Source organism: Aedes aegypti, chromosome 2 (assembly GCF_002204515.2).
Source record: "Aedes aegypti strain LVP_AGWG chromosome 2, AaegL5.0 Primary Assembly, whole genome shotgun sequence".
In the NCBI taxonomy this organism is placed as follows: domain Eukaryota; kingdom Metazoa; phylum Arthropoda; class Insecta; order Diptera; family Culicidae; genus Aedes; species Aedes aegypti.
In genome coordinates this window covers 103028752-103167009 of record NC_035108.1, presented here as the reverse complement: position 1 = coordinate 103167009, position 138258 = coordinate 103028752, and the positions used below count along the sequence as shown (strand labels likewise).

General features: G+C 36.7%; 2 protein-coding genes and 1 long non-coding RNA gene across 5 annotated transcripts; all 3 read left to right on the top strand.

Annotated features, from left to right (window-relative positions):
* The first annotated feature begins 17178 nt into the window (after window positions 1-17178).
* Window positions 17179-94025, top strand: LOC5574423 (secreted 45 kDa protein). Of its 3 annotated transcripts, none has more exons than XM_021841774.1 (8): window positions 41761-42404; window positions 79936-80379; window positions 90014-90104; window positions 90230-90398; window positions 90642-90778; window positions 90841-91038; window positions 91100-91624; window positions 91687-94025. In XM_021841774.1, the coding sequence occupies exons 2-8, from the start codon at window positions 80276-80278 to the stop codon at window positions 91945-91947; spliced, it is 1485 nt and encodes a 494-aa protein (XP_021697466.1). In that variant the 5' UTR covers window positions 41761-42404; window positions 79936-80275; the 3' UTR covers window positions 91948-94025. The 3 variants fall into 3 exon arrangements, with proteins under 3 accessions (XP_001661435.2, XP_021697466.1, XP_021697465.1); XM_021841773.1 differs by having other exon boundaries at window positions 41762-42404; window positions 90227-90398; XM_001661385.2 differs by lacking the exons at window positions 41761-42404; window positions 79936-80379; window positions 90014-90104; window positions 90230-90398 and adding exons at window positions 17179-17878; window positions 27299-27492.
* Window positions 94026-109010: 14985 nt separating this feature from the next.
* On the top strand, window positions 109011-123337 carry LOC5576084 (2-amino-3-ketobutyrate coenzyme A ligase, mitochondrial). The gene is made up of 3 exons (XM_001662356.2): window positions 109011-109460; window positions 121976-122196; window positions 122260-123337. The coding sequence occupies exons 1-3, from the start codon at window positions 109412-109414 to the stop codon at window positions 123277-123279; spliced, it is 1290 nt and encodes a 429-aa protein (XP_001662406.2). The 5' UTR covers window positions 109011-109411; the 3' UTR covers window positions 123280-123337.
* A 1306-nt stretch (window positions 123338-124643) lies between these two features.
* Window positions 124644-125132, top strand: LOC110675137. Its single transcript, XR_002499294.1, has 2 exons — window positions 124644-124759; window positions 124822-125132. It is a non-coding gene; the product is annotated as an uncharacterized LOC110675137 (long non-coding RNA).
* The last annotated feature ends 13126 nt before the right edge of the window (window positions 125133-138258 follow it).

Genomic DNA, 138258 nt, shown 5'->3' with positions numbered 1-138258 from the left:
GGCGATGGGAAGAAATGTTAGTTAGATAATCGGCGTGCGGGGTGACATTGGGCCTAGGGGGTGACTTTGACCACCCTTTTCGCTTCATCTTATGGCTTGTATGAACGCCAAAAAACGAATCTATCCCCATATAGTGAATATTTATAATGTATTCTAACAGCTTGCCATTGACTCGTCACCCAGAAGGCACGACGGAATCGTTGTTACTAGAGACTAAGTATACCTCTGCATCTCCACAGTTGTCATGGAAAGGATATTGGGTTAGTGGGAAAGGTTAGGATCTCGGAGTCACCTTTGATTGGTGATGCCAATCATGATTCATGCCTAACCGGATTCGAGATATTCTTAACAATATTCCTGAGTCATCTTTATTAAAACTATTTTATACTGCCTATATCTCTATAAATCAAAATGGAGTGGTGTTTGTATGTCACGAAGAGGCAAGAGAACGCTAAAATTTGTAACTAATGGGGCGATCCCTGCCCAGCACTGGTGAGACTCCCCTCTCTACAATTGCCTCAGGGTCGGCGTAGGCGCTTAACTATCGCGACCAAGAACACACTAAACTACCTTTGCTGAATACAAACCCACTTTATTTAAATCTTCGCACAAAAGGTACCTTTATTCTCCCACTTTCTTAACGCTATCTCCTACCTCAATTATTCTCTTCTTTTTCACTATTCGCGGGGCCCTTTCTCACGCTCCGCTACACCACCGTCTTTCCTTCCTGGACTACATTTCGCTCCTTCTCGCTTTAGTTCCGGCAGGACACGGCCACTCCTCCGCACAGCACTTCCGCTTCCTTTTCCTCGTTCAGGGTGGACGGCTGGCTGGCACTTCGCACTTCACGCTTCAAGCCGTTAACAAAATGACCGCCTCTAGGTGACGCCTATTGAATCGCGGTGGTAGCCTTCGGAGTAGCACGTTAGTGGACTCTGAGCCTACTCCGAGGTATGGCAATGACCACGGCGTGCTTCCGGCGGTACTTCGGCCAACACTGGCTCAGGCGCAGGATGTAGTGCTCGGTTACTCCGACGTAGAACAATGGGTAAACTACCGGTGAGCTACGGGGTCCTGGATGTAATTCCAATGTCGTATCTTCCACTTTCCACAACTTATTTTAACTTTAACTTTAACTTTTTAGCTTTTAGCAACTAGCGTCGTATTCTTTCGCATGCTGCAGTCTTAATGGTCTTTGCGATGGCGGTTACTTATCGACGATCGCGACCGTTGAAGTATTTTTCCGCCCATCTATATTCGCCCCATCATGGCCCCCTTTACACCACCCACAACGGCCGCCCATCCTTATGCTCCTGTGACGCCTGGTGGTGAGTAGCGAAACTAATGATGTGGCTGCGTTCTTCACAGTGGGAGTTGGGAAGTGTCCAGTTTTTTATATTTGAATATTTTCTTGGTATTAGTTATTTGACAATAAAACGATACACAAAATCACGATAGTCTCACAAATCTTGGACACTTCAACACACCACTGGTTACAAATTAGAGAAAACGATTCCAAGATTTCTTTCAGGGATTCTTGCAGAAACTCTTACTAGCATTTTTTCAGAGCCTATAACCAGTAACTACTCAAAGAAACATTTTCCAGTGCTTTTTTTAACTCTAAACAGAATTTCTTCAACAAAACCATTCCTCTAGTGGTTTCTGAAGGTTTTCTCTATTGATGTCTTTCTGGTATTCCTGCAAGAAATTTGTGAGAATTGTGATCTGAAGGAATTCTTTCAGCAATATTTCAGAAGCACTTCAGCAATTTCACGAGCTTTTTTCACAAATCCTTTAAATATTCTTGCAGGAATATTCCTACGAGCATTACAAGGAGTTTCCCAAGAAAATCTTTCAAAACTTTGAAAATTCTATAAAGTTATTGAAAGTTTTCTCAAGAATTCCTCCAGAAAGTAATTTTTATTGCTGCCTTGTAATTAATATGGGTTATTCTAACGACACCACTGAGAATCTCACTGGTGATTTCCCATTAAATCACAATACGCATTGCAATAAGCTTTCCATCTCGGTTACTTCCTGAATTTTTATTAAAAATTTGAGAGATGAGTTAAAATTCACGTAAATAAAGCATTCTTATCAATGGGTTCCAAGATATTTTCCATGATTCTTTTGTACTCTAGAACTTGAAATTACGCAAAGCATTCTTCTCGAAATTATTACAGGCACTTCCTTCAATATTTACTAAAAAAGTTCATCAAAAAAAATATCTGAAGATGCATCAAAACTTCATGCAGAATAGGGTGCGGCTTATTTTTCCAAAGTTCTCAAAACCAAAAATTCGTGTGCTCTACTGAATTCAAATCACATTAAAAGAGAAACCTTAAAATCTGAGCCAAAAATATTAACATTTAGAGGTGGCGCAAGCGCCTTGAAGTAGAATTTTCTGGTTATAAAAAATGACCTTCAGTGAAGTACACATAACATTGTTATTTTTCAACCGAATTTAAAACTTTTAACATCAATACCTTCAAAATTAAATTTGTAAAAACTTTGTTGAACATCAAATTTGTCTAAAACCAAAACAAGTTTAAGTTAAAAGTAATTTATTTCAAATTTTTCTTCATTTCACTAAAAATTTCCACTTTGTTTGACCATAACTTCATGATTACATAACCGATTCCAAATCTTTTTACATGCTAAAACTAAAAAAATGTCTTGACCAAGTTATTCAGCAAAAACTGCACAAAAACATTATTTTTTAACGAAAAATGACAGTTTTGTCAAATCTTTGGCAGTTAAATATTGTCTCTTAAGCTGAAACTGATTTTTCTCATTTGTTAAACCTTTGGGAAGGACTTTGCAACAATTTTCAAATAATTTTGAAACAAAATTATGTTTGCATATGTTAAAAATTATATGCCCTATTCAACTCGTAATTAAGGCAAGATGATTTACGTATTCATGTTTTATAGAAAAAAATGCTATTTTCGGCAAAAAAAAACTTAAATAATCCAAAGAAATTTGATTTTTTCATTGAAAAATCATGTTTTTGGGTAGTTTTTGTTGAATACCTAAGCCAAAAATATTTTTTAGAAAAAAATGTTGTATGTACAGTTTAAAAACAATTAAATTTGCTTCAAAAGTATGTCAAAAGATTTGAAATCGATTGAGTTTTAATGAAGTTATGGTCAAACAAAAATGATTTTTTTAGCAAAATGAGGAAAAATTTGGATAAAAGTATTTTTAACTAAGACAAGTTTTAATTTTAGATAAATTCGATGTTCTACAAAATTTTTTCAATTTAATTTGAAAGAAAATGGTGCTAAAAGTTTTGAAATCGGTTGAAAAATAACAAAGTTATGTTTACTTAACTGCAGGTCATTTTTTATAACTTGAAAATTCACCTTCAACACACTTGCGCCACCTCTAAATGTTAATGTTTTTGGCTCAGATTTTGAGGTTTCTCTTTTAATGTGATTTGAATTCAATAGAGCACATGAATTTTCGGTTTTGAGAACTTTTGAAAAATAAGCCGCACCCTAATATAGAATCTTATGCAGAAACTACTCTGTATATTTTTATAGGATTCCACAAAAAAAGGCTTTTCATAATTCCACTATGAATCATTTTAAGATTATTTCTATAGTATTTCCCAATGATGTATGCCTCATTTCATACAACAATGTACATAAAGGCAGTTCCAGTAATTGCTGAAGAAATAGCTGAGAGGATAACTTTAAAAACTTTTCTGTCAGGAAACAAGAATTTTGTTTAATTCCCTCAGAGTCTTGTGGTGGACACTCCTCTACAGAATTGCATCTATCAAAGCTTTTTTCAAAAATTATTTGACAATTTCTGCAACAGTTGTAAGTCTGCAAGAATTTCTTCTACAATGATTCAAAAACTTTTCCTAAAAGAGTTTCTTTATGAATTCTCCCAAGAATTGTTTTTAAGAATCATCTTCGTTTTTAGGAAGCTACTTCTCAGCTTAGTTTTCTAAGTGCATTTTCACAGTTATTAAATGAGAGCTTTTTTGTCAGAGTTGCCAATTTAGCATTCATACATATATCGAGTGGCTACAGACTATATAAAACATATATTCACTTGAATATGTTTTGAAACATGATTTATGAGCATTGAAACAAAGAAAAATATTTTTTACAAATAATAAATTTCGGTCCAAGTTAAGGAATAAATTTCAAAAAAAAAAATTTTTCCTAAGTTTGGGGAATGGTGCATCTATATAACTATTTATGTCGAAAAATATTAAAGGGGTCATTTGGGATCTTAGGCTTAGTTATGAAGGGGGTCCCCTGGGTCAAATCGGGTCAAATATAAATTAACTTCCTCTTAACACCTGTACACCCAACCCCCCTTTAAAAAGTCGGAAGTGCAACTTTGACCATGGATAACTCTGTCGTTTTCGAAGCGATATTAAAAAATTTTACAGCATTGGAACCGGACATTATTCAAGATTTTTTGGTTTTGAATAGATGCGTCTACCCAAAGTTATTAAGCAAAAGGTACTTCCTAGTTTTTATTTTAACGCGCTTTTTCACAAATTCAACAATAAAACAATATTCAAAGCGGTGACATACCATTCTGTCTCAAATTCCGAACAGACTCATATTCCGAACACTCGGTTTTTGTATGGCGATTTGGTTCAATTGTTTCGCTGAAATATGTCATCAAATCACCTGAAAATGGCAGCCAATTGCAATTCAGTTTTAACGTCTTCCAAACTATTTTATATTTCGAGCGTAATGATGATTATCCAGTTTAAGGTCAGTACAACAAGCTCAGATAAAGTTATTTGCGAAATCATGCAGTTGAATACGATTTATTCGTGCTGTTCGGAATTTGAATCAAGGTGTTCGGACTATGAGACAGAATGAACGCTATGTTCGGCATTTGAATCAAAATGTTGTTCCATACTTTTACGTTAAATCAATACTAAACAAGTTTAAATAAACATTTTTATCAGCACACCCAAGACTTTTCGAAGAAATTGAAATTTGTTTGAATGTATTGAACATGTTTGAGGAGAAATAGAAATTTTTAATTACACTCAAAATTTCTTTTAGTTAAAACATTACGAAAAACCCTATTTCTTGGACCCGTTTGCCTAAAACTTCAGATTCAAAGAGATGACATATAGTTTTTTCACCAAAAACTTAATTTTGAAAGCCAAATGAACATGTTTGAGAAAAAAAATCCGATAACACTCAAAATTTATTTTACCCAGAAAACGTATTTATTCAGCTTTTTTGTTCGTAAATCAAAGTTGAAGGCTATGACATGTAATTTTTTTTTTGGCATTATTGTGTTTTAGAAGTAAAGTGAATATTGTAGAGAAGAAAACTAAATGTTTGACTACACTCAAAATTGTTTTTACTTAGAAAACAAAACACGACACTTATTTCGCGAGTTTGTATGTGAGCAATTCTCGCTGAAACCAGGCCGCCATCGGCACCCATCGTTAGAATTCCAATTTTATGTCATTGATCGCTAGTTATCCATAAAACTTAAGGGCGATCCTTTCGGTTTTCTCAAACGCCAGCTAGCTAAGCAGTTTGCGAAAAAAACCATTTTATGATAAATCTTGGGTATTTCTTCATGTGATACAGTATTGGACAAAACATTTGCAACTTTTTCGATTTTCCATACAAAATGACCAATTTTGGAAAGCTAGATCTCAGTTATTTATGGACCGATTCGAATGAAACTTTCACAGAACATCAGATATAACTTGAATTGTAACATATATTTTTGAATATTTTTTCCAATCACGAGTTTATATGTAATAACGGTTTAACTAAAGTGTAATTTTTGACGAAAAATTCAAAACTATTTATTTCAAAATCTGATAGCCTTACACAAAAACTGTCTTCAGCAAACTTGTTCATCTCGTTAAAATCTACAACTTTGCTAAAGATACCATGAAGCTATTCCTTCAATATTTTTAGTTATGTCATTTATAAAAAAATGTCAAAAAATTCACTTTAGTCAAACCGTTACTGCTTTTGAACTTGTGATTGGAAAAATCATTCAAAAATATATGTTAAAATTCAAGTTATTTCTGATGTTCTCCCAAAATTTCATTCAAATCGGTCCATAAATAACTGAGATATAGCTTACCAAAGTTGGTCATTTTGTATGGAATTTCGAAAAAGTTGCAAATGTTTTGTCCAATACTGTATGTCTCATATTTCCCTTGAAAAACATAGCATACTTAGTGGCATCGTATAGAGATAGGATATAGCCATCTTGAATTTTGTTAGAAAAATAGATTTTTCGCCATTAGCGCACCGCTCGTTTTGAATTCTGAGATCACCATCAGAAAGCTGAGGAAAAATTGCGTAAGATAGGCTATAGGCTATCATTCTGTTTAAGTCGTCAACCAGTTCGGACGCGTTTATTAACTGCTCCAGCCCACCTGTGCGCGTTTTCATTTGTCATTAAATTTTTATTACATCAGCTTTAAGTAGCTACAGGTGCCGTGCGCGATATTGTTTATAATCGAATCAGTTTTTTTGTCACGCGTAATGAGTTGCGAAATTTGTGCTTGCGACACTTCTGTCGACTCGGTCTTGTGGTCATGCGTAGGCTGCCCGCGGAAGTTTCATGCAAACTGTATTGGTGTCACCGTGCAGAGGGGTTCACTGCGGAGAAGAGACAGGAAGGAAGTGGACTTTAACTCTTACGTACTTCCATGCTGTGTATCCTGTCAAGAGCTAATCCAGGCGAAGTTGGATTTTAACGGACTATTGGAGCAACAAAAAGTTCTCGAAAAACAGCTGAATGCCAATACGGAAGTGATGCACAGACTCTCGCTTCATCAAGAAAAACCAAATGTTGTCCACGAAGCTATTGAAGGTATGGAGATTTTGCTTACTAGCGTGAGAAATGAACTGTCAGCAATAAATAAAAACAGTAGCTTGGCTGGGAGTGTCGTTGCCATCAAGAATCATATTACCGGCCTTCTTGATACCGCAATAACGGCAACTACTGAAAATATGTACTCCACGCTAAAAACGGTGACATCTGATATATCTACTGACGTGCGCAACATAAACGACGAAATTAGTCAATTAAATCAATTATCAATTGACACAGCGGCAAGTTGCGCGATGAATTCAAATCCAATGCTGGGGCTGGACATCCTCGATGAATTGAAGTCTTTGTACGCAAATATATTGACAAATAAAAATACGTCGGCTCCACCATCAATAGAATATCCAAGTTTGGAAGCCGAATTGAATAACAAAATTGCTGAAGTGTCAGGATGGCGCCTACTTGGAAACAGAAAAGTTTGGAAAGCCGATTGGACGCAATATGACATGCGCAAAAGCTTTTACAAAAGGCAGCAAAATATGACCGATAAAGCGAAAAAACGTAGAAAGCGGAGAATCAGGAACGCTAACAAAAATTGTAATAAGAACAACATTAACAACAACGACGTGAACATTAATCACCATTGCCATAATAATGTCCCATCCAAAATTCATCACAAAGTAAGCAAACAACAGAATAAGAATCACGGAAATTTCGCCTTCAACAATAGCCAGGAAAGGAGTCATCAACTTCCTCCTGACAGAGAGCTTCTTGCAGCAGCGAAACATCATTTCTCAAGACCGCCAACAAATTATCGACCAACCATGTCGTTTAAAAAAGGAGAAATTTTAAACCCATATCCGGCGAGGGAGGCGCCCCGGCAGTCCGTTGCAGTACCACCCCCGAACTGGACGACGGAAGGATCTTCAACTGGTGGATCTTGTGAAGCATGTGGTACATGCCGGCATTCGTGTTTTCTACGGAATTGACAGACCCCTCAGAGGCAGAAAATAATTCAATTCAACCCGGTGAAGCTAATCAGAACTTGGTAAAAAATAATAATGACAATTCACCATATGGTTTAACAGACTTAAATAACGAACTACCAATAATTTCTTCTGAAACACAGCAAACTGAAATTTTAATCTATTGTCAGAACTTTAATCGCATGAAAAGTGCTTTTAAAATTAATGAAATTCATAAAAATATACTAAGTTCATCGTACTCAATTATTTTGGGAACAGAAACAAGTTGGAATGAAGATGTGAAAAGTGAAGAAATTTTTGGTAGCAATTACAACGTATTTCGCAATGATCGTGACTTACTTTTGACACAAAGAAGATCGGGCGGAGGAGTCGTCGTTGCAATATCATCAAATTTCAGTTCTGAAATCATTGATTCACCTAAATTTAAAGAATTTGAGCATGTGTGGGTTAAATCAAATATTGGTAATGAAACTCATATTTTTGTATCAGTTTACTTTCCCCCAGATCAGGCTTGTAAGTCAACATACGAGAGTTTTTTCCTGATAGCTGAAGAAATCATAACACAACTTCCTCCCGAAAACAAGGTGCATATTTATGGCGACTTCAATCAACGTAATGCAGATTTCATTCCTGATTTTGAAAACGAGAGTATTCTACTCCCTGTTGTTGGCGATAACGAAACTTTGCAATTTATTTTTGACAAAACTGCATCCTTAGGCCTTAATCAAATAAATCACGTAAAAAATAAACAAAACTGTTACCTAGATTTTTTATTGACAAATATGCATGAAGATTTCTGTGTAAGTGAGTCAATTTCACCATTATGGAAAAATAAAGCGTTTCACTCGGCAATAGAATATTCTATGTTTATGCATATTTATCATACTCCTCACGAATATGTGTATGAGAATATTTTCGATTATAGTAGAGCCAATTATACTAATATTAGATTAAAATTAGAAAACGCAAATGGGTGCACGACGTTAGGCATAAGTACGATAGGCATTAATACGATAGGCATAATGGACGTTTGGCATAATGGATGTTTGGCATAATGGATGTTTAGCATAATGGACGTTCGGCATAATGGACGATAGGCATAATTTTCAAAATGTAAATTAAAATCATAGCTGACTTTTTTGATAATTGTGAAGGACTTTAAAGGTTAGTGTGGTGTGAGTGGGTGCAACATCTGAAGCACCATCTTGCGACAATGCGGAGACACGGTGACATATTTTGCACAATCCATGATGCGAAATGCAGATAAGTTTCTTTGTTAAATAGTTTCTAAATGTTTTTTAGGAAATATTGTAAGATCTGCGGAGACACAACGCATTTCAGCCGGGTCAGGAAATTGTATGCACGCGTGTTGTATTGAATCAATCAACGAATTTCTCTTTGTGTGATTGTGTGTCTGTGTGTCTGAGATCTGTATGTGTTGGGATGAGAATGAGAAGAAAAACTGACCGCACCGCACTACACTACAGTTCAAGGATAATTGGGCAATCAATTAACTTATTCACGCATGATATCGCTTGGTTCGGTAATTTTGACACTTGTACAGGATATGCTCAATGATCCTCACTTTGCCCGTTCAGGTGTTTGATTTCTTTAGGCCGAATGGACTTGGCGCTGTTGTAGGAGTCAATTTTACTGAAGCTTTTTAAGGCTCATAATGAATAACATTGGCACGTCTCAGATACTGCACCCAACTGGTAGTAGTGTGGGTTTGACGAGTCAACATTGTTAGGATTCAGCGCCCACTCGTTTTGCGGATGCTGATTTTGATGATTGTTGCACACGACGATTATAGCCACGGTGACGTCATCAGAAAATCGCTCTCTTTCTCTCCTTTGGAGAGTGTTGGGGCAGCGCTGCCAGTGCCTGTTCAAGTTGATAGGTACTGGCACCGTTGTTTCTGGATTTTGTTGGGGAGCGGAAGAGAGGGAATATCTCAGTGACTTGAACTATTAACAACGAAGGGTTTGTAGCAGTTGAAAAAGAATCAGCGTTTGTTGCAGTTTGTGTGAAAGGTGATTGCAATGAATGATTGTACATAGCAGGGTAAAAATATCAAAACCCATAACACAAGATTCAATGAAATCGATTTAATTTAATTTAATTTTTGACCCGCGGTTGGGTTATGTTGCCTCTTATTATCCTATGCATGCAAAAAAGTTTGACTTTAATGTGCGCGCTGTTTTCAAGTTTCTGAGAGAGTGAAAAGTCAGTAAAACAAGGGGGAAAGTAAATTCAAAAGAAAAAAAGAATTGCCTCATACAGAGGTTCATTGTTGTTAAAAAAATGAGAAATGCGTCGACGATAATCGAATCTTGTCGCTGATCGGCTAAATAGTGTTTGATTCGCGCTTATAGGTCTTTGTACAAACATCTATCTCTTTTCACATGAAACTAGTAAACAATTAGGTCAGTAAACGTCAATTCCATACAAAATCAATACAGTGCAGAGCCCTTTGCTTGCACTGTGTGAAACGGTGTTTGTTTTATAAACAAAGCATTCTATTCATATATTTATCGCGAATAAATAATTATAGTTTAAGTCTTGAATGATGCTACACACTTGAAAAAAAATTCACCGATCTCAGCAAAGTTAGTCGCCGAGAATCCAACAGTTGTGAATTCGATGATTTTCAATGCCGAATCTCGATACTTAACTATTTATTTTTTACCAATCAGTCACGGATTGGTCAAACCATTGTACAGTTCGCCACCAGAGGTGACGGCACGTTCTGGATTCAAACTTTGGTTTGTGTCGTTTTTTTATAGAGCAGGTTTTGAAATACTGATTTAAGTAAGTGCAGGTTGCATGATTCACATTACTTACCAAGGTGAATCCTGATCATGTAACTGATTATCCCTTCCCACTAACAAATCCCCTTCCTGTGACAATCATGGAGATGCACAGGTGATCTCGGTCTCTAGTAACAATGTTTGTCACACCACCAATATTCCTTCCCTTCCTCGATGACCGTAAGGACGTGGCCGGCGCCGTTATTGACCATATGAAAATTGAACTCTCGATTTGTGCACATTGAGAATGGGTCGCTAATCCCAAGCGCCGTTCATTGGTTCTCTGTGCAACTTCGATTGGTCTTGTCAATCACGGAGTAGCAACTACGAATTGTACGGTCATCTATGCTTATGCTTATGCTTATGCTTAATTGTGAAGGACTTTAAAATCAAAAGTGTAGATGAAAAAAACGAATTCAGTACTATACCATTTAATTCCACTAGAGTTTGTATCCTTTGACAGATACGCATATTTCGACCTCAACTGTAAGGCCGTCTTCAGTGTCGTGTACTAGACTCGACTTACGCGTATCTGTCAAAGGATACAAACTCTAGTGGAATTAAATGGTATAGTACTAAATTCGGTTTTTTCATCTACTTATAGGTATTCTACTAAACAGCTCGAAGATTTATTATCATCAAAAGTGTGTCCTTTGAATTGCAATTGCCTTGCAGTCGTAGCATAGTTGTCAATCTTATGCGGTCAATTTCTAGGACAAACTTGATTGAATAATCAGCACAATGTTTGGAGGGCCTTCATTAGCTTTGTGGTAACGTCTGCGACCATACGACAAAGCCATGCTAAAGGTTTTTTAGTTTCAGTAAATCCAGAATCTTTTCGTTTTCTTCACTTCCTTAGTGATGAACCATAATCGTGCTCGTGTATCATGCACAAATAAGAATGCAAAATGGTTACTTTGGCAAAAGAAACTTTTGGCTAATTGTTATGGAAGTGCTCCAAGGACACTAAGCTAAGAATTTGTGTTGGAACGTAATGTCAATGATAAGAACGACGCTTAACATGATCTGCTGCCTGTCTTTTGGGTTCGGTTGTACACATATAACTGACAAATTTTTCATCAGAGATTATCCCTTCTTTAAATTGAAGGCTGTTCTTCATAGTTATACTGTTGACAAAATTATTGGAGTTGTTACTGCTAATGTTTTAATCAGAAAATTTTTCTTCTTTAAAAATAAGTTGTTCTTTCGAAACATACTATTTGAGCAATTAATATCATTCTTGCTCTTAATATTCCCATCATAAATTTCCCCTTCTTCGAATCATGGGCTGTTCTTTATACTTATATACTATTGCTGTTTGCGTTTGACGTGCCAATCCTCTCTAACTGAGCTCCAAATGCGGTAACACAAAGTAATCAAAGGATAATTAACAACCATGAACCATATCTCTGCCAACCTAGCAAATAAAATTAAATTTTGACTTCGCCTTCCTTGTTAAAAATCTTACCGCATTTGCTGTTTCCGCATTTAATATTTGCATTTCAAACGCACACAGCAATATTAATTTAATGACTGGAGGAAAAGGTTGTTTTAACAATCACCTTCTTCCAATAATATGCAATAAATTGCGTTTCGACTTGCTCTTGAATGTTTTGCGGAACACTTGGGAATCAGTTAAGTTCTGAGTTAAGTTAAGAGTTAAGAGTTCTGTGCCATGAAATTGGCAAAATTACTTTGAACCTGAATGCACGCCATATTAAAGGCTGAAAACCGTTCTATGCTAAATTTGAGCTTGACTTCTGCATCCAAATTAACACTTAATCAATTTGTACTTTGCAAACTCGATTAATTTCAAACATTTTCAAAGTGCCTTCGGTAAAACTTCCTTGGCTGTCAAAATTTATTGAAAATAATCGATAATTGTTTACAGAAGAGGCCAAGGAACTGTTCTCACTACTTTAAATTGATGAGCAGACTCAGAGTGGGTATGCAACGCCAAGAAGATCGGTGACACACTACCAGAAATGAAGTTAATGCCCTATATCATAACATAAACTCATGACTTGACTCTTGATTGTTGTCTTCAAGATAATCATTTCCTAATATTTGTACCGTTTTGATTCATATTACGGGCACTTAAGGCCGCAGTGAAGTGTTACTCATCAAAACGCATATAAAATAAGTCAGTTTGTGAGATTTCTCCGCGTTATCTAGCTTTGAAGACTCTTAGCTTTCGAATGGTGGGTGGAGATTTTGATTCCGTAACATGAACAATTTTAAATAAATGGAAATGTGTGGACTTCCCATGATTCTTATTCCGGACGCTTCCTTACTTTTGCCTTGATTGCCGGACACTTTGATTCGTATTCCGGACAGCTCATAAAGATCATAGAAGGAGAAGTCGAATATTCGATTGAAATCGCCAAACCACTAAACAGACGTCTAAGGCAGTTGGGCATTGTATATGTTCATACATATTTATGAAAAATGCTTATTTAAACAAGCTTCGAAAGTGCAAACTTTTGAAAAACAAAAATTGAAACATTTCGTGTGAAATGTTTCCCATACAAAGAAGAGTGTCCGGAATTAAAAGCTGTCCGTAATATGAATCAAAACGGTACAGATGATTTCCCTTCTTTAGAATTAACGCAATTATGTAAGAAAAATATAATCAAACATGTCGTATACTCACTCAAATAAACATCTCTAGAAACAAATAACACAACGCAAATACAAATCTTATAAAAATGTATTGAGCTGGATTTTAGAAAGATATCAATCTTCTTCCATGTCTAGCGATAATGGGTTCATTGTCAAATTTAATAACTCCGAAAACAGTCAATTATGACTAACCAATCAACCCACCCCCTCGTTATGCTTTTCATGTGAATTTTGCTTTATTTTTATGAGCTGTTACATCTTAAGAACACTCACCCACAATTGTATAATATAAGACGAGTTTTATTTGGCTTACACGCTAGTTATTTTATGCCAAACGTCCATTATGCCTAACGTATTTTATGCCTAACATCCATTATGCCTAATGTCTTTATGCCTAACGTACATTATGCCTAACATCCTTATGCCTAACGTCCTTATGCCTAACGTCTTTATGCCTAATGGGGTATACTCAACGCAAATTGGCAATCTGTTTTGAGAAATCAAAATAATATTGAATGTGCAATAGAGATCTTTTACAATTTATTGTGGAAAACCATTAGGGAGGAAGTACCTGTTAAGAAGAGATGAAGGAATCACAACTCAAAAAATCCAATTTGGTTCAACAAGCAAATCATAAATTTGAAAAATCGAAAACAAAAAGCTCACAAAGTTTACAGAAGATATAAAAAACCAGACGATTTAGAAAAATATTTGGTTATTTGCGACCAACTCAATTTATCCATTTCTATAGCACTTACCGAGTACAACATAAAAACTGAAAATGAAATAAAATCATGTCCAAAGAATTTTTTCAGTTACGTTAAAACTAAACTCAAATCGTGCAACTTTCCATCAACAATGACTTTGGATGAAAAAGTAGGAAATAATTCTGAAGATATATGCAATCTTTTCGCAAATTTTTTTTAAGAAAATTGTACAACATTTTCGGAAAACGATCGAGATTATTCTAACCTTTCACATTTTGCTGACATTCCGAGTGATGTTGGCGTTAATTCTATAAATGTTCAAGACATTTTGTTTGGTCTTAAAAATTTGGACGCCACTAAAGGATCAGGGCCAAAAGAAATTCCACCCGGATTCATAAACAACTTAGCAACTGAACTCCATTATTTTGGTTATTCAATATGTCTCTTCAAACTGGCCAATTTCCAAAGGTATGGGAAAAATCATTCCTCATACCAATATATAAATCTGGTAAGAAATCGGACATTCGAAATTATCGCGGTATTGCTATTATGTCATGTATTCCAAAACTTTTCGAGTCAATTGTAAACAAAAATATGTTTGCCCAAATAAAAAATCGTATAACAAACGCTCAACACGGCTTTTTTAAAGGTCGTTCGATCACTACGAACCTTCTGGAATTTGTAAGTTACTCACTGAGTGCAATGGATAAAGGTTACTTCGTAGAAGCTCTTTACACTGACTTTAGTAAAGCATTTGATATACTTGGCATTCCAATGTTGACTTTCAAGCTTGAAAAAATGGGAATCGAAATGAGTCTCCTTAAGTGGATCAGGTCCTATTTAAACGACCGTCAGTAAATAGTAAAATTCAATGGGAAAAGATCAAATCCAATCCAGCTTTTTACGCTAGCCATGCTATAAAATCTTTGACAGAAGCTGACTATCACCACTGAACTGAAACTCGAAAATTAAATCCTCAGTAACCCATCTTTCACTGAAATAATTTTCGTTCCTTTTCTGTCACTTAAGCTAAAATCTAATTTCGATTTGCATAGATAATGCTTCAATCGCTCATTGATCATTCCCTTTAGTTGTTTAGGTTACATTTAGATCATGGCCGCAATTACCTTTTTGATCTGCAGGCCACATCATTGAAATAATATAGTACGGTACAACATATCCGTAAATAGAATGAAAATCAGTCAAGGGATTGTTGTCTGGAAAATTGAGATCTCTGCTACTGTGCAATTTCAACAAGGTTTCGTTAAAACATGTGCCAGGGATATTACCCAGAGTTGAAATCGTGCTCAATATTGCGCCATTATGCCTGCAGACTCCAGCTCTGGATTCCAAGAGAATTCTTGCCATGAAATCTGCGAGAATGATGTCCGGGTTTTCAGAAGCTAAAGCAAAAGCGAACCCCTTTTTTCCTGTCAGCATACGACCAAAGTTCCCATCGGGGTTGGTTACCCGATCTTCCCAAAGGTTACTCGTACCCCAGCAAGTACCACGAGGAGGTAGGGATAGGAGTTGCTAGACAAGAGGCTAAGGACAACACAAAGGGGTCTATAGTATTCCTGCAGGCACGCGAGGTACCAATGGTACGCCATGCCCAGCCATTTATCGTGCAATGTTTGATCCATTTTTTTTTTCACAAATTTGTAAGCCCTTCAAAGTGTTGGGATGTATGGTCAACCAACTTATTTAAACCTAAAATAAAATAAAGAGTTCTTCATTATTAAATATAACAATAACGAATAAGATTATTTCCGCAAATTCAAACAAAATTTTCATTTGATTGACAGAAAGAAAAACAATGAAATTTGACGGTTCGTCAAGGCATGTTGAGGATATATTTCCAAGTTTCAGTTCAGTGCTGATAGTCAGCATCTGTCAAATATTTTATAGCATATTGTTTTTATGGCGAGCGTAAAAAGCTGGATACATGTTACATCTGGAGTACCTCAAGGCTCACACTTAGGCCCTCTTCTTTTTATTTTATATGTTAATGACGTTTCTTATATTCTAAACAAACTGAGGGTCCTTATATATGCTGACGACATGAAGCTATTTTTAGAAATAAAGAATGATGACGATCATAATGTTTTTAAGAATGAGATACAAATTTTCTACACGTGGTGCTGCAAAAGTTTATTGGAATTGAATATAAAGAAATGTAACCTCATAAGTTATAGCAGAAAACGAACCACACCAAATATGTCTATTGTTTTAGGAAACGAACATGCAAATAAATGTGATAAAATAAGAGACTTAGGAGTTATCTTAGACTCAAAACTATCATTTGTAGATCACTATAATGCAATAATTCATAGAGCAGGAAATATGCACAATTTCATAAAACGATTTGGCCAACACTTTCGTGATCCTTACACATTAAAAATACTTTATGTTGCATATGTAAGAACAATATTAGAATATTGTAGTATTGTTTGGTCACCTTACACAAAAAACATGAAGAAAGATTTATCAAAAAATGGGCTTTTTCGCAAACTGTTAAGCAAGCTGGCGTACGAGGGGTCCACCAATTTGAGAAAACCGAAAAGACCACCCTTAAGTTTTATCGAAAACTAGCGATCAGTGACATATACGGGGTATAATCCAATACTCGTATCTGTCAAAGATAAGCGATTAGGGCGGAATTAAAAGGTACAAGGTACTCAAATTTACTTTTAAATTCTTTTCATTGAGATTTTGCTAAGATTGACCCATTTTATAAAAAAAACAACAACAAAATAATTGTTTTTTTCTTTCTTTAATCATTTTATAACAATTATGTTTAATAGGAAATGTTAAACGCTCAAAAATATTTGAAAATTCGTTTTCAAACGTTTTGTTCAAGAACAGATCCAATTTGAAAGGTGTGTAAATCATTATTCATTCATCCCAAAACATAACTTTTTTCAAACCTCTTTGGCTGAACTTGAACTTCAAATAATTTCGAATGTTCACCTAAAACGATTCATAATACAGTAGTTTCTCGATTTTATCACTTTTCGTTTGATCCAACTCTAGATCCAACTGTCATATCAAATACCTTGTGAGAGAATATATCAAACTAATTTGTATCACGCAACTCGTTATCAAGCAACAGGAACATCATATCATATCGTTCGCACCATACAACACCATTCTCTATATGGTTGCCGTGCCCTGTTTGACATTTCTCTACGCCTCCTTGAATTTTGCATTCCCTTATGGTACCTTCATCGTAATAAAGACGTCTGGCTCGAGCGCTTCAATTAGCATTACAAAACATAGAACCGTCCTTCAGACATTGAACGAATCGCGACAGATGAGTTTTTTTTCTGCTATCCACTAGTTTTGTTTTGAACGGGTTCGGTTTGTTATTGTGTGTAAATAGAACGCAGCACCCGCGCTGATCCACTTTTCTGTAGTCGCTTGATAAATTTTAATTTCCATTGACGTGACGTGCGGTGCAATAAATTCGAAGCTTTCGAGTTTTCGTTGATAGAGGCTTATAGTCGTCTGTCGGTCTCGCCGTTATCAGTAGATAATTTGAGGAAATCCTACGTTTTTTTGTTATATAAAATAAGCCTGTACAGTTCGAAGATATGATACGGTTTATGTGAACCTATGTAGTGACCCTTTTAATTTGTTCACGATTGGCGTCAATTAAGCGTGGCAATAATCCATCGTGTTAGGTGAAAATGAGTGAATTAGCTGTGATTTCCCTATCGTAGGGACGTAAGATCTCCGTCCTTGTAAATACGTATACGTAGAACGTCGGTCCAGCGGGATCAACCGATGTACATATAGCAATTCATAGGAACGTTAGCCCAATTCCCAATAGCAATATGATGAATGGTGATAGGAAGAATGAGTCCTTCAAACTGCTACAGTTGTCGGACGATTCCAAAAGTTTGTCAGACCTTGAACTGCCGGAGATCGTCAACCAGAGAAAACGGAAAGTGCGGAGGTAAGTCTTAGGATCAAGAGATACGTGATCTCTCTTGTTCTCTATAATTAGAAGTATCACTGGCGTAGCTAGAGGGGAGGAGAGCTAGTAAACCCAACCAGTGGATTACAACCGATTTAGTTATTTCACAGATTCGTAATTATGCTTCCGGTCTAATCTACAATATGTATAGGTTATTTTGCAGATAATAAAGTAGATCTAATTTTATGTTACTAGATAAAACTATATGGTGTAGTTAATAACAACTATTTTTGTGGTTGAATTTATCATCGCTTAATTTCAAAATTCATCTATATTTTAGTTGACACAACATTTTTTTTATTGAGAATGAAATATATTGTGTTATGTTCACTCAACATTTGCTTCTGATTTATTTGCTTTATTAACATATGTGAGAAAATACATTGCTGCTCTGTTGATCTAAAGAAAAATTGTAAAAATCACAACAAAATGTTTGTCGCCAAACTTTGATAAGGTATGTGGTATTTTACGAGACAGCTGGATATCTTATCACTCAACTGTTCCACTAAAGTTAGAAGTACACTCAAAAAAATCCACACGTCAAAGCTACGTGGAAAATCACGTAGATTCCAAAAAAATGAATTTTTCTTCAGTTTACCTGACGACAGTAACAATCACCTAGACGCAGATGTATATGAAATGAACCCTCAATAACATTTACTGTTGAAGAACATCACCCTTACGTGAAAAGAACGTACGGGTGAATGAACCGAAATTTTGACAGTTCAACTTCTAGTTCATTCTGTGTTATGGTGAGTTGAAAAAACGCCGGTCATGGATAATAAATTGCAAGAACTTCAGAACCGCATACAATATTGAAAAATAGTGGTAAGTAAACTTTGTTTAAAATAGACTTTCCCTTTATTGCTTTATTTTTTATTTCTTATAATAAAGCTGAGTGGAGAGTGCAGTACTTTCAACGGCAGGCGCGTTTTTGATGATCCACCTGCAATGTATCCGGTTTCGGACGAAAAGCAGCATCGTCGACATGCAAAGCCATGCACCGGACTCAACATTGAAAGCGGATTTACTGGTCTACAACAGAGTTGGAATCGGATTTGGAGTTGGAGACGATGAGTTGGACCACGATGGCAGACGGAATTTTTTTTTTCAATGTGTAGCTAAAGTGTTTTTTTTTGTTTGAATAAATGTTCAAATGTTATTGCTTGTTAGTTTAAATTTTAATTTCTTTCCAGTAATTGAAAAAAAAACTTAGAACAGTGATAAAGAACCTGAAATTAATGTCTTTCCTATTTAAAGTTCCCGTAATACATACTGGAAACATGTTTAGAATCCAATGTTACGCTCCGTAAAAGGTACTCACAACCCTGATAACTGCTACGTGAAACTCCGGTGGATCTAAAAAAGTTCATTAACTCGTGAGTTCATTCAGTGCCACCTATGATCCACGTAGCTGCTACGTGAAAAGTGCGATGGAAAAAAACTACGTATGTTTTCACGTAGCCTTGACGTGTGGATTATTTTGAGTGTAAGTAAATTTGTGAGCATGGCTTGAAGTCAAAAGATGTAAATACAGTAATGACCCGATTTTGTCAGCCCCCGATTTTATCTATTTATCGATTTCAGCACACTTTTTGACCCGATTTTGTCTACCCCCGATTTAAGCATCCTTTTTTCCCGATTTTGTCAGCCTAAAATTGATATTTATTTTAATCAGAGTAAGCACGTCTATACTGGCAATATTGGGAGCAAAAAGTAAATTATGACCTTGGCCACGTCTATACAATCATCTAAAGACCAAAATTTTGAAATTTGGAATTTTTAAATGATTATCCAAGAAACTGATCGATGTACCCTTGGATTACGTTACATAGAGAATGGAAGTAAAAAAACAATGTTTATATTAACAAAATCATAAAAGTAAGTCTTTAAGTTAAAATAAAACTTGCAACCAGTCGAATTTTTTTCCCGATTTTATCTCTTTTCCGATTTTGGCAACCCTAAATGCAGCATGGGGCTGACAAAATCGGGACATTACTGTATTATCGGATATTTATATTTAGCAAAGTTTGTGAACAGTTAATTTATTGATATAGGTGCAAATAAATAGCTGAATCAATGAAGACGTTAATTTCAGTTAAATAAAGAGTGGAATAATTTAATTTCTAAACTATTATGTTCGCGTAGTTCAAAGTAATCTCTTGACATTCGAGAGCTTTTAAGTTGATTTTTTTTCCAAGCAGCGAACATCCAACCATCTAGTCGGTGATAAATGGGGTTATTAGGAGCTCTTTGTTGACTTCTATTCATCATCAAACGTCAACATCCCACCGCAAAATCGCTAGTGTTTGAAGGGAATTTTAACCTCCAAATTGCCAAATAACCTCCAAATCATCACCTCCAAGTTAGTTCTAGTATCCTCCGTTATATGAAATATGGTGGCGCGTTGATCGTCGCAAGTTTATCTTTAAACAGTCAATACAACATATCGCAAACTCCGTTTGGGAGCGAGACAGTTTGAGGCTGAAATTTTATTAATTCATCATTTTAGTTCATCAAATTATTAATTTAAAGTACTTGCATAAATCGGTATAAGCTTCCATCAGAATTATTTTAACATCGTCCGTAACATTTCATTACATCTTTGATAATAGTTTTAAGGCAAGAACAATGATTTGCATGAACTTCTCAGACTTACTGTGATCAAATCTGTGATAACTATACTAATGATCTACTAAGCTATTTAATGTTAACTGTTAGCTGTAAGTGAGTTTAGGCAAATATTCAAATGTGAGGTATACAAAGCTTTAAATTATACGTGTATGTTATTTCACTGTACTGCTATGAGCTATGATGATCAAGATTAACTACTCCAACTGAAAAACATTTCGTCAAAACGTCATAGGCCTATTCAAATGACGTCTCAAATCAGCTGATCGGGAAGCACTTTGACATTTCTTCTATGAAAATGACAGACCCGTGTTAGGAGCGGTCCTCCACCGATGTAAACAAATGCATAGACGGATCTGTCACATGAAAAGGCCTATTGGCTTACTTTGCGGAGCAGTGTTGGCAGCAACACGGATAAAAGTCTTGAAAGATTGACGTAACTTTTACGATAGTTGTTTTAACATGCCTGGATACAATAGTTACACGCATATTACCGGTACTTCTAAAATGACAGTATGGTACGCCCAATCGCTTTTGCTTCTATCGTCCAACACATGAATGTTTCAATGATATTTTTGTTAAATCAGCTTTCTGCACATTATTCAGCCATTCCATGAAAAACCGATCCAGTGGGTCATCGAATTCCGTGAAAATTTGCTACTTTGTTCCTTATCCGAATTGAGGAAACAGTTGTTTTCGGAATTTTTGATTAGGGTTACCATTTACGAAATAGGGTGACCAGAAAAAGCGACATAGCAAAAATTTTATTTTTTAAAAAGTCATAACTTTTGAACCGCTTGACCGATTTTCAATTTTCTTGGATGAAATGAAAGCTTTTGACTTTTCATGAAAATATAATATATCTCAAAAATTGGTTTTTACATGGAAAAATAAAAAAAATCCGTTTTTCTGTATTTTGAAGGCCTCGAGAACAAGAGGGCTATTGCTGTTCTCATTTTTTCTTGAAAGTTCTGAAAATTTGACGATTACTGTCAAATTTTCAGCGATGTATGTTTTTTAGTTTATGAGATATGTTTTTTGAAAATAAAAAATCAGTCAATTTTAATCAGTACATCTGTAGGTCTCAGCTCATTAGATTTTTTATTTAAAAATAATCATAAGTTTTGAGCAGCTCAACCGATTTCCAATCTTTTTTTATGGAATGAAAGCTTAAATTTTAAAGTTTTAGAAAAAATATAAAACTCTGAAAAAAAAATGAAAAAGATTTTTTTTTCAGAGTTTCTTCAAAGTTTCTTCTATGATTCCTGGGATTCCTTGAAAAGATAAGGAATATCTTAAAAAAACTTTCCATGGAATTTAGAGTAAGATTTTATTTTTCATTGATTCCTCCTGGAACTCCTCCAGAATTACTTAAAACACTCAGGAATCTTCAAACAATATTTTGGCAACACTTCCAAGAATATTTCCAGGGATATATTTGAATTCCCTGACGAATCCTTTGAATCTGATTGCAGCAATTTTTGTGCAACTATCGCAAAAAATTCTACTGCAAATTACTAAAATAATCGCTGGAGGAATGTTTAGAGAGGTTTCATAATTTAATCCTTTTTAAAATTCATAGAAAAATTGTACACAAAAAGCGCGTGTTCTAGGAAAACATCTCACCAAAAAATTAAGAGAAATGCCCAAAGTCTGGCCATAAGCTAATCGGATTAAAACGGGACAAATGAAGAACAAATAAATATATAAAGACAAAGATAATGCTCTCCTAAAGCAATCTCTACGTGATTGGAAAACAGATTTGGAAACTGCGAATGAATTCTGAGAACAAATTACCGGGATAGTTTGACTTGATAACTCGGTACAATTTTCAATGCGAAAAATTTGATTCTGCATCAGTAAAATTTTCGCTTGAAAAAAGTTAGACAAAAATGTAGTCGTTAGTCTAATCAAACTATAAACGTAAATTTCTCTAATACTGCATGATTTGATTAAAAAATACACTATTTCAAATCAATTGCGTATTAATAGTACATGATTAAAAAAAACTTGGAAACTGATTAACAATTTGGTTAATGATTTGTGAGTAAAAATGATGAAAATGATGATCATAAAAATTTCAATCTTGAAAGTTTAAATGGTATAATACCAAATTAGGTTTTCATTTACTTATAGGTAGGGGAAGGGGTGGTAAAACGATCACCTTGAGAAAATCATCATGTTTCTGATAGAAAAACGAGGAATTTGTATAGTTCCATCGCACAACATCAATAATAGAGATGTTATCTAAAGCAGCAACACGAATTCAGACTAAAATAGCTGAATTTTAACATATTTTTATCACTAGCAAAAATTATGCAAATGTTCAGTTTACATGCACTATGTGGGTAAAATGAACAGCTGTTGGTGGTAAAATGAACATCATGCAAAAAACGTTAGCAAAACAAATATTTCTGAAAATTTGTTATTGCCTTACCGAAAATATATCTATCAATGCCTAGTGGTCCCAGCAAACTTCGTCTTGCCATTAAGTAGGCTGTTGGAAAAACGCCACGCAGCGTCCCATACACATTGACAGTTCCAATCTCGCTTGTTTTTCCGACTTTCCTGGTGAATATCCTGGGATTTTTTTACACCTAAACACGTCGGAACCCTTAACGAACAAAACTAAGAAAGAATAATTCAAATCCGTTAACTCGTTCGTAAGCCATTTCGTGACATACAAACACTATCTTAGTTTTATTTTTATAGATAGATAGATAGATAGATAGATAGATAGATAGATGATTGTAACCCATATTCATATTCACCTCACTGTAAAACCTCAAGTCTTCCGAGCTAAAAGTTACGTCAGTTCTAATTTTCAAACGTGGTTTCCTAAAATCTTATTTTTCATTGATATTTTCACTTCAATTGATCTACATATTAACTCGAACACTCCGATTTATGCTCAAAATTGTCCGTGCATGATAAATTCATCAAAATTTGTTTTTTCTCGGTAAAAGGCCCGATGTTCATTTTACCACCCCTTCCCCTATTCTACTAAACAGTTCAAAGATTACGGATCTTAAAATTTCGTAAGAATTTTAACAGCAAAAAATAATGGATTAGTAGAATTTTTATTATTATTATTATTAACTTTATTTACGAGACTTTCAGCCCGTGGATGGTACGTTTCGGGTAATATAGAAAAAAAAAATCTGGAAATACCTTAAGGGTACAACCAGATACAGAGTTTTAGTACAGAGTATAATGTTTCTTAGTTTCTGAAACATCATTTATTTCAGGTCCCTCTTTTTCTAAAAATAGTTTAATCAATTGCGCATCAATAGTTAAACTACATTCATTGTTCAATATAATTTGCAATGTTATTATACAGATAACTTCGTCCTTGTTCAATGTTGTTCAGTATAATTGTAAAATATATATTGAACACAGATAACTTCGCCCTTTTTTCAATATTTACACTCTAATGTTTATTTGAAATTGTTGTATTACATGTTATCGATTAATGACCTCAACTTTCAGTAGATAATATAAATAAGTTTTAATGTTTTTTTGCGTTAAATTAAGTTTTGTGAAAGAATTTTTTATAAGGAGTGAAAAAAGGTTCGATTGCAGGACTCATATTCGAAATAAGTCTTCCCAAGTTCAGTCTCAATTTGTGACTAGACTTTGGAAAATGTTGCTGCTTCATATGAAATATTAACAATATTAAAAAATAAGTTTAACTGAACTTGGATTCTTCAAATTTTTCATATTCTTATCTAAACAAAACATAACTACATGACACCCAAGCATGTTTTAAAATTCGGCTTAAAAATTGACATAATCTTAAACACACAAAAGTTAATAAGTTGTGAATTTGAAAATTTGAGTACTACTGAAAAAATAAGACCTAAAACTCTAAAACAAAAAAACTGTTTATTATACTGATATGTTGATATGAACTGTTGTGTATTATTGTTAAGAGCAAAAACGGGACTCTTTGAACATTATCATTAAGGTGATGAAAACGATACTGTCACGTTAAATACAGGATGTATGGTCAGCTCAGCCCAAAGGAATCTATCTAAAGCCTTTCGAGAACCCTAGAGTAAATATTGGTTTTACTCAAACAATGAAATTAAAAGAACTCTTTGAGTTCAAATTTATTTCTATCAAACTTTATTACTGATTTAAACATTCATCGAATCATAAGCAAATGAATGAACGGTACATAGATTTGTTCAACAAAGATTTTATTCTGCATTTCAATTAAATTAAGGTTTCTACTAAAAACCTTTGGAGGTTTCATCGACAATCATCATCAGATCTTGCTGAGAACGCTTTCTATAAAAATATAGCTTATGTTTTTACTTGTTTTTAATTATGAATCGTGGTTTACGGCTATAACCAGCCGAGTGGAACTACCGAAAAGCTAAACATTACATATATTTTGCAATTGGATTAAATGGACAAATTGATGTGAAGTTTTGCGAAAAAGTTACACGTCTTCTCAGTGAGAATCGAACTCACGACTCCCTGATCTCTAGTTAGGGCGCGTTACCCCTACGCCATGAGAGGACTCATGAACGCAGAAGTTAACCTGAATTTGGCTGAGATTTCTATTGTGTAGGCTTCCGATGGGTCGCGACGTTCTCAAACGACCGGTTCTTTAAACTGCCTGAATAATTTTGCAGCAGTTCTAAAAAAAAGAACTTTTAAAAGCATAAAGTTCTTTTCCCAGCACCTGAATTTTTTTCTAGAATCATATCTCCTCATACTTCCCTTTTCAAAACAATCTTAATTTTTTTGAAAAAATTATGAAGGAACCCATAATTTATTGGAATTCTCTTCTTCCCCGGTTTTTTTTTCTGAGATCACCAGTTTCATATCGAAATGTTGAAAACAATAGTGTCAAATTGATGCAGTCTAAAGCATAGAAAAAAAGGATTGTATTTGGCAGAGTGTCGTATTTCTCATGTACACCTAAATGAGCTAGTGTGCCATGCGATATTTCAAATCGCAGATTAGAGATTATGTGAGACACGAGATGCAGATACGTTCAAAATATATCTTAGTGACCCCAGCAGAAGAAAATAACTTCTGAATACCAAACTAAGGTATTCCATACCAGATAATTTCCAATACTTACAACCTGAATGAGGTATGAATGAGTCCTGCATAAGAGGTAAAATACCTCAAATAATATCTCAAGCATATTCTACGAACACCAAACTAATAACTAGATCAGGTATTGTAATACCTCAATAATACTTGGTGGATTTTCATATAAAAGTGAAATTTTTTAATAGTATTTCAATACCTCCAGCAGACCTCAATAGCTGTTTAATACCTCAATGAAGTATTTTTAATTGTTTTAAAGATTTATTTCAATACCATTAAAATACCAAATTGAGGTGTTGACAACTGAACAATACCTAATTTTGGTATGATACCAAAAAACGGTATGCATAAGTTATTGGGGAGCTATTTGCTCCTCCTCGGGGAGTAAATCTCATGAGACATCTCGTGAGGCTCGTCACATGCGCTTACCAGGAGTACCTTTATGCAGTTAGGTTTGCCTAGTACAATAACCACACGGAAGCATACGGCTTCGGTCTATGCCTATGCTTTTTCGGTGGCCAGCACAAGTTTTTTAATTAAAATCTAGAATCCCAACCGTGTTTAACCACGTCAGACCTTTCAAACTGCCTACGAGCAGTTCAATTCATGGTTCAATCCCTTTTCCTGGCTTCTGAAACCTTCGCCTGCGAGTCTCAAATGCACTGTCACATTGAGATTTTCTCATGAGACGACGCATGAGACAATGCAGATGTGATCATTTGAGCTAGTGCATTGCTTCATGAGATCTAAAAAAATGTGTCTCACCATAGCACATGCTCATTATTTTTGGGCGCTCATGGCAAGCTCTTGATATGAAGCGCGTATACATGATGTCTGGTATTTGGAAGACTGAGTGAAGCTGTCTTAATAATTGAAAATTTTCAAGTGGAAGATATTGGAAGACATTTTTCCGTGATATTGGAAGACATTTATAAAAATCACCTGGCAGTACGAGGAAAGGGACGGGCCTGGGATTGAACCCATGACCTTCTGCATATGAAGTAGAAGCGGTAGCCGTTAGGCCACCAACCCCGTCTCCAAAACTCAACTGATAAAATTCCCACATAAACCAAAAGCTCTTTGTTTGAAACTTTCAAGTAGACATGTTGTTACGATGAGAGAGGTTCCAATAAATTGGTCAGATGAAGTTAAGTATCTAGGACTCAGGCTAGATATAAGTTTAACTTTCAAAAATCACATTTAGGGCATTCATGCCAAACGTAACACATACGTGGAAAGTCTTTATCCACTTATTAGAAGAAAATCGAAACTTTGCCTTAAGAACAAGCTTTTGATCTTCAAACAAATTTCCAGGCCAGCAATGTTGTATGCTGTACCAATATGGCCTAGCTGTTGTAATACTAGGAAGAAAGCTTTGCAGAGGATTCAACATAAAATTTTGAAAATGATTCTTCCTCCGTGGTATAGTACTAACGAGTTACAAAGAATATCCAAGGTTGAAACATTGGTACAAATGTCGAATAAAACTATTAATAGTTTTAAACAAAAATCGTTGCAATCTTCCATTGCCACGATTAGTGTGTTATATATTTAGGTTTAGTTAGGTTGAATTAATTGAAAGCCGTGTTCCGATTTTTTCACTCCCACGGAATTAATCCCCCCTCATACGCCTATGATTATATATAAGATAGCCGGCGAAATGTCCACTTTCATCGCCCCTATATTTCCACATTTCAGAAAAACACGTTCAAGGACAACATCGGCTCGGCACGATGACGATCATCGGTCGGCGGCGGGATCGCACATCGACTGTAAGAACATTGGCCTGTGGCTGGCCATACTAATGACGGTTATGTGGCTGTTCATAATATCGTACATCACGTCGGTGGTGCACAGCGAGAACCGCCGATTAGAGATAGCAATTCAGAAGGGTAAGTAAGTCAGTGAGGAATTGTTCGTTTGTCGTTGAAGGCGGGTATCGTAAATACAGCGGTAACAGATTGTTTTGTGTGAGAAAACAGCGCTAAACAAGGTCGCTAATCTGTTTGGTGAGATGATAGTGATAACAGACTAGTTGTAGATTTTCCCTTTTAGCGAGCGAAAGGTGTTAAATGAAGATGGAAGTGTTACATTTCTAAATTTATACTTTCCTCTCATTGAACGTTCCATTACACCTGTGAGTACTGTTTGCAAGGTTTCTACAATATTTAAACGCTTAATACACTATTTTCAGGTTGAGATTGTTATAGCAATATACAAAACATACACATATGGCGAAAAAACTTGAAGGATTTCCAGAAAAAATAGAAAACGTATCCGATAACATACAGTGGCCCAATTTCATATTCGTATAGGTTACTGTTCTCTCATCAAGTTAGTGAAAAACTATTAAATGATGTTTTTAGTTTAAAATACTTTATCCACGTTGAGGGTAATAGGTGTCATCTATTATTTGGTAATCACAAAATGTTTCCATTTACATTCGTCTTTGGATTAATGGAAAAGTATTGAATTTATGTCTTAAATTCACCCAATTCCATATTCGTACACCCACCAAAATTCAATCTTACAACATTCAAAACTAAATTGTAAATCTCTATTTGATTGCTGAAGTGCTTTATTATGATGTTAAGATGCAGTGAAGTACATTTGGACAAATCATTAGCGGACATATATGAAATTTAGGTAAAATTATGAGAAATTCCAGTTTTTCTATGATTTTTGCAATAAAATCCAATAATTCGAACAATAACGATCATTATTTTCATTGGATCCAAACTATTAATTATATTCATGAGCTCTGATAGAAATTTAGTTGAAATGTATAAAGTTTACAGGAATCATAAACAGTTTTTATCCCTTTTGAGTTCAGAAAATTGTTATGCCATAACTTCAAAACTCTTCTAAAATGTTTTTTTTTAATCAATGTAAACCAAATTTTCATTACAAACAACAGGTAAAGGTTAATTTTGAACTTGTCTGTAAAAAGAATTTTAACTACGCACTTCGTTTAATAATAAAGTACTCTAAACTACGCTGTACAAACCTCCACACAATTGATGTTATCGCAATATTCAATTATGTTCGAATTAATATTCAAATTATATTCAAAATAGCACCCTATTTTGCAATTTATTGTTTTTGTAAGAAAAATACAAAATAACTTGAATGCGCAGAGAGCATTGATATACTTTTTATTAGAATATATCCTGCTGTTTTCGTCATTTTAAAAGCGTTTGTGTTGCGGTTACGGCAATAATATTTATTCTATAAATCTCTGTAATCATGTTTGGTAGTAAAATGAAAATTAAAAATAATAATTACGCAATGCTTTGATAGGAACATAAACTATAGATTATGTTTATCCATTTAGGGGCCAAACTGAGAGAATTCGACTGAAATTTTTGGTTTAAAATTTGTTATAAATTTTATATTACCTAAGATCCAAAAGTATAAGTTGTCAATATCCACTCCTAGCAACTCTAAAACTGATTATAATTTTTTGAAAATTGTGCAGTATACGCAGTAATCATTCTTAAGGACGTGATGTTGAAAAATGTAAGTCGAACAATAGACTTACCGAATATTTTAGCAAAAAACATGGGAAAAGTGAAATTTTTCTCAAATTTACTTAAGTTTCAAATATGTCCGCTTATAAATTTTCCAAATGTACTCTACTACATCTAAACAACACAACGAAGAACTTAAACAATCATCTTGTCCATTAAAAATTAGTTTTGAATGTTGTACACATCTTTTTTGTTAGGTGTACGAATATGGAATTGGGTCAATTATAGACACAAACTCAATCCTTTTTCATTATTCCAAAGATTTAAGTGAATGAATACAGTTTGTCATTGCCAAACAATAGATGACACCTTTGACCTTCGTTAATGATAAAGTATATGGAAGTCCATGCACCATTTAATAGTTTTATACCAACTTGATATGGAAACAGTGCCCCGTACGAAAATGAAATTGAGTCACTGTAAATCTTAGCTCCTAAGTCTTTGTAGAAAAATAACATGTGGGCTTCGTAGCCGTGCGGTTAGTGTCACCGAGGCATTTAGCCGCATCGTGCTATGGAGTGTGGGTTCGATTCCCGCCTCAGGCCGAAAAACTTTTCGAGAGGAATGCTTTCCGACTGTGCCACTGGGCGTTGCATGCTAGTCCGTTGTCTAGTGTGGTGCTTCCTTCAAAGGGCAAATAGCCCACTGGAAGCATTAACGTGTAGTGTCTCTTTTAACATAAAATGAGCTCACCACTGTATCTAAAAACAGAAAAAATAGACCATTAGACTTATTTTTTCAATCCAAACTAATTTAGATAGATATCTCATGAAGGCCCTGTGTGCCTGTTACGATTGATATTAGATATTAAGGTGAAGATGAATCGAAGCCATATATCAAATTTTCAAGAGCACAAATCTGGAGAACCAAACAACCGTTTAAGCTGAAAACTGATGCGATTGGTCACCACCAGCTAGTGACAGTGACTAATCGATTAAGTTTTCAGCTTAAACGGATGTTTGGTTCCCCAGATCCGTGCTTTTGAAAATTTGAAGTTTGGCTTCGATTCATCTTCACCTTAATGGATTGAGAACTAAACCATCAAAATGCATGAGAAAATAGTTCACAACAGTGTTTCCAGTAGCCATCTCCGAAGTTATTACCAAGGTACGAAACGAATTTGCTAAAATAGTAACCCAGTATATTAATTTATTTTTGGAAAAGCACAATTCATATGCAATATTTTTGAGGGATTCTTCTGAAAATTTAAGGATTTTTATCACTTATCATACCGTTTTGACTCATTTGATGACATATTTCAGTGAAACATTTCAACCCAATCGCCATACCGAGTGTTCGGAATATGAGTCTGTTCGGAATTTGAGAAGAAAAGGTACAAGGAATCTATTTTAAAATTTTTAGTAAAATGCTTTAAAAATTTAAGAGCATGACGAATTTTCAACGCTACCCTCTAGAAAACCATTGATTGAATCCTGCAGAGATTACACCCGGAATTTCAACATTGATTTCACACGAAATTTCTAAAGCCTTTTCCTCGAAGATGGGTTTCAAAAACTCCTAATGAAGTCCCATGAGATTCTTTGACAATTATTAAAGAAATGTCCTGAGATTTTTTTTCTTTGCAGAAACCAATGAAAGTTTTTCTTAGAGATGGCTGCAAGGATTGATTAATAAATTTTCCAGAAATTACTTAGGGGACATGTCTTGATATTTCGGGCAGTTTAGGCAAATTGTGCAGGCTCTTTTTGCAGGAATAAGCCTACATTTTTTCATGAGAATCTCTACATGTTTTCAATAACACTCTTTCGTGATCACTTTGAATTTGACAAGTATTTCAATTCTTAGAAATTTAATTTTAATTCCGTCAGAGTTGTCTTCATTGCCACCTCTATATATTTGAGAAAATCTTCCAGACATTTAATGAGAAATACCTCCTGTTGTTATTCTGGTCATTAAGTCGGAAACATCTTTAAAAATTCGTTCAAGAATTTATCGTTCATTTTTTTCAAAAATGAAATGAAACCAATTTAGGAAATCATGGAGAAATTCTTAGAAAAATGTATAGACAGTTTCCAAGAGCGATTTTCAACGGATTGCTAGGATTGAAATCTGATGATTTTTTAAGGTCTTTCTAGCTGAGTCGGATGTCTTATATGAATTTTTTGAACGAAGTTGTAGTAGAATACTTTGTGGAGTACTTCGCGGGCTTTCAATAAAAAAACTTCTAATGGGAAACTTGTTAGAATATCTTGTAGGATACCTTGAGAAATATTCGAAGCAAATATTGAGAATTTTAAAGATCTTTTATACAAACAACAAAATTTGGGAAAATTTAGGATGTTAGTAGAATTTATAGAGGTTTTTTGTGAAATTCAAGATTTAATTCTGTAAAGAATATAGAACAGAAATTGTTGACCTGGAATAATTTCTGACGGAATTCATAGGAGAATATTCAAAAACCTTTTTTTACCGAAGTTCCTAAAGCAATCTACCATAACTCCTAGAGACATTCAAATTGATTTTGTGTCGACTTTCGTGAAAAGATCGAAATATAATAACGTTTCTTGAATAATGGAATGTTAGTAAAAACCCGTTAAGGATTTTGGGTGGAAGTGATAGAATCACTTGAATGTTTTCTACAAAAACCAAGCTGAAATTACTTGAATTCGAAAGAAGCTGGAAAAATATAAAAAAAAGCTGAAAATTTTGAAAAGCTCTATAAAATTTTCTGTCTTTCCACCTGTAGAGATATTATTTTGTTATTCGAGAAAATTCTTCCGGAAAGTGTGTCAGAAATGTTTCTTTATCTAATTAATGTATGTATATCCTTAGAAATTCATTTAGAAATTCTGCCCAACTTTTTGTCCCCCAGCATCAAATATTTTCTGTCAAGCATCAACAAAAAAGGAAGAAATAACCAATGATTTAATCTTGAACATTTACGCAAGCCGATTAAAAGTCAATGTTGTTCGCTTTTCGAAATCAGTATTTAAACATAAAATAAGGTGCTGTATCAATAGGAGATCGCAGTAGGCGGTTGTGTTGACAATGGATCTGTCACGTTTTTGTCGTTTCCGCAAAATATTAGATTCGATTGGTGCAGTGTTTGAAAAAAATGTCTATAGCGGAAATAAAAAGGTTTTTTTTGTACGCGTTCTGCTGGGCAGTGCTTCGTCAAAGCCCAAGCAAGAGGTGAAGATGCATAGAAGCCAGACACCAAACTTTCGGGAGCACAGATCTGGAGAGCCGGACAGATGATCGGACTGAGGAATGGTCACTCGCTGATGGTGACCAATCGTTCAGATTTTCAGGCAGAACCGTTGTCTGGTACTCTAGATTTGTGCTCTTGAGGGTTTGAGTTTTGGCTTCGTTTTATCTTCACCAGGAAAATCATTTTATTTTCTGCGTCGTCGCGTCGCCAATCGAGCTCAGGTTTCAGGTGAAAGTAGCTACAGCTGCTCAATCAAGGATGATCAATTTGATGAGCTCGTTTCATACTTTTATTTTAAGTTTACCATATATTATGCAATGTATTGTGAGGATCGCAGTAGGCAGCGCGCGCTAACGGATGTTTTGAAAATTGATCTGTGACGTTTTTATCGTCTCTGCGAGTTATTAGATTCCTCTAGAGCAGTTTATAAAAAAGTGTCTATAGCTGAAATAAGTCGGTTTACTCTCCACGCGTTCTGCTGAGCAATGATGGAAGCCCAAACAGAAAAATCGTTTTTTTTGCGTCATCGTCATAGTTTTTTCTCGCTTTAGTTTGCACGCCTTCTGAGTGCAATCGAGTTCGGGTTTTTGCTTCGCCGGTGTGATATTTTGCGTTTGTGAAATGAGCATGCTGAGGATGGATGATCAATTTGGTGAGGTCGCAAAATGATATAAAACAGGGTTTCTCAACCGGTGGTCCACGGACACCTAGGGGGTCGTGAAGACTTCTTAGGGGGTCCGTGAAATCGTTTTTTAATAAGTGTTATTTTTTGCATAAGTGAATGAATGAGAGGAATTTGTCGCCTCGCTCGTTTTGCAAGAATTCATTGATAGTGGAGTTTTATTTTTAATATTAGAAAAACGACTTATTTTATGCACACAATTCCCGATAAAATAATAATAATGTAATTATGTCCATATGAGGTTACAAGCCTAACTTTCAGTACCAGCCAGAAAAAAATTAACATCTAGCGATAATCGTAAAAAAATCCTGGCATTCTTCAGGGCTAATCCTTGACATATTTCGCCAGTTTCTTGGTAAGATCCTCGAATCGGAAGTTTTTTAGCGAACTATTCACTGGATTAAAAAAAATATCCACTGTTTTCACACAAACTATAGGCAAAATCTTCTTAAATGCATTAGCAGGATTTTTTATGATATTTTCTGGTCCTTGAAAATAAACTACGAAGATTTTTGACGAGATTTTCAAAGGGTTATTGATAATATTTTAAGAGCTTTAGGCCAATATTAAAGTTGTCTAGAATATTCAAAAAAGCTTGCAGATGTCGAAACCTAACATTTTTTTCGAAAAAAGTATTTACGGGAACTTCGCGGATTCTATTGTAACTTTATTCTAACCGAATAAATCTTCCAAATCTAGTACAAAAAACTACAATGTTTCTCGGATAAATCTTCAGTCTTAGTACCCCTGGACATTCCTGGAAGTAATTTTTGCTGAAATTTTCTCAACTAACTGATTTATTGTAGGATTTTGTAAGATCCTTCAGAAATTTTTCATCGGACTCTTGGAAAGATTTTTGATCGACTGGAAAAATTTTAATTAGATTCCGAATGATCTTGGAAAACTTCTCCCATTATCTTTGGAGGATTACAGAGAAAATTATCGGGTGTGTCTATCAAGGATATCTGTTGATGAGCTCTTGTTTAGAGATCATCAAATTTAGGGGTCCGCGGAAAGTTTGTCAAACTTTGAAAGGGGTCGCAGCTTCAAAAAGGTTGAGAACCACTGTTATAAAACGTATTGTATCATGACAGCGATGGGAATGTTAATTGAATGAATTGATTTATCAAAATATGAAACACTGAAGTGTAAGTGACTGTAAGTGTCGACATAAACTCTTGTCCATTAACATTAAAAACCAACATTCGTTAACATTCGTTTAACCAGTTTTTATCATTATAATGGTTTTCCCGGGAAACTGACTAGACTGATCAAAGCAACGATGGATAGTGTACAGTGCTGTGTGAAGATATCGGGTGCATTATCGGACCCGTTTGAAACACGCAAAGGACTTCGACAAGGCGATGGTCTTTCCTGCCTCCTGTTCAATATTGCGCTAGAAGGTGTTATGAAACGGGCGGGCTTCAACATGCGGGGCACGATCTTCAATAAATCCAGCCAGTTCATTTGTTTCGCTGACGACGTGGACATTGTCGGAAGAACGTTCCAGGTGGTTGCTGAACAGTACACCAAGTTGAAACGTGAAGCAGATCGGGTTGGATTGAAGGTAAATACTTCGAAGACGAAATATCTGCTGGCTCGAGGAACCGAGCGCGATAGAGCTCGCATAGGCAGACGCGTGACGATCGACGGGGATGAGTTCGAGGTAGTGCACGAATTTGCCTACCTCGGATCATTGATAACGTCGGATAACAACTGCAGCAGAGAAGTTCGAAGACGTATCATTGCCGAAAGTCGTGCTTACTATGGACTCCATAAGACCTTGCGGTCTGGTAAACTTCACTTCCGTACTAAGTGTACCATGTACAAGACGCTAATAAGCGCTAGGAGTTTTTGAAAGACGTGTGCTTAGGACGATCGTATGTGAGAACGGCGTATGGAGGAGAAGGATGAACCACGAGCTTGCGCAACTCTACGGTGAACCCAGTATCACGAAAGTCGCCAAAGCTGGAAGGGTACGATGGGCGGGACATGTTGTGAGAATGCCGGACAACAATCCCGCAAAAATGGTGTTCAACTCAAATCCGGCCGGTACAAGACGAAAGGGAGCGCAACGAGCTAGGTGGTTTGACCAAGTGGAGCAGGATCTTGGAAGTGTGGGGCGATCGAGGAATTGGAGGTTAGCAGCCATGGACCGAGTTAGTTGGCATAACATTGTGGCGCAGGTCATGTCTTGAAGGACGTAGAGCCAGCAAAAGTAAAGTAAGTATCATTATAAAAATAACCTTTAAATGGTTCGATGCTTAAAGTGTTGACTTTCCGTATGTTTACGTTATCTTCAAAGTACTGATAGGTGATTTTTCGACCAGAGGTTGTATGAATCGCATCACTTACCAAGGTGAATGCTGATCATGAAGCTATGATCCTTCCCCACTAACAAAACTCCTTCCCGTGACAACCATGGAGATGCAGAGGTGATCTCGGTCTCTAGTAACAATGGACGTCACACTAACATTTCTTCCCTTCCCCGATGGCCGTAAGAACGTGGCCGGCGCCGTTAATGACTTTTTAATGTTTGGAGTTCTCAAAAGTGTACACTGAAGATGGAAATCTACTCCTGAGCTACATCTCTTGGTTCCTTGTGCAACTTCGATTATTCTGGTCAATCACGAAGTAGCAACTACGAATTGTACGGTCATCGATGCTTATGCTTATAATGGGGAATATTCACCTGAAAAGAAAAACAATCGCCTATCTCGGTGCGTGGAAAATTTCTTGCAAGGAAACATCAAGAAAACATTTTTTTGATCGCAATACCCAGATGAAATTATGTGAAATGGTGAGCCAACAACTAGGAAGGAGCGTCCAACATAGCTCTGGTCCTCACAAGTCCCTACGTCACGCTTCCACGGGTCAAACGATGACAAAGACTGCCAGCTAAGGGTTGCGTACTTAGCTGGTAGTGCAGCCTGGACACTGTTGTCCTTCTGAAACCAACTAGAGTGAGGAGGTGCGTCTCGAGCGTCTGTCCACCAAGGAGGTGCGGCTCAAACAGCGTCTGTTCTGGCATCCAGCGGCTATCAGTATGAAATGCTGTATCACGTCAGCTACACCTAAGGTGGCAGCCCCACCATCGTGATGTAGGTATCGCGACCCTGGTAAGGTAGCATATCGAATTTCTTACCTACCACGCAAAATGGAGAAAGAAGAAACAACGAACGATATTTTCGGCAACGAAATGACTATGATTGGAAACTCGGTACCTGGAATGTCAGGACGTTAAATGAACCCGGACGAGTGAGCCTTTTGGCTCGCGAATTGCAGAAGGTTGGAGTGAGCGTGGCTGCTATTCAGGAAGTAAGATGGCCTAGAACTGGAGAACGTGAATTCAGGGCGGTGGATCCCGTCGCTAACACAGCTTTCAAATACAACATCTACCATAGTGGCAGCGTTAAGGCAGAGCATGGTGTCGGATTCATAGTGATCGGGAAGCCGATGAAGCGTGTTAAGTATGAGGTGGAAACCCTGCGTATTGAGGATACAGGGCAAATTCTTCAACTACAGTCTGATCAACATCTATGTGCCGACAAACGATAATCCCGACGACACGAAGGATGCGTTTTATGATTGTTTCGACAAGACCTACGGAGAGTGCCCAAAATATGACGTAAAAGTTGTTATCGGGGATGCCAACGCTCAGGTCGGAAGAGAGGATTTTTTTCCGCCAGATTATTGGTACGGAGAGCCTTCACTCCGCCACCAGCATGGAACAAAACGATATGCAGAGATTTTAGGAAACTGTCAATGGCGTACGGAGAAAAAATTCGCCGTCTCCCGTCATGTGCAATGACCGCGAAGGTAACTTGCTGACAGACAAAATCTTGGTGACTGCCAGGTGGAAAAAACACTTCGAGCAATTGTTGAATGGAGAGAACACGAGCGCGCCTGAGAACAGATTAACTATCAGCATCGATGGACAAGCTGTGGAGCCCCCGACGCTAGATGAGGTTAAAAGAGCGATTAAGGAGTTGAAGAACTGTAAGGCTGCTGGAAAAGACGAGCTCCCGGCCGAACTTTTCAAGCACGGTAGCGAGCAGCTGTACGAAATACTGCACCGTACTCTGTTAAGGATATGGGAGGAAGAAGAATTGCCTGCTAGCTAGCTGGAAGGCCTCATCTGCCCTCTGTATAAGACGGGTCACAGATTGGATTGCGCCAATTACCGAGGAATAACGCTCCTCAATTTGGCGTACAGTATAGTGTCGCGTGTTCTGTTCAACAGATTAAGACCGCTGGAGGAGTCCTTCGTCGGTGAATACCAAGCTGGTTTTCGTGAGGGCCGCTCAACGACGGATCAAATGTTTATCTTGCGACAAATCCTTGATATGTTCCGGGAATACAACTTGCAGACTCACCATCTGTTCATTGATTTCAAGGTGGCGTACGATTCAGTAAAGAGAAATGATATGGCAGATAATGGTAGAACACGGTTTTCCGGCGAAACTGATTAGACTGATTCGTGTAACGTTGGATGGATCGATATCAAGTGTGCGTGTTGCGGATGAGACTTCAACCTCCTTCGTAACCTTAGATGGACTAAAGCAAGGAGATGCGCTTTCGAACCTTTTGTTCAACATTGCTCTCGAAGGAGCTATAAGGAGAGCGGTCGTGCAAAGAAGCGGTACCATTAGGTCCGTCCCAATCGGGCTCAGATTGGGTACCACTTCTAGTACTGCATTTGGTCCCTCGCTAATGCAAAAGGTACCCAAGTTTGACAGATCGCAGTACACTTTGAACGGCATTCTAGATTACCTTATGAGCCATAAAATTTTGGGCAACTGCAAGGGACATGGGGGTCTTTAATTTGTCTTTGGTACCATCGTCACCCGGTCGCATATGCTCCTGGGTTTTGCGGACGATATCTATACAATCGGAATTGATCGTCGAGCCGTAGAAGAGGCATTCGTGTCTTTTGAAAGGGAGACAGCGAGGATTGGACTTACCGACAAATTAAAGACCTCCATGTCCCTTGCAGTTGCCCAAAATTTTATGGCTCATAAGGTAATCTAGAATGCCATGAAAAGTGTACTGCGATCTGTCAAACTTGGGTACCTTTTGCACTACCGAGGGACGAAATGCATTACTAGAAGTGGTACCCAATCTGAGCCCGAGTGTGATGGACCTGGTCACCAGCAAAACTAAGTACATGATCGCTGGTAGACAACGTGGTTCCAATCGTGACGTTGGCAGTGAAGTGGTGCTGGGTGGTGAAAAATTGAAGTAGTGGAAGAATTTGTGTAGCTTGGTACTTTAGTGACGTGCGATAATGATGTTACCCGCGAGGTGAAAAGGCGTCTTGCAGCTGCAAATAGGGCTTTTTACGGGCTCCGTAACCAGCTTCAGTCATGTAGCCTGCAGACGAAAACAAAATTCCCACTATATAGGACACTTATCCTTCCGGTTGCTCTATACGGCCATGAATCCTGGACTTTAAAAGAGGTCGACCGGAAAGCGTTTGGAGTTTTTGAGCGTAAAGTGCTGCAACAATACTCGGCGGTAAATAAGAAAATGGCATCTGGCGGCGTCGCATGAATCATGAGTTGTACCAAGTAAGCCCGACTAAGGGCACATAATAAAATTATATCAGCATATGTTATTATGTTATAAGTGTTTTTCGAACATAGGTTGTTACAAACTTGATGCAGGATGTTGTTAAAAATAACTAAAATTATAACAAAAAGTGTATGAATAGTAACATAAACATAACAAAATGTGTTTTAATTCTATCAAAAACATTTCAAACCAAGTTATAATGTTTGATACAAAGTATCAAAATTATAATACTGTTCGATATACGATAATATTGTATATTATTGAAATACATATATGTATTATAACTATTCTATTTATGTTGTTATAAAGTTGTTAAAAATGAACAAAAAAATATCTTAAAGGGATATGAAACACATTATGTTATATTTCTGTTTTATTATGTTCTATGAATGACGGAGCCTAACAAAATTATATCATAATATGATATGCATATCATATTCTGATAAAATTTTATTATATTTTTGTTACAAGCCTCTAGTCGGGAGGTACCGTGGGGTAAGTGGATACAGAAAAATCAATAGTCAACTTCATTATTATATACAGCTAACGTGAATAATGTATATCAAACTTTTTTCTGTGGATAACAAATGAGGAACTAATATACTTCAAATCGTCATTTATTTAGATTTTTGTGATTGTTATGTATTGAGTATGAGGGACTTAAAAATTTGCGCCAAATGATCCACTTGCCCCACCATGGTGGGGTAAGTGGATCACTAATAAAAAAAATCTGTTTTCAAAACAAATGTGGTGTAATTATGTATAGTAAGAATGATATTACTCTCGTTCTTGTTTTTGGTGCTAGTAATGTTACATTGTAATACTTCAAAATTAAAAAGTATCTTAATTTAATCAAAATATAATGACAAATATGTATACAATACTTCACTTTAGTTTTAACAAAAAAAAACATTGTGAATAGAATAATTTGAAGAAAATTTATCCATTTATACATATAAGTTATACAGAAGTATTGAGGATTATTCCTTACGATGTTTTCGAAAAACATTCGTAGTTTAGAAATATCAGTTACATTTACTTTTGAATAAAAAACTGAAATCTTTTTATTCTATTTATGAATATATTTGTATCATCTGTCTAAAACAATTTATATGGTCAAGAAAGGTACGATTATATGCTTTCTGTTGGAAAATTACTATATTTTGCTCCTTTGCAACTCAGCTTAGATAAACCACGAAAAGTTTCGTGAGTATTTTGAAATTATTATTCTATTATATAATTTTTTATATATCAGAAAGGTTAAAAAAAACTTTTAGGTGGATTGATTCAAATTTTCTATGGTCAATTTCACAAATTCAAGCTAGGATTGAATAAAGTTAAAGGAAAACAACATTAGCGGATATTAAAATTTATTAAAAATCTCGTAAGAAGTCTGCCAATAAATAATGATAATACTTGATCCACTTACCCCACCCCATTAAAAAGTAGGTGTAAGTGTACCATGTACAATATATCTGTATTTACTTATAAAAATCACATATTTTTCATTGAGATTCATTCAATTAGAACTGAAATGCTCACCATGTGTCGAAAAAACTAATAGTATTCGATTTTAGACAGAGATAAAATGGATTTTTGATTGATGGAAAACAATTTTCAAATTAATTGATTTTTACCGCTAACAAGTTTGCTTGTGTGAGTTTATTGTAGTATCATATTTGCAATAGTATTAGTGTGGGCGTAAGAATATAACCTAAAACGGAGCAATGGTGCGAAAACATTCAACATATTCAAGTATTTATACTTAATATTGATGAATGATCCACTTACCCCACTGATACACTTCCCCCACTGTACCTTATATAAAGAAGTGGATATTATGTAGCTCATAACACACGGCAGGCTGCGTTGGGCTGGTCACGTGGTACGAATGCCGGAAGAACGACAAGCAAATAATATTCAGTAGAGAACCCGGACGAGGCCGTCGGCTTCGTGGTAGGCCGCGCACACGTTGGCTTTTTGCAGTTGAAGAGGACTTAAGGGCACTTAACGTTCAGGGCGACTGGAAGCGATTGGCTCGGGACCGAGCCCAGTGGAGAAGAATTATTCATTCGGCGTAAATTCAACGTAGCGGATTGTAGCCCATCAAGTATCAAGTAAGTACCCAGTAGTTAAGAAATGTAAATGGAGCTCACTTTCTTGAAGATTTCTTCCGCAGAAATTTTTACTTTTCTTGAGCGGAATGTCAATGTATCTTTTCTTGAGCGGATGTCAATGTATCAATAAACTAGGACATTTTAAAATTTGATATCATGGTAAAATTCTGGAGAGAGTCTACAGGATTCTGCAAAACAGTAAACAAGCAATATAATAACCCACGAGGGATCGAGGGATTCATTTTTTCATCCCGTATCACCATTTCTAGTCAATTTTGTTGTAATTTTTTGTCAGTTACTCCTACAAAGAAGGAAAGAAGAAGGACCATACAGACCTTATGAGAAATCCCTACACTGTAGTTCAAGTTTAAAACATTAAATGATACATCGATTCCGATTTCCAGGAAGCATTGTGTCAGGTTATTGATTAAATAAGATATTTTCAACAAAACATTGTCAAATGTTTGCATGAATTTGTATATAAAAACTCCAACGATTTTTCTGTATTTTAAGCCTAGGTGACGCGTCTCTGTGCATTCACATCGACTTTTTTTTGTGAAACTATTTAGTGAAAACATTTTAAAAATGTTCAAAAAAGAAAAGTGTTCAAATTCGAGTGTCATAAAATAGGTGAAATATAGCATCGTTTCTCAACATCATAAATAAATTTATTTCGAGGGATAATCACACTTTTTTCTCCGTGTCCTTCAGAGAAAAGCTACTCCCTAGAAAAGCAGAAATTTTCCGGAAAACTCACTCTGCCAGGAAAAGCTCTCTCCCGCATTCCTTTGTATGCTGAAGTTATTCCTGCACTCAATACATTTTTCACACACGTTGAGTCATACAAACAGCAACACTTATCCTGAATGCACAAGAAACCATATGTTATCAGATGTTTTCGTTTGGGGTAGTTAATCCGGTAAATTCTTCTGGCTGGCAGTCTTAGCAAATGGTGCTAACCAGAAGAATTTATCAGATATGTGTTATCTACGTGTTCGATTTTGTGCGATTTCGTTTAGCGTGAACCACGCAGATGAGCACTGAATATCGTCGAGCGAGAGAGAACAACGTGACCGTGGAGCTCGATAACGCACTGCCAAAGGCCTCATAATTTTTCTTCCCTTCCAATCAGTAGTCCCTCGGAATCGGTAACACTTGTATCGTCGTCTCGGATAGACCCCGCGGAGACAAAGCACGGAACCCTGTGTCCGTGGCCTTCCGAGAAGAAGCGGGAACCCCTCCCCCCGTTCTTAAGGATACATTTTGTGAGGAGGAAAAACCGTGGAAAACTAGACTGAAAGTCGAAAATTCCTCTTGTTACTTAAGTGTCGATGCAGAAAAGGGTCGTGCGTGCCTTCGAAGGGAATAAAGTGGACAACACGACGGAAAGGATGTGTTGAATTCTTTTTTCAGTGGAATCCCGAAATATTACACTCATCCCTGCTGGGTTATTGCTCCTCATTTGTGTGCTTGTGGAACCCCTTCGCTGTTCGTAAGCTGATATGATGGAAATGAAACAAGTGTTCTTAGTTGTGAGTGGTTTATGATCGCACGTCTTCTGAAAAGAAAAATGAAATGTGATACCGGAGAGTGGGATAAGCATAATCGATACACCCCGAAAACTGGTGAGACGTGCTAGAAAGTTGAAAAAAGTTTCCATTTCGGAGCCTCCGAGTCGCGACTTTCGGTCCAAGAAGAAGAAGCCAGGATCCATCAAAAAGTGATAAAGGTGAAAAGCTAGGAAATTCCTTCCGTAATTGTGTGCAAAGTGAAAAAAGAAGTACGCTCTTCTTGCTCGTTCAGTGGTATACACCTACGTGAGGAAATGGGATTAGAACGAGCAAGGTCGCAGTTTTCGGAAGAGACGGCCCCTCCAAAGGCGAATCATGAGAGAGAGGCCCATAGTGTTGTTGAAGACACAGTTGTTGAAGTGAAAAACTATGGAATCCTAAAAGGAAAATTCCGAACGTCGACGACGGCGGCGATGCACAGTGCTCCATGTGGTCTGAATTCGCGATCGAAATTGTTCTGCGTCCGAAAAGTTGGTTTTGGGAATTATGATGTCATGTAGAGATTTCTTTAGGAGAGCATTATCTTTGTCTTTCAAGATTGTCCCGCTTTTACCCGGTTAGCTTATGGTCAGCCTGGCTCTTGAATACGTTTCACAACTTTTTGTGCTGCGTCCAGCATTAAAACACCTCAGTCTGTTATTTTACTGGTGTTAATCATACAAATTTATTGTATTAGTTTTTGTAATTTTGCCTTTTATTCCTACCTAATGAAAAGCAAACTATGCTATGATGGTACTGTAAAACGGGGCTAACTATGATAGTGCGGACTCACCACTTACTAAACGAAATGTCATAGCTTATGTTATTTAGTTAGGAAAAACGAATTGAATTATAAAAAGTTTTAGTATAACACTTCATGTTAGAACTATTTTCGTTGAAATCGAGAGCATTCAAAACTTTATATTTAAACATTGAAAATTGATAAGAATTTAGAGCTTAGGATCACAATAGCGCGCTGCGCGTCGCGCCGCGATTACGCCGCGTTGACGCGTTGTTTTGAAAACATTGCGTGCCATGGTCTTATCCACTGGTGTACTAAACCAGCTCGGTCGAAGAATTTTGACACTAGAGCGGGTCCGGATCACGTGGGGATCAAACGGGAGCGTGCCCCGCTCAAGTGTCACAATTCTCAGACCGAGTAAATTTAGTACACCGGTGGATTAGACCATATGAGCCATAACAAAGGTGCGTTGCGCGCTTCGCGTCATTGTACTAAAAATCCAAAAATGTTCTAAACCGACCGCGTCGTGTGCGTCAGCGCGTTGATTTTGAAAAAATCAAAATTGGCGCGTTCGCTTCCGTTCTCGCCTAGTTGTCGTTTGATGTTTTGGTCATCAAATCGATGGAAGAGTCTTCTAGTCAAGATAGAGTTGTTCGAGAATTAAATTAAATTTTCTTCAACATACGGAACAGCTCCTGTTGAACAACAATCCTGGTAAGTTTATGAGGAGTTGGTTTTTTTCAAAAGCAGTACAATGCAATGAAAAACGCATGTTTTTTTGTTTAAATAATAACAGGTGCTCTTTTCTTCTTCTTTCTGGCATCACATCCCTACTGGGACAGTGTCTGTTTTTATGTTAAGTGTTTTATAAAAACTTATACATAGTTGGCTCCATCCCATTACTCCGAACGCCATTACCCCGAATGCCACTACCCCGAACGCCACTACTCCGAATGGGTCATTACCCCGAATAGTATGAGATACAGTGCAGTATCTTGTTTTACGGGAAAAAATTCGTTTCTAATGAAAACTAGTAATAACTGGCGTGTTAAATTCGTCGGTAAAATGTTCATCATATATTTTTCCTTCTTTTATATGTCAGCTATTCCTTCGAAATATCTTGTTGGTAACTATCTTCTTCTCATTCCTTCTGAGACAGTGCCTATTTATCAGCTCAGTGGGCACTTTTCGCAGTTCAAGGGTTCATTTACAAATTCCATAACGCCAAGAATTTCCATTTTTGACGTACCAATTTTTATACGGAAATTCTACATATTGTGTATGGGCTGTAACATTTTAAGGACAACCACCCACAACATTTGTTGTTCCCTTCAGCGTTACGAAATTTGTGAACAGGCTTTTAATTAAATTAGCCTTTTATTGACTAAAAGCTGTCCTTGTCAATTTACCATTCTTGTGAATGTGCCGCTATGCCCAGGGACGTCAAGGAAATGTTCAATGCATAAGATCTACCACCGGAGGAATTCGAACCCATAACCCTCAATATGGTCTTGTTAAACAGCTGCGTGATCACCGCTATTTTTTTTTTTTGATAGTGTTCAAATTTCCATTTTGTTTTTAAATAAATATTTTATTTTCTTATCAATATAGGTTGTACCTATAGCATCACGTTTTACAGTAATCATCCACGTTATAGCTGCAAAAATTTCACCAGAAATTTGCCCTTCTTTCTTAAATAGACTGTTCTTTCAAGATTTCGTTGATTAAGCTAGTCACTAATATTTCCATATAGAACAGTTTTTTTTAAAGAATGTATCCTAAAAGCATTCACTACAATGGATCCTACTATAATTCTAATCAGAAGTTTTCCCCTTTTTTTATCTTCTTATATTAAAACAGACAAGTGTGTTATGGATTTGCCAACCACTTTTCTGTCATCGTCATTTCTTCATTGTCTTGAATAAAAAACAAATGTGGTTACCTCATCGAAATTTAAATAAATGATCCCACAAAAAGTTTTTACTGTAGCGGCACTCAGAGGTCGCCGTTTTTTCTAACATGTACAAATGAATTAACGTTTTCTTACCATAGCGGAACGGTTGTCTATCAGGTTGATCTTTAAGTGGGCTCCATAGAACAACACTTGCAGCGACTATATCAGGGTGATCTTCAATAGGGTACCGACTGTTTATTTCGTTCATAACCTCTAACAGTTGGCGCCAGCGGCAAAAAGTACAGACAACAACTTTTAGAACATTCAGTTTCATTCACTGGCCGCCGAGCAACGACACTGTTGTTTGTATTCCTTCCATTGATCGCGGTACGCTGGATTCTCAAATTTATGGAAGAATGGTAGTTGGAGAACTGTCAAAACGTATGGAAAATAATGAAAATCATAAATTGCTTGCAATTAGGAAACTGAATCAAAAAAGTGGTGATTAAAAATCAAGTGTAAAGTGAATACATAACTTTTTGTGTTTAATTCATCTTCCGTGGTGCTTTCTTTGCTTCAGGGTTTCGTTTTTACTACCACTGAAAAAGAGCCATCTATTGCCTTTTCAGTTTTGAATATCGCCCTATTACAAAATCTTCAAGAAGATCTCAATGCTAGTAGCCCGACAGCTAAAAAAATGAATAAAGGACGTGGGTACCGACGTCCAATAAGAGACTATATAACATCCTTATTTTGTGCATATTATAGTTATCCTTTTTATAATAAATTCAGCCTTCTTTTCAAAATAAGCTGTTCTTCAGAGCATTTCAATGTGGCTGAGTGAATCTCTAACTGCTTTTTCATCTTCTTATATTTGAAAAATATATTGTTGAACCAAACTCGTTAGATACTCATAAGGAATCGTAATAATATCTCCCCACTTTCTAACTAGAAATATCCCGGGAATTTCCTTCAGGGATTCCTCTGGGGATTTCTTCCATCAATTTGTGCGGGGATTTCTCCAGGAACTAATCCGGGGATTCCTTCCAAGAGTTCCTCTTAGGGTTTTCACAAGGATTTCCTCTGGGGCCGAGGATTTTCCTCAGCGATTTCCTCCGGAGATATTCCCCCAGAACCCTTCCAGAGTTCCTACAGCAATTTCTCCAGAGTTCTGTAGTATTGGAGGAACTTCAGAGGATATGCTGGATAATGTCAAAGTCACGTGATGTTCATGATATTTAACAGCACTGATTGCTTGACGAACTCCGTAGAAATTTCTGGAGAAACTAAGAAGAACAATTCCCACCCTTGGGAAGGAACTCCGTAGAAACTTTTCAGAAATTCCAAAGGAAACACTGTAGAAACTCCAGAGGAATTTCTAGAAGAATTTCGGTTAGAATCCGGAGGACGTTCCGAGGAATTGCTGGATGAAATCCATAAGAATTGCCGGAGGGATCCGGAAGAACTTCTTGAAGGATTTAAAAAAAAAACTGGAGGAAGATAAATTCCCGGAGAAACTTTTGAGAAATTTCCTGAGGAACTCTGGGCAAACTCCCGGAGGGAATTAAGTGATTTTTTCGAAGCAACTACAGAAGAACTCCTAGAGATATTTCGGGGCATTTACGAGGAATAACAGTGAAACCCCCATGAGTCGATGTTCCATTATTCGATATCGACACATGGAACCATACAAAAACGAACATTTCATGATTACTATGATGGTACCCTCAAACCATTTTCCGAAGCATTTCTGTTCCATGATTCGATATTTTTATGAGTCGATGGTCCCTTCAGATATCGACTCATGGAGATTTAACTGTACTTGAGGAACTCTGGAGAATTCGAATATTTCGAAAAAAAAATCCACTACAAACTATGGAAAACCTTAAGAGGATTTTTTGGGAGATCCCTGAAGGAATTCTTTGAAAAAATCTGTGGACGAATTTCTGGAGAAAATCACCGGAGGAATTCCTGTAACAAATCCCCGGATGAATTTCTGAAGGAAACCCCTGGAGGGATTGCTATTGGGAATCCCTTAAGGAATTTCTGGAGAAAATTTCGCGGAGTTGGGGAATGCCCCCGGAGAAATCTTTGACATTCCTGGAGGAATTCCTGGAGCAAATCTCCAGAGCAATTCCTGGTGCAAATCATCAAAGAACTTTCTGGATGAAATCTCCGAAAAAAACTCTCTGGAAAAATCCCCAAAACAATTTCGGAGAAAATGCCTGGAGGAATTTTTAATGAATTTCTGGACGAAACATCCAGAGGAAATCCTAGACGATATCCCACGACAAAATCTCCCGAGAAATTCCTGGTGCAAATTCCCAGAGAAATTCTTAGAAGAAATCTCCGGATAATTTCTTGGAAAAAAATCTCCGAAGGTATTTTGGGAGAAAATCCCCGAAGGAATTTCTTAATGAAATCCCTGGAGAAATCTTTGGAGGTGCTTCTAGAGTAAATCCCTGGAAGAATTTCTGGAGGAAATCCTCGCAGGAATTCTTGGGGAAAATTCTCAAAGGGAACAAATCCCTGGAAGATTTTTTGGAGGTAATCCACGGAGCAATGTTTGAAGGAAATCCTAGAGGAAAGCCACGGAATAATTTCTGGAGAAAATCCCCGGAGGAGTTCTTGGGGGATATCTCTGGAAGAATCACTGAAATCTCCGAAGGGATTCTTGGAAAAAAGTAGTTCTTGATTTCCCCGGGGGAATCCTTGAAGTTCCCGGAGGAAATTCTCGGACCAATTCCTTGAGGAAATCGCTTAAGGAATTTCTGGAGGAAATTCCCAGAGAAATTTTGGATATCCTTTGAGATATTTCCGGAGAAAATCCCCGGAGGGAATCCTTAAAATTCACGGACGAAACCTACGGAGAAACTCCTTGTGTAAATCCCCAGAAAAATTCATGGAGGAAATCTCTGAACAAAAAATCCGCGAAGGAATTTCTGGACAAAACCACACAGAAATTGCTTTTGTAAATCTCGAATGAATCCTTGAAATCTTCGAAGAAATTCCCAGAGAAATTTCTGAAGGACATTTACGGATAAATTTTCTGAAAAAAAAACCCGGAGGAATTTATGGAGAAAATGCGCGGAGGATTTTTTGTAATGAATTCCTTGACGATCTCCAGAAGAACTCCTTAGTGAAATTTTCGTAGAAATTCTCAGAAATTCCCCGAAAAGTTCCTGGATAAAATCCCCGGAGGAATTATTGAAAAAAACTCCTCGGAAGAATTTCTGGTAAAAATCCGCGGAGGAACTCCTAGAGTAAGTTTTCAGTAGTAATTCTTGGGGTAAAACCCTGGAAGAATTCGTTGAGGAATTCCTGGACGAAATCCTCAGAGATCTGCATAGAAATTCTGGAAGAATTTCCAGGATAAATTCTGTGGAAAATTCCCGCTCAACGCTGACGCGGAATTGTGAGCGCAAAAGTGTGACGCGCGTCAGTAGAGCGTTTTAGTACCAAACGCCCGCGTTGACAGCTGAAACGAAGCGACGCGCAGCGCGCTATTGTGATCCAGCCTGAACATTCAAAACTTTATATTTAAACATTGAAAATTGATAAGAATCTAGAGCTTACGCCGCGTTGACGCGTTGTTTTGAAAACATTGCGTGCCATATGAGCCATTACAAAGCGCGTTGCGCGCTTCGCGTCATTGTACTAAAAATCCAAAAATGTTCTAAACCGACCGCGTCGTGCGCGTCAGCGCGTTGATTTTGAAAAAATCAAAATTGGCGCGTTCGCTTTCGTTCTCGCCTAGTTGTCGTTTGATGTTTTGGTCATCAAATCGATGGAAGAGTCTTCTAGTCAAGATAGAGTTGTTCGAGAATTAAATTAAATTTTCTTCAACATGCGGATCAGCTCCTGTTGAACAACAATCCTGATAATTTTATGAGGAGTTGGTTTTTTTCAAAAGCAGTACAATGCAATGAAAAACGCATGTTTTTTTTTTTGTTTAAATAATAATAGGTGCTCTTTTCTTCTTCTTTCTGGCATCACATCCCTACTGGGACAGTGTCTATTTTTACCTTGGCTGTTTTGGTAGTGTCATTCTCAAAACACACCAAGCCGTTCCCATAGGGGACGTTAGCCACAAGCCACGTTTCAAGTAATACTGTTTTCATATGGTATGCCCTCTTCAACATCTAATCCAATTTCTCTCGCCGTTCCCTTACGGTACCTATCCATCTAGTATTCATTGCTTTCTTCTCCATGCTCCCTCTTACTTCGAGCAAAATAGACCGATATGCCGATAAACAAATCTATCTATATAAATAAAAATGGAATGGTGTTTGTATGTCACGAAATGGCTCAAGAACGGGCCAACGGATTTACATGAATCTTTCACAGTTGAATTCGTCAAGGACTCCGACGTGTTTGTGTGAAGGAAAAGTTTAGGAAAGTCTTCGGAGTAGTCAGGAAACGAGAGAAAACTAATCGGCAATTTTCTATGGGGGATGGACATGACGTTTAACAACAGCCTAATTGATGGCAAGACGAAGTTTGCCGGGACCACTAGTTCACAATATAATTATCACGGTCGATATCTTTGTAAATAATAGGACGGATTTCACGCCAACTCGACACGCGATTGGCAGCACCCCTTCAGAATTCAATGAAACTTTCTGGATGTCAAAAGTATGTGAAACTAAGATACTTTGCGTACTTTGTTTTTTCAAAATCGATCTAGACTAACATTTGGAAAGGGTCAAAGTTTTTTTTACTATTTTTATAAACCCGAATAACTCAAAAACGGTAAGACCGACAAAAAAGTGTTGTATGGGGACTGTCGTGAAATTTCCTGACGTTTTAGAGAAAAATATTTCAAAAATAAAAACACATTTTCTACACTGAAAAAAAAAAATATTCAAAACTTCAAAGTCGATTTAAAAAAAACGGCTTCAGATTTTGATCATCCTTAAGCAAAAAGTTTCGCAATTAAATTTACTAAAAGTCGTCCATACATTGCAAATTGGGCATATTTTAAAGAAAAAAGTTTTTCTAACATTGAATTTTTTAAGTCCCAAAGTTTTTTTTTTCACTTTTTTTTATAAACCCGTATAACTCGAAAACGGCAAGACCTACAAAAAAGTGTTGTATGGGGGAATGTCGTGAAATTTCCTGAAGTTGGAGAAAAAAATATTGAAAAAAATAAAAACACATTTTCTACACTGAAAAAAAAAATATTCAAAACTTTAAAGTCGATTTAAAAAAAACGGCCATTTCAGATTTTGATCGTCTTTAAGCAAAAAGTTTCGTAATTAAATTTACTAAAAGTCGTCCATACATTGCAAACTGGGCATATTTTAGAGAAAAAAGTTTTTCTAACTTCGAATTTTTTAAGTCCAAAACTGATTTTTTTTTTCAAAGATTTTGTTTTAAACTGTCAAATATGATCGTGTTTTCAAGTGATAAATGAGTTTGAATCAGAAAATAAACTGTATTTTTTATTCAGAATAGTTAAAAAACGGATTTATACAATGATTATGTTTTATAAATGAAGGCAATCAATGGACTTCGCCTCTGCCTATGAGGAAATCAACTCCGTCTAACAATCCGACGGATTTTTATGGTTCGAAAGGTATCACAACAGTATTGCAAACATTGAAAAGTAACAACCTTATCCATATCCCATTAAATTCTCTTCTAGAAAAAGTGTTGTGAAAAAAAACTTACTAAACGTACCTGCCTTAAACGCCAGATGAATAAGAAATAATGAATATGTTTGTATTGTTATCTACCTAAAAAAAGTTGATAAGCTCATAACTCATGATTTTATTTGCAAATAACAGTCTTCTTTTTACGAAACAAAAAAGACAAAAAAGCGTCAAGGACGAAGGTTAAATACTGGTAATTAGCAACTTTTCTGAAAATTATAACGCTGCTCAAGGATATCACTGGGATACTTCCCAAGCAGTGATACACCAATTCTAGATTTACCATAAAAAGATAATAAATTGGAAAATGTTAGTTTTATTATAATATCAGACCCATGACACAGTAGCAGTTCAGCTATTTATTTCAAAATTGATAAATTTTGTTAAACAAATCAAAAGTTATTTTTAAGTCAGATGGAGCTGCAGCTCATTAGGGATGATACACAAATTATGTCACGCTAAATTTCAAGTTTTTCGACCACTTCCACCCCCCCCCCCTTTATCACACTTTTTGTATGAGCCCTCCGGAAATTTTGTAAGGCTCGTCACGCTTGGCTCGACCCCCTCCCCCCCCCCTTGAAGCGTGACGTAATTTGTGCATGACCCCTTATAAAAATAAAAAAAAAATGCCAGCCTATGTAATTTCAAGAAAATACATGGATTGGAAGCAGAGTGGCACTTTTTGCCACATCCCACGGCAAAGGCCCCTGTAACGCTATTGGTGGCACTCTCAAGCGAATGGCAAAAAGAGCAAGTCTTGCAAAATACTATGGAAACACAATCGCAACTCCGCGAGAACTATTCGACTGGGCAGTGAAACAAACTGATACATGTATCACCAAATTAAATTTCTATTATAAATCTCTTGAACAATATGTTAAAATGTCAGAGGAATTGGTGGAATTGTTTGATAAGGTTAAAACTGTCCCTGGTACCCAAAAATATCATTGTTTTATGCTTACTAATAGGCATACATATACACAAATAATACACATAATACACAAATTGCAGCCAAACGGTATACCAATTCAGAGGATGAACCAAAAATATGCAATTTATTCAGTAAAGCCCAAAAATAATGTAAATATTCATGTGCAGATACTACGTTTTAGGATATATAGCAATAATAAAAATAAAAACAAACCACGACTTTTTTCATAAGCATAATATGTTAAGATTGGCTTTGACCAAATAAGAAATTAAATATTATTGTGATGTCTTTCCAACCATAAAAAACCCATCGGATTTTTAGAAGGAGTTGATTTTCTCATAAGCGGTATGGTGCGAGATCAATTGAATTTAATCAAAAAAAACTGTATAATTTCGTTTTATTTCTTTGAACTACTCCCAATAAAACAAACATAATCTATTTTGTGATTAAAACTCATTTATCACTTGAAAATATGATCAGACTAGACTATTTGAAGCGAAATAAAAATTAAATAAAAAGTTCATTTTGGACTTAAAAAATTCGATGTTAGAAAAACTTTTTTCTCTAAAATATGCCCAATTTGCAATGTATGGACGACTTTTAGTAAATTTAATTACGAAACTTTTTGCTTAAGGATGATCAAAATCTGAAGTGGCCGTTTTTTTAAATCGACTTTAAAGTTTTGAATATTTTTTTTTTCAGTGTAGAAAATGTGTTTTTATTTTTTTAATATTTTTTTCTAAAACGTCAGAAAATTTCACGACAGTCCTCCATACAACACTTTTTTGTAGGTCTTACCGTTTTCAAGTTATACGGGTTTATAAAAAATAGTAAAAAAAACTTTGACCCTTTCCAAATGTTAGTCTAGATCGATTTTGAAAAAACAAAGTATGTAAAGTAACTTAGTTTCACATAGTCTTCACACCCAGAAAGTTTCATTGAATTCTGAAGGGGTGCTGCCAATCCCTTTGTCGAGTTGGCGTGAAATCCGTCATAGTAGTTTCAATAATTTAAATATCTGCTGTAATTTGAGTTTTTGAATTTTTCTTTATTTATCGTTTCAACCATTTCCACCCAAACTATAAATTTATAAACCAGCCAATTTTTTATACAATTGTTGCTGAACAAAAATTTACAAAAGAAAAACTACTATTATTTTGAGCAATTTCACCTGGTGTTTAACTTTTTAGCCGGTAGTGTGAATTTTTTCAAATTTTGTGATAACGAAATTGAGTATATTTGTAGTTCACTGCCCAAATTTTATGCCGATTGCTCATAAGGAAACAAAGTTACAGCTTGCCAAAATTGAGCATTTTGTATGAAAATCGGCTTTCACTACTATTATTCTGAACACAACTACTGTATGTTATTAGCTGTTAGAAAATTGAACAGCTCTTCCTCTTTACCATTCAAAGCTAAAGCATCTTCAGAAAATTTTCATGCAGTGAAATTATCTACATTTTCGTCGAACACATTTGTTGTATCTTCACTTGTATAAAAGTGTGAAAAAAGAGACTAATCGCGAAAAAAAACCTTTCTGGAGACATCACATTTCCCAAAACCACACTTACCAATAATTTCGATCCCGAATTCAGGCCTCAGCGAGCACTGTACGTCGGGGGAGCGTATAAACACAAAGAAGAAAAACTGGTACACGAAAGGATGCTTCTGCTTGACGAGCACTGGGGCTCGTTGTCGCCGTCGTTTTCATTGTGGAACAACAGCGGTGGGTGGTGCGAAGGATTGGAGGAACGGGGGTGGCAATGGCTGCCGCCCACGCTTGGTTTGCTGTGTCACATTGAATACGCATTTGCTCTCCGGACGATGAGCTTTCGGGTGGTGGTTCTTCTCGATGGAGCAAAGAAACAGTGCTGTGTAAATGTTCCTGCCACTACTGCCTGGGTAATGTTTTTACGTCTGCGAATGCTAACTGCCGCAAGGTTGTGCTGCGCAGTGGTGCCAGATCTTCATGGAATTGTGCAGTCTGGCGACAAGAATGGATCAATTGGATGTAGGAAGCTGTGAATGGTCTAAACATGGTTTAACTGTACAATAAAGTTGTTGAAAAAAAAACTTGAGCTTGAGTGACTCTACAATTAGTATTTGTAATTTAAGGGTTAATCGGACCCAAATTATAGATCAAAATAAGGTGCCCTATGAATAAATCTAACTATGTCCTTGTAATACTCTGGATAGCAGGGCTGCTAGCATCTTTTTTAGAGTTTTAATCACTATTTTTAAATCACTTCTGTATTTTTAATTGAAAGTCTTTTTAGTCTACGGACATCTTTTTTCGTTCAAAAATGTATTAGCTCTAGAAAAACCTTCAGAGACACCAAATCGATCATTCTATTAGGATGTTCAGGAATATCACCTCTAGGCTAAGCTTCAGGAATTTGTCAAGCGATTTATCCAAGGATTTATTTCTGGAACACTTTCAGAGACTCCCCCAGACATTTCTCCATGAATTTATAGATTACCAACCGAATTTCCTTATTTCTCAGGATCTAGTCCAAAACAAAAATTTGAAATTTTTCATACAAAAAGCGTTACGGAGGGGGAAAGGGGGTCAAAAATTTCAAATTTTAGCGTTACGTAATAAATGGACGCTGCCATTCATGAAATGAGAAAATTTATGTGTCGCACGCCTTGATCCATAAAAGATCCGTTGAATTTTATTCATAATCCACTCATACACGAATGGGTGTGGGTAGCGTCCATTTTACTGTATGAGTAGATTCTCAATAAAAAACACATTGACCCTAAATCATCTACCACTAAATAGATGTCAAAACCCTTTCCGTTACAGATATTATATTGAGATGAACTCTGCAATCGATGCAGGGTTATTGAATGGAGACATTTTTGTTACTGTGTTTTAACATTGGATCATTCGTAGCCTACTCACTCTACATGCGAACATGGGATCGTTCACAGCCTACTCACCACTTGATGAGCCTACTGAAACTCCATTATTGTTTGTTTTTTTTTTTCGTTTTCAATTTTATTCATTTTTTATGCTTCAATTTCGGATCATTCTCAGTCTCTGTGGAGCCTACTGAAATTCCGTTTTTTTTTTTTCTATTTAAATCTCGGATCATTCTCAGCCTACTCACCACATTGTGAGCCTACTGGAACTCCTACATGTCATGATGAGCCGATGTGGGGTATTTAGAGATGCGGTCGAACATCAAATTAGTATTTGTGATAACATCGATTTTGAAGTGATAGTTGTGCAATGCCAACTTCGGCGAGCCGAAAGTTCACGAAGTAGTCGAAGGTGACGTCACGTTTGGAAAGCTGCGAACAAAACTTTTTGGCAGCCTTGTCGTCATCATCAGCTAATCGTTTTGTTCACATCTTTTTCGTGACTAATACAAGCAACCACATACTAAGAACCAGTGTCGTAAAAATTCAGCCGAATGATACCCGATCAGTGCGAAAACGAACAAAAACAAACTCCGCTAGCAAGAAGCCAATCTGACTTCGAGTGCGAATGCGACGAGAAAGAGAGTGGGTGCAACACACGCACACATTCAGTTTCACCCACTGTTTGGTGTCATTTCAAAATTCAGTTTCACCTAGAGGCACTGAAATTGAAAATTGAATATAAAAAATTACAAATGAATTTTATTTTACTGGTGTAAGAAAACGGCAATGTGATGCCTCCAGTTGATGAATCATGATTGTCTTCTAATAAAAAAAATACAACTTTTGCAATTTGCTGATGTTTTGTGGGGTATTCTGACGGAAATGATTTTTTTCACTAGTGAAATTGAATTTGAATGTCAGTAGTGGATGAGAATTAGTGTAGCAAAAGTAATTGAAAAACTGAATGCACGTTCTACCAGATTCGTGCATGTATTGTCAAACAAACATTCACACAAAGAAGAATTCAACGATGACGGAGCCTACTGATGATCGGCGTTGTTGACTGTAGGGAAAGTGTACCAGATATTACCATAGAGGTTCCCTATTTGGCCATATGTAAAATTTCGATAACCTTTACATTTTTAATCTTTTCGAATGTTTTAACATCAAGATATGTCTTATAACTTACTGCTAAAACACACAAAACCTTCCAAAATGTGTATACATTCAAGTTATCCCGTATGACCAAATAGGGAACCACTATGGCCATAACTGGTACACTTACCCTATATTGAAATATGCAGACACTGCTAAGAACCATACATGACATTGATGGTGAGCCTACTGGAATTCCGTTAAAAGTCGATACTTCAAACAAATCACTTTTCGCTAAATTCTCTGGAATCTCATTCTTTTCCGCTTCCACCAGTATGATACTTATGCTATGCTAATTATGTTCACACATTCTAGTTAAAAATTGAATTTCAATCACTACTGAAAAAATCCTACAAACTGTGTCATTGTGCTAACCGAAAACGCAAACGAATCCCTTTGCACACGCTTCGTTTCGAAAGAAAAGCTTCAACCTCAAGCCTAGGCAAGAACACATACATGCTCACAGACTCTCATTCTCATATCATTCCTTTTAACACGCATTGAATCTTTGGCTATACTCAGTCATGCTACTTGTACCATAAAGCAAGCACAAGTATGTGTTGCAAGTTTCAGACTCACACATCCACACTCAACTGAGAAATGTAGTGATAATGATAAGTTAGGAAAAAAATGACAGTTTTAATTGAAAAAATGGCTTTGTGAAACTCCAAGGCAGATTGATGGTGTATAAATTAGTATCAGATAACAATACGGTTGATTATTTTTACTCAAAGATTAAGCAAGATGAAAGTCTAACTATGACTCTGAATTTGATAAGTTTAGATTTTTGCAATAACCGTCAAACTTATTAAACCGTTGCTAAGATTTCCAGATTTTTCAGTCAGTAATCAACCTTAAATATGGATTTTCGAGTTTCTAAATTTCAACGTATTTTTCTGTTGTTATCTGTACAACACTGGTGGAAAATCTCGCTATTCAAACACAGCATCAGCGAGATTGTTTTTGCGGATAAAAACCGCGTGACAACTCGAATGATTTTGGTTTCAGTCCTATCGGTTAGCAAAAACATTTCCATTGAAGTTTCAACAGAAAACATAGAGGAGCTTCGTGCAATACTCTAGATGGCAATTTCGGCAGAATTTAAGGAAAAAATTTAACGTAGTCCTTGAAAATGTTCAAAGAGGAATTCATCCATCGAATTCATAGAAGAATCATTGTTCAAAATCCTATGGACATTGTTGAAATCTTTGAGGTTTCTTCCATACCTTTACATTTACCAAAACAGGCATTTGAGAATAATATCTAACAAGATTGATGCTTCCTTTAACAATCAAGAGTAGTTTTGGCCACATCTGTGCGACAGCAAGAGATTGGAATACTCAGATTGCTTCTAAAATGATTTGTTGGCACCTCTACAATTCAGGTATTTCACCAAAAAGGTTTTACACGTTAAATTCAAACAGTATTTTACAATATGAAGGAAACCATTGCTACAATTGTTTTTTTTTTTCTGATTGCACAAAAAATCGACTGTAGTTTTTTTCAGGAATTTGTCTTCATTTTTACACATGTCACAGAAAATCGCATAAATATGTGTAAGTGCTGCGTAAAATTTCCACAGATATCGCTAAACATTTATTCTATCTTTTGCTTTTAAATCTGCTAGCAATGAAACAGAAAAAAATTAAAAAATAAAAAACTTTGTCTTGTATGTAATTTTGTTTGAAATTACACCAGTAAATTTGCAAGAATGAGTAAAGTACTCATGAAATTTGTTGGACATTCTTACTGATGTTTAAAGTTACTTGTCTATAAAGCGTTTGTTAGCAACCCTCGACAATTTATTTCCCGAATCTCAGCAAACGAACATTATGCTAAATGAGATCTCATCATAAAATACTTTTCTAGCCGTATGGTGAAGCCATTTTGCCCGTAACGCGGGTAGATCACCTTTTCGAGGTGCGTTACGGGGTAAGATCTACCATATTGTACTCTTGTTGAATCTGTTCTTGTGAATACTTATAAGTTAGGGTCGGAAGAGTATAAGAAAGTAACAAGGCACTAAGACCCACCTATTTGTCCTAGATAATGAGGAGGTCGAAGTGAAAAAATGGCTCAATCGGCATCTGAGGTTGGTTTCAACTCATGAGACAATTTCTTTCCGAGTTCAAGAGTTTATCTTTCGAACCTGATTAAGGGGCGCGCTTTTGAGAGTTTAATGGTGACAAACTGTTTTCTCCAAAAGGTATAAATAGCGGTATCTTTTTCTAAAGATGCTCTATGCAAAATGGCAAAGAATGATATTTGTATAAAAAACGACTACTTCATTATTTCTCAGTAGTAATGGAGTAGAACGACATGCACTAAACAAAGGACACGGGTATACCACAAAAGATCAAAGAAAACTGGTCGCAGTGGTTCACCCCTTAACAGAAACAGAAAAAAAAATGGTGAAGCCAGTCCCAATCAAACATTGAAAAATACCAAGATCCGTTAATTTAATGAGTGTATTGGTTTTAAATGGGCCTTATAATGAAGATTTGATCAATCTCTTGAGGGTATCGTAGTGTTAACCACCACACGATACCCAATGTTCAGAAAAGTTGAAGAAAATGTTCCACCTGAACCTGGACCAAAACCGAATTAGAAATCAGTTACTTTCAATATAGTCTTGCTTTAAAGCGACACATTTGCTCTTTAGAAGAGCTACAAATGGCCACTGAAAGTAATATTACGCTTACTTACTTACTTATTTGGCTTTACATCAATTATCTTGATAAAGCCTCGCCAACAATATTTCGCCAATTCCCTCGGTTCATGGCCGCTTCTCTCCATCCTCGACTGTGACCCACGCTCTCCAGGTCCTGGTGTACCTGGTCCATCCACCTAGCTCGCTGCGCCCCACGCCTTCTTGTTCCGACCGGATTCGTGGCGAACACCATCTTTACAGGGTTGTTGTCCGGCATTCTTGCAACATGCCCTGCCCAGCGTATCCTTCCAGCTTTAGCTACCTTCACGATACTGGGTTCGCCGTAGAGTTGAGCGAGCTCGTGGTTCATCCTTCGCCGCCACACGCCGTTCTCCTGCACGCCGCCGAAGATCGTCCTTAGCACTCGGCGTTCGAAAACCCCAAGAGCTTGCAAGTCCTCCTCGAGCATAGTCCACGCCTCATGCCCATAGAGGACTACCGGTCTTATGAGCGTTTTGTACATCGTGCATTTGGTGCGGGGGTGAATCTTTCTTGACCGCAGTTTCTTCTGGAGCCCATAGTAGGCACGACTTCCGCCGATGATGCGCCTTCGTATTTCCCGACTAACATTGTTGTCAGCCGTCAGCAAGGATCCAAGGTAGACGAACTCGTCCACCACCTCGAAGGTATCCCCGTCTATCGTAACACTGCTTCCTAGGCGGGCCCTGTCGCGCTCAGTTCCGCCAACCAGCATGTACTTTGTTTTCGACGCATTCACCATTAGCCCGACTCTTGTTGCTTCGCGTTTCAGGCGGGTGAACAAATCTGCCACCGTTTCAAATTTTCTCCCAATAATATCCATGTCGTCCGCGAAGCAAACAAATTGTCCGGATCTCGTGAAAATCGTGCCTCGACTGTTAAGTCCGGCTCTCCGCATGACACCTTCAAGCGCAATATTGAACAACAGGCACGAAAGTCCGTCGCCCTGTCGTAGTCCCCGCCGAGACTCGAACGAACTGGAGTGTTCGCCCGAGATCTTCACGCAGTTTTGCACACCGTCCATCGTTGCTCTGATCAATCTTGTGAGCTTCCCGGGAAAGCTGTTCTCGTCCATGATTTTCCATAGCTCTATGCGGTCGATACTATCGTATGCCGCCTTGAAATCGATGAACAAATGGTGCGTAGGGACCTGGTACTCACGGCATTTCTGGAGGATTTGCCGCACGGAAAAGATCTGGTCCGTTGTTAAGCGGCCGTCGATGAAACCTGCTTGATAACTTCCCACGAACTCGTTTGCTATAGGTGATAGACGACGGTAGAGAATCTGGGATAGCACTTTATAGGCGGCGTTTAGGATGGTGATTGCACGATAATTTTCACACTCCAGTTTGTCGCCCTTTTTGTAGATAGGGCATATAACGCCTTGCTTCCACTCCTCCGGTAGCTGTTCCGTTTCCCAGATTCTGACTATCAGCCGATGCAGACAAGCGGCCAACCTGTCCGGGCCCATCTTGATGAGTTCGGCTCCAATACCATCCTTGCCAGCGGCTTTGTTGTTCTTGAGCTGTTGAATGGCATCCTTAACTTCCCCCATCGTGGGAGCTGGTTGATTTCCGCTGTCCGCTGTGCTGACGTAGCCATCGCCTTCGCTGTCCTGACCTTCTGTGCCTGTGTTCTCTGCGCCATTCAGGTGTTCATCGTAGTGCTGCTTCCACCTTTCGATCACCTCGCGTCCGTCCGTCAAGATGCTCCCATCCTTATCCCGGCACATCTCAGCTCGCGGCACGAAGCCTTTGCGGGATGTGTTGAGCTTCTGATAGAACTTCCGCGTTTCTTGAGAACGGTACAGCAACTCCATCTCTTGGAATTCCACCTCTTCCAGGCGGCGCTTTTTGTCCCGGAATAGGCGGGTTTGCTGTTTCCGCTTCTGTCTGTATCGTTCCACGTTTTGCCGCGTACCATGCTGCAGCATTGCAGCCCGCGCTGCATTCTTCTCCTCTAAAACCTCCTGGCACTCCTCGTCGAACCAATCGTTTCTTGAGCTCCGTTCCACATATCCGACAACGCTTTCGGCAGCGTCGTTAATGGCTGCTTTGACTGTCCTCCAGCAGTCCTCAAGAGGGGCCCTATCGAGCTCGCCCTCATCCGGCAACGCTGCCTCAAGATGCTGCGCGTACGCATTGGCGACATCCGGTTGTTTCAGCCGCTCGAGATTGTACCGGGGCGGGCGTCGGTACCGTACATTGTTGATGACGGATAGTTTTGGGCGCAGTTTCACCATCACCAGGTAGTGGTCGGAGTCAATGTTGGCGCCACGATAGGTTCTGACGTCGGTTATGTCGGAGAAGTGCCGTCCATCGATCAAAACGTGGTCGATTTGCGATTCTGTCTGCTGAGGTGATCTCCAGGTGTACCGATACGGGAGGCTGTGCTGGAAATAGGTGCTACGAATGGCCATGTTCTTGAAGGCGGCAAAATCTATCAGTCGTAGGCCGTTCTCGTTCGTCAGCCGGTGGGCGCTGAACTTTCCAATCGTCGGTCTGAACTCCTCCTCCTGGCCAACCTGAGCGTTCAAATCTCCTATGATGATCTTGACGTCGTGGCTTGGGCAGCGGTCGTACTCGCGTTCGAGCTGCGCGTAAAATGCGTCCTTGTCATCATCAGTGCTTCCGGAGTGTGGGCTATGCACGTTGATTATGCTGAAGTTAAAGAATCGGCCTTTGATTCTTAACTTGCACATTCGTTCATTGATCGGCCACCACCCGATCACGCGCCTTTGCATATCACTCATCACTATGAAAGCTGTTCCCAGCTCGCGTGTGTTGCCGCAGCTCTGGTAGATGGTATGATTACCTCTAAACGTTCGCACCAATGCACAATGGTCGGGCTCCATATAAAGGAGCGGCCAAAACTACCAAAACACTTTTTTGAGATTTTTATGGTTTTTATCATTTTAAAATATACCTCATGTATTATATTATTATGATTCCTAATTGAAATTGTATTAAAATTTAAATTTCTTTGACTTTTATAACGTCAAAATGACTGAAGTCAAAAAAATGAAAAGTTTAGCAATAAAATAAAGTACAAAATTCATATATAAGAAATGCAATATTTTCCCAAAGTTACGCACTATCTGAAAGCTTATGGTTCAACACTTTTATCGAGCATGAGGATGGAAAAAAATATTTGGTTGAAGTTTTAATACTGTTCAATATTACACTTAAGTAATTTTGATGATTTTGAACATGAAAAACAACTCTTGTCGCGTCATGTCGCCGCGATTTCGAATATTGCACTTGAAAATACAACCTTAGATCTTACAAAAAACGTTTAAATTTTTTGCAGAAATTTGCTGATTTGCAAGTTAGAGCTATTTGAATAATTCAATATTTTCATACATTTTGACGATATTTTTCATACAAAGTTTATATAAAATATATTTAACCACTCTTCATACATATTTTGATCAAATTCGTTTATATACAAACAAAATTTGTGCTTTCAGCCAAATTTGATAGCATTTCTAAAAAAAACTTTTTTTTAAAAAAAGTTACGTAATATGTGTATGACCCCTTCTGAAACAATAAAAACGCCAAATAACATATTCAGATTACATATTTCATCGATTAAGGCGATAAAATTAGTTTTGGCCAAACTTCGTTTTTTTCCGACCATTGTGCAATGCTCCTGTCCAGCACACCTCCTGCAGCGCTACGATGTCGAAACCGCGGGTCTTCAGTACATCGGAGAGTATGCGAGTACTTCCAATGAAGTTGAGAGATTTGCAGTTCCACGTACCGAGTTTCCAATCACTAGTCCATTTTCGTCGCTGTGGTCTTTGCCGATTGTTCCGGTCCGTATTCTCTCGTTGACGTTCCTGTGCTGATGTGTTTTTACGGTTGGCTTGCAGGGCCTGACACCAACCCCCTAGATTTCCGGAGGACCATTCCCCCTAAATGTTCGGAGGGCCATAGTGCGCAGTTTAGCTTAGAGTCCTTCTCTGGCACTCGGACGATGATCAGCCGCCCCTGACATGGGGAACAGACGCTGTTGTGAGCCGCTCCTAACGTGGAGTACAGACGCTCCAGGTTTGCAAAAGCAAACCCCCCTTCCCTGTCAGCATACGACCAAAGTTCCCACCGGGGGTTGGTTACCCGATCTTCCCCAAGGTTACTCGTACCCCGGCCAGTACCACGAGGAGGTAGGGATAGGAGTTGCTGGGCAAGAGGCTAAGGACCGCACAAAGGGGTCTATTTTATTCCTGCAGGTACGCGAGGTACCAATGGTACGCCATGCCCAGCCATTTACGCTTACACTGTTTATAACAAGTGTATTTTTAGATTGTACGTGTACTCAGTTCAATAGTTCTGATAATGAGTTTAAAACTGTACTGGAGAAGGCTCCCAGACAATGTCCATTCTATTCGTAGTTGTCAAACATTTTCTGAAACTTTCAGTAATTACACACCTAAACTGACACTCTGAGTTCGGTAATTTTTTTTTTTTTTTGCAATTTCTCATCGTAATAGGCTGTTTTTCATCTCGCCAATCTGTCATGAAACGGCCTACTTTCCTGCACTGAAGTATGCAGTTTGGGAATAGTCATTACGCAACTGAAACCAGTGCTGTAATCATTCATTATGAAACGCTTTCTCATAACGCAACTGTTTTGAGTTAAGTAATGAATCATTACATAATAATTTTTCAGAAATTGTAAAATAATGGTGAATGCATTCCGATATAATTACTGATATCCTCAAGTGGTTTTCTACGAAATTGCAAAAAATGTTGTACGTAACTCGTTGCAGAACTCGATTTTTACAGCACTCGTCGTAATTATCACACTCGGCAAGCCTCGTAGGATAAATTTACGACTCGTGCTGTGAAAAACATCATTCACTTGTTCCCTGAACTACTATTGAAGCATTTTTAATCTGAACGATGCGCAAATTGGTGGAGGTCAAATTGAACAGTGTTCGGATTAAAAGCGGTCCAAAGGGGATGATGAGCGATGATGGGGATGATGAGCGGTCCAAAGATTATGAAGCAAACAGTAAAAAATAAAATCGTATATGTGTTGCTGAAATTTATGACAAGGAAATCGCCACTGATATGACCTTTGATTAATCATTATTGTCTAATGATGTTCCAGCATTCATTATAGAAACGTGTTTTTTTTGTACGAAAATAGTTGACAAAAGTCGTGTAAAAACAGTGTTAAGGGTCATTGCATGGTTATTGGTTGGAATTTCTGAAATTATTTCTTGCAAAATACGAGTTAAAAAAAAACACTTCATTTTCTTTTTTCAAAACCGACCTTGGTTAAATTTTTAGAGGAGTTTTCATGATGTGCTTTCAGAAGGCAGATTTAAGATTCCTTCTACAGTTGCAGATTATTACAGATGGTTTTGCAGGTCTGTCAAAAACTGTTCCTGTTTTTTGCCAGTTCATTAAAATATGTCGTTGATGGCCGACAGTTTGAAGTCGCTTTCCTTTCTGAAATAAAATTTTGACATTTTTCGAAAATTTCTAGTAAATATTTACCTGCAGTCAGGAATTTGCAATAGAAACAGGCTTCTAGAAGGCTCCACATAAATATGATTAATACCTCAGTGGTGGCGAAATATTATCATCGTCGAAAGGGATCCACACCACATTCATCATCCCTCCTCGAACCAACATGAGACGAGATGGTATTCAGAATACATACTTTACTTATGTATAAAAATGTCCGCACACGATGATGCCTTTTTTCCCGAGCAAAACTTAAGATCAAAATGGAAACAAATTTTGATGTTGTGATGTCGCAGTTTGTTACCATTTTGGTCGTTAATATATCAAAATTGAGAGCAGAAAAATTATGTCATGAAATCAATTTGAAACCAATTTTTTGCAAACAAGTTTATATCTAATTATGATATCAACTTGATGCTTAAAACACGATATGATTTTGACATTCTTTTTTATATTGGACTCTTCTCGGGTCCTGTTGTCGAGTAGCATACGATATAACACCGCGGGATGAATTATTAACACACGTGTCTCTCCGGCTTCGGTGATGCGACTTTTGCGCTTTTCGTGACCCCGCGTCGTCGGCCGGAGACGGCGTTTGGTGACAGCTTGTTCCATATTGTCTACGGGGGGGGGGTCTGCAGGATGTCGCATCAGACAGCCACCTGACACCAATCCACTATCCTGCTTTGACAAATGCTCGCTTCTATTTATGATGGTGCTCTCTGGAGGCGCTTTACTGAAGTGAGCAACACATGTATCGTGCCTACCTCATGGTGCTCTCCAGATCATTATTGTCAGAAAAAAAATCTCGTTCAAATCTGTGGTTAGCAGTCTTTTTTAGCCATAGAAAAATTTCTGCATGCCTGAACAAAATTAAAAAAAATACTGGGCCCGTTTTGAAGTTACGCCCTTTTGATGGTTTGAATCCATAAACTCTAAGAAAATAAGATATATTTAGACGTTTTTTTATTTGATATGATCAAAATAAGAAACACACAATCAAAAAATACACAAGCATTCAAATCCAATCTTTAACTAAATATGACGGATAGCTAACCACGATTAAGTATTCTTCGAGATAAACTTGCGCTTTGTGCCAATGTACCAATGAGTCGCAAACATTTAAAGAGAAGTACATGGGTTTACCAAGCTATACAGAATATCGTGCTGCAAAAAAAATGTTTTATTACATAATGAAATTGGCTTCGTAATACCTTATGGCACTTGAGCCTATGGAAAATCAACCAATTGTGAAAAACCTTTGAAGAATATGATTGCGGTGTGTCGTAATTAACGGTATTAGAATGCCTTATTAATCTTTCTGATGGCTATGATCCAAAACGGACGTAACTCAAAATTTGGTTGATCTTCTAGTCTAAAACATCGCTCAGGTAACAGGTAACAAAAAATCAAGCAAACCAACTATGGATCAAACTTTGATTGTATATTTCTTCTTATAAACTGTAACCGTTCGGCGGAAATGCTCGAGGTGTTGTGACAACCGGTGGCTTTAGCGCCACTCTCGAATCCGAGAGACCACCGGCCGATTTTTATTTGCCCGACTACTGATGACCTTTAACCTCAGGGGTCCTCGAACGGTCGCTGGCTCAAACTCAAATTCAAAACGCAAAACTAAGAAAGACTGGCTTTCCCCCCCTCCGGACTACAAACCCACTGAAACTCGTTCAACCCTCTGGTCTCAACAGAAAAAACTAAAAATGAGGATGAAAATCGAAGTATTAACGGAACGGAACTTAGAGCAATTGGAATGACTTCCTCTATTGCACCTAAACGGAAACGGAATGAATTAAAACGGAAACTACTCGATTTTCATAAAACATCACAATTAATTCATTAATTTATTGACTTCGGGTTGGACTTTAGTTTGGGTTTGGAAGGGATATCAATTTACTAGATCATGGCCATGTCTAACTCTAACACATACCTGCGCAGGATTTTTCTTCGTCGACTTGTTGCTCGTTGAAATGGCGGCGAAGGGGAGCAATTCGCCGTCGCTGCCTAATTAGCTTGCAGCGAAGTGAGTCCGTGCTGGTATGGCCGAAATTAAAGTTGCGAAGTGGGTGGCGGCTGGACGGATGGCCTCCGATTTCTTCCGGAGAGCGATTCGCTACGACTGATGTCGTGCGGCCCGGGAATTGACCGTCTTCCTCCGGACAAGGGCCAACGTACCTTCGTGCGGCCTCGCGTATGGCGCTCTGACCGCCCGCGATGAAATGTACCCTCACCGTCGGTTCAGGTCCGGAATCGTGGTGCGCAATTGGCGACGCAACGCACGATCCGCGCTCTCCAATATGGTGGTCCTAGAACTGACGTAAAGGGGACCTCCGTCGATTGATTGGCGATCGACGGTCGTTCTTCGCTCCTCTTTCTGGCGAAACACCACACTCCGTTTAGCCACTTAGGGCTAAACTCCCTAAGGGCGGGCCTTGACGGTTGCACGGACTCAGTAAACTCCACAAAATACTCTTCGTCGACTCCGGTCGACTCACGAACTCCAGCCCTACCCAAAAAGCGCTAAGCGCTGGAAAGTCCAACACGAAATTTTCTTAATTATTTAAAATGAAAAATATTGACATTATAATGGAAATTACCTTTTTGAGTGTAAACTTGCACTAATAAAATCAAAAGTCGCGAATATCGGACTCACCGACTACAAACGAATCTCTAAAGAACAAACAAATCACATAAAAACCGTTTAGTACATTTTAAAAGACATCACTCCAATCACTTTTTACCTCTACAGAAAAACGTTTTTAACAAAGGTCACTACTAATAGAAATTATAAAATTGAAACTTTGACCTGAACTCGCGAAACTTCTGAATACCAGCCGATTTGGAAGCGAAATGACCGAGTCTCAGTTATACAACATACAAGAAACCTACTTACATAAAGAGCCTATTCTTTAATCTTTTTGCGCCCAAATTAAATTTGAAATGGCGAGAGTTCGCGCCTTCGGTAAACGAACAAGCTAAACGAATAAAAACATTACAAAGGTTTTCACATCACTACACGTATCCCATACTGGGTGACGTCAATTTAGTACATTTAGTCAAGACACAAACCTTATCGATACTTCACGTAACACTGAGCTCAATCAAATTCAAATTCAAGTGATTTTGCTTAAAAAGATAAAAACGTCAAAAGTTCACAAACTTTTCACTATATTTTTTTAAGAAAAAACGTAAAACGTTACAAAACACAATACATGAAAACCTTATTAAATATCTTTGAATTCCATTGATTTTGAGGACTTACACAATCAAAACAACTTAGTAATAAAAACGATTAGTGCGCACGGATTTGATCGAGATTTTTTCTAATAAACGTTCTGGGGAGCACCGCGTAGCAATAACGATTTTGTATTGCTGTGCTCAGTTGCGCTTCAACCCTTATGTTGACCGATAGAGAGATATGTAAACCGTATCGAAAACCGGCAACCCGCCGTGAGTTTATCCAGATTGGAAAGTTGAAAAGGTATATGGAATGGTCACCATTGTGACCTCCTGTTTATCATTTATGGACCAACTTTTCGAGATGGGTTTCTATATTGATGAATTCAATCTAATCAAGATGGATTGATTGAAGGTGCCGTGTGGCACAACATATTTTCATTCGTGGCATCCACTGAAAGTTGCTTTATTAGTTTGACGGCACTTCGAAGTATATCACGAATGGAACCGTTGACCTTTCGGTTTGTGCGATGCTTTTTGAGTTCGTTTTTTTTTTTCCTTGTGCTTCGATGTATTGGAATCTCTAAGGACAGTATATGCAGTATACATACATATCTTCCCACGCACTTATTGTGAGCATGATTTATTGGATAAATAGAAACGCTACTGGCGCTACTGGCGTCAGAGATATAAAGTTAATCCATGACAACAAGTGCCTTTTGCCTTTCATTCTTTTATGATCCATGAGAAAACTTGTAACAAATGTTACAATATTATCGACAATAAAGTTGTACAGAAGTATGAATCAAATCTCCATCGTATTTCTTTGAGACATCTATTATTCAGTCAATCTCTGAAGTTGTATTGGGCATGTCGAAGATCTAGTATTTAATTTATTTAGTTACACATTTATTTAATTCACTTAAGGTGAAACATCTCGGAATCCAAAAATGGCTGTACTATGGCCGACTTGTTCTCCTACTTACGTTTTCAAAGGCACTAAACTGTAGAAATACTACGTTCCTGATCTTCTTAGTTTAAGATTTCTGCTAGTGCACAAAGATTAGTGCCTATGAAGTTTTACTGCAATCTGGAAAGTTGGAATCAAAACTGTTCAACCTTAACCCTTTTAACATCTGCATCATTTTGACTCGCAAAAAAAAATCAAATCGCGATACTTTTTTTGTTTCTTGATGTGTTGCACCATTTTCTCAGAAGTTCCTTGGGGGACCGACATTCTCCATACAAAATGTTTTTGGCGGCCATTTCGTTTTACGTCAATTTATCGAATAATAAAATGTGGGCTATAAAATGCCAGGGGTAATAAGGAGCTACTCTGAAAAAAAATCATACAAATCGGTTAAGAATTCTTGGAGAAACCTGAAAATTACGATATGAGGTTTTTGAAGTTTCTAAGATCTTTATTTGACCAGCGTGGTACTAGAAACCGAGATGCGCATTACTCAAAGACGGCTGCATCAAATTGCTTCATTTTTTCGCAACATGTTCTCATTAATGTATTTTCCGAAAAGTGAATATCTTAGCGTAAAAAAAATCTGTACCCTGGGATACATACGTGGGATATGCCTACGAATCGGTCCCCCAAGGAACTTCGAAATATCTCCGGATCCAGAGGAACAATGGTCAATATTGTAGTAGAATATTTCCTATGTTTTATCCTGAGAAACAGTCATCTCAGGTTCCCTAATTTACGATCAGAGAAACACAGCTTTCCATAACATCCATAAACTCAAACTCATGTTGTATTATGAGTCCGTATGACAACAGAACATTCAGACCTTCTCATAAATAACCGTGACCGTAATAACCGTCTTCCGTACATCAAGTGCCTTCCGTCCTCTTTGTACCCAAAAACATCAATTTCAATATTTATGCATAAGAATGCAGGCATAAGAATGCAGACCAAGAAACAATTAATACTTTTCATAGCGTTGACAAAAATGCCAAATGGCCTAGATCTTTCCTTTACGCTTTCAGCTACCTTCGTCTCTTACGACGACTGTGTTATGCTTAGCGAGTTACCACCACACATGCTATTTGAACGTGATTGGTTAACTCTGCGTGGAGACTCTTAAAGCCAACCCCTAGAATATTTAAATCATGTGTAGAGTTAAGTTACGTAGAAGTAGATCTATGAAAATAAAGTCAGGTCGTTTCAGAAAGTCACACGAACCTGAGTGTTTCTTCAAGATATCACAGTTTATGATATCAAGCATATTACAATATCGACACAGATTCTAAAACTAGAGGAGTTTTTTGAGAACTTACGAAAAAAGGATGCTAAAATAAACAAAAAAGTTATTGCGAATTAAATATTTTTTCGTGGTTTGAAAATGATGTTGCTAGTAGAGGGGTGAATGCATTTTACATAACTGTCACAAATTTTCAGCATCCAAACTAAGGCTGTGAACCATTTCTCCGATTCGTTTAACTTTAAGTTAAAATTTGACAGTTTGATATTTATTTCCCCTCAAAAGGGGAAATTATACTTCGCGGTCGACCCATTTAAGTTTTGACAGTCGAGTAGAGTTTCATAAAAAAAAGTTGACGGATGGTTAGTTATTCTCAAATCATCGGGAGCAGAAAATGACTGAGTTTGGTCTTTGGCCGTGTCGCTTGCTCCTGCGAGGGCGGGTGATGCGGTCAGGATCAATCGTGTTGAGCGTCGTTCGCGTAGCACGATAGAACAGTGTCGCGGATCGCGTTATTAGAGTTCGATCCCTTGATCGTAACGCTTGCTTTTGCGAAGGCGAGCGATGAACGCTTGTTTGGCGTACAATGCGTTTATCGAATAATATCGCGAATTCAGTTAGGCGTGAATAAATCATGGATCGCATCACCAACTAAAGGTGACTCCCAGATCTTTACCTTATCCCAGTAACCCAATATCGTTCCCAGGACAACTGTGGAGATGCAGAACATTCCACGGTCTCTACAGTGATACCTCCATGAGTCGATGTTTCATGACTCGATATCGACTCATGGAACCATACTAAAAACATAATTTCATGGTTATTATGATGGTCCCTAGAAGCAGCTTTCCAAAGAATTGCTGTTCCATGACTCGATATTTTCATGAGTCGATGGTCCCTTCAATATCGACTCATGGAGGTTTCACTGTAGTAACAATGGTTGTCTAAATAACATTCCTTCCCTTCCCCGAGAACCGGACGAAAACTGCGCCGTTATTGACTTATAAATTTTGAGCTCTCGATTTGTACATATTGAAAATAGTAAGCTTATTCCAAGCCCCATTCATTAAAGTTCTGTGCAATTTCGATTGCTCTGGACAATACAGGCAACTACGAATTGTACGGTCATCTATGAGCATAGCTCAATTATCGGGAGCAGAAAATTACTTTAGAATTGTCGAGTTCAACCATGCTACAGAGCAGGATTATTTTTTACCGGAGGGGAAATAACTATTAAACTGTCAAATTTTAACTAAAAGTTGAACGAAATTGCAAAATAATTCGCGTTCTCCCGTCCTGATCTGATTTGTAAGCAGCAATCGAGCAATCTTCTACGAAATGGCAAACATAATGTAGTGCGCAACTCGTTGCAGAACTCAATCTTTACAGCACTCGTAGTAATTACCCAACTAGATAAGCCTCGTTGGATAAGTGTACGAGTCGTGTTACAAAAACCATCGTTCTGTAACTTTTTGCGTAAACTATTAGGGGAAGAGCACCAATTTCCGATCAATCCATACGACTTTAGCATACTTTGTATGAAAATCCGAAAATTGGCACAAAATTCTTGTAGGTCGAAAATTAGTGCTTTTCCCCTATTCCATTGTAATTTGTATTTGTATTGTATTGTGTACCGTAAAACGGAATAACTGAAAATTTCTTGAAGTTTTTCATTTATTTTTTCAAACATGTACTGATATGTCAATTACCATTAGCCGTTGGAAAGCTAAAACATCTGTCAAATTATTGGTAATCTACGATTTCAAAAATGCTACAATCGCCAATAAAGAATGTGGATCATATTTTATGCATTAAAAATCACACATAAAAATGTCGAACTTTTTTTAATACGAATGTATTGATTTAAAGTTTATTCAATCATTTTTACAAACAAAAATATATTTTGTGCAAGATTGTTTGAATTACGTTAAGTCGTAAAGGCTTCTCGAACAAAGTTTAATAACAACCGCACAGCATATAACAATAACAAAGTTTATTATTATGAATTCGTTCTGTTAGTTCAGTTCAGTTGGAGTTATTTATTTAAGTCTTGTGCCCCAACCAATCAGTTTTTATAATCACAAACTGGTTGGCCGGGATGTGACGCTATAAAAGTTGTAACAACTGAGTACCTTTAAAATACTACATTAACGACCTGTTGTCTGAAAAAGAGTCTAAGAACAAACACTTTTTTAAGAATTCCACGTTAAATTACAGCTCGTATTACTGTATGTGTTATTTTTTCATCAGAAATTATTGCAAGTATATTCAGATATTACTTCGGAATTTTGTAAAGCTGTACATTTAGCTATTATTTCCCAAGGCGTTTCTCCTTGAATATTCTTAGAGAGTTTCTCCAAAAAATTTGCTTAGGATACCTCAAAAATCAGCCTTGATTATCCCAAGAAGTACCATAGAAATGGAATTTCTCCAGATTAGTTCGAAAATCATAAAAAATCCTCTAAAATTCTTTGAGATATTTTTCAGAAAAGTCATCCTTACATTGCTGGTCAGAACATCTTCTAAAATTCAATTCATAATTTCTCCAGAAATGCCTCCAGGGAGTTCTAGTATGGATTTCTTTTGAAATTGTATATAAGGATTCATATAAGATATCAACTGAACATTTATGATACTTTCAGCAATTGCACCAGAGATTCTTCTAATAATCCTACAGAAATTCCTCCACTATGAGATTTTCTAAAGTAAGTCTTGGAAGTTTTTTTTTCAAAATTGCTTCCAGTAATTTCTCCAGAGAAATGCTAAAAATCGTTTCTGAAAAATAAATCCGTGAAGTATTTCTGAAGAAAATCGTAAAGTAACCTTCGAAAAAAATGTGTAAGTTTTAATGTAATTACAAATGAACTATCAAAGAACTCCTAGACTTTCGAAGAAGATTTCAGAGATAATTTGCTGAGATAATAAAAAAACAAACATGCGGGATAGTATTTCGCAGGGTTTTCTAAAGAAACTTTTCGGGGGTAATATTTGGATTGAATGCTGAAGAATACTTGGATGAAAGATTAGATAAATTTTTAGAAAACATATATTTGTTCAAAGAACACCTCAATTCCTGGATCCCTGGGAGGAAACGTAGATGAATTTTTGAAAGAATCCACATGAACAGGCGGAGGAATTCTTGCAGTGTTTCTTGAGAAATCCCTTATACTATTTTTCAAATAGCTCTGGAACCTTTGTGTATTTCCTCGGGAGAAATTTTATGGAAATCTTAAGAAGATCTCATACAGTAACAGGTAAAGAATTCGGTTGAAGGATTAGTGAAAAAATATCTGGAGGAAATTTTAGGATGGTTTCGGGAAAAGAAAAACAAAATAATATTGTCTGTTTCATTCACAACAAAACGCGCCGCCAACTTTCGAACAGACTGACAAAATCGTCGCCAGCAAACCAATCAAAGGAGGTGACTTGCCATTGTGTTAGTAAGACTGGTGAAACGTCAAATTCACAGCGATTGCTTGGCTAGCGACGGTTTCACAGGCAACGATAGGGTACAAAGTTTACAACATTTTGGAAAATTACTGGAGGCAATAGCTTCGGAGTTCTCGTGTATTTCCTGGAGTAAGTTCTGGAAAAATTATTCTAAGCATGCTTTGAAAAATTTCAGAAAAAAAATCCTTCTAGAATTGGCAGAGAAATCTATAGAAAAATTTTAGGAGAGATCCCTCTAGGAGACCCTGAAAGTATTCTAAATAAAATCGCTATTGATTTCTGAAGATTTGAGATATAGTCTTTGAAGCTTTCACTGGAGCCTGTACAATTTTGCATCAGGATTCAATGCAATCATAATATTAAAAAAAAGAAACTTTAGAGACCATTTAGGTTGAAATAAAGACCCGAGAATATCATTTTTCAAGAACTATCTAACAACTACTTCGAAAAATTTCTATGGCAATTCGGAATCAGCCAAGAACTTGTTTACTGAAAATCGTCAAAACGTTGTTGCAATGTTTTGATAGATTATGTCAAGAGTACAGTCACCCCACAGTTATGGATCAACTAAGGGTCACTTTTCTGAACAAAATATGATTAAAAAACATGGTGACGATGTATAAAACAAAATTACCTCCATGGCACTGCAGAATATAGTTGTTTTTGAGAATACACCTAAAAATTCCCGGTTATTTACGAAAAAGTGTCGATTTTAATAGAAATTTCAAACGATGTCCATCCCACAGATGTGGATCAGTGGGAGAAGAGGATCCCTATTATGGATCAAATCGACTCATATTATGGATCAAAACACTATAACAGCAATTTACCTGCGAGGTAAACGAATGGTGTGCTAGTGAATGCATACGTTTTGGCGTTTGTTTTGGAATCGCCTTATCTTTGATTCATAACTGTGGTATGGTTTTCAATGCCCCACAGTTATGAATCAACGCTTCTGGGAATACGGTTGACATTTTATTTCCTATGGACGGCAAAATTATGCTTAAGCATATTATAATTGATTGCGATGCTGTGAAGATTTATGGTTCACGTAGGTAAAATGAGTTCTGCGTAATTGCAACTCTATTTGATGAGATATTCCCGTTTTAATCAAACTTTGATCCATATCTGTGTGCTATCCATAACTGTGGGGTGACTGTAATCGCACGTTCAGAAATCGCTAGCACCACCACACTCGTGCTATGTATAACACGATGCGACTGGTCTTAGATTAATCTATAGCAACTTCCAAACATTCGTCAAGAATTTTGCTGATCATTCTCTCTGGATGCTTTAAAAACTTCTCATGAATTTCTTCCAGCAATGCTCACGGAAATTTGTCCCAGAACATATACAGGGCTGTTCGTTGATATGTTTAAGAAACCATTCATTGATACATTTAGAAATACCATAGATGAATGCTCCATTAGTTTTCCTAACGGTTGAAGAAGTTTCTTGTAACAATTATTACAGTTAGTAAGAAGCTTGGGAACTTTTCACTCTAGGTGTTCTGAATCATTCGTCACGCGAGTCAGAATTTTTCGGGAGTCATGCCCAACCATGTCACGCTTCACTAGGCATGAGAATGAATACTCTTATCGTGTCTTCTATTCTCCATAAGAACAAGTACGTTGATCAAGTTGAATCAAAAACAAAAGGTCGAAAGGACAGAAGGTCGAAAGACAAAAAGTCGAAAGGACAAAGTTGTTTAAAAACTCGAGGGCTATCATTATTCTAGCCAAGAGATTCGAGATTTTGCCACCATGTGCGCAAGTTCAAGACATTTTTGATTTGCGAATCTCCTGACCATTAAGAAAGATGGCATCTTCGGCAAAGTTGCTCAGTAGCTCAAGGGCCGTCAGTCATTCTCCACATTCAAGGCCTAAATAAAGATAGTCTTTGAGCTACTGAGCAACTCTGACGAAGACGCCATCTTTCTAAGTGGTCAGGATTCTGAAATATTCGCTAAACAAAAGTTTTATGTCCACTAGCGCTGTCTGGTGAAAGGTGAATCAACAGCCTCTCACAATGATAGTCCTTGAGCTACTGAACAACTTTGCAGAGGACGCCATCTTTCTAAGTGGTCAGGTTCCTGAGATATTCGTAAAACAGTTTCATGCACACTAGCGCCGCCTAGTGGTGAAATTTCTAATTTATTGGCTAAACAATAACAACCTTTGAGCAATTGAACAACTATCTATCTAAGTCGTCAGGATCCTAAGATATCCGCAAAACAAAACTTTCATGCTCACTAGCGCCGCCTGGTAGTGGAATTCCGAAACTGAATAATCACTGCATGATCTCCTAAACAACTTTGTCGAAGATGATTTTTCAATATTTAATCTAGGGTATTGTACAAAGTACAACGCGTGACTACTCGCGTGACAGCAGAAAGGTTATAGAAAGTAAAACAACGTAAATTTAAGTTACAAAATGACGTAATTTTCTCTCACATCGAACTGAATATTGTTCGGATCAAAAAAGTTTTCAGTCACGTTGGACGCAATTTTATTTTTAAGTTAAAATATCTTAAAATTTATGTCTTTACATTTTTATATGCCCTGCCCTGCCCTGTATGCTATTGTTTAATAATGTAGAGTGGATAAATGGTTCACCTGGTTCTTGCGGGTCACCAAAAGACTCCTTAAAAGAATTGAATTCTTAAGTCATCTCTTGATGCTTTTTTTTCAAAAAATCTTGTTGAAATTTATGGAACAATCACTGAATCACGGCTTCTCTGATTTCTTTAGAAGAGGTTCGTAGAAAAATCTCTAGAGGATGCCTTATTAAAGCCTGTTGCAATCAGAAACGAATTCGTCGAGAGCCCAGATGAATTTATAAGGACAACTACTGAAGTAAGCAGTACAAAAATTCTTCATTGATTTAATTGAAAATTAATTGAATAGTTTTGGAAAAGATCTTTAAGCACAGGGGAGCCATATTTTCGAAATTTGCAGCAGTCTATATTAGTATGTATAGGGCAAAAGCAGCGGTTTTGACCAGCCTAAACGAAAATATTGTTTTCAAATATATGAGAGGTTTCTTTCTTTGCGCTCGAATAAGAGTCTAAAAAATTGCAACATCAGTAAAAGTCTGGATAACTTTGAGCAACTGAAATAAAGCAGACTCGTTCTCAATCAAGAGATCGTTTTCGAAAATGCCTGTGAGACTGATTTGGAAAAAGTGAGAACTATTATTAAAACATTCAAAAATATGGAAGCTCCTGGCGATGACGGAATTTTCTACATCCTCATCAAGAAACTACCAGAAAGTAGCTTATCATTTTTAGTTGATATATTCAACAAGTGTTCTCAATTAGCATATTTTCCTGACAAATGGAAAAATGCTAAGGTTGTTCCAATTTTAAAACCAGACAAAAATCCTGCAGAAGCTTCTAGCTATCGTCCAATCATTTTGCTTTCCTCCATCAGTAAACTCTTTGAAAAGGTCATTTTGAACAGAATGATGGCACACATCAACGAAAATTCATGCTTTGCCAATGAACAGTTCGGATTCCGCCATGGACATTCGACCACTCATCAACTCTTACGTGTAACAAATTTGATCCGTTCCAACAAATCTGAAGGCTATTCTACTGGTCTTGCTCTTCTAGACATAGAAAAAGCATTCGACAGTGTTTGGCATAAAGGTTTGATCGTAAAATTAAAAAACTTTAATTTTCCAACATACATTGTTGGAACAATTCAAAGTTATCTGTCAAATCGTACACTTCAGATTAATTATCCGAACTCCAGATCTGAAAGACTTTCTGTAAGAGCTGGAGTTCCTCAAGGCAGCATTCTGGGACCAATATCATACAATATTTTCACATCTGACTTACCTGAGTTACCTCAGGGATATCGAAAATCTTTGTTTGCGGATGACACAGGTCTCTCCGCAAAAGGACGAAGCCTACGTGTCATCTGTAGTCGATTGTAAAAAAGTTTCGATATTTTTTCTTCATACTTGCAAAAATGGAAGATTTCTCCTAATGCTTCCAAAACTCAACTAATAATATTCCCACATAAACCAAAAGCACTTTATTTGAAACCTTCAAATAGACATGTTGTCACGATGAAAGGGGTTCCAATAAATTGGTCAGCGCTCATGCTAGATAAGAATTTAACTTTCAAAAATCACATTGAGGACATTCAAGCCAAATGTAATAAATATGTAAAATGTCTCTATCCCCTTATTAATAGAAAATCAAAACTTTGTCTTAAGAACAAGCTTTGGATATTCAAACAAATTTTCACAACAACTTGTGTTGTCCTTCGGCATTCAAATATTGTAAAATAAATTTTGACAAAATCAGTACTCCATTGATCTTTATCAGTTTACGTAATCGAATATTCATGAAATAATATTTAACATATCCTAAAAATAGTTTTAATATCAAAAAAATAACATGTCACTTTGGGGCAAATTTGATCACCATACAAAAAAATCAGGTTTAAAAATAAAAAAAAAATCCCTCTCTACTAAACTTGAGTCTCCTGAATCTGAAAATGATGTCAAAATTCTTACAAGTCGAGTATTTAATCATTTAATTGCAAAATTAAACTTTGAAAATCTGCCTAAAACGCCTAAATGTAGGCAATTTCCCTTGAAATAAGCACATTATTTGAGAATAAACGGTTTTATGAGCAAAAAACTATACTTGCTATGCTGCATGATATCAAAAATGAGTTCAGTAGTTCATACTTAAGCTTACACAACATTTTAAATACCTAAAACTGACATGTAGGCATAGCACCAGTGGATTGTTTAGCACCGACATTTCCAACTGTGTTGCTTACATCATCAAAAAGTGTGAATATTTCTATGCAAAACTCACCCTACTAAAAATGAAATAGTTGAAAATCATTATTAGACATCTATAAACTAGAAAACATGGAATGTATGTGGTGCCAACGAAACCTTTAGCATCCTTGGGAGGAATTGTGTTTTTGTACCGACCTGATCAAAATCGCCCCAGTGATCAATTTGCCCCCGGTTTACGGTACCAATGAGTTACATAGAATATCCAATGTTGAAACATTGGAACAAATGTCAAATAAATAATTAATAATTTCAGGCAAAAACTGTTACAATCTTCTATTGCCATGATTAATGCGTTATATGTTTAGATTAAGTTAGGTTAAGTATATTCAAAGCTTTTTTTTTCTCTTATAAGCAGGTGAAATCAACTCACCTGTAAAAAATCTGAACTGCTACGGCAAATTAAATTTAATATGTTGTTGACAAAATGTTAATAAAATCTTAAATTTGTTTTACCAAATTAGTGATAGTGTTGTCTAATAACACAGAACACCTAGATATAAGAAATGAATGTAATGTTTGAAATGATACTAATAAAAAATAAAAATAAATAAAAATAAAAGCAGAATTATTTTCCAGAAAATATGTACCTGAAAAAGCAAGCTTTGAAACTCGTACGCTTCCTCAAATCTATTGCTTTGAAGTCTACGAGGTGCTCATATACAAAACAAGTACTTTCCCCTTTCGGTCACGTAGTAGCTCACCACCACCGAGAAAAGTTCAAGGTTACGTTCACGGCTGCGTTCAGTTCTGTTTAATTTTCACAAACTGGGAAATGATGTACTTTTCCTTTATTCATCCGTAGAATGGGAAAGTATCTTTGCCTGTTTGTTATACACATTTATAAGCCTGATGTTGAGACAGACAGAACATAATTGAACATAGGCAACATTCTGTAGTACAAATGAAATATTTGCTTTCATTTTTGGAAATTTAAAAAAAAAATCAAAATACGTTTCTAGTCAAAAACATGTTTTTAATAATAATTTTATAGATACGCTTCATGGTTTAGTTTTACTATCAATAGAATTCTCAAAACTTGATTATTGAACATTATAATTTTAATAACATCCTTAAAAATGTGTGTCAAAGAGCTTTGAATTTACTAACAGAAGCTGAATATCAATCTATATCTTGAGTTGAAATAAGATTTCATCGGCTATAATGGCCAATAAATATACCACCAGTTACTATTCAGTTGTTTTGATAATCAAAAAAGGGCGAGATAGATCCAGATTTGCCATTCAAATAAAATTAAACTAAGAAATAATTTAAAAGGGCTATTTTCACTTCTCCATGACTAGGAATATTTCATGCAAATAAAAAAAGCTATAGACAAAGGTTATTGTGTGTGCAGCAGGACAATTGATAGTCATCCATTTGTAAATGGTTTTCATTCCACTGCTTAAAACTGCAGATATCTCAAACACAGTATACGAACAACGCCCGATAAGTACTGAAACAAATTACAGTACAAGTACGAACATCAGTTACTAAAGGCACAGCCCCTCGTTCACGCTCCAATAATCCTACATCGTCCTGTTCGGAATTTTGATTGGGAATGGTTGGAGGATGAAAGAAGTTTTATTTCCACTCCATACACACCGTAGCAATGTGCCGTTCTCAATCTCTGATAAGGGTTAATGGTTTCTTTCCTTCCGGAAGACCGACTGAACGAGTCTTTGGATTTGTTTCCGCCGTCGCCGCCGTCATCAGAATGAACGAAATGCCAAAAGGTGCACAAACTTCAAAGCGGAAAACGTCTCAAGTGCCGCCCATTTCCACCGTTGAGGTTCCCCATTTTTCCGTTGATTCTAGAATAAGTTTTTATATTTTGTTTTCCGAATCCAAAGCACAGGGTGGGGAGACGACGTCATGGTGATTCGAAAGCGGAAACGTTGATTACCTTTTTGAATTACACGTTGTCGGTGTGCAAGTGACGGATACATTCCATAGCATCTGTAAGGGAAAAATAATGCTAGAAGCTTGATTGAATTCTTTTCTGGGAATCTATTTATTTTGTGGCTGCATATAAAATGCGAAACATGGCAGAAAATATTATGAATAGGATTCTTTCTTGCAAAAAGAATCTAGTAAAATAATTTTGATCCAGATTTGTTTCCAGATTTGTGTATTATACATAAGTTATGATTGGCATAATGCTATCGAACAAGCAAACTGCATTTCATTGTAATGGTCTACTTAACATAGGTAGATATTGAAATAACTTTAACAGAACTCAGCATAATCTATCATTGTCTAACAAATTTCGTTTGTTCAGGAAGAATTGTGTAACTCCCTACGTGTTGGGTATAAAAGGTACCAATTTATCATGCTTGCAAAACTGTACACTTGTCATAGACCAAACCTGTTGGTTTGTCGAACAAAAAGGAATTACTCAAAATCACGGTTGGGGAAACCAGTATGTACAAGGGAGGGAATGAAAAATCATGTTCTCGCAACAGGGCATCCTTTCGTGACCACTCCTCACCGTCATCGTCGCCACCTGAGGGATTCTTAGTTTGGAATTTCATCACGTCCAAAGCCCTACTTTTGCCGGTGCCTTCCAACTTGTTGCTATCGATCCAATGATATTTGATTTCGGTTTTTGGCTTTTACAGTGATATGAAAAACTCATTTCGTGAAACAGTGAACCCTACCGCGATACATCGAAAAAGGAAATGAAATACATTCAGTGATAGAAGTTCAACGCGCACTTTTTGCTTCCGACAATGTAAATCTTCAGCAATAGTGGCTGTCACGCTGGCTTGTACAAAACCTTGTTAGAGTCTTCTTAAAACCGCCATCTTCACGCGAAAACAGTTTCTTCTAAGACCAACAACGTACAGCGCCACCAGCAAGATACGTGCCAAACACTGCAACTACCATCACCATTACCTGTACCACCCCAGTGGGCCGAAGGTGACCTTCGACGAAGCGACCACCCACTACCAGCTGGAAATGGAGTCTGTGGGGCATGTCACGGTGCCGCTGCGGGTCGGCGGCAAGAAGATGCGCAAGCGGCGCGAACTGGACGCACTGGTTGCGCACTCACTCGCCAAAAGGTAAGCATTTTCATCATATTCTTATCTCATTCTAGATAGGGCCGTCCATTAGAGTAAAGCGGGGCAAAAGTTCGAGTGGGGCAAGAGTTTCTTTTTAAGGTTTCTAGTTCAATTCAAACCAAAACTTATAAATGTCATGGTGGCTTGAATGCTATTCAAGTAAGAGACATTCACTCCAAATATCATAAAAATCGATTGAGATTTGGAAAAGTTATGGCTATTTGTTGTTTTTCGACGTGAATATTGTAATTTTTGGGCAAACTTCCGTTGCGTGGAACCAAATGAAGACAACATTTTTTTCAATATTTTATGTAAGGGCGTTTCTAGGCCTATCATAAGGATGCTTTGTGGTGTATTAGTTTTTGCATAAATGCTTGAAAACAATTTTTGGCCCATAGTGGGGCAAAAGTTCGAATCAGCGGGGCAAAAGTTCGACCCATGTAAAAAATCACGTAAAAATTTGCAAATTGCCTAAAATCCACATATTAACTTCAAATTTAGTTCAATTTGTCTGATCGTGTGAAAACTGTCACAAAATTTTACATTTCCACTTAGTTTTTCGAAAAACTGCTATTTTTGAGTATATTACAATCAACCCGGTTGTGGGCATTTTTTTGATGAAAATTTAGTGTGTATTTTTCGTTAAACTTAAGTTTACGGCTGGTGTAAAGTATGCCTGTCATAAAAGGATCGATATTTTGTGTTTTAGCCAGCGAACTTTTGCCCCACACTACATTCGAACTCTTGCCCCACCGGTGGGGCAAAAGTTCGAATAAAACAATCAATTTTGAAACTGTTATAACTAAAAATGGGTAAATATTTTGACACAAGTTTGTTCAGCAAAATTATAGCCAATATGCTTAAGGTTCACTGTATGGTATTTGTTTTGTTTTAACTGCTATTGTTTTCCTGGAAACTTTGATAATACCACTAAGGTCGAACTTTTGCCCCACCTTAATCTATCATTCAACCAGCTTAGTGGCCGAACCTGATTAAGGGGCGCGCTTTTGTGAGTTTAATGGTGAAAAACTGTTTTCTCCAAAAAGTATAAATAGCGGTATCTTTTTCTAAAGAGGCTCTATGCAAAATGATAAAGAATGATAATTGTATAAAAACGACTACTTCATTATTTCTCAATAGTTGTGGAGTAGAACGACATGCACTAAACAAAGGGCACGGGTATACCACAAAAGATCAAAGAAAACTGGTCGCAGTGGTTCATCCCGAACAGAAACAGAATCGTAAGTGGATGTAACCTATATAATTCAATAATTTGCCTAATAAACTATATTTTATACCTTTAAGCTTCGCTGGACAAAAGCTATAAAGGTTCTTCAGGCGTCCGAACAGATGTGTCACATGACAGTATTTCAGTGCTGTAAACATTCGACACTTTATGGTTGCCATGGTCAGCTGTCATTTTATTTTGCTGCATTCATCTGCTACCATCACCTCTCACACACAACACGAGCGGTAGAATAGGCCAGGGGAAGTGGTGCACCCAGAGTGAATTTATAGCAGAGAAAAAGTAGATTTTGTATGAGAATTGACAGCGACAGCGATCAGCGAAAACGTGATTGCTAACAACACTGCAGTAAATACCGGGTACCCCCGTTCGTTTGACCACATTCAATCTGAACACTTTTTAATTTGTACCCCGCTAATTTGCACATCGTTCAGATTAAAAATGGTTCAAACGTCATTCAGCTCATGGAACGGAGTCAAGTGGAATGGAACGCTGTGGAGCGGAACGCAGAATCAAAACAAAACAGTGAAAGAGGTACCGTAAAATGGGGTGAAGTTGAACACTTTCGAGCGATTCTATTCTATAACTCCTATTAGAATGCATGTATTATTATCCATATATTTCAAAAACATGTACTGTTTGGATACCTATCGAATTATACAAACTAAATTTCGACGAAATGTTCATTTAACAATAAAAATCTATTTAAAAAATCACAAAGTGGAGTTTTTAATTCCGGGGTGAAGTTGATCAATTATTGCGATAAATTTCCTAAAATAAAGAGATATGCTATTCACTAAATTTGGGGTCACTGAATCTGGATCAATCTTCAAAAATCTTACAACTTAATAATATATCGGTCAATTTTGAATTTGAATGTTGTAAACATTAAACGCCTAAGGGTATGCAATTTTCTTTGAAACTAGTGACTCACGCAAATAAAAACACATTTTTTACTCAGAAAATGATTGTTTATCCACAGTGCAAACTCAAAGCTGGGTTCACAGAACATATCTGGAATGTATGAAACAGTTTATTTAAATGGTGTTTTCATATAGCCTTGTCAATAGTCAATTGTTTGAAGAAGAACCCTTCAACAGTTCATCAAACATTTCATAAAAAATCTGTTTTTCCATGGTATAATTATCTTGAATGTCAAACCAAACTTTGGAACATCAAGAGTAGCCATCAGGTAATACGACATCACAGAAATGGTGCTAAATTAAATCGAATCATAGCTCTCTTGATAGCATATACATGTGGGTACGTGAATGATCAACTTCTCCCCACTGATCAACTACACCCCGAATTACGGTAACCAAAAACACGGTTCTAGGCCGACTAGATGTTCAAATTTAAAATGAACCCCGATGGATTGCATGAGGTACCGTTCAAATTAGCGGGGGTGCACGGTATTCATTTTCGAAAATTTCCCCCGTGAAATATTTTTTGTTAACCAGGATATAGGTTCCAAAGTGGCCAAATGGGTCGTGGGCGTTGCAGTTCAACAATAGAATGTAAGATCTCTAGAAATCACGATGTTTGATATGTCGCATACGCATGACAATGTTTACTGATGTTAAATAATGGACCCAGAATCGGTTTTTTAGAAAACCCGAATACCGGTTCTAAAATGGCCAATTGGGTACTTTTATGTGCAGCTCAGTCATATAATGCAGTAATTTAAAAAATCATGAAGTTTGGTGTGTCGTATGAGAACCGATTCCGTGGAACATCCGGAAATTGTGATCCACTCCATGACCATGATGGACTTCTAGACATCCGTCTCCATCGTTATAAAACTAATAATTGTAAAAACTTAGCTGATTTAACATTGCAAATCCACTTGTTTTCAAATTTGTCATTTTGAAATACCCTTTTTGTTTCCTGAATAACTCCGGAACCAGGTGGCCAATCCCAAAGTTCCAACTATGCTGTTATTGAGAAATGATCCAATGTGACGCAATGATCAATTTCATTGATTTTTACGGTGCGAAGAAAATAAAAAAGAGTGTATTTTGATGAATAATTTGGAAACAATTTGGAAAAAAAACGATTCGTGGAGGTGAGACCGGGAATCAACCTAAGTTCAACCAATAGGGTATATATTGCCAATTATTGCACGGCTAAAGAAGCAGCGATAGTAATTTGGCTGTCAAATATATCAGAATCGATTGTACCCCGTTTAGCATAAAGTCATTTGGCATAAAGCCGTTTGGCAAAATGAATTATCAAGAATGAATATCGGCATTTGTTAGCTTTTACCGAGATCAACACCAACGAGCCCATAGCAAAAAAATGTGGTAGGTATTCAACAAGCGTGGTGTTCGTTCAGAGCTTTTTCCAAGCTATGGATGTCAAAAATTGTTGTAACATTAGAGAGCATAACTAAATAAAACTCGTGACGGGTTCGGTGGAAGATCTTTTTGGAATAATAATTTTCTCTACATCCCAGAACAAAGAGTATCTTTCAGGGTGTTGTTGCATACATATCTGAAATCATAAGTTCGCAGTTTAAAATAAAGAGAATGCTTATAGAACATTTCGATGCGGATGTCCCAGTTGGGCCTTAACACTTGATGAAAATGACTTGGTAAAAAAGGGAAAATTTATTTGCAAAATAATGAAAGCTCTAATTTAAAGATTTTTTGCAGCATAATGCAAAAATAGTCTATATACGAGAGTTTACTTTTTTTTGTTTAAAATGTTTAAGGTGAAGTAGGCCGTCATTGCAATTTATACGCGTCGTTGATGATTGTTGCTAATTCATCTCACGATTTCGAATCAAAGAAAATCAGTTGGTTTTGCACTGAAACAACTGAAAAAGTATCAGCATACTTTATGCATGTATGCGCGTAGAGTGATACATTTTCAAGTCTATATAGTTTTATCACTTTGAAATGCAAGCTGGAAAGTCATCATTGTTGCCAAAACGAATGACGGGCTACTTAGCCTTAAGGCTCAAACGCAAAAAAAAAAACATTTCACAGCATAACTCAAATTAACAACATATTTAAAAAATAATATTTGAAGCAAAACTATTAATAATAATTTTAATTTTGGAAGTGTACGTAAAAAATACCTTCTATTATCGAATGAAGGGAAAATTTGTGATAAATAATATTTATTCCAACATATTTCGAAATCATCAAGATCATGTGTTTGCTTTTATAATATGTAGAAATATTAGCAGGTTCTAAAGCAGGGCTGCCCAACGTACGGCCCGCGGGCCGGATGCAGCCCGCGAACTCGTTTTGTGCGGTCCGCGGAAGGTTCGAAGATTCTTCTCATATTTGTCCCGATGACTATCCTACCAACTCGAAGTAAGAACATATCAAAACTTTTAATTTCCAATTAAGCTTCAATCTAATATATTTTTAAAATTGTTTTGTTTCCTTTAAATCTTCTTAGCTATGTACTTAATTATATGAATGATTCAAATTCTTAATCTCAAATTCAGTATGTTTCAACAATGTTTCTACCATGACTTCCTTCGGCATTCAAAAAATGCAGACTGAAAAAAATGACAAAAGGCTCACTGAATCATAGGCTAACATTCTCACAGAATCCTGGAAATAAATTTTACCAACACCTGGGCGTTATTCGCGCAGTATCCTTAAAAGTATTATAAAAAGACAGGATTTTCACAAAATCTCGAACAGGATTTTTTAAGACTTCTGGACATTACTTTCATGGATAACATTTTCAAGATTCTCACAGAATTTTCACCAGAATTCCATATACTTCTTACCTGGATTTATACTGGACTTTATGACTGAATTCGGAGTATGACTTTTATAAAATCAAAATATTCTGCAAGAGATTATTATATAGTTTTGAAAGAAACTCTCACAATATCCAGCAGAATGATCAACAAAAATTATCTGTTTTTCAATTTCTTCAAATGAAATTTACTTCAATAACTGTTTTTTGTCAGATTTTATGAACTTCATTTACATACTTTTTGTCAGACTTTATGCGAATTATTGTGTTTTTTTAATGTGGCTCGCGACACGAAATTGTTTCTGTGATTTGGCCCGCGGTTCAAAGAGGTTGGGCAGGCCTGTTGTAAAGTAATGATCATTCTAACAGCACGGCTTGCACGAATTGCTTAAACAGCAAAATATAAATAACTATTTTTATGTTTTGCTGTTTTTCGTATATTTTTATATAGCTTTACTGAAGTTTATCTTATAATCATATACATATAAAGAACAGCCTATTATTGAAAGAAGGCAAAATTTATCATTAAAACAATTTAAAAATACGAATGCCATCTTAAGAAACCCTTGGTTTCAGACTCATTATGCCAAATGACCATTATGCCAAACGAGTTTATGCCAAACGGCTTTATGCGAAACGAATGTATGCCAAATTACCTACCAGCGTCAGAATCTCTTAAATTTTAATTGAACTTCGCTGAAAACCAGTAAATATATTCGGCAATCTCATCAATTTTTATGCTTTTTAATTGATTTGATTGACTTTTTTCCACATTCCCTTGCCAAAACTCAATTATTGATTGTACACTTCGAGCCCTACTGTACATAATTTTGGGTTATAAATGTTGAATTCCGCCTTGATAGTAACTCCTCAGCGATGATGAGGCGATTTTACCGTTTTCCTGAGGAGTAAAAACTGGACTCAAAATTTTCAACACAGATCCTCAAGCGATTCGAGTGAGAGTGCAAAAAACTGCGAGGATTTTTTCTGGTACTCTCTATCTCTTGTTGCGATGCTCATCTTGAGGGCCCGCCCGAACAAGACAGTCCTCGGGGAGTTGTGAGAGCACTCAGTTTTGATGGAATTTTAATCTCCTGTGTTTGGCGTCTCGTTACTCGCTCATTTCTCGTTGCCTCTCAGCTTAGAATTTTTCCACTCCCTCGCAAGGTGGCAAAGGCAGCATGCTTCTCTAGAGCATGGGTTCCAAAACTTTTCGAGTGCGCGACACACCTTGGCGTTAAGCGTCTTTCTCGCGATCAACTAAGGGAAAAATATAAGAAAAGAGTTTTGTTGATCATTGATTACATTGTCACACACTTACTCAAATTAATTAAATAGCACTTTAATAAACCCTGCGTGCTGAAATAGTGCTGTTAAACAGCTTATTACACGCATATTAGGATTTTTTTGTGATATTAGAAAACAAAATTGTATTTTATAATAATGTTTGAAAAATTGATGCTTGATTGTTACTAATCTAAAAATTCTTACATTTTATATTTTTTCACAATCAACTTATCACAGAATAAGAGTCTGGTAATATTCAATTTACTTCAAAACTGTTTTCCGTTTGTTATACGGAAATTAAAAAATGTTTTAGAAAAATATTTAAAAATCAAATTTTTAAAAGTATTGTAAAATCTCAAATTTTTATCAATATCAAAAATAGGTAACCAGAAGAGGTTTCAAGAAAATAAGAATGTTCAAAAATAAAAACTCGAAAAACCAAAAATTCAAATGTTTAAATTTGCGAATAAAAATAAATCATTGCACAAAATTTGTTCAGATCGATTTAATATAGCTAAAAATGGTACCTAGATCAAATATAAAAATTAGGGAATTAGAGGGTTAACAGAAGTTCGGTGAAAATATTGTTGCTCGTCAATATTTTACAAGTCCAATGATTGTTTAAAAAAATAAACAAACAAATCTACAGTAAATCTATAAAATACTAGTTGTTCTCACTAAAAATTTTTTTTCTTCTAAGTTTGAAGACGAGGTGATACAGTTAAACCTCCATGAGCCGATGTTCCATGACTCGATATCGACTCATGGAACCATACTAAAAATAAAATTTCATGGTTACTATGATGGTCCCCTCAAACAGCTTTCCAAGGGGTTTGTTTCCACTACTCGATATTTCCATGAGTCGATGGTCCCTTCAGATATCGACTTAAGGAGGTTTCACTGTAATTTCAAATTTGAAAGACATTAACAATGCATAATCTTGCTTAATCAGTAATTGATCATTTTTTAAATCATTAGACAAATAATTTATCACGAAAAAGTTTACACATTCATCTTTTTTACCTGAAAAAGAAGCAGCTCGTAATATGTAACATCAAAATTATTTAATGATTGAAGGCATGCTGGTAGTTAGAGTAATATCCCGCATAAATCTAAACCACAATGGAACATCAATGAAAATGAATTATGTTCCATTTTTTGCCATATCAAAAATAGTACGTTCGATCATAAGTGGATAATAGTTGGATCAAGTTTGCACCACATTGATTATTGTTTTCGGAGTTCCGACCATATCAACTACGGGTTGTTAAGAATGTTTACCGTTCTAAAATCTATTTTTTCTCTTGAAAATTCTGAACGTCGAATGTAATGGAAAAACATTCAGTATGGTTCAGACACCTATAGCAAGGAAGTTGCAAAAATGGTTTGGCTACATTAGAACCATAACGTTGAACAATTCACAGTATGGTATTCTTTTTGTTTACATAAAAATCAATGTTGAAAAAATGAAGAAATCGAGTAATACCTATTTACACATACGTGATTCATTTTAACCTTCGGGCTGTCGCGCTGTTGTACTTTGTACAACAGATGTGATTTATATGCTATCATTTTGTAACAAAGATATCTATCGACACCAAACCAAAATGTGTTCCTCAAGCATCTTCTTAAGAACAATACTCGACAGTTTATATTTACAGTGTGACCCTTTATATTGCGGTAAAATCAACAAATGTACCTACATGAATGTCGCATAATAATGAACGCACTATGTACGGTTTGAGTAAACCACAGTTTTAAATCGGTATATCTCAAAACCCAGATAATATAGAAACTTGGGATCTTTAGTAAAGTTGATCTGGAGGTGCAGCGCTATCTGATACCTCATTTAATTAGGAATTTGACCGCTAGGTGGCACTAGTGGGTATGGAAGTTTTACTTTTGTTTTGCAAATATTTCAGGATCCTGATCATTTAGAAGGATGGCGTCTTCGGCAAAGTTGTTAAGTAAGTTAAGGACTATCATTGTTCGAGCTAGTTGATTCAAAATTTTGCCACTAGGCGGCGCTAGTGTGAATGAAACTTTTGTTTGCAGATATCTCAGGAGCCTGACCACTTAGAAAGATAATGTCTTCGGCAAAGTAGTTCAGTAGCTCAAGAACTATCATTATTTGAGCCAAGAAATAGGATATTTTGCCACCAGGCGGTGCTATTGAGCATTAAATTTTGTTTTGCGGATACTGCAGGATCTTGAATTTTTAGACAGGTACCTTCAGCAAAGTTGTTTAGAAGTTCAGAAAAAATCATTATTTTACAAAATCTCGAACTTTAAGGATTAAACAAAGAAACAAATTGAGCTACCTAGCAACTCTGCCGAACACGCCATCTTTCTAAGTGATCAGGCTCCTGAAATATTTGCGAAATAAATGTTTTAAGCTCACTAGCGCCGCCTGGTGGCAAATTTTTGAATCAACAAGCTCTAACAATGATAGTCCATGAGTTACTGAGCAACTTTGCCGAAGACGCCATCTTTCTAAGTGGTCAGGATCATGAGATCTGCGAAATAAAAGTTTCATGCTCACTAGCGCCGCCTAGTGGCAAAATCCCGAATTACTTGGCTAAAATAATGATAGCCCTTGAGCTACTGAACAACTTTGCCGAAGACGTTATCTTTCTAAGTGGTCAGAATCCTGGGATATTCGCAAAACCAAGGGTGTTGTACAAAGTACAACGCGCGACTACTCGCGTTACAAAAATTCGCGCGACGACCGAAAGGTTAAAAACTTTCGGCTTCAAAAAGAAGGCTTCAATGGGAAAATAAATAGACACATAAAATTGGTTCAATCGTGGTTTTCAATAAAACCGACGCGTATAAAAACTTCAATCCACACCATGAATCTATGAATAATCAGGCTTTGTAGCTGATTTAGTGACAGGATCCAGCTGCATTTGTGGTTTCATACCAGATAATTCATCCAAATCTTGTAAGGCGGTGCCCGTAGTCTTTTTTTTTTCTCTGTCCAGAGAAAAATTGTTTCTTCTTGCACCGCTCAGCTGCAAAAATAAAATAATCAGAACTTCGTGCGGTACTTTTTTTATGATTTACCTCGCATAACCATTTTTATATGGTTTCACTTCAAAACAAGTACTGTTTTCGGCTTTTTTTTATCCACTCAAATGATATATTCTATCATTAGAAAAGGACACGGTAGACTTCTGGCTAGGCTCTCGCAAGGGTTTTGCCAAAAAATCTTGTCGATAACTTTGGATGTTTTGTGGTAGCTATTTAAGAGGTTCAAGAATTACCCAATAAATTGAATGAGGCTTTTAGAAACATATGTTGATGATGATCGAACACCTAAAATTACAAAAATTGGCCAATCGGTCTTAATAACACCTTACCTTTACCCCTTTGCAGCTCAGGAAAGCGCCACATTGCTGGAAACGGAATCGCGTCCCATGATCAGCTACTGTCCAACTCAACCGATGATCAGGAAGACTATTCATGGGTTAGTTAATGCCCCCGACACAGCTAAATTACACGTGAACTAACCCGTTTTATCGCATCCCTTCGAATTTTCTCTCTCTGACGCTTACGGAACGAACGCATCCTCCGATTCCTTCCCTCCAGCAGCCCAAGGTACGGACCCAATCCCGATGTCGGAGAAAGCGCTTCTCCTGTGTGCGAACCTGCGGCCCGCTCATCCTAGTGTCCTGCATCTTCCTGTCCCTCGGGTTCATGTACTGGCTGTACTTCGACATCAGGCAACAGGTCGCCGAGTACCGGATCCGCATCGAGCAAGGTGAATCTACGGCTTGACTGACGGAGGAGTTTTGTTTGATTTCTATATTCTATTATATGCATTTAAGTGAGATTTTCATGCGATGAAAGCACAAAACGATTGTTACCGCTGTATTGTTGGGAAGTTTAAGCGACCACCTAAAAGGCTTCCCGATAATTGAACCCTAATTGACCCGAACTAATCGATTGCGTTTTCTCTTCTTTCCCCTCCTTCTAATATGGATTACCCTTAACACTTGTGCAGTGTCAGCCACTAGTCAAAATGTGCCGGAAGCCTTACAAAAGTGGCACGAAACGTCGAAAAATCTCGAGCAAAACCAAACGGCCCTGAACGGCAAACTGCGCGAGATTCAACAAGTGCTGAGCAATTTCTCCACTGAGGTAAGGGGACACTTTTGTTGCGATTTCGGTCGCAACTGACCCGTTTCGTGTTCTATTTTAAGCTCAAGCAGTTGCGGGATACGATAGAGAAGAAGAAGGAAAACTCCCAGGAAGCTCAGCTCAACAGTCTGAAGTCGAGCGTGGCCGGGCTTGGGTCCAAGATCGAGGATGCCCTCACACGGATAACGGCCCTCGAGGAGCAGCACACGAAAGATCAGGGTGAACAGAAGTCGCTGCGGAAGAGCGTGGACGACTTGCAGGTGAGTTGTGCGGATTCCCTTCTACGAACCAAAACGTTACAAATGTTCTTCTCCGCTGTAGGTCTTGCTCAACCAGGTGCGCAACAATTCCTCCCCGGCTTCGATGGACAACACGTTGAACAACGCCACGGAGCAAACGATCGCCAACATCCGGGAGCAGTTGTCCGCCCAGATCGATAACATGTCGCAGAACTTCACCGGCGAACTGCAAGAACTGAAGCAGATGAACGTGTGGCTGGGTAAGGACCTGAGCAGCCACAAGGCAAGCATCGACGAGTTGATCGAGAACTCGGCCAACGTTTCCTCGCACGTCAAATCGGTCGAAAACATCTGGGTGGATATGAAGGCGAACTTGACCGGTTTGGAGGGTAGTGCCAAGCAGATGGCCGAACAGATTCAGGGTCTGCAGAACGTTACCAATGGGCTTCAGGGGAGCTTGGGGACGGTTCGCGAGCAGTGCGACCAGTACGGTGGACAAAACAATGTGATAAACGGTGAAATCGAAAGCATCAAGTCGCGACTGGAAAAAGTGGAGAGGCGTGAGGTGGCGCCAACGGTGCCGAGCACTTCTGCCAACAGCACAGAAGTAAGGTTAAGAGAGTATTCACGGTAGAAGTCTTTGCTAATAGATGATACTTTTCCTCGCAGGCTGACAAGGACATCATTTCTAAGAAGCTGCATCAGCTGTTCGACAGCTCGCCGACTCAATCGACGTCGCAAGCGGCGGGCGTCGAACAGGAATCGAAGCAACCCGCAGCAGCGCCTACGAGTGGGCAACCGGCTACGGCAGCGCTGCCATCTAGCGGAAGTTCAAGCAGCAGCAGCAGTTCCACCACCAGCACTACAACGGTTGCTAGTCCCAGTTCGAATAAAAAGGCCGAGCCCAGTTTGAGTGGCGGTGGGATGTAAATACGAGGTTAGACAAATAATTATAGGACGGTAGGTTTGACGCCACTACGTCGAGTGTCGGTTTTGCAAATTTTAACTCTTTCCACACGTTATGATGCATCTTGAGATGAGAATTGCTCTTCAACTGTTGCTGGAATCGTGGATACGGAATCATCAATGATGGACTCAGATTTTAACACAAAAATAATTCAAAGTTTACAAATATCTTCGTTGGGTGCCAATTTAAAGGTTATGATCAAGCTTTAGATGGTGGATCAGATTTTTAGATCTCAGACATTTATTTCTTAGATAGAGGATGTCAAATGCAACTGAGCACATAAGACAACTAAGACGACAGGGATTATAGATTGACATTGGGCGCCAAATCAGGATCATAATATGAAGTGGAGCTCAGTTGAGAGGCTTTAGGATGAAATATTTGTGGTTGAGGCTCCATTTCTCGTACCGTGTGAGCAATCCTTTATACTTCTTTCAATTTCCAGTTCCACAACAGTATTTTGATATCTTAGTTTTGTCTCTAACTAAAATAATCATGATAACCAACAGCACTTGAAGAGCAATTCTCATCATCGCACACAAAGAACAGATACATGTATTTACGGGAACGCTGAAAGCGATCTGTTAAAAGGAATGCAAACCAGAATGGAAACATTTAGAATAATCCATAAAATTAGCAAGAGAAAAGTTGTCAATGCAAATTGAGAAAAAAAACGTTGATTAAGTTTTAGCGAACCAAAGTTGTGTTTATTTTTAGTACTATACATATTTTTAATTTTTGTGTGTAAGAGAAACTGCGATGGTTAACTATAGCACTGATAGGTTTTCGTTTTTTCTGTTTCAAAAATAATAAAAGAAATTTTTTGATACAAGAGTGCAAGGGCAGCTTACGATGATGATATTAAACCGGAAACTTAAAACGTAGATCAAAAACACTAGTTCATATGTAGAGAAAGAGGGTGAATCGCCACCATAGACCGTCAACAATAAGAAATCAAAGGCTAGAACCCCCGTAAAAGAGTGCAATCTACAATTCCTTAACTGAGTAGCTAAATTAATGAGTAAAATCTTGAGATTTCTATTCCCCGAACCCAGTCCAAAGCCGGCAAGAGTCGAATTCAACTTAAGTAACATCGAATTTCCACAAATTCAATCAAATTCTATACTGTAACGGAGTCGTATAAGTAACGCAAGACGCGACAGACAGCCACAAACAAAGATTATAAAAAAGAAGAATGTTTTCCCTTGTTATGTGAGAGTACCTTAGTAAACTAGTGAGTATAAAAATGACGCAAATCGAGAACAAGATTATTTCTATTGACGAGAGGTAGAATTTAGATACCGTAGCATATTAAAATGGTGGAAAAGATGAACATCTGCTGACAATTTTACATCGATCCTTTGCACTATCTACTCTTAACACATATAAGCCTACTGATAAACCGTTCAACAAACCACGCAGCAGCTACTTCGTCGCTTTTGAAGTTATTCAACTAGCGACTATCGACGGCCATTTTGAAATCGATCGAGCGGACTTTGACAGCTGATTCTACGAATATTAACAGTGTATTGATGGCCCTCGAACTTGTTGCTTCTTGATATCTTCGGTAAACCCTTAAGTTGACACTGACCTTGATAGAATGCACAACTCTCAAAAACTCAAAATTTCAAACGCAAGTGGCATTTCCGTTCAAATCACTGTTCCTCATTTGACAAAAATCAAGCGACATTAAGAGTGCTTACGCAGTGTCTTTTCGATTCAATGGAGCAAAATAATTACACAAATTAGCGGGCAAAACACAGGCACAGTTTTTGTAGCATCACATTGCAAGCAGCAGCTTTGTACTTAGTTTCGATAGTATTTTCTGGAAAACAGCATCAGAATTACACATTTTTTGTGCGGCGTGGGGCTCGTAGGCAAAACATGCATGTAGGTAGAGCATACAGAAAGCCAAGACAAAAAATAAATAAATTCGACGAATTTGCATTCTCTGTAGATACCTTTCGTAACCAATTGATCTTGCTGCTTGATTCCCCCCAAAGAGCAAAATATATAAACTGAAACACATTCAATTCCCAAACATGAGGTATTGTTGCGTGATTTCGATCACTATCACTATCACGTCGTGGAGTATCACATCCGTTACTAACGATCCGCTTGATCAACTACCGTACCCATCACACGAATTTTGTCAATTCGTGCGAAGCTTCCTATATGCCAACGCTACCGGTGGTAATTTCGATTCCGTCTCCTCATCAACGTAAAACTCCCGAAATGTACTTTTTTAGCAGGCTAGTTCATGATCCCGACCACCTAAAAGCATGAACAATGTGAGGCAGCGCAGTTTGGTTAGTAATTTTGCCGCTACCTGGTGCTAGTATGCATGTAATTTGGTCATACTCTAGCCCATGATCCTGGCCACTAAGAAAGTTCGTGTCCTCAGTATTTTTTTTTTCAGAAGCTCGAGAGCAGTTCGTGTCTTCGGCATTATTTAATATTGTATTATATTATGTTCCACCAAGTTTTGAATTTCATCTTAGTGTACAAGTTTACAGAAACATACCTTCTTCTAAATATTCATACAGTCGAAGCTCGTTATAACGACATTTTTTGGTCCCTAGAAAAATATATTGATGCTTCAGCTGTTATCTATAGTGACATTCTCTATTACGACGATCCCTTGCGATGTCGTTATATCAAGCTTCGACTGTACTTCCAAAATATTTTAATTCGAATTTTTTGTTATTTCTCTCAAAATGATATTTTTCAACAGCTTTAAAATAGTCGAACATGATTTCATTAGTTTCCCATAGATTAAACTTTAAGTTATTTCTGATAAGTTAAAAATTTTATGTATTGTCATTAATAAGCATGCAAATCATGGTTCGAAAAAGTTCAAAAATAAAGTCGCATGAACAAAACTTAATTTTCACAAAAACTTTACATTTTACAAACTTATGCTGCCGTGATTCGCAAGTCAGTCCCATCCGCATTTTCGTTAAAATTGAGTTGAGTTCAGTTTTCAACATATCTTCCTATGCTCTTTCAGCTGCACCAATGAGATAGTATGATTTGCTAGGAAAAAATTAAAAAAAACAGCAAGTCAAATTGTCCCATAATGAAAAGTAATCGCATATCAGTCACACTACAGATTTCCGCACAGTGTAACACAAAATGAACCGTGTTTTGATCATCTTTATATTTTTCTCGGAATGCTACCGTAGTGAAAAGCAAATTGTGAAAGTTTCATTAAGATTTGAACATATTTCAATGCATTGGAATTTTTTGAATATTTGTATGGAAAACGAATTTGGAAACATCACAGCCCATTTTCTCAATTCCTACTTTTTACAGATGGGACTGACTTGCGATTCACGGCAGTATGGATATGAGAAAAAAACATCATTCATACATTGAATATAATTGGAAGAAAAATTGTGATTCGAGCTTAGTACGACGATCAATGGTACCCTGCTTTACGGTAACCAAATGCTAATTTTCCGTACAAAATGTCCAAGTTTGAGCCTTTGTATTTCAGCTCCAAATTGGTTGAAATTCTCGTGGAGAATCGTTGAAATTCCATCTATAGCAAATTCATTACATGGAATTAATTTTTCAAAGAGTTTTAGAAGGTTGTTCGAAAGGTAGAGTAAATGTCACGGAAAAAAAAATCAAATTGCCTAAAATTCACATATTTCCATCAATTTATGCTACCTAAACATACCTAATCATACAAAATAAAGCCACCAAAATTTTCAGTTAAATTTGTTAAAAACGGATATTTTTTGTTATGCTAGAAATATTCCTGTTTTAAGCAATTTTTTGATAAAAATGTAATGTATAATGTGATACAAGTATCGATGTTTTGTGTTTCAGCCAGCGAACTTTTGCCCCACACTAGTTCCAAGTAGACCTGTGCGCCGCCGCGCCACGCCGCCGCCGCCGATCAATTTTACGTCACGCCGACGCCGCATGAGGTACCGGCGCACATCATTTTTGTCAATATCTGTGCCATTTTTCAACCAATTTTAATAGTTTTGAGCGCAAATAATGGCACGTACATGATTAGTTTGAGATTTCGCAGATTTAAGTAAGTTCAGGTGAACCCAAACTTTTGCACGATACACCATACTGAGGGGTGAACCCAAACTTTTGCACGATGACTTGACTGAGTGTTTCACTGATTTTGAATACTTTTTAGATTTTTCCGCAAACATCTCGTGAGTGCTCTTCAAAGAATATAAGGTTACGATTCTAATGACACCTTGTTTTAAAATTTCGGTCGATCTAATGCTGAGTATATTAGCTTTGTTTTTTCAGTGTGTATTTTTAAAAATGTCACAACTTCAAGTAAAAAATTAGTACACAAAGTTTAAAAAATGTTTTTTGGAAAAATACATACGAATTAAGAATAACTCTTTGCCTTTCGAATGCGACATAGAGAGTTTCAATTGGACGTGAAATCACAGAGATATGGACTGAACACTTTTGCATGTTTTTTAGGGGGTGAACCCAAACTTATGCACGGGAGTGTATATTGAAATCACTCCAAGGAATCCTTCAAGAATTATATGTCTCCTGTCATTCTGCAGCGTTTTCTTTTTTATTTTTTCAAAGGATTTCTTCAAGCATTACATGGGTATGGGATAACTGGATTTTTCAACAATTTATATTAAATGAAATTCGCTGGAGATTACTCTAGGTTTAGAATATTTCTAATGGAATCTTCAAGGGTTTCTCCAGGGATTCATACAGAATTTAATATTTGGATTACTCCGAGAAATTGATCGAGTATTCGTCCATCGACTTCTTCAGGAATACCACCAAAGATTTTCTTGAAAAATCCTAAAAGGGTTGTTCCTATACTTTTCTAGTGATTTCTCATTTTGTATATACAAGAACTTCTTTTATTAAGGCATTCATTCAAGAAATTCTTGCAGAATATTGTTCAGATATCTCTCATCTTACAAATGCATTAGAAACATATTGCCTAATGCTTTATGTAATTATATGATTATGCTACATTAACAATATATGTATACTGTAGTATCCCTGAAAAAATCTTTGAAGAATTCCTGACACTTGGGCGAGTCACGGACACCGTCTTCAGTTGTACATATTACATTTTACACCAGACAATGGACAAGCATGATCCAATGGCACAGCCAAGAAAAAATCCTAAATAAAAGTTTCAACAACTGAAGCGGGGATCGAACCAACAACCCTTGACACGATGATTATCCATAAAAAAATGTTTTTTTTTATAATTGATTAGTGATTTCTTTTACGTTTTTCTTACGGCATTTCAATAACAATTGTTGAGGAAAACATCGAGAAACTTTGTTCATAACTCAAGATGACAATTTGGGCAAAATGTTGAGAATGTGTTTCGACGTAGTCATTGTAAAACGTTCATGGAGGAGTTCTAATAAGTGAATAACAGAAGAGCCCATTTTCAAAATTCTTTGGACATTGTTAAAAATTGTGTGGTTTCTCCCTTCCCGTCGCATTTATCCAATATAAACTTTTGAAAATTATCTATAGCCATCTAGACCAGATTGACGCTTCTTAAGCAATCAAGAGTTTTTCTGACCACATCCTGGCGATAGCTGGAAGGTTTTATAGGAGAATATGCTTATCATAGACATTTGCAGGCACCTCTACAATTAAACAAATTGCAAAAAAACGTGAAATTTCATACATTATTCTATAAGAAGAAGAAAGAAGTAATAATAATTAAAAATTTTCTCAATGATTCCGCAAAATCTAAGCTATTATTTGTCATTAGTTTTCATTCTTACGAATATAACTAAAAATGTTGCAGAAATAAAGTCAAAAATTGTGTCCTTAATGTATCGATTGTACTTTCATCAATAGGTTCGTATATGCCAAACAAATTTCGCAAGCAGTTTATTCAAGAATTAGATTTAAAAAAAATCTAACGGTATTCTTGTGAAAAAAGAAACCCACAAAAATGGAAAAGTTAAGAAATTTCAGCGGCAACACCTTCAACATTTTTTACTAATATTTAATTCCAAAATTACTCCTCGTGTTGCTTTAACGATTCCAGCACTGGAGAAGGCATCCCCATTTTGGCAACATAAAAATCACGCCTTGTTGCTAAAATCGTAAGGCACTGTATTTATTTAGTTAGGGTAGGTGTACCAGTTATGAACATAATGGTTCCCAATTTCGTCAAACTTGATATTTTGATTATCTTCAAATTTTTGATCATTATGTGTGTATAAGCAGTTTGACATCAAATATATCTTAATGCTGAAACATTGAAAAATATTCAAAATGTGAAAGTTTTGAAAGTGGTGACACATATGTCTAAATAGGGAACCACTATGGCCATAACTGGTACACTTTCCTTAGTTATTAAATTTCTACACACACTACATCATAATACACAAGTTTTTCCAGAAACTGTCCCATGCGTTCCTTAAGAGATTCTTCAAAATAAATCTCTCAGGACTCCGCATTGAATCCTCTAAGGTATGGTCTTACGATTCATCCCAAAACTTCAGCAATAATTACAATAAAAATCACAAGAGTGCTTCTGGCATTTATATTATGCGAATTTCTCCATATAGTACTAATAGATTGATATTTTCCAGGACACTTGCAACTATGCCTGCAAGGATACTATGAATAATTCCTCCAAATGTCCAAATCAGCTGCGCATCATGAGAGTTAGTTTATCGTATATCGCTACAGCTCTCTGCTACAATGCATGATAAAACCCATCTAAACAAGCACTGAACCTTGGACACTGTTTTTATATGATGTTTGGGGATTGCTCATCATGCCAGTAACACCTACCCCAAAGTCTACCACACATGGTAAATAAGCAAAATAGGATTTTATCAGAACTCTGCTTCATTGCTGTTGTTTAGCAAGTATGTTACAACTTGCGAAACATTGCCGATCATGCGCCGATACAGATGTGATGTTTTTCTTCGCTTATTTTGATCGCGCTTCGAAATCAATTGAGAACAAGTCATGTAATGCCTGCATACAACTACTCAGCCTGATCATGCTAATGGTGGATTCAAATCCTACAACTCGAGGATTTTTTTTATAGTTTTCTCGACTCCCCAGGGTATAAAATATCTTAGTACTTGTCATACAAAACTGTAAAAACGTCAATGGGGTCTTAAAGGCCTGTCTCGAACTTAGTGCCAAACGCTTAAGTTTAGGCCAAAAACACATGTTTACTCAATTTTTAAGTCCAAAAAACATTGTTTATGTTTTCTTAAGATTTTGTCACACCCCTCAAATTTTGGGTATATTTTGTTTCCCGTCTCCCCTCCGAAATATCAGATAGGAACAACCCCAGTGTGAAAACTAAAAGCCCTGTGGCGTTTTTGTCGACTAAGCGAACGTCAAACATGATCGAAAGTGTCAAAGTTCATTTATGGACCCAATTTTTAAATTTAAGTTTATATATGATATAGGGTAAGTGTTCCCTTAATTGTGGGTGTTCCTATAGTTGCGGTAGTGCCGTTTTAACTGATTTTATTGCATTAGCCACAGAACCGACACTGCTAATCGACTTATTGGCTTCTTGATACAGGGAATAGTTGAAAAGAGCGTTCAAATTGCTCAAAAACTGATGAAATATCACTAAAATTGCTAAAACTGTTCTTGCTTGTACCAATAGTTGCGGTAAAGTGTTCCTGTAGTGGAGGATCCCATAAGAAAAAATCGGGTACCGCAACTATAGGAACACAAATTAAAAATATACCGCAACTAAAGGAACCATGTACCAATAGTGGAGGTATTATTTTTCAATGGCATGCCGACTGCTGTTTTTCAAAGTTTTGGACTCTACTAGCCTACTTTGATTAGATAGTTCCGTTCAATGATACCATGATTTTCAAGCCTGCGGTAGAACTCTGACAGCTGCGGTAGAACTTGGCGGCTACCGCAGAACGGAAATTTTTCAAAATAACCGCAATATATTTTTCTGCAAACTTAAGATTATGGCTGAAATAAACTATGCTTATCATAAAAGGTGATAAAAGTATCGATATTATGTGTTACAGCCAACGAACTTTTGCCCCACACTAGTTCCAAGCTCTTGACCCACCGCACATTGGTCCAGTTTTGAAAAATCATGGCAGAAATTGCGCATTCTCAACATTTCACTATTTTTAGCCATTACAAGTTTTTTGGAACATGATTTAGGATGGAAGAGTCTACTTTGGGCATAGTCACAATATTTTGGTTGTCATAGGGCAAAATTCTAACAAAAATTCTGTTTTTGATACGTTTTTAGGCTCTCAACTTTTTCAAACAACTATTGTTTAGGCAAACTTAGGCTAAAAGCATCTTCTTCAATAGATTCCTTATTCTCAAACGCGCGTTTGAGCAAGATATCTCCGCGGGGAGTGGCGGGGAGCAATTTGTACGGTATAAAGAAGCTCTTCTTTAAATATTTGAAGTACCTACGACAAAAAGTATTAATTTAATAAGGTTAACGACACTTGAATATAAATTTGCATCCGAAGATGTTGAATATGAGAATGAGTTATCGATCAGAAAAAAAATATAATGATGTTTGGGTTTTGGTGAAAATTAATTAGTTGAGCTTTGAAGTAAAAATTTAGGTTTTTGGACATGTGCAACTATTTAACGTCTGAAAATGTAGAAAAACATGTTTATTTCTAACTTCTCGTACGTATTCTCAACTACCTAATATAGTGAATGTATGTTCGACTTTGTTTTTCTACTAAAAACTAAGTTTGGAAATGGGGTTTTGGCCAGCTATTTGAAAATCTGGACCAATGTACACCGGTGGGGCAAAATTTCATATGAGATAATTAGTTTTAACTGTTATACAATAAACCCTTCCTTAAGCCTGATTCGCTGCTGACAAGTAATTTCTTGGCCTATCTTGATGCATGAGAAATTTCTGCAAGGAATCGATCAAGGAAGTGCTTTTTTCTGATCGCAGTACGCAGTTGAAAAGAACTGTCAATTCAAACGGGAGTCGCTGTAAAAAAATTCTGCAAGGAAATTCTTTAGCAATTTCTGTTCAGCAGCAAATCAGGCTTTAAGCCTGATTTGCTCCTGAAAAGGAATCGTTAAAGAAATTTCTCACCGATTCCTTGCAGAAACTTTTTATAGTGACTCCCGTTTAAACTGACAATCCTTTTCAACTGCCTACTGCTTAGTTTCCCAAATTGTGGGTCGCGACCCCCAGAAGGGTCGTGAGCTGGTTTTTGGTGGGTCGCGAAAAAAATTTGCTTTGCATTTATATTCTACGTTTTCGAATGTCTTCGTTTTTTTGCGGCTATTGCTTTCAAACTGTTCTTATTTATTAATTTTAAATTATTCAAACACTTCATTTTTCAATAATGCAAAATAATGTTTTGAGGAATAAGCACAAGAAATCTGCCTTCGTCACTATTAAATTTTCAACTTGAGCTTGAGCTTGAGCTTGATTGGCCGCCCGTCGATGCACTCCAGTATCGCCAGATCAGCTGCACTTACACAAGGAACCAACCGAATGACTGCTTGGGACTAACAGGCATCCTCAGTGTATAAGTGCTGGTGATCTTCTATTTTTAGGCAACAATGGCACCTGCCACGTCAGAATGCAGACCAATGAGGGGAAGGGGGAGGAATTAATTGATGATGCATTGAACTAGCTCCCACGTAGACCGTATATTCCACTGCATCTACGCCAGTTCATGCGGGAGTGTATGGATTGGGGGAAAGGCATGGCAGAGAGGTTTGCTTTTGTGGTTAGCAGACTGCCTATGTATCAGGCGTAAGAAAGGCGTGCGCGTGGAAGTAGGAAGCGTTAGGGAAACGGTTTCTTGTCCGTCGCTGGGTTCTAGCGTTTGCTATGAACAAATAGTTTGAGTGTGGTATATTTAGAATGGAAGATAGAAGCAAGTGAGAGATATACAACTACAAAGTACGAGGAAAGGGACGGGCCTGGGATTGAACCCATGACCTTCTGCATATGAAGCAGAAGCGGTAGCCATCAGACCACCAACCCCGTCCAACCCTTCGTCACTATTAAATTTTCAACTTGGCAAAAAGTACATGAATATTACTGATATCTAGGGAAAAATGCATTGCATTTGACGTTCCTATTAGAGTTTTACGCTTATGTTAAAAGTTTTTTATTGCTATAATTCTGAATGCTTGACTTTTGAAAGTATTTTGAATTTTTGTGTAAAAAAAAACACCGCAGAACTTAGCTGACATAAAAAAATTGAAAATTATTCAAATGAGCACATAGGGAGACTTACGGCTTCGGCACCATTCGCCTATTATCGGCAACCAAATTTCTAACGTCAAATACCATGACCCCACAGTTATGGATCAAATAGTGTGGAGTGCAACCTACAAAATTCAATAAAACGACATGGAAAACGTTAAATTGTAATATAAAAGCACGAATCGAATCGTTTCAAATTGGAACTTCGGTTAGTAAACTGTTTTGAGTGTAATATTTACATAGGATTTCATAAAAAATAAAAATTGTATCGGTTCCTGAAAACCATATTATGGATCAATTTTCATATTATGGATCAAAATGTGACATATTACGGATCAGTGCGCAAAATCAAGAGATTTTCAACTCAATGCATCTGTATTGCATGGTATAGCGAAAGTTAACAATGTGTCATATAGGGAAAGTGTACCAGTTATGGCCATAGTGGTTCCCTATTTGGCCATATGCGAATTTCGGATAGCTTTCACATTTTTAATCTTTCTGAATGTTTCAACATCAAGATATATCCTCTATCTTACTGTTAAAACACAAAAAAACTTTTCAAAGTGTTGATACATTCAAATTATCCCGTATGGCGAAATAGGGAACCACTATGGCCATAACTGGTACACCTACCCTATTACTGCAAAAAATAGCAGTGGTAGAGCTGGAAACAAGGGTAAAATGGCCTTTTTTGTGATACTGCATTGTAGTAACTGAGACATGAACTGTTTTCGCTATACACCAAGTTTACCACCCATTTTTGTCTGCTAAAAAATGAAATTTACAAACCTTGATGTTTTATTAGTTTTATCCTTAGTGCAATTGTCTGAAAATGTCGAATCCAATGCACAAAATAGCAGAAATCTACATTCTTTGGAAGTGATCCATAACCGTGGTAAACGATCATTTCCTGGTCCATATTATGGATCACTAGTTAGAAGTGCTAATATTCGATATTTAGAATCAACAATCAAGAAAAATGTTTTCCAAAGATGAATTCATACTAAATCGAAGCGAACGAGCATAAAATATGTTATAACATTTGAATTTTACCACCTGTGGGAGCTTATGAATGCTGACGGCACTTCTTACAGAAAACGACCATATAATGATAGCTGTGTGGTACCAACTAAACATTTGTCAAATACACCGTTATTTAGCGGTCGAATGTTGTGCTTAACATTACAAATGGTAGAAGACAAATAGTATAACATGGGAAAAATATGTTTTACGTCAACGTTTATGTTTTGAGCGAGTTATCCGATGTTGAACGCCAAAGTGATCCGTCACTGTGGGTGATCCGTTACTGTGTGGGTATGGTACACCGTATTCTTCTATCAAAACAATAGAAGGATTAGCCTTAGAATGCTAATGTCGCGACTGTTCGTGTGACCAACATCTAGTTTGCCGCGCTCTGACAGCTTGAGTACCGGGTCTATAAATGTCAAATCAATTTTTTGAACCAAAATAAGACATTCCCTACAACATAGCACTAAACAAGCAATCAAACACTTCAATAGTAAGTATTAATAAAATAATTATGTTTTGTGATAACAGCGCCAATAGCGTTCTACTACTTATATTTCTATTATCAAAACACACCAATGAAAACATTCAGAAGATTTTTCGTTCTGTCAGCTACCCGCTAACGAGATTTTCGAGACGGAACAAACAGTTTCGCCATACATTATCATCAATTCAAATGAACACGCCTCAAAATGCGACTGATATGGAGCTGCCGAACAGATTCGTCTGCAGCTCTTATGGGAAAGTTACCGAAGAGAATGAGGCTACCGAGAATAGTCACACTGACAAGAAATATTCGCAGCGCTGTGAAAACGTTTCCAGAAAGATTTTAACAAGTCTGCCGTGTGAGTCGATAGAGGATTGAGCAGCGCATAACAGTTAACAGACAAACAAGTAATTTGTCTGCCGATCTCCGAGAAAATTACAAAAGAAGCGCGGCATCGGATTAGACTGCCGAGAATACGTAAGTTCCCCTATCATATTTTTGTTTTATTATTATTTCCAACTCGGCAAAAAGTGTTTAGTGTGTAAAAATCTTACAGGGGTTGTAGGTTTCTTGGATAAAGAACTACTAGCACATCTCCATTATTTACTTTGGTGTGGGACGTTTTTCTCGGTCGAATTTTATGAAACTTTGCAACAAGAAGCATTTCAATATGACACATATTACGTAAGTGAATCAAAAGTGCTGAGGAACAAATCCGTTTCCGTTGATTTGTTCCTTCTAACAGTTCAGAATGCTAGACATTTGATGTCTTATATAAAATGAAATATAGATCGAGCAAATTTTGAGTTGAGAATAAATGAACTTTAAAAAAACATTATTATTATTCACAAAACAGAAACAATTATAAAGTTTCTCAATCTATATCTCATTCTAAATAATATATTTGGACATTAATAATATTAATTTCAATGAAAACTAAAGACATTTAAATGTTGAATGTACACTGGTCCCACAATTATGAATCAATTAAGGCTTTGCGATAATTCAAATAAATATAGCAAGCTAATTAAACAACATATTTCAGTGCATTCAACACCAAATGGTAAAGTTGGGCATATACTTACAGTTCATGCACATTGTACTCATTGGAATGGCTGGTAATATTGAAAATTTTCACTTATTTGCACATCGGCTAAAACCACATTTTATGAATCGGCAAAAAACCTGTCTACAAATATGAATCAATATGTCCACAATTTATGAATCAGCTGATTATTTGCATTTATTTTACAATAGATGTTGAATAGTCCATATGTGTATGAGAACACTGTCTCGGACATCATAGGGAATATGCACCGGAAGACCGAAACCAGTTCCGAGAACTCAGCAAATTAATGATGATAAATTGATTCGAAATTGTACCATTTGGAAATTGAAGTTCAATTTTGCTAATCTTAGTCTCATCCAAGAGATCTGATTTTTCGTCTTTGGTCAAGTTAATCAGTATATCAAGCGATTTTTGTTTTAAATTTTTAATTATGCTGCTGAGCAGTCAAAGTGAACAAATATTTCTAAATTAGAGTACTCCTCAAGTCTGTTTATTTAGCCGTGAGCCAACAGTGTAGCCTGGAAGTTAATCCATATAAACGTAGGGCGATTAGGGCAGAATGGACACATTAAACAAATGCATATTTTAAGACCATAAAATTGCAATATTATTCAGATACCCTCAGCTGGTTACCGTTTTGTCTCAAATTCCGAACAGACTCATATTCCGAACACTCAGTTTTTGTATGGCGATTTGGTTGAAATGTTTCGCTGAAATATGTTATCAAATCGACAGGAAATGGCAGTAAACTGCAAATCATTTTGAACATATACCAATCTATTTTATACCTCGGGAGTAGTGATGATTCTCTAGCTCGAGTTCAGTAAAACTAGCTCTGATAAATTTATTTACGAAATTATTCGTTTGAATACGATTTATTCGTGTTGTTCGAAATTTGAATCAAGGTGTTCGGAATATGAGACAAAATGCACACAGTGTTCGGCATTTGAATCAAAAAGTACGGTCCCAAATTCATGTCATGTACTTTCCGAACTCTCATCACAAAATTTGATTTTGAAAACTGATTATAAATGGCTATAACATTTACATTTACATAACATTCATCCAGTTCTAGCAGCTTGAATGGTGATTCAAACATTGTGTTATTTCACAATTTTATCGGATAACCATGTTTATTTAATCTGTAAATGTTGTATGTAACTCATTCTCCTACAAATATCTTTGTATTAACCTTTTGAAACGTCGCTTCTAAATAGCCGTCAACAGGCGTGCTTCTTACGAAATTGACTAAAATACATCCTCATTGCACTTTTTACCGTAATTGAAAGCATTGAAATGGTTAGACACATTGTGTAGCTTACCAGCAAAAATGTTTCTGTGATGTTTTGTAATAAATTTCATTATAATTTTGTCTCTTAAAATCAGCTGATTCATAAGTTGTGGGTGATTCAACTGTGTGGGGTGACTGTATCACGAATTCAGTAGTTTCAATCGGTTTTGGAACAAGTGTCACAACATCCAATCATATTCCCGGAAAGCTAACGAATGGCCTCGAAAATTCTAGTACAAAACTTCATTATTTCGCATTTTTTCTCTGGGTCGCAAGAAATAAGCCTAATCGTTAGGTGGGTCGTGCACCCGAAAAGTTTGGGAAACTATGGCCTACTGCAATCAGAAAAATGTGCTTTCTTGCAGGAATTTCCAGGCTATCGACATGATGGAGACACCATCTTCTATGGTGACAGAGGGCTCGATTGGCTTGTCAGATAGATCGGGCCCGGGACATCCTGTCTACTGCAAATCGCTGCAGTTGATATAGGGCATGTCCATTGCCTGGGAATTTCCCATGCATCGAAATAGGCCAAAAAATTACTTTTCAGCAGCAAATCAGGCTTTATTCGATATGCGGTTTCGATATAAAGATAGAGAACCATAATAAACGTTGGATTTCAATAATTTCAGCATACTTACTTCATGATTTCATGGTTTAAATTGACACTTTTCTTCGCTACAAATTTAAAAAGTACAGCTGACGTTACGGTAAAATGATTCATGATTTCATGACTTTTAGTCATGGTGTATTTTCATAACATGAAAGTACACGTTCTTCCATCTCATGACTTGTTTTCCTTGTTTAGAGTGCCGCATTTTTCCGTGCAACACTTTTTTTGTTGGTGGGAGAAGTAGGCCGTTTTGATGAAAATCAGTTGAATAATGACTTTTACGCATATTAGGCAACCTTTTGAGTTGCGTAATGAATCATTGCATAACAATTTTCGGAAATTGCAAAATAAAGACAAATGCATCCCAATATGATTACTAAAACTGTCAAGTGGTCTTCTACGAAAGTGCTAAAAATGTTGTACGCAGCTCGTTCCAGAACTCTTTTTTTTTTTGGATGAATGTACGTTTCATACTATAAAAATCTCCTCTCTGCAAATATACCAAATCGTTGGTAAGGACTGTTCATTTTATAAAGTGGACACTTTGGACATGCAATATCTTTTTAATTTATCAATGAAATCGAAATCGGTTTTCTGTACATCGTTCGACTAATATTGTACAATGCGGTGGTAATAAAAAAGTTACCAAAATAATATGATTTCACACTAATAAGGCACAACGTTTAGAACGGTCGATTTTTGGAGGTTATCAAAATCAAGGATTATTAAAAATCGGCAGAAAAATTCGACAATTTATATTTTTTTATTTTCAAAAAATGGTTGTACTTAGAAAGCATCATCAATTAGAAGCTTGCTAAAAAATATCAAGTTATTTTTGGAGAAGCAATTTTGCAGATATCATAAAATCATTTTTTATCATTTTTTTTTTAAAGAAAAATATCTTAAATTTAAATGGAACTGATATGAGTAGAATTTTAAGGTTCAAAGTACGTCCAGACGGAAGTAATAATATAGTATTTATAATAAAAATAACTTACGCCTTCATAGAGTTGCTGATTTAGTCCCCACGTCATATTTTAAGCACAATAGAAAAACAAATAATTTATTTTCAGAAGACCACTGAAAGCACAATGACAATCATCAAGATTGGGAACACTGCTTGAATTAAATCAAATTTATTTTGCATGTATTATTTTCAGAATGTGTTATACTGAGACTATCTATCAAAATATTTTGAGAAAAACGCTTACAGTTTGCTCTAGATCGATAAACATGCGTATGCGTAATTTTAAAAGTATGGGATTTTTCAATAAAACGACCATAAAGAGTAAATTTGGTACCCAAGAATGCGGTTAAAACTCAAGATTTTCCTTTTTTTTTATACATATATAGTTTCTTTAGTAATCTAAACCAGTTTTGAACACGCTTATTACTTTACTTTTTTGCTGGTAGTAAAAAGATGGTGTATCAGCAAATTTGACCATAAGAAATAGATCACTAAAGTGACTCAGCGTCAGGAACTGATGGAATATTATTGATGTTTTTAAAAGCTCTACCTTAAGTTGAATAGTAAAGGATACCAACATACAATTTGTTCATTAAATTTAGGATTTTTTCATGCGAAAAATAATGCTTAAACTTGACGAACAGTTTTTCTTAGGAGTTTTTGCAAAAACTATTTAGTTCTTCAACCGAAAGCATTTTGTAAGTTTCTGTATTTTCATAACATTGTAGAATAATAGTTGAACGATACACAGAAAACCGTTTACGATTTCATCAATAAATAAAAAAGATATAGCATAAACCTGAGACGAGACTCGCGAAGACGGTCTTCTTTTTCTGTGATTGCTGAGTTTTTTCTTATTCCACTTTGAGTTTATACTAATTATGCGCATGCTGTTCAAAACCTCACATGAACCTCTCAGCAAAAAATGATTGAGGTTGCATCACATCGAATCATAAATAGCCGTTTGAGTGAAATTTCACGCCAGCAAACGTAGCAGACATTAGAAATAATTAATCTTCTGCTTAGATTTATTTGCAACTTTGGAAAAAACTGCTCCGCCGACTGAGGTTTTTAATAACAGTTTACTTTGAACACAATACTTTTCACTTTTTCAGCCATAAAAACGGTGGGCTGCATTTGACGTTTCGTGAGAGGGGAATCTGGGCTGCATATGACGTTGATATTTTTCCTCTTCGCGAGTCTCTCTCAGGCATAAATAAGATGTCCACTTTATAAAATGAACAGTCCTTATTGATAAATTTCACACAAAATAGCTTATCTTACGAGAGGAGTAAGGTGAGAGATACTCACTCCACTCGTAGAATAAGACCAAAAAGGACAAATGCACCAAACATTCAATAAGGAAAACGCTAAGCTGTCCGTGCTCTCCTCATACGCACTAATATTTACTCGGTTTTAAGTCCGTTTCTGTTAGGAGAAACCACTGCAATGCCAAGCGCTGTTAACCGTCCTCTTCTCTTCGATCTCGCAGTACTGTTTATTTCGTCGTCGAGAACGGTTGAGTAGCCTGTAGCAACCGCTTGCTACCCGCGAAACTCAAGGCACGTTTTATTCGCGACAATTTTTAATATCTGGTCGTACATAGCAACGACACCGCCTACCGATACAAGCCGTCCAGCATAAATTGGTTCCAATTTCGCCGAGTTAATCAATTTAGAAATTGCGTTCGCTGAAAGTGCTGTTGACGAAGTAAGACCGGTAGTGCGTTGAATCTAGTTCCAAGATAATCTGAAAGATTCACACATTTCAAACATGTTGCTAACCAAACAGTTGCTGAGCAGAAATGCAATCACTGCATCAGGTAGGTTTATAGTGCACCTTATCAAACGAAAGAGAAATGCAAAATAAACGATATCAAGCCGGCTCTCTCGTTGCTGAACAGGAAACCGGTTCCGCAGAAAGATACTAATTTGCATTTTCTGCATCCAAGGTACGACGATCACGATGATACGTTGAACACATCCAAATTGCAGTCAAAAAAATGCATTGCCGGTGAATAATTTGAACCTTATACAGAAAGTGGAGACGCATGGTATTCGATTACGTTTAGGAGAGTGTGGGGACGAAACGCATTAAATGTGATTCCATATCGAAGATCGAAAATGAGTAATCGTCAAACTTACACGCCAGATGAAATACTTTCACGCGTTAAGATACTTCCTGCAAGGTAATTATCAGTTTGAATTCTGCGTTTAAAAATAGTCGTAGAAAACGACAATTTATGCAACATTTCGGAGGAGTGAACATTGAAAAGTAACGACGATGATTGACACGTTCAAGGCCACCAGAAATGTGCGTCATTTTTGGTCAGTGACTTTTGGTTGAAATTAGACCTGTGCGCCGCCACGCCACGCCGCCGCCGACGACTCATTTTACGTCACGCTGATGCGATTGAGGCATCGGCGGCGCGCCATACGCCGATCAACATTACGCCGCTGATTTTGTATTTTCACGCCGATAAAATATTTCAGCTCAAAAAAATTAAAAATATTTTGGAAATACCTTAAGAAATAAGTAGGCATTTTACGGGAAATCATATTTATGTATTATTTATGCGTCAAGAGATTTCTTCACAAAATTATCAAGTGAAATCTACAAGAATTCTTCGACGGATTCCATCGAAAATCCTTTCAGATTCTTACCTTCTAGAATTTCTTCAGGAATTAATGTTCTGTACATATGGATTTATTCAAAATTGATTCCAGGAATTCTATCAGGACTTTTTCCAAAGATATAGTTTTGCTAAGGTTCCTCGAGGAATTTCAAAAGGTTCTAATTTTGGCGGTTCACCCACGTATGCTCTAAAAAATGTAAGTGTTTGTAAAGGAATTTTTGCAGGAGCTACGCCAAAAATTCTTCTATGAATTCCCCCGAGTTTCTATCCAGGAACTTTTTCCAAGAAATGCTTGCTCCGATATGTTTTGTTACGATTCCTTCAACGGTTTCTTCATGAATTGCTTCAAAAATATTTTGAAAAATTCCTCAGAGCGTTTCCTCAGAAAATTAAGTATTTTTAAGTATTCCACTTCACTCATGGATGATTATTGATATTCCTTCGTGAATTCATGCAACAATTTTCTACGAAACATTGCAAAATAATTCCTGGAATTGACCTGTGCAGTCCTTAACAAATAAACAAACATGCATTAACTTCTCCAAAAACTCTCCAGTGTTTTTTTTTTTTCAGAAATATAGGATTTTCTATGTGCAATTATCCAATAACCACTCCGAGAGCTTCTCCATGTATTACTTCATACGTGCCTCTAGAGGTTCATCTAGAAGTCAAAGAATTCATCTTGATATTCCTTCAGAGATTTTTTTAGTGATTATGCAAAGGATATTTTCCTTTTTTTGAATTTTCTCGAAATATTCATTCAACGTTTACTTCAATATTTGATAGTTGAATTTATTCAAGAAATTTATGTGGAAGGAAATCCTCGTCTGGAAATCTTCATAAATTTCCCAAAAGATTATTTTAAAAGTTTCTTCGCGGATTCTAACAAACATTTCGTCAGGGATTTCTCCAAGAAACAGTTTAAGTATTCGTTCACATTTCTCTGGAATTTTTCCGAGGATACTTCATTGACTCATACCATTTATTTACCCTTTCCCATGTTAAGTAGCTCAAGCAATGATCCAGAATTTCTGAACGGATATTTAAGTTATTTTTTTTTTTTTTGAATCATTTTGGAAATTTCTGGAATATTTTGGACTTAAATATTGGCAGAGTACGCATGTTTCCTGATAAAATCATGATAAGAATTTATTTGAAGCATTTTTGAAGGGAAGATTCTGCAATGCTTCAACCAACAGATTTTTTCATAAGATTTTCGACAGATATTCGACAAGATTTGTTAAGGATTCCTTACGGAATCTTCTCCCAACCTCCGTTAGCAAGCTCCTCAGAAGCTAATAAGAAAAGTTTCTTAAAGTATTCAAAGCAGCATTCAGCGGGAAAGCTTGATGGATTTCTTGCCTATCTAAGGAAAATTTCTTGAGAACTTCGTGGATACTGGAGCAAATTTTAAGTGTACCAAAATAATGGCGATTGTTTTTCGTTGAGCAATCTTCTCAACTAACTGATTTTTAGTTTTAGTTTTAGTAGTTAGTTTTATTTTTTAATGATAAAATAAAGTAACGTAAATATTCTTAGTGGACTTAATGAACAGTCGGAAGAATTCTTGCATTATCTTTGATGTTGCCAAGGATATCCGTTGTTTGATAATTAACCCTCTCTTTTGGAATGGCACACAAATTATGTCACGTTAATTTTCAACTTTTTCGGCCACCTCTCTTGTCACGCTTTTTGTATGAGAACTCATTTTTTTTTTGTAAGGCTTGTCACGCTTGGCTTGACCCCCTCCCTCCCCTTGGAGCGTGTTGTAATTTGTGCATGATCCCTTTCCTCGATTATTTCTTTATGAAATAATAGTTTTTATAAAAAGTGATTGAACAATTGAATCGTTTGAAAGTTTACAGTCAAAGCTCCATGACTAGTCATCGATTCATAGAATTTACGAATTATATGATGATCCTTGAAAACATTATTCCAAAGGATATCTGTTCCATGACTTAAAATCTCCATGTATCGATGCACGCGTTCCTGAGAAATATTTATCCAAGTTCTTCCGTCCATCTTTTAAAGAACTATTTCTAAACTTTATTCAGAGATTATTGAAGCAGTTTTACCTAGAAAATATCCCAAAAAATTTCTTCAAGAGTTCCTCCAAGTTCATGCAAGAGTTCCTCAAACAAATTCGGCAAATATTTTTCCAGAGTAAACTTTAAGAATCCCCCCAGATATTTCCTAGTGTTCTCCGTTGATTTCGTTGATTTCTCGGGTAGAAATCATTACAGGTATTTTACCAGCATCTTTTTCAATTTTGCTTCAGGATTTCCTTTTAAGATTTTTCTAGGAATCCCAAGAAAAAAAACTTGGATACATACTGGGTACTCATTATTTATTTTTATTAACGTTTAAACTTTAAACTTACTTGAATTTATGATCTATACAGCTTCGTAATCAATTATAGTAAGATTTTGTACATGTTGTCTGTTCAAAGAAAATAAAATGTGGATATTCCTCGAAGCTGTAATTTTCTCATAGATTTTATAGAAATGAATCAAAGAAAATGGCTACAAATATTTTCTCTAAAAAAACTCATTAAAATTCTACGAAACTGAGTTCATAAAAGCTTGAGTGTTAAGGTTTGGTAATAAATGTAAGCACAAATGTGGATATGATAGTTTTACAAGTGTTTAAAGTATCAACGTCTTTGGGTCTTACTCATCTATAAGCAGATTCAATTTTTCAATTTTTTCCATAAAAATATTTAAACCGCAATATATTTTTTGCTTTCGTTACTTTTAAACTTTATCAAATTAAAAAAAAAAATCTATTTTAAAAATGCTTATTAAGCTCAAATCGGTTGAACCGATTAGCTTCATTTTTTCACAACAGACTTTTATCAAAATATTATTTTGACAAACAAATAACCGAAAATGAGAACATTCTATAACTTTCAATTACGTGGGTAATGCCTACGAGTCGCTCAAATCCGGAATATCTCTAGAACCAAATGACCAGTGATCAAAATTAAAACAGATTCTAAGTGTTTTGTTTTATCTCATAAGCAGATGAATTGAATGCACCTGTAAAATTCTGAACTGGTGCGGCCAATGAAATGTAATATGTTGTTAACAAAATGTGAATAGTAGTAATAGTAGCTTAATTTAGTTTTGCCCAATTGGGATGAAAGTGTTACCTAACACATAATCCGTAGATATAAGAAACTAATGTAATGTTTGGAATGATATTAATAAAGAAATTAAAAATAAATGGATTCTAAAAACAGAAGAGCTTTTCAGAACCGATGAATAACCGGTGCAAAAAAAAACGAAAAACAAAAAAACTATAGCAAATTATTTATTTTTTTTATTGTGGTATAAAAACAATGCTGCCGGTAGATTAACCATAAGGATTGTAAGAAAGATATGGGAAATGACAAAATTTACGGTATTTGAACCATACGTACACTCAAAATTTCATCATTTATATTATTGATTTTTTTTTTCTGTTAAATTATCCCCACGCCGATGTACGCCGCCGCCACCGCCGAAAACTGTCAACGGCGTGACACCGATGACGCCGCCGCCGCCGGTGCAAAAACACACTGACGCCGCCGCCGATTGAAATAATTTCGGCGCACAGGTCTAGTTAAAATACATATGACGCTTTGAAAATGTTGGTCAGGAAATTATTTATTTGGTTGCAATAATAAGCCCTTTTACGAAGCTGGTCAAATGACAGGAGATCTGGGAGAAGTTATCACTAGACTTTGGAAGAGAAATCACCACGATCATTTGAATGATAAGGTTTTGGTAATACAAGGCAGTAGCGTAGCTAGGGGGGTGCGGTGGGTGCGGTCCGCACCGGGCCCCGAGCTCATAGGGGCCCCAAAATTGCAGTGCGGATTTCTCATAGTATTGAAAGTTCGACCTAGCTTATAGGAAATTGACAATTTGTATGATCCCAAACTAAAAATTTGTATAAAGGCCCATTCACAAATTTCATAACGCTGAAAGGCGTGGGTGTCCTTAAAATGTTACAGATCATACAAAATTTACAAAATATTCATACAAAATGCGTTACAAGGGGGTGGGTGGGTGTCGAAAACGGCCATTTTTTGTGTTATGAAGTTTGTGAATAAACCCTAAAAAGCACAGGTTTTGGAGGAGATTTGGATTAGCTATGTATAGGGGCCCCTTAATTATCCCTTATTTTCAATACTTTAGGGCAAGATTTAGAACCAGCAGAGGGGCCCAGGGGGATCGTCACTTCGGGCCCCCACATTTTAGGGGCCTCCACAAATATTTGTTTAGTAAGTTATTTTCCTTGTTGCTGTTCAATCAATTGGGCACATGAAAGAACTGAGCCTTCGAAAGGGCCACGTTCAGCTAAACCTCATATGGAAACTTAAGTAGGCTCAGATAGGGTAGAAGCACCGGTTTTGGCCATACGCCAGTTGTAGCCATAGTGGATTATACACTGTTTTACATAGCCAATCAGCATGAAACCTTTTGTGTTCAGTAGATCACATTCACATGATAGAGCTACATTCATTTACTCGTCCAAATTGATTCAAACATAAGAAAAACAAATCATTTTCCTTATAATTTTAACTCCCATACACCTAATTTAGCCAGGGCACTCCTAATTTGGCCACTCTCATGAGAAATCAATGCCAATCAATTTAGGAACCGAAGTTAAATCTCTGGCTGAAACTGGTTCCGTTGGCCTATATTGACCAACAGGATTTTCAAAGCGAAAAAATGGTTTTAGCTCAGTTTTGATATTTTACACAGATAATATGGATTGAAAGCTTGCATTTGACATATTTGTAGTATAAATACTGCTTTCTATTTAATTTTTATTGACATTTTCTCTTCTTCTTCTTCTTTCTGGCGTTACGTCCCCACTGGGACAGAGCCTGCTTCTCAGCTTAGTGTTCTTATGAGCACTTCCACAGTTATTAACTGAGAGCTTACTATGCCAATGACCATTTTTGCATGCGTATTTCGTGTGGCAGGTACGAAGATACTCTATGCCCTGGGAAGTCGAGAAAATTTCCAACCCGAAAAGATCCTCGACCGGTGGGATTCGAACCCACGACCCTCAGCTTGGTCTTGCTGAATAGCTGCGCGTTTACCGCTACGGCTATCTGGGCCCCCTGACATTTTCTCTTAGACTGGCCAAACCCGGTGCTTTTACCCTACTTTTTTTAAATGTCGAGTCTAATCACGGCTTTGGATTTATGAAAAAAATACTTTATGAATTTCGATTTCCAATTAAATGAACCTTCATTTGTTGGCCTTCAAAAATCTGGAGCGTTGGTGAGCTTTGAGCTTGAGGTAATCAAAATTCCTTATTTTGTTATCATCCAAAAATACTTAGCAAAAATCATCTGAATTTATTCTCGGGTGGACTTAAATAAAAATTCAGGATATTTCTTTAAAAAATTCGCCTGGTAATTTATATGAAATTATACCATGAATTTTACCACCTTTTTTGTTAATCTTATTTTGAGATTCCTCCAAGGTTTCGTTTAAAAAAAGGGAAGATTCTTTCAAGAATTCGTTTAGAAATTTCAGGATTTTATGCAGAAATTTTAATTGGATTTCTTCAGAATAAACATTAGCAACAAATTCAGGGATCTTTTTCCAGTGCTTTCATGTAAAGAACATTATGTGCAATGCTACCTGAAATGTTTCAATTAATTTCGCTAGTAATACTCGATTTGACAATCCGATATGGACGGGTTTAAAAAAAATGCCACAGAGATTCTGACAATGATGACCCTGATTTGTTTCAACGATGCTTGAAGATTGCATACAAGAATCGTTCTAGGAATTTATCAAGGATTCAAGCAAGAATTTCATTGAGGGGACTTCTGAACATTTACCTCTGAAAACCACTGAAGGGATTTCTTGGCGTACTCTTGGTCAAGTCCGACATTTTCCCAAGTATTCCTTTACCAATGCAATGACTCCAGGGATTCTTCTACGAATTATACCTATTCAAATATACCCCTTGAGATTTATCTGAGGACTTTTTTTCTGGTATTCATTTTAGAAGTTTGCGAGAATTTCTCAGATAATTGGAAATATTTTTGGGTTCGTCCTTTATTTTTCACTGGGACCCCTTCTTGAATTTGTTCATTACCACAGGGTGTCCGTAAATTACAATTACAAAACAACAAAATATGTGAAAGATTATCTCTCATTTAAAACAATAAAAAATCTATGTAGATGTATGGTTTTTTTATACATCTATGAAATAGCGAAAGATACAATGATTGATAATTTCAAAATCAATGCGTCTTACTGAGATAATTCAATATAAATTTATTGGAGACGTTTTCTTCTGAGGGGCGCTAGCCATATTAGATATAATTTCTATAAAATGAATTCAATTTATTTATTTTTGAAATTATCTACAGAACATTGGCTTTAAGATTGACTGGAAACAGAAAATTATTCAGTTCAAATCCATTGAGTTCGAAGGGCATTTCTCTTCCATCATAAAGCTCGAAAAACGCCTTTTTTTAATTTCTTTATTAGTATCATTCCAAACATTACATTCATTTCTTATATCTAGGTGTTCTGTGTTATTAGAAATTTTTATTGGTAAATCAAATTTAAGATTTTTTAACATTTTGTTAACAGCATATTACATTTCATTTGCCGTAGCAGTTCAGTTTTTTATCAGGTGAGTTGATTTCACCTGCTTATAAGAGAAAAAAAAACGCTTTGAATATACTTAACCTAACTTAACCTAAACATATAACGCATTAATCGTGGCAAAAGAATATTGAAACAATTAGCCTCAAATTATTAATTATTTTATTTGACATTTGTTCCAATGTTTCAACATTGGATATTCTATGTAACACATTGGTACTATACCAGGGAGGAAGCCTCAGAATCATTTTCAAAATTTTATTTTGAATTCTCTGCAGAGCTTTCTTACTGGTATTACAACAGGTAGTCCATATTGGTACAGCATACAACATGGCTGGCCTGAAAATTTGTTTGAATATCAAAAGCTTGTTCTTAAGACAAAGTTTTGATTTTCTATCAATAAGGGGATAGAGACATTTTACATATTTATTACATTTGACTTGAATGCCCTCAATGTGATTTTTGAAAGTTGAATTCTTATCTAGCATGAGCCCTAGATACTTAACTTCATATGGCCAATTTATTGGAACCCCTCTCATCGTAACAACATGTCTACTTGAAGGTTTCAAATAAAGAGCTTTTGGTTTATGTGAGAACATTATTAGTTGAGTTTTGGAAGCATTAGGAGAATTCTTCAAACTTTTTTGCAATCGACTACAGATGACACGCTCCTTTGGCGGAGAGGCCTGTGTCATCCGCAAACAAAGATTTTTGACATCCCTGAGGTAACTCAGGTAAGTCAGATGTGAAAATATTGTATAATATTGGTCCCAAAATGCTGCCTTGAGGAACACCAGCTCTTACAGGATGTCTTTCAGATCTGGAGTTCTGATAATTAACCTGAAGTGTACGATTTGACAGATAACTTTGAATTATTCTAACAATGTATGTTGAAAATTATTTTTTTTTTTTTTAATTTTACAATCAAACCTTCATGCCAAACACTGTCGAATGCTTTTTCTATGTCTAGAAGAGCAAGACCAGTAGAATGGCCTTCAGATTTGTTGGAACGGATCAAATTTGTTACACGTAAAAGTTGATGAGTGGTCGAATGTCCATGGCGGAATCCGAACTGTTCATTGGCAAAAATTGAATTTTCGTTGATGTGGGCCATCATTCTGTTCAAAATAACGTTTTCAAAAAGTTTACTGATGGAGGAAAGCAAACTGATTGGACGATAGCTAGAAGCTTCTGCAGGATTTTTGTCTGGTTTTAAAATTGGAACAACCTTATCATTTTTCCATTTGTCAGAAAAATATGCTAATTGAAAACATTTGTTTAATATATCAACTAAAAATTATAAGCTACTTTCTGGAAGTTTCTTGATGAGAATGTAGAAAATTCCATCATCGCCAGGAGCTTTCATATTTTTGAATTTTTTTATAATAGTTCTTCCCTAGTTCTCACTTCTTACAAATCAGTCTCCCAGGCATTTTCGAAAACGTTCTCTTGATTTAGAATTTTTTCGAAGTCCTGAGTAACTTGATTTTCAATTGGACTAGTAAGTCCTAAATTAAAATTGTGCGCACTTTCAAACTGCATAGCAAGTTTTTGAGCTTTTTCGCAATTTGTTAGTAATAACTTGTTTTCCTCTTTCAATGCCGGTATTGGCTTCTGAGGTTTTTTCAAGATTTTAGATAATTTCCAAAAGGGCTTAGAGCCAGGGTCCAATTGAGAAATCTTATTTTCAAAATTTTTGTTTCTTAACCCGTATAGGCCTGAGTGAAAGAAAAATTACTAAAACTCTCACCACTCAGCGAATACTTAACGGATTTCAATTATTTTTTGTCAATGTACTCGTACACATATCTTGTTTCTAAAGGTGGTCAAAGAATCTCGAGAATGTTGCTGTAGTTAGAGTTAGGGGTCTATTTTATAAGTCGAGTCGAACAAAATGACTCGACTGGAGTCACTGTCGATCGAAAAAATCGCTCGACTCAGCTCTGTCACTCGAGTTTTTCGACAGTGGTCACTCTATGTGACTGGATTACTATGGGAGTCGACGGGTGACATCTGAAATATGCATGCTTGCTTTGATCGACAATGAATGCTGACGAGTCACATTAATCTGCTCGATTTACAAAATAGGCCCCTTATTGCAATGGATTACTGGGTCAGGTCGGATGACAAGGGTTCTGTGCTTTTGTGCCCCTGAAGGTAGGCAAATTTCAAGTCACAGATAATTTCCAGAATCGGCTATAATGTGGCCACTATATCAAGGAATTTTAAGAAAAACGCGTCAGCATAAACCTTCTGATAGTCAATTATATTGAATAATTATGTCAACTGCATTTGATTGATCATACAAATGACCATTTTCGGGTCTCCGGGGTGCCTAAAGCTTATGATAAAGTGCACAATATGTATCTTCACATCTGTGTCAAGCTTACGGGAACGCATTTTAGTGAACTTTTACGTTCGATCAATACTTTCAGAGATTTGAAACGGTTTAGTACTTAACAAATCTAGAGCCGGTTCGTTAGAGCATTAAGTCTGAGTAACCGCATCTGGTACACTCTAAATGATGCAAAACTTTTCATTTATAATATTGAATATCAGATCTTAATGATTTACGCCAAAAAAAAAATTAATGCCTTTGGAAATAAATAAAGATAACTTGGCATGTCCCAAAAAATCGCCTTTTTCTACCCGACTTGACCCAGTGACCCACCGCAATAACTCCGGCTACATGAGTATTCCCGAGCAGTGCTGGGAATGGTAATAGTAGTAGGCTTGACTTTTCGCGAAAATCACGTGGCTCTCCAGTACAGTAGTTCCGAAAACGTGAATCTCATCAAGTAGCCTATGTTGGGTGCACGAATTTTCTAAATCATGAGTGTCATTGAAGGCTCCAAATGCGGGAAATAGAACATTTTTCTACAGTTTTGCTATTTTCAAGGCTTTTTGCCTACAGCAGCGATAGGCGTGAGTTTCACTGGCTTCGCTGACTGTGATTGGCTTTGTTTGACTACTGTAGAGTGAATTTCAAGATTTTTCCCAACCCTGTTCCCGAGTTCCTCCGGCCACTTCTAGAAACTAGATATGCTGGCCAGTATACTTACAAAAAAATATTTGAATCCGTTAAGTATTCGCTGAGTGGTAACGGTTTTAGTATTTTTGCTTTCACTCAGGCCTTGGCGGGTTGATTGTGAAAAACGTTTCTTGATTTCTTTCTGCAAATCTTGCCATATAATTTATATAACAGGACCGCGAGTGCGTTGAAATTGCCTTCTCCTCACGTTTTTAAGACGGATCAAAAGTTTAAGATCATCGCACAATGGTCGGGCTCCATATAAAGGGGCGGCCAAAACTACCAAAAACTTTTTTGAGATTTTCATATTTTTTTTATTTTAAAATATACCTCATGTGTTATATTATTATGATCCTTAACTGAAATTGAACTAAAATTTAAATTTCTATGACTTTCATAACGGCAAACCGGCTGAAGTCAAAAAATTGAAAAATGTAACTATAAAATAAAGCACAAAATTTATAATTTAGGAATGCAATATTTCCCCAAAGTTACCCATTATCTGAAAGCTTATGGTTCAACACCTTTATCGAGCATGAGGATGGAAAAAAATATTTGGTTGGAGTTTTAATAGTATTCAATATTACACTTTAGTAATTTTGATGATTTTGAACATGAAAAACAACTCTTGTCGCGTCATGTCGCCGCCATTTCGAATATTGCACATCAAAAAACATCCTTATATCTCACAAAAAACCTTTAAAATTTTTGCAGAAATTTGCTGATTTGCGAGTTAGAGCTATTTGAATAATTCAATATTTTACATATATTTTGACCATATTTTTCATACAAAGTTTATTTAAAATATATTTAACCACTATTCATACACATTTTGATAAAACTCGATCAAATATAAACAAAATTTGTGCTTTCAGTCCAGTTTGATAACAATTTTAAATTAAAAAAAAAATAATTTTCAAAGTTACGTAATTTGTGAATAACCCCTTCTGAAACAACAAAAACGCCAAAGAACATATTCAGATTACATATTTCATCGATTAAGGTGATAAAAATAGTTTTGGCCAAACTTCACTTTTTTCCGACCATTGTGCATCGTCTATAATCACGGATTCAAATTTTACTTCACATTTTGGAATTGCAATGCTTCTGGCATCAACAATGGAATTTGTCAAAGTTTCAAGAGCATTGTCAATATCAAGTTTTGTTTGTAAGGGAATATTAACATCAAGATTAGAGTCAATAAATGTTTCATATATATTCCAGTTGGCTCGAAAATAATTGAAAGTGGAGCTGATAGGATTTAGAATCGCTTCTTGGGATATTTGAAATGTAACAGGGACATGATCAGAATCAAAATCAGCATGCTATAAAGATGACTAGAGTCGGTTAAGACCAAATCAATCGTAGAAGGATTTCTAGAAGAGGAAAAACATGTAGGGCTATCAGGGTATTGAATTAAGAAATATCCTGAAGAGCACTCATCAAATAAAATTCTGCCGTTGGAATTACTTTGAGAATTATTCCTTGACCGATGTTTGGCATTAAAGTCACCAATGACAACAAATTTTGACTTATTGTTATCTTAACAAATACTGAAGGTACGTGTGAACTCGCTAATAAAAGACATATTTTGAAAACCTCTTTACGAGGGGCCCCCAAATCTACCTCCGCACCGGGCCCCCAAAACTCTAGCTACGCCACTGCTACAAGGTACATGGAACCGTAATTATTCGTTCGAATTTGCAAAACTTTCGCAACCGTACCTCACATTTGATCGCCAATAAAGAAATATTTTAAGGATAACTCAATAATACAAAAGGTGATATGAAATTTGAATGAATGAAATGAAATATTCTTTGGAATAATTCTTGGAAACCGAACAATCTGAAATACTTTTTCGTTTCCACGCTTGTTTTAATTTAAAGATTACCACGTGTTTATTGGTTCCACCAGTCGACCGATCCAATTTCAAATCCTGTTCGCTGAGTGTCTACGTCGTGACTCTGCTTATGGTTTCTGCCATCAGCCTTTTGATACCTCTTAGCCTAGAAGCCATTCAACATACCGCTTCTTTCTACTTCCAGGAAATCTCAACGCCCTGCTGGTGGTTCGTCACTCGAGCAGCCTAACCGCTGCCAACGCCCACTTCCGCCAGATCGTCCAAACTCAGCTGGATGAAATCGAAAAGGCCGGCACCTACAAGCGGGAGCGCATCATCGTTTCACCCCAAGCCACGTCCATCAACGTCGAAGGCTCCCAGGGCAAGATCCTGAACTTTTGCGCCAACAACTACCTTGGATTGGCTGTGAGTAACTAACATATATATAATTAGAGCAACTTATAATGATTCTCAATATTCATGTTTCAGTCGCACTCAGATGTCGTTGACTTCGGTAAGAAAGCCCTGGACGAATACGGCGCCGGTTTGAGCTCGGTGCGATTTATCTGCGGCACACAGGACATCCACAAGCAGCTAGAGAAGAAGCTGTCGGAGTTCCATGAGCGGGAGGATACCATTCTGTACGCGTCCTGTTTCGATGCCAACGCTGGCATATTCGAAGCGGTGCTGACTCCGGAAGACGCCGTATTCTCGGATGAGTTGAACCACGCCTCGATCATCGATGGCATCCGGTTGTGCAAGGCCAAGAAGGCACGGTACCTGCACAGGGACATGGCCGATTTGGAGGAAAAGCTCAAGTCGACTGATGCGCGCATCAAAATGATCGTTACGGATGGAGTGTTTTCGATGGACGGAAATGTGGCACCGCTGCCGGAGATTTTTGCTCTGGCGGAAAAGTACAACGCGTTGACTTTTGTAGACGATTGCCACGCGACCGGGTTCTTCGGACCAACCGGTAGGGGAACCGAGGAGTTCTACGGCATGCTGGGACGATGCGACATCATCAACTCCACTTTGGGCAAGGCTTTGGGAGGAGCTGCCGGAGGTTATACTACTGGTCCCAAGGAGTTGGTGGATCTGCTACGGCAACGATCTCGACCTTATTTGTTCTCGAACTCTCTGCCACCTCCGGTGGTTGCCAGTGCCATGAAGGTCATCCAGATGCTGATGGAGTCCAACAAGCTGACGGCTCGGGTGCAGAGCAACACCAAACGCTTCCGGGATGCCATGACCAAGGCCGGGTTCACTATCTCCGGCATGGATCATCCCATCAGTCCGGTGATGCTGGGCGATGCTCGACTGGCATCGGTGTTCGCCGACGAAATGCTCAAACGGGGAATCTACGTTATCGGGTTTAGCTATCCGGTGGTACCGAAGGGCAAGGCCCGCATCCGAGTGCAGCTTTCGGCCGCCCATACGGATGAGGAGATCGATAGAGCGGTGGCTGCTTTCATTGAAGTGGGCAAGCAGCTTGGAGTGATTTCGTGAATGACTGAAAATGTTTAGCGGAGATATGATTTCTAATAAACCGTACAAAAAGCCTGAGCATAATTGATTTTCTCTTGACACCTTGATGGCTACGGCGTAGCGTCACGCCATCTTTGTCGGTCTTCTACAGTTGCCCATAACGTTTAAATTCGCCAGGTCCTCTTCCACTGCGTATAGTCACCATTTTCGTGGTCTTCCACGAAGTCGCCGACCTATACCTGGTTCTCTGCTAAATACTATTTTTGCAATTCTTTCTTCCGACATTATCACTATGTGGTCAGCCCACTGAAGTCTGCCGTATTTCACACGCTTAATAATATTCGCACTTAAAACAGCTCGTGAATCACGCGCCACACACCTTTTTCAGGTTCCCAATGAGTATTGTCCGCAGCACTTTTCGCTCGAAATCATCGTTCCCATAGAGAATATCCAGGAGAATCAATGTTTTATACAGGGCGAATTTTGTTTTCCTAAGCTACGAAATCCGTGAAAGTCCCACTCGCAGCTGAAATTCGTATTTTAGCTTCGCGAACACGTCCGTTTAACATGTCACAAGTGTTCCAAAGTAAAACAACTCTTCAAGCAACTTCAAACACTGTCTCAGCCTTGGCCTCAGCACCAATACCACTAGGCATCTCTATCTCTAACTGCTCCATGACTTTGTTTTGGTAGAATTTATGGTCAGGCCCAAGATATTTTTAAGAGAGGTAGGGGGATTAGGGGCATAATGAACATATGGGGTGAAATGGACACCCTCTCAATATCTGATAATACACATATTTCATCAAAATTTCATTCACTGCATGAAATCTGTAATGCGTTTGAAATGCTTGACGGTAAAAAAATTTATTTTTTGCTTCAATTGTTCTTAAAAATTTGACTTAAAATTTTTCTCAGTTTCAAATTGGCATATAAGCAAGACCGTGGAAGAATCTAATTTTTGAGCAAAGTAACGAACCCAGAAAGGTTCTTTTTAGCTATTATGATTGAGGGAGAGTCCTTTTGCATATCGGAATGACTGAATTGAATATATTGTAATAACTAAATTTCATGCAGGTGTTCATTTCGCCTCGATACCTTTTTACCAGCCTTGTTTTCGACCCAATTTTCTATCTCGCTTTTCTGACATATGATATGATTTTTATCACTATGAATGAATGTGGCACGTCGTACTAACATCAAACTTGAAAACTAGCCGGGGGTAAATTAAAAACATTGCCATTTCAGGGTCTTAAAACGAACATTTGCTTAACGTGTCCATTATGCCCCTAATTCCCCTACAACAATCTAAGCAGTCAGTGGATGCGGGGGGTTGGAAACAGCGGGGTAAAAAAATGACAGCTGGCGAATTTGTTGATGCAATTTTCCCCTCAAATGGTTGCTATTGTTTCCATAGCGCCAAAATGTTTATTATCACGGTTTGAAAATTCAAAAGGAATTGAAGATTTCTGCAGATAATAACAACAGTTTCAGGATACAGGTAGGAACAACATAAATTTATGCCTTAGATTAGGTTTGAATTTAATTTCAGTTTTGTTTCAGGATGCCATTATTCCACAATGATAAAAAAAATACTCAACTCCGTAGCGTAGCTCAAGACCGCTGTGCCTCACTTCTTGTCTCGATAAGGACAGCTTCAGCTGTGAACGGTATTGTGCACAGTAGAAAACTAACATTTGTTACTTTCAGATCATTTTCTCAGTAGAAAGATAAAAATGGGTTCAGACGAAACTTTGATGTCATGTAGGACTGTGATGTTCCTGCGATATTCCACTGATGTTTCCAACACACATAATGTAAGAATAAATAATATATATTCGGAGATAATTAAATCAGAAAATTCCGAAATTTTATGGAAGAGTACTCCTTTTTTACATGTTCCCCGAAGGCGATGGGTTGGTAGAAGATCCTTATTATCTTTTTGTTCTTTTTCACGGAAGATAGGTCGAAGGGACAGCTGAAGGAAGAGAGGCAGCTATTGTCATCGTGACCTATTATTTTTCTTAGGTTTTACGAGTCAATTGGTTCAAAATGGTTTTGATTCTTCTTTAGATAAATATCATCATCGATTTTAAGCATTTTTTTTTTAATCTATTTGGGAACATGAAGTTTTACACTTGTTTGTTGAATGACGTTTAAGAAACAAAATAAAAATTGAGGGGAAAAAGTTGCTAGGATCTCAACGCTTGCTGCTCCGATGGAGCAACACAAATTTGCCAACTGTCAGATTCTTTCCCAATATGGCGGATCGCCCTAAATGACACATTGAATTACCTCCCTTTTAGATACCTTGGTCAGGCATTTCCTCGCTGTTTCCTTCTTCAGAGGCACGAAGGCCTCCTCCAATAAAGTATAATCGATTTCAATAAGGTCGATATCGTCCGCATAGCCAAGAAGCATATGCGAACGAGTGATGATAGAGCCGTTTCTCTGCTCGTAAGATTCCATAAGGTTTATGGACAAAATGTCGAAAGGACAAAAGGTCGAAAGACAAAAGATCGAAAGGACAAAAGGTCGAAAGTAATTTGTATGGTTGGAAGTTTTTCCTTCTTTGAAAAAAGATTTTCGACCTTTTGTCCCTTCTCTTTTGTTCTTCGACCTTTTGTCCTTTCGAACTTTTGTCTTTCGACCTTCTGTCCTTTCGACCTTTTGTCTTTCGACCTTTTGTCATAGATTCACGTCACAAGCGAGGTTGACACCTCATCTGCAATCCTAACACTTGATATCGAACCATCCAGCTTTGCATGTATCAGCCTAATTAATTTCGCCGGAAAACAACGTTCCGATATTTATCGGTCACAGCTCATTTATTTTCACTGAATCGTGTTCTGTCTTGAAATCAATAAATAGATTATGAATCTGCAAGTTATACTCCCGGAATTTATCTAAGATCATTCGCAAGGTAACCATTTGGTCTGTTGTCGAACAGATCTCACCAGCTTGGTATTCGCCGTCGAAAGACTCCTCGAGCGGTCTCAGTCTGTTGAACAGGATGCGCCGAATTCAGCAAAGTAATTCCTCTGTAATTGCACACTTCAGTCTGTGCTCTTTCTTGTAGATTGGGCGTATGAGGCCATCCAACCAACCGGTAGGCATTTCTTCGTCATCCCATACCTTCAGAAGTACTCGAGTGGATCGACTGGTAAAGCTGCTCACTTCAGTGCTTGAGAAGTTCGATCGAGATCTCGTCCTTCCCAGCTGCCTTACAGTTCTTTAGCAAGCTGATAGCCTTTTTAACCTCTCCTATGGACGGCGAATCCACAGCTTGATCGTCGTTATCAATGTTCATCCTGTTTCTCGCTACATTTCCATTTTCCTGCTTAAAGTACTCCTTCCTGGCATTGGCGTAGCTAGGATTTTTTTTTTGGAGGGGGCCTAGGGGGTCCTAGCAAATACTTGTTTTTCAAAAGTACTGTCAACAGCAATAAGTAGGATTTTTACAAATTTCGTAATTTCAACGGATTTTTATTTATTTATTATTTTGTTTCATTTTACTACACATCAGTGATAGTTGTTATTTACAATTTTCACAACGGAAAAGATTCATTCTTTTTGTAATCTAGTCAAGATTTTTAGAAAAAAAACTTACGAGGAATGTCCTTTGTGATTCTTCCACGAATTTCGCAAGTACTTAAACATGTGCTTTGAAGAGATTACTCTGAGAATTCCTACGGAGATTTGTTCATGAATTGTTTTAGTAGTTTTCAGTGCTTTCTTAAAAAACTCATTTATTAGTTTTCACTGAGTTTGTCCTGGGATTCCAACGGAAAATCATTTCCAGGCTTTCTGATCTCACCAGAAAATTTCTCGAACAAATTGGATAAAAAAAAATCTCTCGAAGAATTCCGCCAGAGAATGCATTAGAAATTCTTTTAATGATTTCTCCTGGAAAGTTCTCTACGTACTTATTACATATACATTCCAATTGTAAGTTCGAAGAATCCTCCAGCAGTTCATTTATAATTTGTTTAGGATTGTTAGAAATTACTTAGAATTTCTCCAAAAAATAGTACAAAAAATCTAGGAGTCTCACCAAAAATGTCTTCAAGATCACTTAGTAATCCCCCTCAATATTTTTTTTTATTTTTTCAAAAACTTCAACTCTAACATTCCTAGGAAGTTCCTAGCGGAATACGTTCAACTGTTCTTTCACTCTTCCGCGAAAATACTCAAATTAGTTCAGAAATTTCTTAAGGAATTATATTATTGTTTCCCTAAGATTCTTCCGAAAAATTTACCAGAGATTCTTCGAAGTATTTTCCAGAGATTTTTTTCTTTACATTTTCTTTACCAAATTTCAAATTTTCAAAGAAAGTTTTCATCAAAGTATTTCTTCGGGCTCTAGAAATAACTCCATTTTTTTCAAATGGTAATCTCAGGATTCTTCCATAAATAACATTTTAAAATGTATCCGCTATCCATATTAATTTTTTTCAGTGATTGCTTTACAAACTCCTCCTACGAATCACTCCATAAAAAATAAACATACTAAAAAAAATTGAAAGAACTTTTTTGGTTTTTTTTTAATAATTGCAGCTTAAAAATAATTCGCAAAAAAATACTAAATTACTTTACAAACTCCTCCTACGAATCACTCCATAAAAATTAAACGTACTAAAAAAAATTGAAAGAACTTTTTTGTTTTTTTTTTCTTTTTTGAATATTTGCAGCTTAAAAATAATTCGCGAAAAATTACTAAATTCCTGTCGTAAAATTCAAGTAATATACCGTAGAATTTCTGAAATTTGTTGACAATGTATTTCAGAGAAAAAATGTACATGCAGGATTTACTACAAAAATTCATAGTCTTTTTCCTTCGTCTTCTATAACAGAAAATGATTGGTGTTAAAATGGATAGAATTTAGAAATAACTCCATTTTTTTTCAAATGGTAATCTCAGGATTCTTCCATAAATAACATTTTAAAATGTATCCGCTATCCATATTAATTTTTTTCAGTGATTGCTTTACAAACTCCTCCTACGAATCACTCCATAAAAAATAAACATACTAAAAAAAATTGAAAGAACTTTTTTGGTTTTTTTTTAAATAATTGCAGCTTAAAAATAATTCGCAAAAAAATACTAAATTACTTTACAAACTCCTCCTACGAATCACTCCATAAAAAATAAACGTACTAAAAAAAATTGAAAGAACTTTTTTGTTTTTTTTTTTTTTTTTGAATATTTGCAGCTTAAAAATAATTCGCGAAAAATTACTAAATTCCTGTCGTAAAATTCAAGTAATATACCGTAGAATTTCTGAAATTTGATGACAATGTATTTCAGAGAAAAAGTGTACATGCAGGATTTACTACAAAAATTCATAGTCTTTTTCCTTCGTCTTCTATAACAGAAAATGATTGGTGTTAAAATGGATAGAATTTCAACTGAAAGTATTTGTTACTAAAATCTTACATAACATTTTGTATGAATTCGACAATTTCATGATACTATGTTGAACATATTAATGTAGAGCCCATTTTCCTAACTTTAGAAATTCCAAGCAAACTTATTTAAAGGGTGTATTATCGATTGTTTTGTAGTACTGTAGAAATTAAACGCGAAAATATTGCCGGTATTTTTTTAAGAACATTCCGGAAGATATATTGTGGTAAAATTCGTAAGGTAAGATTTTAATGAATTTAAATCTTTGGGTAAACTTTGCATTACTTTGAAAATTTGTTGAAGAATTCCTGATGGGCTTGGAGAAATCCCAAACCATACCACGGTGCTCCCCTGACCGTTATTATCAGAAAAAAATCTCCATCAAATCTGTGCTCACCAGTCGATTTCTATAGCTAAGCTGCATGTCTGGGCAAAATTTTAAAAACATCGTAGGGCCCGTTTTGAAGTTACGCCCTTTTGAATGTGTAAGTCCGCAAATTCAAAGGAAATATGAGATATTCAAACGAGTTTTCATTGGCCGTGATTATCAGAATATATATAATATTAAAATTTGAATCAAAGTTGGTTTATATAGTTGTTTGTAGTTTTGAATGAAAAGATAGACGATATTTGGAGTTAAGCCCTTTTGGAAGCGTAACCATTGAAAACACTAATTTCCAATAGATTAATTAGGCATTCTTTTAAGCAGACATTCCGTTAAGCATGTTCAAATGTTTTCAATGAAACATTGCACTTACATGTCGCCAAAGTCTTTCACAATTGATTATTTTTTCAAAGGCTCAAGTGCTGTAAGGCATTACGGAGCAATTTTCGTGTCATTATTATTATTCATAAAATATTGTTATGGCCCAACTAGCTATTTTTGGCCTTTCTTAGCCGAGTGGTTAGAGTCCGCGGCTACAAAGCAAAGCCATGCTGGCGGTGATTGGGTTCAATTCCCGGTCGGTTCAGCATCTTTTCATAATGGAAATTTCATTGACTTCCCTGGGCATAGAGTATGTTCGTATCTGTCACACGATATATGAATGCAAAAAAGGCAGCTTTAGCAAAGAAAGCTCTCAGTTAATAATTGTGGAAGTGGCCATTGAACACTAAGTAGAGAAGCAGGCTCTGTCCCAGTGGGGATGAAATACCAATAAGAAGAAGCAGAAGCTACCGGCTATTTCAGCTAATTTTGTAGAATATAGATAGAATAGAATAGAACTCTAAACTACTGTCAATAATTTTGTGATCATTTGTAGCAAACATCCCAAGTAACATCAGTAGCTGTTTAACAGTTTATTTAGTTGAAATTTACTGTAGAGCGATTTGTACAACTCTTATTCGGCATAAATGTTTGTTGGGATTACTACATCTATATTTTTCAAAAATCTTCAATTTTACCTTTGGGGTTCTCGGCTATTTCGATTATACAAATTTTATATCCTGAAAATAAAGAATAAAATTATATATTAATCAGTCCACAGTTCGGGAAGTCTCTCTTCTGCACTTACGGCAGCCAGTATTTATAGCTCAGAAATCCCGTAGGTACGAACAATTAAAAGGTACCAGAATCATAAGGAATATTGCTTGAGATAGGTAGACATGACAGTCCTTTCCCCTTTGGAAACTTTCTAATAACTCTTTAAAAAGCCACCTTCACGTTATAACAACGCATACAACGAACAATCGAAAATATACCTAAAAAATTCCACAATTGTATGTTCATAATACTTATTTCATGACTACAACAAAACATTCAAATCATTGGATTTATATTGCTCAACATTACATTTGACAACTTCGTCAACACTAAAGAACAATTTCGTTCATCTTAATATAATATCTCACATAACAAAAGAACAACTTTGTTCACAATATACGACAATTTCGTCAGCTCTAAAGAACAATTTAGTTCAACTCAAATTGGCAATTTCACCATACTCAAATAAATAAAATTGGCAAACTCGCCACCTCAAAGAAAAACGATAATCTCCAACACACGTTTCCATGATCCTCGTCGCCACTTTTATATCCTGAAAATAAAGAATAAAATTATATATTAATCAGTCCACAGTTCGGGAAGTCTCTCTTCTGCACTTACGGCAGCCAGTATTTATAGCTCAGAAATCCCGTAGGTACGAACAATTAAAAGGTACCAGAATCATAAGGAATATTGCTTGAGATAGGTAGACATGACAACAAACACACGTTAAAGCTCTGTATAAATACAATAGTGAAAGAATTGTATAATTCAATCAATCCATTCACATGCTAAATCGTGAAGAGAAAAGTAAGAAACGTTCGTTATTATTTGGTTTCATTGAATTAAAAATCATAACACTTTCAGAGCTTTATGTTACATGTCTTTTTTGAAAATCAAACTCTCTTGAAAAGATTCTATACCTTAACTCCGAATTTCATTAACACGAGTGTCATCACCCTGAACGCACTATTACACTGAATGCTATTGTCCCGAATATATAATTACCTTGCATGACATTGTCCCGTGATAATGGAATTCGAAGTAATGCCATTCAAGAAACTGGAACTTGTGGAGATGGTCTTCGGGTATTCGGGGTAATGGAATTCAAAGTCAAGGGGTATAATTTTGAAAAGATATATATAAAATATGGTTAAAACGGAGTTGCTCATGGATTTTACGTAAATTCCAGTTTTGAATACCGGAAAATCGTAAATTGCTCTGTGGCCCTGTTGATAACCAGCTGGTCTACCTATCAGAATATCCTACACAATCCTACACAAACCGAATATTTCCATGTAAACTTTTATTTGTTTTTGATCGCAGACTGTGCTTGTGAAGTAAACACTCATCAGCTGCTATGACTCATCACAAACGAAAAAAAAAATACTTTAGGAGCTTCTCAAAGTTTTCCAAACTGACAAAGACAAGCACTTAAAATTACGCTCTGTGAATGCTACAATTTTGAACTCCATTGAACAAAATAATAACGGATGCTCTAAACTTTGCATGTTTTCTTCCATTTTGTATCGCTGCTTTCTACGTTGTTAATTTTATTTTATTCCATACACTGCTACCCATAACCGAAAACTTAACTCGTAAAGCATTCCTTAACGTACACTTCGCTTCGATGTACACCAACTAACAATCAATTGCATTTACGTGACTACATGGGTTCACCAAACCAGCCAGAATATTGTGCTACAAGAACTAATTTGGTAACATGGTGAATTTAGCTCCGTAATACCTTAAAACACTTGAGCCTATGGAAAATTAGATGATTGTGAAAGACTTTGGCGGCATATAAATGCAATGTGTCATTGAAAACATTTGAATATGCTCAAAGGTATAAGAATGCATAATTAATCTATTGGAAATTAGTGTTTTCAATGGTTACGCTTCCAAAAGGACGTAACTCGAAATTTCGTATATCTTCTCATACAAAACTCGTCCCAGTAGTTACAAATAACTATATAAACCAACTTTGATTCAAGTTTTAATATTTTATCGATTCTGATAATCACGGCCAATGAAAACTCGTTTGAATATCTCAAATTTCCTTTGAATAAGTGGACTTACACATTCAAAAGGGCGTAACTTCAAAACGGGTCCTACGATTTTTTTAAAATTTTGCCCAGACATGCAGCATAGCTATAGAAATCGACTGGTGAGCACAGATTTGATGGAGATTTTTTTCTGATAATAACGGTCAGGGGAGCACCGTGCATACGTATAAGAATTCTGCATTTTTTAAACAATCATAATTTACCTTGTTATAGATTCTTTGAAATGTTGGTTTTTGTTGTATGGAAAGATTTTTGTACGAAGTTCCTTAAAGCATCATGGGAAGGAAGGAGAAACAACAAATTGTTGAAGCAGGTAGAACAATAGATGGGCAATGGTACATTGAAAATTAAGTTAAGGACTGTTCATTTTATAAAGTGGACATCTTGTGTATGCTGTATATTTTTAATTTATCAATGAAATTACGGTTTTCTGCACATCGTTCGACTAGTATTGTACAATGTTGTGATAATAAAAATTCTCCAAAATAATTGATTTTCACACGAATATGGCAGAACGGTCGATTTTTGGAGGTTATCAAAATTAATGATTGTTTGGAAAATTCGACAATTTTTTATTTTCAAAAATGGCTTGTTTTTCGAAAGCATCAGAAGCTTGATGGAAAAAATCAAGCTATTTTTGGAACAACAATTTACAGATAGAATAAAATAATTTTTCGCCTTTATTTTTCAGAGAAAACAATTTAGAATATACTCGACTAATTTTCAAGAGATTATCAAAATTTCTGAAGCTACCTTTCAATATTTCTTCAAGAATTTCATCATACTAAAATTTCATAAAGAATGTCGAAAAGTTTTTTGGAAAATTTTAGAAAACTTGGCCATGCCAAAATTTTTTTAAAGTCAAATCTTATTTTTCGACAAAAATTCCCGCTATGTACTGTCTGAGAAATTCCTTTAGTAATTTTGTATATTTTATCAATTTTTTTTCGGACATTACCTTGAGCAGGGTATCTCCCAAAAACATGAGAAATTATAATGCAGTGAATATGCTGCTTTATGCTGAAACAGCATTTATTTGGATTATTCAGAAAAAGAAACGAATTTTGGGAATCCAATTTCCCGGATATTGCCTTTTTTGTACCACGATAATTGTTGCAACGTAAATGTCGAAAAATTGCGCTTATCGCAAACAACAAGAAGCTATTTCTAACAAATAACCATTCAATCGACGGCCGGACGGTTAAGATTTCGGTTGTCGCCCGATTCACCGAAGTCAGAACCGCCACGCTGATATTGTATAAGAAAAGCGAGGTTTCATCACTATGGACCTTTGCACGGGTTCACTATTTGACGTTTTAGCGGTGCCGTGTTATTTATATGACCAAGGCCCAGTGATTTCGGCACCGCTCAAACGTCAAATTAGTGAACACGTGCATAGGTCCATAGATGTTCAACATAACATAACGAAAAGATTTTTGTCAATAACAAGAATCATGTACATTGAATCAGAAGATTTCGCTTCATGTTAAATAGTTTTTGTTAAAATTTTCATTTTTATTATCACCAAAATTTTCTGGGGGGGCCTGGATGATTCTGGAGGGGGGCAGGCCCCTGTTCCTACGCCAATGCTTCCTGGTAATTACCGCCGTTTTATCGGTCAGCAAATTCTCTTCTCGATCATTACACATGACGATCATTGACTGTAGCTTAAAATCTCCGCATCACGGTGTGCCAGAAACCGTTTTAAACAGAAAAAAATGTCCATGAATTCGGCACCTACCATTCGAAAGATATAGTATTCAAGCATCTTCACCGTGAATTTGAAAATATTCTAACGAGGGAATCGAAAGTTATAGTGATTTGAAGGCTTTAAGCTATTTTGCATGGGATATTCACATGCTTATAAATATTTCTCTACGGTGCATCATTATTAACTTGTAAACAAGCCAAGTAACCATCAACTTTGCATTAAGCATTCAAAACATGTGATATCCAAGCATCTTCCCTGTAAATTTGAAATCATAACGTCGAGAAAATCTGAAGTTACAGTGATTTGTTTATTTAGCATTATTTCTATGGAGTGTAAATTAGAGCTTTTTTATGGCATTTTTATATTAGTGCACAGAATTTACAAATAAAACTGTCTACATGACTGACACTCGGCATTCAAAAGATGATTATTCAAGCCTCTTCGCAGCTAGTCTGAGAATACTTTATCTAGAGACAACACTACTAAAGTACTTTGAAGTTTTGGACCTAGAATAAAGTAAATTTTGAGTATTGAATTACCACGTTCAATGTTTTTACCACTACTAATTGCAACAAATTCTTATCAATATGTTGATCAATGTGATTTAATAGTGTGATTGACCGCCTACTGTTGCTTCTCCGTTATTACAAGAGCAACTATACATGCACAAGGAACTAACGAATGTTACTTAGGATTAGTCGCAGCACTCTCAATGTGTAAGTAATGGAATTCTCATTCCTTGTACTAAGCAATACCGCGTCCTGCTGCGTCCGAATACATGTCAATTGGGGTTAAAGAATAAGTATTTACGTGATACTATCTTTGAGGAAGCCGTTGGAATCCTCTGCACTTCCACGAGAAGTCAATGGGAGTTTGGAAAATTGGAAGTGGTTATATTACAGATTCGTCTTGGTAAACAAAACGCTTAATTACAATAGTCCTAGGGATCATCACATCATTTTCACTGGTTATATCCTGTTAAACCTCTCTTAAAACATAATGAAGTCATCAACATAATGAATTAAATAACATAAATAGTAATCCTTTTATATGCACAAAACATGACTGAATCAATGTATAATCGATACCTTTGATGACGAACTATTCAAAGATTTCGCATGATGCAAATCATGTAGCATCAATCCAAAAAGTAATCTATCAGTATCTAAAGGAAAAGTCGACGCTTATAGTATCCAATGATTCTAGGAACTTAACAAAATATAAGGCTTGTTTCTTTTACATAATTGGCAAAACATGAAACAAAGGTAATATCTACAATAAACTCCTACTAACTATTAATTGAACAAACACATATATAAACGTATCCCCTTCGCTGTCATGAACAAAATGTGAACCATCATATTTAACTTATTTAAAACACTAGCATAAAATGATCTCACTAGTTGATAATCCAACCTCGACTGAGCAACATGGTGCCACTTTCAAATTGTTCAGGTTCGCCAATATGCTTATTTGGGCCATAACGAAACACTGCCCCGTGAAACGCGCAGAAATGAAACAAAATTCACATAAACGAACCCATTTGCTTATGATTTAACGAAACACTGCATTTCTTCAATGTAAGATATAAGTTGAATGCAAATCTGTTAAGATAATTTGTGTCGAAATGATTAAATGCGTGTTGCGAACACTATTTTAGACGATTGAAAAAAAAATCTTAATGACTCCAAAACTTCAAAGTACTCTAGTTATGTTGTTTTTTGATAAAATAATTTCAAACTAACTTCGAAGATAATTGACTACTATATTTTTTGAATGGCGATGGTCAGTCCTATAGACATTTTAATTTGCAACTTACGTACACTTCCATAACAAAGGCATATAAATCAGCCCTAATTTAAACTTCACAGAAATAATCATAAAATACAAATCACTGTAACTTCAGATTTCCTTGACGAAATGATTTCAAATTTACAGAGAAGCTGCTTGGATATCACATGTTTTGAATGCTTAATGCAAAGCTGGTGATAACTTGGCTGGTTTACAAGTTAATAATGATGCACCATTGGGAAATATTTATAAGCATGTGAATTTCCCTTCCAAAATAGCTCAAAACTTTCAAATCACGATAACTTTCGATTCCCTCGTTAGAATATTTTCAAATTCACGGAGAAGATGCTTGAATACTATATCTTTCGAATGGTAGGTGCCAAATTCATGGACATTTTTTCTGTTAATAACGGTTTCTGGCACACCGTGCGCATATCTTTCTGTTTCATGCTATGTTGAGCTTCAGCTACCGCACTTTCTTCGTGCTGCCTTTTCTTTCTGCTCTATGTACCGCTCTCTGTTCTGTCGAGTACCGGCCACAAGCATACGGCTTCTTTCGACATTTTTCATGTCTGTCACTCTCTGGCGCTCTTCATCGTACCAGTCGTTTTGTCTTCGTCGTTGCCAATCACTTCCCGCTCCGTTGTTATCACAGCTTCTTGGATAGGGTCCCACAGGCTGTCGACATCTCCAGAAACGTTGATTCTTCCCAACTGCTCGTCTAGCTGCTGGTTATACTGTGCAGCAACCCCAACAGTAGACAAGCGTTGGATATTGAAGCGCAGAGTGCTGTTAGTTCTGGAACTCGTCGCCAGGTGTGTTTGCGAATAAGTTTTCGTGCGAATTAGGTACATTGTAATTCCTCTAGCAGCAGCGAAGGTTACAATCCGCAGGCCATTCTCATTGATTGATTGAGGCTTTCCGTTCCAATGACGCGTCGGAAGAAGTCTTCTTTCCCGATCTGCGCATTTGCGTCGCCGATGACTATATTGACATCTTGTTTTGAGCATTCTCCGTAGACCTTACCTAGGATCTCATAGAACTCATCCTTCCTTCGTCGACGCATATATGCTGATCAGGCTGCCTTTCTTTCTCAACACACGATTTAGATTGCTTACCGGTTTACACCGAATAACTCACTTCATCTGCTGCTCAATCTGTATAAAGCCAAATCCACGTTCTGCTCTGTCGCCGCCGCTATAAATGTGGTACTTGAATTAAGTGTTGGTGACGGAATCCATGGCTTGGAATTCACGTTCTCCGTAGCGCGCGGATTAATTCAAAGTTCTCACGTTCTTCTTTCTGGCGTTACGTCCCCACTAGGACAGAGCCTGCTTCTCAGCTTAGTGTTATGAGCACTTCCACAGTTATTAACTGAGAGCTTACTTTGCCAATGACCATTTTTGCAGGGAGCGGGCCATTTGGCATAAGGTCATTTGGCATAAGGTCATTTGGCATAATGCCATTTGGCATAAAGGACATTTGGCATAATTTTTATCTAAGTGAAAGATGAGGGTCATTTGGCATAACGGACATTTGGCATAATTTCAATATATTTTCTGTACATACTTAAATTGAAAATTTTAGCATTTTATTACTGTTTCATTTTAGTAACAGCTGAATCTGTTCTATAATAATTTATTTATTCTCTTCTCTGGCAAGCCGCCGAAGAAGCAAAACAAGTGCGGTATGAATCCATCAGAAGATTCCGGTTAAATCATACCACCGAATTCAATCGGATTGTAAACTTTGTAGATGTATTTTATACGACTTGCAGTACTAAACAGAATAAAGTACGCATTCGCCGTTTTCCCATACAAAATGGTCAAGTTTGGAGATCTGAATCTCAGCTTTTAGTGGCCCGATTGATCTGAAATTTTCACCACAGCCTAGATGTAACATAGATTTTACTCAATTAAAATATCATTGTGTTTCAACAATCTTTTAAATTATTGAAAATCTCTCAATTTGCAAAAAAATTGCAAAATTTAATTTTGCAAACAATCAGTTTTACCGAAAAATGATGTTCTGCAAACTTGTGTGTCTTATCAAATTGTACATTTTTGCAGAAGGACATATTGCTTTAAATATTTTCATTTAAAAATTATGTTCACTTTAAAATTTTGTCATTTTTCTCGAAATTTGAGATTTGAGATAACTTAAAAGTTCGTTAATGAAAAACTATGAATTTCTAGCCTAGCAAATTTGAGGTTACTTTCAAGCTGCGGTGAAAATTTCAGGTCAATCGGACAACTAGAAACCGAGATATAAGACTCCAAACTTGATCATTTTGTATGGAAAAACGGCCAATGCGTACTTTATTCTGTCCGGTACTGTATGTTGACTTCCAATGATCTCGCTTACTAGTAGACGAAATACCGATAAAGGAAAATGGTGAATTTCTTTCAGATTTTATATGCTCAGGTGATAACTTTTGTGAATTGAGCATGTGTGAATATTCAATAAATATGGATTTATCTCATTTCGTCTATTAGTAAAATCGATTTTGAACGGAATAGAAAATATTGCTGTGTGCGTTTGA

Excerpts from the sequence above, each read along its gene's own strand:
- LOC5576084 (XM_001662356.2), top strand. The coding sequence starts at position 109,412 with ATGTTGCTAACCAAACAGTTGCTGAGCAGAAATGCAATCACTGCATCA. Across the intron at positions 109,461-121,975 it reads AAATGCAATCACTGCATCAG|GAAATCTCAACGCCCTGCTG; the intron begins GTAGGTTTATAG and ends TTCTACTTCCAG. Across the intron at positions 122,197-122,259 it reads ACAACTACCTTGGATTGGCT|TCGCACTCAGATGTCGTTGA; the intron begins GTGAGTAACTAA and ends TTCATGTTTCAG.
- LOC5574423 (XM_021841773.1), top strand. The coding sequence starts at position 80,276 with ATGGAGTCTGTGGGGCATGTCACGGTGCCGCTGCGGGTCGGCGGCAAG. Across the intron at positions 90,105-90,226 it reads ATCAGGAAGACTATTCATGG|CAGCCCAAGGTACGGACCCA; the intron begins GTTAGTTAATGC and ends CCTTCCCTCCAG. Across the intron at positions 90,399-90,641 it reads CCGGATCCGCATCGAGCAAG|TGTCAGCCACTAGTCAAAAT; the intron begins GTGAATCTACGG and ends ACACTTGTGCAG.